We start from the raw sequence: 144,179 nt of genomic DNA on the forward strand, positions 1-144,179 counted from the left end.
ATCTTGCTTTCTTAACCGTTGGTAGTCCGTGACCATTCGCACTAGTGAAACAATTACTTGAGGAGAGACTAAGGGTGTTCATGCATTGCAGAATCGGATTCGATCATTCGAATTCAATCCGAAAATTGTGGACATGGATTCGATCCGCAATATTGTCGGATCGGATCCGTACACTAATCGAATCGAATTGCAAATTTTGTGTTGATATCTGTCTATCCGATTCGCATACCCGCGTATCCGCAAAAATAAAGAAATAAATAAGTAAATTTCAACTAATAATTATCATATATGTTGTATTATTTTAATTTATTATTTAAAAAAATATGTTTAATATTATTTTAAGAGTACACATTTTTTAAAGAATAGAAAAAATAAATTTTATTGATATTTTTTAATAAAAATAAGTTTTTAGAAATATTTTTGTGTTTTGCGGATATATCCGATATCCGATCCGCAAATGTGCGAATCGAATCGAATCCAAACTTAAAATATGCGGATATGGGATTTGATACGATCCGATGATTTAGGTGCGGATCGGATCGAAATTTTGGTCATATCCGATCCGATACAATTCGCAGTCACCTCTATGAGAGATCAGTCAATATTCAAAGGCTTTCATATTCTTGAATTTTTTAAATTTTGTCAACAAAGAACTGCTACATTTGATTTCTTTTCTTCACTTTTGTTCCCATAGTTATTCTAGAAGTCATTTCCACCATCTCCAAAGTTCTGTACTTTGAAGCGAAAATGGTAGGTCCAACAACTTCCAAGCAACTTCTGAATATGGACAAGCGAGAAGACAATGGGTCATCGTTTCATCAGCTCCTTCACACTCAGGGCATGTTGAGCTCATTAACTAGATCCTGGTACAAAACTTATCTCTAATTGGCAGTCCTTGATGCATTACTTTTCATTTTAAGTTTTAATTTTTCAGTTGACATTATAGAAAGAACTCTGATAGAGGATAGAAGAATTTGAAGGCTAGAGTGTATCCTAAAGCGACAAAGTATGAGTCATTCTTTTCTTTTGTCTAAATAGCAATATCTTCTCCTTGGGTGATTGTTGTATCTAGAATTACTTGAGCTACCACTGGCGTGACAGTGTTATTACTATATCTTGATTTTGAGTAGAATTAGAAAATAGGGTAAAGTATTAAATTAGTCTCTTATGTTTGTCGTAATTCTGTTTTAGTCTGTAAGGTTTAAAGTGTCCGAATCCAAAAAAGTTTTATTTAGCATCAATTTAGTCCCACAGTAAGGTCAAACTTAAATAATTAACGGAATGTCCTACGTAACAATAATACAAGAATAAAATCGATAATATGGAGAACAAACAAAATCAACCGTTGATGCATCAATACTTTTACTTATTATTTTTCTTATAATATAAATAAAATATTCTCTATAAAACTAAAGAGAATGATAAATAAATGTATTTTGTGCCTCTGGAGCTTGTACTTGTTCTCACTGTGGAACTAAATTAATACTAAATAAAATATTTTTGGATTCAAATAGAATACTTTAAACCTTAAAAGATCAAAATAGAGTTATACCCAAATATAATGAATCAATTTAATACTTTATAAAATATTATCCCAGATACCTATTTTGGATGTTGTGATATGTTGTGATTGAAACTAATTTTAAGATGGGATTCGTTTGTTTGATCCAATTGTCTTTTTTTTATTCTAAGTTACCTGACAGCAATACTCCATAGAATACCCTTCTCAATGACTTTGGTCCCATCATCCAATCCCAAGATGATTTGTTTCAAAGACTAAACCTTAAAAAATTTGAGTATCTATAATATTTATTTCAGTAAATTCAAGAATTCAATGAGTGTTGTCTCGTTAGTAACTTCCAGCCTTGCTTATCCAACATTGTTAGGTTAAATACTTTAAGATCAAAATTTAGATTTCCTGATATTTCGTTCTACAAGCCACCTTTCAGCTAATCTACTGTAACTTTTTCTTTGAATTTTTTTGCCCTCACCTTTCTGTAGTTTTTACGAAAATTTCTATATATATATATATATATATATATATATTACTTTTGTAAATGTAAAACTGATTTCTTTGAATAAAATTTTTATTTTTAAAAAAAATATAAAAAAATATAAATAATTTTATACCTATTATAAAATACGAAAATAAAATAAGAATTAAAAGGAAGAAGAAAAAAAGCTGAAAAAAATAATTAAAAAAAAGACGAAACAACGGAATAAGAAAAAGGAAAAACAACATCATTATCAACGGACGAAAAAAAGTGGATAATTTTACGTATACATTTGTATAAATTATTTTTACTGTATCAATAAATTAACGTAGTTACTATTTAAAAAAAATTGTGAATTCTATTTTACCATTTTTATAATAAAAGATAAATTGCCTCTTGTGATTATTAATAAATTATTTTTTTATCAAAATTTTAAAATTCACGTTATTTTCTCTTTTCTTTTTAATTGACACTATATTTTTCTTGAAATTTGATAACAGTGTTATTTTCATCGTATTCACTAAATATATCTTTTCTTTTCCAATTTTAAAATTTTAAATTTTCTCAAATTTAATCACCATTTTCAATCAATTAGGTTAGGATTATAAATTTATTCTTAAGCTTTCAATTTCCAATTTCAACGAGTACATCTATCAATTTTCCAACTCTCTCTTTTCTAAGATTTTTTTCCTAATATTTTTCTTAAAATTCAGCCGAATCAATAATGGTACATCTCTTCAGGTAACCAACCCCTATAATTTTGTATAACTATATAACAAAAATAAATTAAAATATTAGTTAATCATAAAAATAATGAGATAATAATTACCATCTTAGAATTTTTATTATCTGAATAATGAATAATGATTGAAAAATAATTTAAGAGCAATTAAAGATAAAAAAATTAAAATATTTTGATGTCCTCTCTCACACACCAATTACTATCATTTTTAATTAATATATCACAAATTTTTATTATCATGTTAGAAATAGCAATCAGATTTGACGATCTCATTCAAATCTTGAAACTCTAGTTAAAAGATAATTTATTAATAATCATTGTATATATCACAAAAATAATTTATCTTTTATTTTAAAAAAAACATAGTATAATTTACCATAAAAAAAAGTGTTTATCTAAGGTTTTACTAAAATGACAATATAGCTCTTTATTAATCATAGTAATTAATTTCCATAAAAAAATGACAATCATAGCTTCACACAGGAAAGAAATGAAAGTGCAACTTTGACTTTGAATTGCAGTGTGATGCACACGAATAAAATATTATGGACCGTGAAGAACCTCTTACAAGTAACAATCTAGCCGGGCACATCATTTCGTCTACGATCGTGGGAACATAAAGTGACCAGCAAGCTAAAACATTAATGCCTAATTGTTTGGTGTAATCATGATTAGAATGGAGGTGCTGAACTATACGTCTACGATAACTTGTTTGTTTGTTTAGGTGTAATAATGTGGCCAAGAGGTGCTGAACTATACGTCTACGATAACTTGGGGAAGAAAAATTCAAAACCATTTAACTTACGCTAGTATTTTTGTTATGAACTACAAGAATACCAATCCTGAAAGAAATAAAAAGCTGAAGTAGTTTAGAAAATAAAATTAATTGTACTAAAGTTATTTTATTTATTTATTCATGGTCAACTATTACATTATTAGAGTTTAGTTAACAAAAATATATGTTAAAGTTACTGATAAAAAATATTCTTATGAAAAAATATACAAAATTTACTTTTTTAATATATTTATTATGTATTTATTAAAATATTAAAAGTTTTTACTAATAATAACCTAATATTTGTCTTTAGATTACATATTTTGCTAAACTCTATATTATACAATAGTCAAACACTCTAAAATATTCTTTTAGTAATAATACATTATCTTTTCTAAAAGACATTAATCCTATAACTCCTAATACTCTGTTATATAATTTTTCTAGCTACAACATTACTATCTCCTTGACTACCTTGCCTTAAGGTTATAAAAAGAAAATAAAAAACACCTAAAAACTATTAACCCTAATTAGCAATTAGCATAATTCCATTCTTTTTTTTTCTTTTTATTTTATTCTATCATGAATTTTCAGAAAAAAATATGCCACCAGATCACAGATCCAAAACTTGTGTGTGCAAAAATCATGTTGGGATTTTCCCATGAGAATTGACAGCCACAACTCATCCTTAATAATTTGGTATTTTCATTAGAATTACATAGAATTCTAATAAAAGTACTAAATTATTATGAAGTACAAAGAATGCTCGTTGTGAAAAAAAAAAAAGAAACTAAAGGTTAAAACTAATTATACTTAATTATTTTTTATATCAATACAAAACTCAAATAATACTCAAATATTTTACTAATAAGGTCTTTTATCTATTCTAAAAATATTAATTTTATAACTCTTAAAGTCCTAATATTCTGTTTTATAATTCTTCAACTTTCTTGATGATTTATTGTGACATTGATGGGTTTTTAGATGTCGCCATTGCTTACAATAGTAGTTATACGCCTACCTAAAGGTGGAAATTCAGGTACAGTCGACTTCAATGTGAAGTTGATAGTTGAGAACTGTTAGATAAAATTTTAGTCAAATCAGTTAAACCATTTAACGGCTTTCAGCTATTAATTTTACGTGAAGTTGACTGCACCTAAGTTTTTACCTTATCTAAAACATCATTGTATGTAGCTTTTTGGTTTGATTTGATTTTAGATGGAGGAGTATACATGAGGTGATTAATTGTGCACAAACTTAAACTCTGTCCCCAAGTGAAACAAAGCCATAAAAGTGGCGCTAAGCCGCTAACTCACAAGTCACAACAGTACAACACAGATAAAGGATTGCGATGTCTCCAGATTTTTTAGATCTTTTTTAGGGGGTCAAAACAAACACACAGTGACCACACTTTTTCCCCTTTTATTGAGGTGCACGTAATCGAATGTATGCGCACAAAATGTGAAGTCCAAAAGGACTGCCTCGTTACACTTGTCCTACAAATTGCTCAAGGGTCGGTGCTCAGCACATCAAATATTCTTTATTATTTTCCGATATTTATTGCAACCTATGTGAATTGGATTGAACTTTAAAATGAACGGCTTGAGTTTTTTTAAACCATAATAATTACATATTTAGGAACAAAGTAACAAAGAAAAACGACTAAATTTTTATAGTGGTCTCCAAATTTGGTTGGTACATCAATTTAGTTTTTAAAATTTTAATTGTATTATTTTGACCTTTAAGATTATACTTCAGGCTACATACTGGCCTTTTATACCAATTCTAACGTGAGTCAACAACGTAACCAATTTACTAATGTGCCACAGCCACTGTTACCTAGGATCAATAAAATGACATTATTTCATGACTGAAACGTTTTGAAATTAAAACGTTGTCATTTTGCTCTCAGTAGAATGAAATAGTTGTTTGGGTAGAAGGTTGATCATTCATTACATCTTCTTTATAGTTTCTCACTGACATCAACGCTTAGTCTCCATCATAGTCATCAAAACCGAACCGGTGATCGAACCGGTTAGGTTACTGGATCACTGAGTCATTGGTTCAACCGGTAAATCACTGGTTGAACCGATTGACTCGATCCTATGTAATAAAAAATAAAATATAGTCAAAAATATAGAATTAAAAATTTAAAATACATATTTTTACTAATATTTTAAAAATATCTAGTTATTCTAAAGAATATGGAACAAAAACAATAAGTATTTTGTTAATTTTACTCTATCATAAATATCTTTATTTTGTTTTTATATTAAAATAAGTATTATTTTTTAATTTCAATAATTTATTAATTAGTTTATATCTATTATACTATTATATACTACAAGTATTTATTAAAAAATAATATTAATAGATATTATATAATTATGAAAGAAAAATAATAAGTGAATTTATAATTACTGTTAAATAAAAATATAATTAATTTAAAAATGAGTGAACTTATAATTAAAATTAAAATAAGTTAAATAAAAGTAAATTATTTGCTGAAACATATCAATTTGTATTTTAATTTGCATATATATTAATGGTAGGCAAGTTAGCCTGGTGGATGAAGCTATTTTTTATCTCCTGAAACCCTAAACCCTAAACCCTAAACCCCAACTTCATTCTGAGGAAAATTTTAAATTAAAACGGTTCAGTTGGACCGATTTTTACCGGTTCATATCGGGTTTGATCGGTTCGCGTCGCTTCCTAATCTTGTGCGGTCCAATCAACGGACCGGACCGGTATAGGATCCGGTTCACCAGTTTTTTGGTCGAACAGGTCGATCCGGTCCGATTTTGATAACAAATGGTCTCCATAGCCAAAGATAATGACGATAGATTAGGGCAGTGTTGCTTGATCGCTGATTTCTTCCAGTCTTTGTGCTAAAGTTGGAGGAAGTTTCGTGGAAAGCTATTGAAGCAAAGGGTAGAAAACCGTTTAAGCTATCTTGAAGGTCAGTTTTTTTTTCAAAATATTTTTTGGCTCATTTTCATTCTTCTATTGAGGGGTTGTTTAAGTTACTCTTTTCGTTTGCATTCAAATTTTGTTGGAAATTATATGTTGTTAAGGTATAGGATCCGGTTTACTGGTTTTTTGGTTGAACCGGTCGGTTCGGTCTGGTTTTGATAACAATGGTCTCCATAGCCAAAGACAATGACGATAGATTAGGGCAGTGCTGCTTGATCGCTGATTTCTTCCAGTCTTTGTGCTAAAGTTGGAGGAAGTTTCGTGAAAAGCTTTTGAAGCAAAGGGTAGAAAACCGTTTAAGCTATCTTGAAGGTCAGTTTTTTTTTTCCAAAATATTTTTTGGCTCATTTTTCATTCTTCTGTTGAGGGGTTGTTTAAGTTACTCTTTTCGTTTGCATTCAAATTTTGTTGGAAATGATATGTTCGAACGAGGATTGGATTCTCTGTTTCTTTTGAATAGAACAGGGGCTATCTCTGATTGTGTAATGTGTGTTTGTTATTTATTCTTTTTGGATTGCATACGTTTTAAATTTTTTCTTCTTTTGTTATGATGCAGATAGACGTCGAAGTGTTAGATATAATGTTTCATCATGGGAGAAATTTTGAGAAGGGTAAGGATGGGAGGTGGACATATTATCCTGACAATAAGCATTGTTTGGGTGAGGTTGATGTGGACAGATTGGATGTATTCTACCTGAAAAACTACTTCAAAGAGTTAGGGTATAAGAAAATGAAGTTAGTTTGGTGGCTAGTACCAGGAAGGAGCCTAAAAGTGGGGTTGAGGCGTTTAAACACTGATAATGAGTTGAGAAAGATGTGCTTTTATGGTGGAAAAAACAATAGTTATTGATGTGTACATTGAACATGAAATTTCAAAAACTGAGATACTACAAGGTCAGGATGTTATTGTGCATCTTGATGACCAAGTGAGGGATCTGGGAGAGCAAGCAAAGTCAAATGCCACCACTATCCGAAACCATTTTTCCAAAACTACTACCGAGAAGCTACCTCCGTTGATTGTGAGCATAGTAACCAATACTTCCCAAGATAAAGAAATAGTACCAAGGCCTATCAATTTTAATTCAAAACTGAAGCCTAAGCCTAAGATTGTCCCCAAATGTACACCCATACAAAACAAAGTGACCAAAATCAGGAGATATTGTTTGAGATCTTCCATCCCCAAGGCTTCAGGAAAAATTTTTTAAAAAACAAAGGTAGATGGAGGTGACACCGTAGTGCTATCCTCTGACTCAAACTCTCATGACAACTACGAGAACGTTGAGGATGAAGCGTATAAGCCTGTATTCCTGGAAGATAGTTCAGGTGAATCAGGCATTAGAGACAAAATTCCTTCGTCCAAGAATGAATTAAGAAAATACAATGTGAGAAAGAAGGTTCAGCAGGAGAGTGGAAAGGAAAAAGGGAAGGATAAGGTTTGTGTTGATGATGATGCATTTGTGGAGGACGTTTCCGATGAAGAAGTTGATATTGGATTTGTTGGGCGTGCCAGTGCTAATATTTATGATGCCTATGATCTGGGTTTAGAATCGGATAGTGCAAATTCACGACACTCTTTAGAGATGAAAACCCACAAAATTCAGAGGATGAGCTGGATGGAGAAGTGTTTAGGTATGGTGCTAGGTTCGGAAAATTTCCCTCGGAAGTAGGCATGAAGTTCAACAATAAGTGAGATTTCAAAGAGGCAGTGAGGGAGTTTACTATACAAGAAGGAAGACAGATGAGGTTCAGGAAGAACGATAACAAAAGAATTAAGGCAATATGTAAAGTGAAGGAAGGCAAGTGGGTAGTCTATGCTTCGAGGGTCCACGAGGATAGTTGTTGGCAAGTTAAGACCTTCTTGAATGATCACATCTGTCCAAGAGAGGATAAAAACAGGGCAGCAAATAGAAACTGGGTGGCTAGTAAGTTGGTGAAAAAAGTGAAGAAATATCCCAATTTCAGGCATTGTAAGGCTACAACATTCTTCAAGATGAAATATGATTTGTCACTTAATAGGAATTCAATAACGCAGGCACTTTCTAATGCTAGAAATGTAGTTTATGTTGATGCAAAGGAGCAATATGTCTTAGTGAGGAATTATGGTGAAACTCTATTGAAGACCAACCCTTGATCCACAGTTCAGATATTCACAAAGTCACTGCCGAGTGGTGAAGTAATTTTTTAGAAGATCTACATATATTTGAGTGGGTGCAAGAATGGTTTTAGATCTGGATGTCGTCCATTAATTGGACTTGATGGTGCCTTCTTGAAGACAATATTCGGGGGCAAATCCTATCAGCTGTTGGACAAGGATGCTAATTACCATATATACGTAATTGCATGGGCAATTGTGGAAGTGGAGAACAAGGACAACTGGAAGTGGTTCCTAGAGTTGCTACATAAAGATCTTAGTGACTATAAGACACATGGATCGAGCTTTATTTCTGATATGCAAAAGGTAATCCTCTAACTTCACCTATCTAATCTTAGATATATATGGTGTGAATTGTTATGTTGTTGGTTGCACTTTAATATGGACATCATTGGTAGAACACGATTGGTATAAACTATAATGTTTACTGTTGGGATTAATTTAGATACACGATGCTTAGTTAAAAGGACTATTATAGTGAACGTGGTGTAAACTTAAGGAATATTATGGTGAATATTTATTAAACTTAGGGACTATTATGGTAAATGATTAGTAAATTTAGGGTCTATTATGGTGAATAATTATTACAGTTGGATATATACATGTCTGTAACATGATCTGTGTTGTCTTGAGGGATTATTACCTGCCATGAAAGAGGTGATGCTTGATATGGGTTACCGTTTCTGTGTGTGGTATTTATGGTAAAATTTTAACAAGCAGTGAAAATACTTGGAGTTGAGAGGTTTACTACGGGAATGCGCACGAGCAACTACCTTTCAAGAATTCAAAGTATGGAGAGTATGGTTCAAAGTGTATCAAAATTCACAGTGTCTCTTAATTAGTTAGTTTTATTAACACTTGTGCTTGGTCCTTATTTTATGGTTAAGCAAAATTCAATTCTGCATAATTTCACTTACTGCAACTGTTAATATCTCTAAATTATTGTTCTTCAAGAGAACTGAATTCATCATTTTTCCTTCACTAGGAATACATGGATAGGATCAAGAGGCTGAATGAGGATGCATGGGCATATCTTGACAAGTGGCCTAGAGAGGTATGGACGAGGTCACAGTTTAGACATAAATCAAAACTAGACTCCATTTGCAACAATTAATGTGAGGTATTCAATTCAAAAATCAAGGGAAGTAAGGGCAACACCAATAATTACTCTTCTAAAAGTGGTGAGGATGTTTGTCATGAGGACTATGGCTAAGAACAAGGTCAAATTGGATAACTATTTGGGGCTATTACCACCAGTAATTAAAAGTAGGCTTGAGAATATAAGGAATGAGTCCAGAAACTGGCATGCTATCTGGGCTGGAGATACTGGCTATGAGAAATTTGAGGTTCATGGGCGTCCTACCAACCATGTGGTTGACTTGGAAAAAAGGCTATGTACCTATCAGTTTTGGATATTAACAGGTTATATTCCCCAACCCAATTCTTCAAGTATTTCATAATTTGTTGCTTATTAATGTTGTCTTATACAATCTTGTATTTTTTATTGTCTTGAAATGATAATTTGTAGGGATTCCATGTGTTCATGTTTGTGCTGCATTTGCCAGAGTGAACAAGCACTCGAAGGACTTTTGCCACAAATTGATCACCATAGAGTCTTACAAAGAAATATACAAGTACCACATTAATCCTCTACCTGGACAACCTTTCTGGGAATAAAGTCAGCATAACAAGCCATTAGCACCACCAATCAAGAGCAAGCCTGGGAAGCTTCAAACAAAAAGGAGGAAGGATACCGATGAAGGCACCAGTTCTAACAAGAAATATAAACCAAGTTCAACCATGAAAAGACAACTAAGACAATTCACCTATAAGTATTGTCTGTAAAAGGGTCATACCAATAGAGGGTGTGAAAAGAAGCGTGCTTTTGATGCTACTCAAGCTGCTACTGATGTTGATGCTGCTGCAGCTGCAAAGGCTGCCGAAGCTGGTAAAGATCCTAAGAATGCTACTGCTCATGCCACTGTAACTGCTACTACTATTACTACCTCAGATGCCACTGCTACAAATAATGTCTCTGCAACAAGTACTGCTGTTTCAACTGGTCATATTTCAGAGATTGATTTTTCACAGTCAAGTTGTTCTAAATCAGAAGACTCTCAAAAGGTTTAATAATAATTTTTCACTAAATTTTTTTATTAAGTCTTCACTAATAACTCTCAAAAAGGTTTAGGGTCTTTCGTAGTGGCTTATGTGTTTGGATTTTTCTTTCTTGTATGTCTTTGGTGTAGTTAACTGAAGCAAGTACTAAACCAGCCACAAGACCTGCAAAATTACCCCCTAGAAAAATATCACCACCTCCAACACCCTCTATAGTAGTGGATCCAATGAAGGGAGCAAGTTCAGCCACTACCTCACGCTTCACAAATTTTTTGAAGTTCGTACCTGCTCTTGGATTCAAACACCCACGAAAGAAGTGAAACTTAAGACTAGGATATTAGTTTTGCGACCTAGTACTGTTCATTTTTTGTTTAAAAAACTGTGACTATGCTCACTATAAGCTACTTTGTTCATGTTGTTAAGTTTAGTCAAGTATGTCATACTACTTGCTTTTGTCAAATACTTATGACTGCATTTTGTAAAAGCTATAAATGCTCTGTGGTATTTTGATTTTGATTAAGTAATACTATGGATGGTTTTAATCAACCTTGCTATTAATTATTAACTTGTATTTTCTGTTCATTTTACATGACATTACATTAATAAAAGTAACATCAATAACAGAACCGTGGAGTCCACAGAGCCACAACCACAACAGATAAAATAGACCCAAAACACTTTCATTCATTATATTACATTATATTACATTGTCATGTTCTCAACTCTTTAACATCATCATTCCTACAAAAACAACTACCAAAAACCCAAAACCAAGAACTTGAATCATGAATTTCAAATTTCTAAAGTTTGCTTCCATTTTGCCAGCCGCCATGCAAAGTTCATTTTCATTTGACCATCATCATCTCTTATAACAGCTTTTTCAGCCAGCTCCTCTTGCACACAATATCACAATCTGTCCAAATGAATAAGTCACACCATTTTTTTTTTCACTTGTCTGCAAATAACCCTTTACAAATTATGTGACAACCACAAAAAATTAAATTAGAAAAAAGTTACCTTTACTCACATTATAGTTGGGACAACTAGAGAAGGACTTATTAGGATGTGTCTCTGTCGTTGACCACCTAAGTACAAGGCGACAACCACAGCCGCACTACTCCGTAACTCACCCATGTCTGCTTTGCGTCGTGCTTCTTGTCCAGTTCTCCGTCGATGATGACCAGTTCGAGCTTCCTGTAACGTGGCTCTCAGTTCCTATCATGGAGGATGACTATTGATATAGACAAGAGATAAAGAACGAGACGTCAATGGAGAAAACCAAAATGAGAGAAAGCAGAAAAAGCTTTAGGGTTTACAAAGGGAACATGGACTAAATTGGAGAATTGCAAAACACTATCCACGTCATCTATCCGTTATGTTTATCCTAGCTGATAGTGGTTGTGCCACATCAGCAAGTCGGTTGCTGACTTACGCCGGAATTGGCGTAAAGGGTCAGTATGTAACCTGGAGTGCAATCTCGAGGATCAGAATAGTGCAATTAGAATCTCAAAGGCTAAATTGGTGCACAAATCGAATCTAAAAGACCACTATAAAAATTTAGTCCAAGAAAAATGCAATCAGAATTTATTTCGGCAACTACGTTGGCAGTTTAAGTATATAGTGCCAAAACACACATATATATCCAAAATTTGCTTAATGCTAATGTGCTTTAGAAAGTAAAAGAGTGCATTATTTTTTAAAAATTAACTTGATATTTAAAATAAAAAATAAAATATTCTAATTCTAAATTTTAAAAATTTGAATCATTAATCTAGTAAATAAAAAAGTCATATTTATTTAATTAAAAAAAACACAACATAAAAAGGGTTTAACTATTTCATTCTGAAAATATATTTCAGTAAGTATGGTTTTTGTTTTTTGTTGGACATGCAGCAAAATTTTAATTGTTCAACCATTTTTACGTATTTTTAATTTGGGATATATTTTTGGTATTCAAATAGTTGTATTTTATGAAGTTCAAGGTATAGGCTTTGATTGTTGAGCCCAAATTTTTAAAAATTGGCACAAGTTCCTCCCGAAAGTTGGGCCCATGTAGAGAGTTCTAAATTATGGGCCTTATAAACGAATATAATGTTTTGGACAAAACAGAAAAGAAAAACTAAATTAAGGCCGAAACTGTATTCACTGCTTACTACTTTACTCTAATGTTCTAGACTTCTATACTCTCAAGTCTCAACCTATTTATTTATTTATTTTCCATAAAAAATGACAAACAAATTGGTCTCTTAGGCTGCCTTTGTTTCTTTAGACTAAAATTGAGCTGAGTATAATATTTTGTGACGAAAGATTGAATTTAAAATCTTAATCTTGGAATACAACATCAGCTTTTTTAATATTTCTAAAAAATAGAGACACAAAATATTAAAATTTTTAGAATAAAAACTAAAAATTAAATTAAATTAAATAATATTTTTTTAAAAAATAATTTTATTTAATTTTTTAACTCTATGATTAGTGTTATATTTATTTTAGCAAAAATATGTTTGATAATAAAAAAATAGTCAAAAATTAATTATAACTTATTTTATTTAATATTAATTAATTATTACAATAATTAATAAATATTAAATAAGACAAGTTTTGAGGGTTTAATCTCATCTTAAAACACACTCTTAAAGAATTGAAGTGTCTAATTAAAGTGAACAAACAGGTGCAGTTGAATTAAAAGCCAAGATCTGAAGAATCAATCATCCTTACCCATCACATTGCCACTATATACGTGTAGTTTTGAGTTTTGTAAAATAAACTTAATAAGAATAATAATCAACAAGAGCATGAAGAGACTTTCTTAATCTCAGTAATCTCTGACTCTAAGTCATTACCAGAGATTACATCAATCTTTGATCCCTTAAGAGTGACAGCATTATTAATGACATTGTTGGCAGATTGCAATGACTTCTTAGAGACCACGAAATGGATGTGTTGAAGCAACTTGAAGAAGGCACTCTCCACATTCTCACCGCTGAGAGCTGAAGTCTCCGAGAAGAAGAGCCCCTGTTCCTCCGCAAACTCCACCGCATACTCCGTCCGCACTGCTCTCTTCTCCACAAGGTCACCCTTGTTCCCAATTAACATTATGACTATGGAAGTGTCTGCATGCGCCCTCAGCTCCTCTATCCACCTCGCCACGTGATCAAATGTCTGCCTCTTTGTTATGTCGTACACCACCATTGCTCCTAATGCTCCTCTGTAGTACGCACTTGTCACTGCCCTGTACCTATATGTGTAAGCAAAATGGCTCAATACACATACAACTTTGAAGTGAATACATATAACAAAGGAAAACTTTCAAATACGAGAAGTGCTAGGGACCAACAACTTCTGTGAATTATAGTCATCAAATAGTCATCAATGACAATAATAATTTTAATAGTGTGAAATTGGTGTGAGATTTCATCAAATGGCTTACTTTTCTTTGTTGGTTATATGCTGGCCAAAATTTATCATCAAAGTTGCTGGTCCTCTAGATTTTTCCTTCAAATATATCGGTAGATTGATGTTTCAGTGATTTTTGACGATCTTAATTATAAGAACAAAAACATGTAGAAATAACAGAGTACTTGTGGAGTATGTATGAGTACTGTTGGTAAAAAATAGCAATGTTCATTGGAAGTTGGAAAGAAGAGAGAGAGAAAGGAATGAAGTGAATAGAATGAACCTTTCTTGGCCAGCAGTGTCCCAGATCTGTGCTTTGATGAGTTTGCCACCAATGGTGACAGTCCTGGTCTGGAACTCAACTCCGATGGTGGACTTTGAGTCAAAGCAGAACTCATTCTTTGCAAACCTAGACAGTATTTGAGTCTTCCCCACTGCCGAGTCTCCAATCACAACCACCTTGAACACATAATCTATTCTCTCCGGCACATTCACATTATTGTTATCATTATTCTCCCTTGCTCTCTCACCCTCAATCCCATTCATTTCCTGGTTCATTTTCTTAGCTTCACAACCTCAATGCAATAATAAAAGCTGAGGTGATGCTGCTATTTTTCTTGCCCAAACTTGTTTACTAGTGTTTAGAAAACCAAAAGATACTAATAATTGGTCTTAGTATTGTGGAGGTAAGTAGGAGAAAGTAGAGGAAAGTTGAAAAAGAGAGACAGACAAGACCAGTGTTGAATCAATAGTGCCATAAGAAATGGGCAATATGGAACAACGTGGCCCACTCCTTGTCTCACTTTAATGCTTTACCAATATTAGTGTACCACCCCCAATTATATACGGAATTTGCCTATGTTTTATATGGCCCTTATTCTTGGCAATTATTGGCCTTTCTGCTGCCAAAAAAATATGTATAATTAATCAAAATCTTATAAAGTTTGCTGAATGCTGCGATGGTTTAATTTGCCTTAGCGCTTAGGTTAAGGGTTTTGTTAAATTCTTTTCTTTACTTTTCATGCAGACAGTACCAAAAACAGCTCAAGCCTTATAAGCTATGCATTGGTGCCTGCCACTCATACGTGATTTTCTTCCAATATAATGATGTAGGTATGGAGATTCTTAGTTGCTTTTATGATACGATTTTACCAAGGTGAATCGGCGCAAGTGGGCCTCAATTATTTATATACGGAAGAATCGACACACACAGAAACTTCAAATTAAACTCCACCTAAAAAATAACAAGGTTTAACACCTCATTAAAAGTATGTTGTTTGATTGTTAAACTATAAGAATCTAGTTAAAAGTATTGGTCAAAAATAATAAATTCTAAGAATGGTTGAACTCTTCTCAAAGATTATTATTGTATTCTTTCTTTACTATGCATATGCATCATGTCTTAATCTTTTTCGGTCATTTAATTAAATTAAGAGTATATATGTTTAGGCGTGTAACACGCAGGAGCATGGCCTACCAATATTTTCCAGCTACACTTGAAAGGAGCATAGCAGAATTTTGTTTGTGTCCCTCATTGGTCCATCGGGGCGCAATGCCGTGACCATACGCTGATAAAAGAAAAACATTCTTTAAATCAATTGGCATTTGGCAATTGCAGTGAATAGTGATTTCCTGCACCGACACATGCAGCTTGGGGTGCTAGACTGCTAGGAAATTTACGACCTTCTGAATCATTAGTTATTGCAACCCATGCTCTACCAATTGATATTGAATATATTTGATAAAATCTCTACCTGTATTTTAGTGATTTCTTATTCTTTTCTTTGAACCTTCAACTTATATAATCTATATTCATAAGAATGATTTACTTTTTATTACTGATTACTTCTTCCACTATATATAATTCAGGAAAAAAATTGGAAAAAGGTACGCCCTACATGATTACATGTACAGCACAGCAAAGCTGTAAATTAAAAAAAAAAAATAACAATTTTATAGTTTGGACCAAAATATAAGATACAAGAAAAATTCGAAATCTAATAGAATGTATTGTTTTTCACTTTTTTGTCAGTGCTTTTAATAATTAGTTCCATTTTTTTCATTTAATAATTCAATATCATACTTTTAGTTTACACTTTTAAATATTACTAACTAATAACTGATAAAAAAAAAGTGTTTGCTACGGTACGATGATAAATTTATACGTACCGATACAATAAAAATAAGGACAAATAACAAAATACCATGTGGATTATATTATCTACATCAGTATTTATTTTTTTAAAAAAATATATATCATATCAATATTTTTACTAAAATATCCTTATAATTTAGCAAAAATAAAAAATATTTTTTATTTAATTTTACAAAAAAATCCAAATACCCTTTTTTTTATGTTAGAACAAAATTTATCTCCTAAAATTAATCAAATCTTAAAATTGAGCTAATTTATATTTATAAATTTTAAACAATTTAAAAAAATAAAACAACATCTGCTATCAATTTCGTGGATAGTATTCCATAAACCCTAATTTCTACACATCTGAAAAATAGAAATTCAAAAGAACTGTTCTTCGTCTTGCCTGAGTTTTCTTAAAGAACGTGTCTCTCTCTCTCAATTCGCATACTGAAACTCTCTCTTCTCTCTCACACTAGCCCACTACATTCTTTCTCAGTCTCACTCGAGCCTCATCTCAGTCACACTCGCCGGCGTCTCCATGTGTCGCGGCCTTCCCTGGGCTCCTCGTTGCCGGCGACAGGAGCAACTCGTTGGATCGTCGTCGCTCGTCGTCTTCTGGTTTCGGACCTCGCCGTCGCCGTGGACCGTAGTCCGTTGGTGAGTCCCTGCATCGTCGCTTCCCCTATTCTGTCTTTTCCATATTTCCCTTCTCCTTGTATTTTGAGATGATGTTGAATTGCTAATCAATTAAATTACTTTGTTTCTGATCTAAATGTTGCTGTAAATCATGAATGATGTAGGATTTTCTGAATTTGGTGCTAATAACATGAGCTAACTTTTGGGTTGATGAAAATCATCACTGAGTTAAATTTGGAGCTAAATTTTTTGTTGATGAAAATTATCAATGAGTTGAATTTGTTGCTTTAATAATAAATTTGATTCTTAGTATTGATTGATTTGTTCTTACATAGGCAGTATTGGTCAAGCTCCAAATTTGTCTGGTGAAGATATAGATGCTGACTTTGAGATCACTCCTTGGACTAGATTTACTTATTTGGTTATGTTTTGCTGTATGTTTCTATTCTGTTTTATCTTTTCATGTGCTTTTGTGCATGCATTAGTTAATCTTTTTGCTGACTAGTATTCTGAGATTAGCTTTTAACAAATTAAGGTAGATAGCGCTAATGAGACCTTATTTAAATGAGTGCTCTTAGAATACTTGTTGGTAAAATCATTGTAATAATTCTCTTAAAATCATTTTATAATAATTGATTCAAAAAAGTTGTGCCAACTTGATCTTGAAGAAATCCTCTGTGGTGAAGATACAAGGACGACTTTGATGATTAAAAGCATTCCTAACAAGTGAGAACAATTAAAGAAGCTTCCTATCCTAGTCAAGTTTTTGCTGTTTTAATAATTTGATACAAATAGTTATTAACAATTGCTCATTGTGGTTGCTTTAAGGTACGCATCAAAGATGCTTTTTGCTGCAATTGATGAGAATCACCATGGCACTTATGACTTAATGTACTTGCCAATTGATTTTAAGGTATATGAATCCAAATTTTTCTTTTTTTCACCAAAGATGATGGAGTCTTTTGGTCAGGTTGGCTGATTGTCTGTTTCTTCTTGCAGAACAAGTGTAATGTGGGATATGCCTTCATCAATATGGTGTCTCCTTCACACATAATTCCATTCTATGAGGTTTAAAATCTATGCCATGGCCTTCTATTTGTCTGTTAAATACTTAACTTTCGTATGCATTGTTTGTGATGCAAGGATTTGTAAATGTGACATGCATTGTGCACACATTGATCCTGATCTTGTACATACATCTTGCAAACTTGATTTTGAAAAGTCCATAAGACTTTAGAACTAGATATGGTTAATTTATAAATTGATCAATTATTTCTTTTTTCTTATCTTTCCAAGGGCTTTTCTGAGTGTTTCTCTCTTACCATCCAGGAGAATTTTCTATCCAGCAATTTGAATGTATTGGTCAATCAGATGGGTCTTACTCAGGTGATTTGTTGGAGAGCCCAAAGGGTGATTGGGACGAGAAACTAGAAAAAGATTAACCATTTGATAGCTATTTATATGTTCCTAGCCACAAAGTTTGGGACTGCTAACAACTGCATAGGGCAATATTAAGGTGTACAAAGCTAATTGATTTAAGAGAACAACAAAATTGGTGTATAAAAGTGAAGAAGCAGCTCAGTTATCTGCTGCTGGGGACTCCAAATTCGTCAATATTTCATAACAATCATCAATGGAGGAAGCGACAAGGAACAACTAGTTGAATGTGGAGAAAACAGTTTGTTGTGAATGTATATATGCGAACCAGTTTCTTTGACTTGTTCTTATGATAGATCAGCCATCTAGAATATTGTTACTGGATACACTCATGTTGGAACATCCTTGAAGTACTCCTTATTTTTCTCTGGAATTTATCCTTAGTCTATCAATATTCTTTGTCCTGCTTTATAATTTATATCATGCATGAATTTTACTATTTTAATTTAATGGTGATTGAATTTTTATTTTTCAATTTACATTTTAATTTATTTTAGAATAATTTAATCCAAAAATGTAAATTACAAAATTAAATTAAAAAAAAAGAGTTATAAACAAAAGCATTCAAAGTAAATTAATGGTGATTGATAAGTATGTCTTTTATTATTGTTTTTCATAAATATATATTACTAACTCTGCATTTGCTCTTTGAATTTGTTTCACTGCTATTTTGCGATTTTTGTTTTTGTGTAATAGAAGCACTGAGAGTTAGTTCTGCGGTAATAAAAACCTATAAACTAATTGAAATCACTTAGCACAAATGAATGAACCTTCATAAAAATAACTAAAAAGTAAATGTGAATAAATTAAGACCTCAACTTGAGATCCCATGTAGATAAAAAAAAACTAATTAGCCTATAGAGCTTTTGTACTCTTTTGAAAAACATACAAAGTTAATGCTATGTGTGCCATGTGCACACCAAGAAGTCGGTAAGTTACTACATAATCTTTTTTCTCCTATTGTTGAAAAATTGCATGTGAGCTAACAATTATTCCCAAATATAAATAAGTCAAACTCACAGCCATCAAACTTTTGAGATTAATATTTTACATGTCGTGTATTATATGCAGATAGCAGATTAAAACAACTATATGATAGATTATGCTGGAATTATATCCCATAATTATCTACATTACTTTAATGGTACAATTAACTCAGCCATCTGTTATGCGCCTTCTGACTATAGGTTGATGTAAATCCAGGAGTTTTTTGTAGTGCCTGAGAATGGTGGTCTTGTCATTCAGTGACACAAAAGTATGACTTTCATTCATTAACAGGCATAAAATTTTTAATAGAGAAACACAATTTAGGAAGCATTTTTGTAGGGGAAAAAAAGACTTGTATAAGAGAAATTCATACTTCTAATGAAAACTTCACAAACTTAGCTCGACCTAGATATAAAAGAAATTCTGACATCGTCCAACTCTGCAACCAAAATAGATCATATGCGCTTGGAAAATTTCAATGATTTCTTATATATGTGCAATGACACAATTTTATTAATTTGTTTGTTATAGCCTTTAGTCTCATTGACCACAACAGAAATAGAAGGCCATCTGCATGTCCACACACCTAGGATCTCAAGCAATAACGTCAAAAAATATTCAAAATCAGTCTCCAAAAATTACTACAGCTGTAAATATGATCCAAAAGCAATAATGTGAAATTAGTGATCCAAGTAAATATTAGAATCATTGATCAACAAAGGGCTTATTCAAATCAACTACAAAGTTCTGTGCCATCATCTTGGTATTGAACATGGACCAAGGATTTGGGTTGAAATTCAGACGAGGGTTGAAATTTGGGGGGATTTGGTTTTGAAACTAAGAGAAACTAAGGCACTTCGGAAAAAAAATTAAGAAAAACATAGAGAATTGAAAAAGAGAGTGAAAGCAGACTTTTTCTTCTTCCTCCAAACCTCAAACCTTCTTCTTTCCACCAGTGGTGCGCCTCTTGTGCAAAGAATTCCTAAAAATACCTGAAACACAACAAACAAAGGCATTAGATACGGTATTACAATTGGATTCTGTGAAAGCATCAGAAAATTTGGCAGGTGCCGTGGAGGCTCCACTGGGAAAGGGCTTCTTCTTCTTCCTCTTTCCCAAAAGATAATTCGTTTCTTCTTCAAGATCAAGTTGGTACAACTTCTTTGATTCAATTATTATAAAATGAACAATTTTAAGAAAATTATTACAATAATTTTACTGGCAAATATTTTAAGAGCACTCAATTAAATAAGGGCTCATTAGCGCTATCTACCTTAATTTGTTAAAAGCTAATCTTAGAATACTAGTCAGCAAAAAGATTAACTATTGCATGCACAATTGCACATGAAAAGATAAAACAGAATAGAAACATACAGCAAAACATAACCGAACAAGTAAATCTAGTCCATGGAGTGATCTCAAAGTCAACATCTATATATTTTCCAGACAAATTTGGAGTTTGACCAATACTGCCTATGTAAGAATCAAATCAATCAATACTAAGAATCAAATTTATTATTAAAGCAACAAATTCAACTCATTGATAATTTTCATTAACAAAAAATTTAGCTCCAAATTTAACTCAGTGATGATTTTCATCAACCCAAAAGTTAGCTCATGTTATTAGCACCAAATTCAGAAAATCCTACATCATTCATGATTTACAGCAACATTTAGATCAGAAACAAAGTAAATTAATTGATTAGCAATTCAACATCATCTCAAAATACAAGGAGAAGGAAAATCTGGAAAAGACAGAATAGGGGAAGCGACGATGCAGGGACTCACCAAGGGACTACGGTCCACGGCGACGGCGAGGTCCAAAACCAGAAGACGACGAGCGACGACGATCAGACGAGTTGCTCCTGTCGCCAGCAACGAGGAGCCCAGGGAAGGCCGCGACACATGGAGACGCCGGCGAGTGTGACTGAGATGAGGCTCGAGTGAGACTGAGAGAGACTGTAGTGGGCTAGTGTGAGAGAGAAGAGAGAGTTTCAGTATGCGAATTGAGAGAGAGAGAGAGAGAGACGTTCTTTGAGAAAGATGTAAGAAAACCAGGCAAGATGAATAACAGTTCTTTTGAATTTTTGTTTTTCAGATGTGTAGAAATTATGGTTTATGGAATAGTATCCACAAAATTGATAGCAGATGTTGTTTTATTTTTTAAATTGTTTAAAATTTATAAATATAAATTAGTTCAATTTTAAGATTTGATTAATTTTAGGAGATAAATTTTGTTCTAACATAAAAAAAGGGGTATTTGGGTCTTTTTGTAAAATTAAATAAAAAAACATTTTTAATTTTTTTTAAATTATAAGGATATTTTAGTAAAAATATGGATATGATATATATTTTTTTAAAAAATAAATACTGATGTAGATAATATAATCCATATGGCGTTTTGTTATTTGTTCTTATTTTTATTGTATCGATACGTATAAATTTATTATCGTACCTTAGCAAACACCTAAAAAAAATATTAAATTCTAATAGTCATCTAACCCTTTTTATAATATATTTTGTAAACCTCTTTTGTTTATAGTGTTATTTTTATGTGGAGTAGTCTTTATAACAATAACTTTTTTTTGTTTGTAATCAATGCAGTTTAATTCTCTCTTTTTTTTTCTCTCTTGGGATGCAGCTTTTTTTTTTGTCAAGTTACACATTTATACACACACTCTTCTTGGTTTTTTTGAGTTTCATAATCAACTTTCTAGTCATAATTAAGATTTAAAGATATACTTTTTGCAACTAAGGCCTAGCACAGATGACATATTTATATGTCTTTTGCAAGCTGTATTTGAATTTAAGTCCTAACTAAGAGTGTTTTAAAGTCTATAGTGTGTATCTATGTAATGTGTAAGTGTGTTGTGTATTGTGTGGTTGTGTAATGCATAAATATAATATTTAGAGTTAATAGTTGTCCAATTCATTTGACTAAAAAAAATGCACTTTTTAACCAGACAAATATAATTGTTATTAAACCAGGCCTTGTGGTGCCCTCACGATGCAAGTAGGGATGGCAAAACTCCCCGAGACGCGGGAATCCCTGCGGAGACTGTCCCGAATGGGAATCCGATTGCGAAAAATTTTTTCCGTAGAGATAGGGACAGGGAACAAAATTTCCCCGAAGCAGACGTGAGGACTCGAGCGGAGATCCCCGCCCTATCCCCGCTAATCCCCGAAGTTTATAAATTTACTGAATTGTCCTTAATAGTTTATTTCTCATATAAGTTTTTTAGTCATTTCACACACACACATATATACAGAAACCAAAAACTCCTAATCCTCATTTGCATAACTCTTCTTCAATTCAGAAATCTCTAACGTTATCCATACTCCATCCAACCTCTCTGCAGCCACCCTCTCGCCGCTCTCCCTTCTCACCGCATCGTCACACCTCACCGTGCAATGATCCTCACTGCATCGTACTCTCTATTTGCGGTGTTCCTTTCCGTAACTTTGTCGTCATGTCCATTCTCCTCTCTGTTGCCGCGTCTCCCACCTTGTCCACTTCTCTATTATCTGGCTTGCCGTTGCATCCCCATTGTGTCATCTCGAAAGAAGTCACCATCTTGTTGTTTAGACTTTTTGTATAAAATCTTGTTATTTTTTTATAGAATGAATACTTACACCTCTATTCATATGAAAATTAAAAATTAGTTAGATCTATCAGATAGATGGGAAATGGGGTCTCCACGAGGAATGGGCCTTGTGAAAAATGTGGATGGGGAGTAAATCTAGGGGTGGGAATAGGAAGTAGGGAGGCATCCCCGGTTCCCGCCCTGTCCCATTGACATCCCTAGATGCAAGCTTAATCCTCATCAGTGAGAAGAGAGTTGGTCCACTCTCGCTCCCTTTTGTGTTGGGCTACTTATTTTTGCTTTATATTTTTAATGTTGAAGCCCTCTTTGAGCTCTCATTTTAAGTACAATGAGCCCGTTTAGGAAACAAGACTTCTTTTATGGTTTTTGGTCATGGGAAACAAGAGTTCTTAAAGCCCTAAAAAAATATTCTAGAAGTGTGACCAACAGTGCTTGACTATTTGCATCCCTTAATTTAAGTTCAATGACCTGACAAAAAAAAAAAGGGTTCAATGATCAAGTCCAAAAAAAGTTGAACGATGGATCCCACAAAAATGACAAGGTTAGTTTCACCTTCACAGTAACCCTCTACAGCCATGGCCTATGTGGCAAAAACTTATCCTCACATCTCATTAGGCCTCTTCTAGTACTAAAATCCATTTCCCCCAAAACTGCCATCTTCTTTATGCTCTGTCTTACATCATTCCATGGATACATTATCAAGCACAGTTTCAACCCTCAAGATTCCATCAGTACCCACACAAACTCATCGTCATCGTGAATTATTCTATCATCACTTGATAAGAACCAACACTCCCAACTGTCAACCCTGTGTTTCTTCTTCCACTGCTTCCATTATTCCCAGAACCAGCAAGAAGGCTGCTGCCTCTACTTTTCTACCAGTCTCTGCTTCCTCATCGTCACCGCCTCTCCAACCATGTTCTTCTTCTCCAATCTTCCATGCAAAGCCAGCCACTGGGTACGCAGCGGCCATAATAGAGGTGGCTCAAAGCACCAAGTCCCTTCACGCCGTTCACATGGATGTTCAGAGGCTCCTGAGGTTTCTCCAATCAAGCAATAATAACGATAAGGAAGAAGCAGCGGCTACCATGATGATGATGAAGGAGGTGGGCAAGCAAGGAAAGTTTCAGAGGCACGTGGTTGCGTTGTTGAGGATGCTGATGAAGAAGGGCAAATTGGGAATTTTGGGAGAAGTTTTAAAAGAGTTCGAGAGGATCTACGAGGAGCTTTGTGGAACTCAAGTGGTGTTGGTGTCATCTGAAGAGTTGTTAGGGATAGCCAAGAAGGTGCGGCAAACACCCTCTTTTGTCTTCTGAACTCAAATTGAATGTGTTCAAGGATGATGATCAATTCAAACCTATATATATATTGTAAATCTCAAATTACAATTCAATTACGAGTTTCTATGCTTCCATCAAAGCTCGCTCTTGGTTTTGCTTTATTCCATTTCATTGTTTGCATGTATGATTCATTGGATTTCGGGAACAAATACAGCATCCGAGACTTTGTTTATTGATTAATTAAGCAACAAGACACTGAGCTAGGAGAGGCAAACGGGTCGGACCGGTTTGTATAACCCGTTAAAAAAGTGGGTTAGGATAGAATTTAAAACCGTTAAACTTAAAAAGTTCACCTGATTTGTCCGGTTTAATCCGTAGATTTTGATGGACTTTATCTAAGTGGGACAAGCTTTTCTGGTGGAGCAAGTGTTTTTTGTTATGGTCGTTTTTTCATAAATTTTTTTATGTTATTAATCTATAAGAGAAAAAAAATGATCATCGAAAATATTCCAAATTATATTTTGAATTATATTTTATGTTTGATTAATTATAAATTTAAAAATGTTTAATTATATGTTTTGGATAATATTAGTTTTAGTATTTTGTTTAAAAAGACTTGATTTATACTTATTTATTATATATTTATAATTATAAACACTTTAATATTTATAAATTTATAAATATTATAATTTTTTTATGTCTTTAAAAAATATAAATTTATTAAAATAGTTGTAAAATTATATATATTGTTTAATATTTAATGGTTTATAAAAAAAGTTTGACAGACAGGATCGGACGACCCAACTCTTCAAATAGCAAACTTTTGGCGAGGCAGGACGAACTTTTCTATTTGTCACCCTCTACACAGAGCCATATAAGGATATAAAAAATATTATTTTTACATTAAAATTAACCAACTATATATTTTTATGTAGATATATATCTAATTTAATTTATTTTTAATAGATGTTTTATATTTTAATATATATTTTATACTAATAATTAATTTTAGTGATTAATTTCAATATACATCTAATATAATTGTTATGAATATGAAAATAATTTTGTTAGATAAACAATAAAAAATTAATCAATAATAAGATAATAAGATTTTTGAACTGCATTTTATGTTATTTAATTATCAATAATTAATAATTATTTAAATTTTATTTTTTAAAAATATAAAACTAATTATTATTAATTATAATTATTTAAAATTGATTAATTAAAAATTATTTATCTATACTTTTCTATATGAAAATGATAAAAATTCTAATGCATTGAATGCATTTGCCTTTGCTTTTGAAAAACTATTATATTATGGTTATAGCTTTTTTATTTAAATAAAATAAATTAATTATTTATTTAATTAAATAATTTTTTAAAATTTTATTATTTTAAATATATTTAATTAAATAAATAATTTATTAATTTTATTTAAATAACAAAATACCTATAGTTACTCCTATTTAAAAATTAAAATTCATTTTTCCTTTCAAGTAACATAGATGTGAGTTTAATTAATTAAATAATTATATGTGTATATTAAAATAAATTATTAAAATTAGTTATTAGTATAAAATATATATTAAAATATAAATATACATTGAGAATAAATTAAACCACCTACAAATTTAACTGGTCGACTGAACAAAAATAATTTAATATTTTTTGATTAATATTATGATTCATATTTAATTTTTTTGATAGAAAGATGAAATTGATATGGAAACGTTAGGTACAAAATTTAATAAATAAAAACTTTTACAAAATTAAAATTAATCTCAAACATTAAAAAAAGACATATTTTTTTGCCCTTTTAATAATAGAATTATTTTTTATGACGGTTGGATATACAAAGATGGTTTTAAAATATGATTATATTAATTTTTTTAGAGAGATATTTATCCTCACATTTAGTTGCTATAGGGTTGATGACAATATTTTTCTAAAATACAATGAAATCTAAGAATTTTTTTAATTAGCAATAGTAAAAAAATTTCAACTCTCTTGAACAAAATATACACTTAGTACTTCTATTTTTAAAATAGTGGACAAGGACTTATTTATATGTACTGCACGTAGTAATTATAGTTATGTACACAAATGATTGTGTCTTTTCTATTATCAACAGACACAATATTTTGAACATACCAATTCTTAAAGAGTTGTGTCCTTTTAGCCAATAAATATATTATTTGTTAGACAAATAGTATTTTTTATTAATATTAATAATAATATCAATAACATTAATAATATTAATTAATCAAATTTGTAAAATACCCTTCAATCCCCCACTATTAATAAAATTTAAATGCCATACAAGTATATGCATAAAAAATGTGTCACTACGATTAAACATTCTTTTAGTGTAAATTTTAAAGTCATAATAGGTGTCTAATCGATTAAACTCATATTCCATATGCTAGTACCAAAAATTACACACATTACTTATACCCTCCAAGTTCAAGAGTTTATATTTTAAGGACGTATATGGTCTTGTGCTCATCCTAGTTTCATGAATATTTACGAGAATAAAGCCTCTAAAATTCTCGATTAGAGCGGCACCACTCCTATATTCGTATAGGTAGAATCTTTCGATAAATAATATTATCATTTCCTTAAAAATTTTAACTCACCCTCCTAATTTATTGTAAATAGCACTAAAACCTATACCTTAGTGTTTCAATTGCTAAATAACTTGTTATTACCCATTAAACCTTGAAACTAGTAGTCTACGAGAATAAGGTTGGGTTCCCATCATTTAGCAATAATAGGTTTTAATTCTATTTTAGCAGTAGTCTCTTTAATTTTATCCCTTAACAAACCTTTAGTCAAATGGTCTGCTAAATTTCTTTGAGATCTTACATAAGTGATGGTAATTACACCATCATCTATTAGTTGCCTCACAAACTCATGTCTCAAACTTATATGTCTAGACTTTACATTATAAACTTTATTATATGCTCGAGACATGGTTGATTCACTATCACAGAAGATGGAAATAGTTATCGTCTGCTGTGGCCATAGCTTTATATCATATAACAAATTTTTTAACAATTTCACTTCTTTATCTGCAGTTGATAAAACTACAAACTCAACCTTCATAATAGAATGTGTAATATAGATTTGTTTTTTTTAGGTCTAATTATTGCTCCACCACCTATGGTAAAAATTCATCCTGAAATGAATTTGTTATCACTAAGATTTGTAATCCAATTTGCGTCGGAATAACCTTCTAAAATTGTGGGATAATCACTATAATGTAATCCAAAGTTTATAATTTTCTTGAGGTAACCAAGAACTCTTATTACAATGTTGATTTCTAAATTTTCATGTGAAATTTGATAATTTGTACACATCAAATGTTATATCAGGTATAGTACAATGCATTGCATACATTAAACTTCTTATAGCACTAGTATATTCTAATGGTGCTATAGGTCTTCACATGTTTTCTTTTAATTTAAGATTAGGATCAGAGTGTATTGAATTCTTTAATTGTGAGATGATAAAGTTTTTTAATACCTTTTGATATAATGAGATTGACTTAAAGTAAAGCCAATTTCATTCTTATGCACTTTTATGCCTAATATTGTATCAACTTCATTCAAATCCTCCATCTTGAATTTAGAAGTTAGATACTCCTTTGTTATACGAATTCCTTCTAAATTTGTCCCGATGATTAACATATCATCAACATATAGACAAATAATTACTCCATATTTTTTAGTAAATTTTGAGTAAATACATTTATCCGCACTATTATTTGAGAAGCTATTTGATAACACCACTGAATGAAACTTCTCATGCCATTGTTTAGGCACTTATTTTAGACTATACAAATACTTAATTAATTTGCAATCTTTCTTTTCATTTTCGGGTAGCACATAGCCTTTCGGTTGCTCCATATAAATTTTTTCATTAAGATCTCTATTTAAAAAAGCCGTTTTAACATTTATTTGATGTATATGAAGCTTATGAATGGATGCTAATGCTATAACAGTCCTAATAGAAGTCATTTTTACCATAGGTGCGTAGGTATCAAAATAGTCTAAACCTTTTTGTTGTATAAATTCCTTAGCCACTAACCTTGTTTTAAAAGTTAATTTGTAATGAACCATCAGTATTATACTTTCTTCTAAATACCTACTTATATCCTATAGGCTTTGATCTTGGAGGTAAATCAACCAAGACCCAAGTATTATTTGATAATATTGAGTCCATTTCATCACTTGTTGCTTCTTTCCAAAAGACAAAATCCCTTAGCCATAGCCTCTTTAAACATTTGAGTATCACCTTCTATATTCATCATAATAGGAATCTTATATGTCACATAACTTTTAGTTTCTTCTATAAAAAAAAGTGATAGCTTGAGAATAAATAAAATCTAAATCTTAGTCCTTTTTTTTCTCACTCTCAAATTCTTCCTTGATTCAATCAATTCTTTGTCATTAGACGTTTATTATTTTAATTATTTATTTCTTGTGAAATATTAGTATCATTTTGGGGATATTTTGAATTAGAAGTTGAATTATTGATAAATTTATTTTTAATAAATTCTACCTCTCTTGATTCAACAACTACATTAGACACTAAATCTAATATTTTATATGCTTTAGAATTTTGAGCATATCTTATGAAAGTGCCTTTTATGATTTTTGGCCCCAATTTAGTTCTCTTTTGATTAGGAACTCGATAAAAGGTTAAATACCCTCACACTTTTAGATAGTTCAAATTAGGTTTTCTTCCTTTTCAAATTTTATAAGGAGAAACTTTTCTATATCTTGATGGTATTCTATTATGAATATGACATGATGTCAATAATGCTTCACCCCACAAATTGTAAGACAATTTTGTATTTAGTAACATTAAATTAACCATATCCAATAAGGTACGTTTTTTTTTCCGCCAAACTATTTTGTTGCAAAGTATATGGAGCGAAAGATTCATGCACAATATCATGTAATTTACAAAAATTATTAAATTCGTTAAAAAAAATTCTCCACCTTGATCACTACAAATAACTTTTATTTTCTTATCATGCATATTTTTTTTACTTCTATTTATATTTCTTAAACATTTTAAAAGCTTCATCTTTATTTCCAAACAAATATACATAAGTAAATCTAGAACAATCATCAATAAAAGTTATAAAATATTTTTTTCATCTTCTAGTAATATTGTCATTTAATTCATAAATATCACTATGAATCAATTCTAATAAATATGTATTCCTTTTAACTTTAGAAAAAAGTTTCTTAGTAATTTTGGATTGTATGCAAATATCATATTTTCTATTAAAATTCTTGCTATTAAGATCAATATAGTTATTTTTATGCACATATTTAATTGATTTATAATTTAAGTGTGCTAATCTAATATGCCATAAATAACAAGAATCAACAATACACAAAGAAACATTTACTTTATTAATACTAATTTTAAACATGCCTTCAATACAATATCCTTTTCTTATAAATATACTATTCTTAAGCAAGATCATTTTATCAGATTACATTACAACTTTAAATTTTTTCTTACACAAGAAACTAGAAGAAACTAAATTTTTTCTCAAATCCGGAATATGAAGTACATTTATTAAATTTAATTTCTTTTCAGATATAAAATTCAATTCCACAATTATTTGACCACAAACTTTGGATGAGTTGTCATTACCCATCAAGACTTCTCTATTGTTCACTTATTCATATGTTTTGAATTGATTGCAATCATTACAAACGTGAACAGTAGCTTCAGAATCTAACTACCACTCAAGTGATTTTCCTTGTGTTGCCATGTTGAGTTATGTAACCACATGCCAATATGCGTATTTTGTACTTTTTCTGCAACCATAGCAATTAGATCATTCTCTTCCACTAAGTTGGTCTTTGGAACTTCCTTTATCAGAAGTCTACATTCTTTGATGTAATGTTCTTTCTTCTGACAATACCACTTTCTTTGTCTTTTCTTGTCTTACTTTGAATCTTTTGAGAACTTTAGTTTCTTTTTATTGGTTTTGTCTTCACCAATATGATTCACTTTAGAACTTTTAGAGAGATACACAACATCACATTTTCGAATTTCTTCCTCTATATGTATATGCCTTAGTAATTTCTCAATTGTGAAGTTCTCAGCAAGATGTAAAAGTTTTTTCCTATAACTATTCCATGATGAAGTCAATTTTAAAATAATTATTCCAATTTGTAATGATTTAGGGATCACTACTTGTAGATCACAAAATCTACTTACAAGGATTTGTAATTCATGAATTTGATCCATAACAAATATAATATCATTCATAGTAAATTCGAAATATTTCATCATAATAAACTTATCTGTTCCTTGTTGTTTAGTATTTTACTTTTCTTTCAAAGATTTTCAAATCTTCAATTGTGATTGAATTGACATATAGAGATAATAGAGTCGGTCGGATAAAGTATTGAGAATATGACCTTGACATGCAAAAGTATCTTCATCGTGTTTCATATTCAATTGAACAATCTTTTCTTTCTCTTTCGGTATGAAATTTTTGGCAGTATCGGCAATTGGTATAGTCTTTAGGTCAATCACATATGCAAGATTGAGAACTGAAAAAAGAAACATCATCTTGTCCTTTCAACGGTTGAAATTCGTTTCGTCAAAGCGATCTAACTTGACAAACTCTTGATTCATGACCTTGAACGTGGTGTTTTATCTTGTACCATCTTCAAGTAATATCTCTCTAAAATTGTTAGGTATATGAAGATGGTTTCAAGACATGATTAGATCGCTTTTTTTAGAGGGATATTTGTACCCACACTTAGTTGCTATAGGGTTGATGACAATACTCTCGCAGGATACAATGAAACCTAAGAATTTCTTAATTAGCAATAGTAAAAAATTCTCAACTCTCTTGAACAAAGAAAATCTCTTAATACTTAAGTAAAATGTACACTTAGTACTTCTATTTTTGAAATAGTGGATAAGGACTTATTTATACATATTGCATGTAGTAATTATAATTTGTTACGTACACAAATGATTGTTTATTTTCTATTACCAATAGATACAATGTTTTAAACATACACAATTCTTAAAGAGTTGTATCCCTTTAGTCAACAGATATAATGTTTTGAACATACATAATTCTAGGAGTGAATGCAGATTGGATATGGCCAAAATTTCAATCCGATCTGCACTAAAATTATCAGATCGGATTTAATATTTGCAGCTTTTAAGCTTGGATTCGATCGGATTTAATATCCGCAGTTTTTAAGTTTGGATCTTATCCAATTGGATAGGATATCGAATATCCGCTAAACACAAAAATATTTTTAAAAACTTGTTTTTATAAAAAAATACCAATAAAATTTATTTTTTTTATTCTTTTAAATATGTTTATTCTTAAAGTAATATTAAACATATTTTTCTCAAATAATAAATTAAAATAATATAATGTATATGATAATTATTAGTTGAAATAAAATATAAAAATAATATTTACTTATTTATTTTTTTTATTTTTGCGTATACGCGGATCGGATATGCGGATACTTACACAAAATCCATAATCCGATCCTATTAGTGTGTGGATTGGATCCGATCTGATAATCTTACGGATCGAATTCATATTCTCAATTTTCAAATCGAATTTGAATAAACACTGTAAATATACATATTAAATTTAAAAATAATTTATATCCATATCTATATTTTATATTTTTAGCTAAATAATACTAAACGGTTAGTAATTATTTATTAATATTAATAATAATATAAATAATATTATTAATATTAATTAATTAAATTTATAAATACTTTTCAATGACTAAGGATAATAATCCTCCTCTTATAGTCTTATATACTTTTTTACTTAATTGTTTGGGAATTGTAAACTAAGATTTCCTTTAAAAAAAGTGAAAAAAAAAGATTTAAGTGTAAAGTATTTATCTTTTAAGAAATTATGAGAATGAACACTTTTAATTTTTTAATTAAATGTTATTAAAATAATTTTTTATTGTACAATATTTTTTTATATGTTTTTTTATCTTATTTAAAAAAATACATAATAAAAAATATATCTTACAATATAAATTGAAAGGGAAAAAAAAAGCTTCAAATTGCATGTATCTATTATTGGTCCACCAACGTGGACTTCGTTTCACATTTGGCAGTCTGGCATCGCGAGGACTCAACCCACCATTTGATTTTTCCATTACTGGGTCTGAGATTCTGCCCTGCTATAAGAAGAAGTATATTTTATTATTTTCTGCTAGATTGACAACTTTTTTAGAAAAATAATTTGTAACATCAACTTTTCTGGGCCAAAGTAAGATCCATGCATGTGCATTTGTTTTGCAGTAAATGGCACATTTCAATTTTTTTTTTCGGTTAAACTAATTTTTGTCTAGTATTATTCATAAGAGGTAAAAAAAAAAACCTAAATAGAAATTAGTAACTTTATTTTATCCTAAAATATTGGTTGTTCTATTACAAAAATATTGTTCATATTAAAGATTCATATCTATTTATACATTTTTTAAATATAAAAGTTAAAAAGGAGGTAAACAGATAAAGAATGAGTAGTGGAGTCTCTAATCTTATCTTGTTTATAATAATAAATTTGTATCCTTATAAACACACATTTTAAATGTTGTGGGTCTATTAGGGAATAAATATCCATAGTTATTCCTGAAATTCGTATAAATACTCAATTTAATTCTCAAGATCTCATACTTTTCATTGTAATCCTTCAGACAAAGCTTTGAGCACTCAAACTAGTCTCTGATCATATTTCAGATGATGAATCATCACCAGAGCGCTGATATGGAGTCGGATTACCACGTGGAAGGCCGGTTTACATTTCTCAACCCATTATTTAAGCCTTTTCCAGGAATATGCTACCAACATTGTTTTATGTCATTGTACTCAAGCTTCGGTGATGACTCATCACTTGAAATATGGTCAGGGACCACTTTGAGTGCTCGGAGCTCTATATGGAGTACTACAATGAAAAAATCAGGATCTTGAGAATTAGATTGAGTATTTACGCAAATTTCATGGGCAACTATGAGTATTTACTCGCCTATTAAGATTTCACTCCTCTAAAGTATACAGAATGATAAAATAAAGATAACAATCATATATATAGAGGATAATTCACTTTAATAAACTGATACCCATCAAATTTTAAATCATCCAAAGTAAAAAATGTAATATAAATCAATTATATAAATCGAATTAGTTTAATTCAATTTATAAGCTATAATAGTAAATCAAATTAAACTATGTTGATTTACTAAAAAAATAGATCTTAGGCATAAATTAAATTGAATCATTTTGATTTAAAGTTGTTTCTACTAATTCGAATGAAAATTGTTTAATTTACTATTTATTTACGTGCATGTAAATCGAATTAATCTCATAAATCACTAGATCAAAAGTAGTTGTGTCAATTTATATAGATATATGAATTGGAATATGCACGGCACTATTTATTTATTTATTTTAATATAATTAATTGAATTATTTTAATAATTTTTTTTATCAAAGATAAGGTGATTCGAATCGGTGACTTCTTAGATAAGTATAGTGAGATTATGTCATTTGAATTATAACTCATTGACATTTTAATAACTAATTATTTATTTAAGAAATATATAAATTAATATGTTTAAATATACAAAATATATAGATTTTGAATTAATAAAAAGCGAAGGATTGAGTATACGTGAAATACTAAAATCTTTTAAATTATAATCTATTAAATTAAATAATTTAATAATTCTCAATTTCTTCACTTAATGTTTTAGAAGTACACGTAAAACTTATGGCTCGGAGGGTAAGTAGTTTGATAATCACGTCGTATTCCCAGGTCAAAGCAAAGATGTTGGTTGGAAAAAATGGTATAGACTTGGTTCAAGGAAAAGGAAGGAGTCTACTCAACTAGTCAGAACTCATAACGAGAAAATAAAACAAAAAAAATTTGGGTTCCTAACCATTCAATTCAATTCAATTCTATTCTGCAAAAGTAATCTTTCTTTTCCGCATCCCTGAAATGCTATTTCTGTCTCAATTTTAGTTTCTCAGGAAAGCAGCTTCTCAATTCCACCCAGGTACTCTTCTTTATCTTCTTTCTTACTTGCTCACATGTCAATGGTGTTTCCCCAATTGATCCATTCATACGCGCTTTCTTAACTCTGTTAAAATTCATGCTTTAAGGAAGGGTTTCTCTAAGTCTCTTAGTCAAGTCAACTCTTAACTGTGCACATTTCTTTTAGCTTTTTACGGAATTTATAGTTTTTCTGGTGCCAGATGACAGCATATTTAGTCATTTAAACTTTAAAGAATTCCTAAATGAAAATTGACGCTGCTGGAAAAATTTTCAATATTTTGTATTGGGTTTATCATCAGTGCCATGTAGAAAAATCATCAGGAAATGGTTTTGAGAAATTATTGTATTGATATCAGGTGCAGGCATTTGAAATTGGATTAAAAGGGGTATGGAAGAATTCCCTAATCACATTTTGAGGAAAATTCCTAAAACCTTTCGGTCAAAACTAGCTGGGGTTATCTTTTAATGGGAAAAGAAGGGACTTCATTCCTTAGCCTAACTTTGTCAAAAGATGATGGTTCTGGATGCATTGAATTCTGGTCCTACTGCAGAAGCCATTTCTCAAATTATAGATACCATCGCTGAGTTTCTATATTATGCTAGTGATGTTCTTGTGAAGAAGGATAGTTTTAAGGAACTTTCAGCTTACTTGGAAAGGATTTCACCCATTTTAAAAGCATTGAAGAAAGGAAAAGTGAGCGATTCTGAAAAATTCAACCATGCCATTGAGATTCTGAGTCGTGAAGTTAGAGATGCAAAGCAACTGGCTGAAGAATGCAGCAAGAAGAACAAGGTATATCTCCTAATGAACTGCAGAACCATTATCAAGCGCCTCCAAAATATCACTAGTGAGATTAGCAGGGTAATTGGTCTTCTTCCTTTGGCCACACAAGGCCTTTCTAATGGAATAATTGAAGAAATTACAAAGCTATGTGAGAATATGCAGGCAGCTGAGTTTAAGGCAGCCATAGCAGAAGAAGAGATTTTAGAGAAAATTGAGTCAGGGATACAGGAAAAGAATGTAGATCGCTCCTATGCAAATGCTTTGTTGGTTCTCATTGCAGATTCTGTTGGGATTACAAATGAGAAATCAACAATGAAGAAGGAACTTGACGAGTTCAAGAGTGAAATCGAAAATGCCAGGCTAAGGAAGGACCTAGCTGAGGCCATACAAATGGATCAGATCATTGCTTTGTTAGAAAGAGCTGATGCAGCTTCATCACCTAGGGAAAAGGAACGCAAGTACTTTGACAAGCGCAGATCTTTGGGAAGCCAACCCTTGGAACCATTACAGTCTTTTTATTGCCCCATTACCCGGGATGTCATGGTTGATCCTGTGGAAACTTCATCAGGTCAAACATTTGAGAGAAGTGCAATTGAGAAGTGGTTTGCAGATGGAAACAAATTGTGTCCTCTAACCATGGTTCCTTTAGACACATCAGTTTTGAGACCCAACAAAACCTTGAAACAATCAATAGAAGAATGGAAAGATAGAAATACAATGATTACAATTGCTTCAATGACTGAAAAAATTCAATCAGGAGATGATGAGGAAGTACTGCATTGTTTACAGAAGCTTCATGACTTGTGCGAACAAAAGGGCCAGCACAGAGAATGGGTTTTACTGGAGAATTACATTCCAGTTCTTATCCGATTACTCAATGCTAAAAACCGTGATGTCAGGAATAATGCCCTTGTCATCCTTTGCTTGCTGGCAAAGGATAGTGAAGATGCTAAGGTATGTGATAATGTTAACCCATCTTTGGTTTTTCTTTTCTCAAAATAATATTTTAGTTTTATGATAATGGGGTGTAGAGAAGCTTGGCCACACTCAAAATTTGGCTTTCTTTAATACTGATCAATAGCTGCCTTTTTAGATGAAATGGTGTTATTCTGATATTTAATATGTAGGATAGAGATTCCTCATGCATATCAATGCTTAATGAATTTAAAGACAGGGCCAATTACAAAGATACCTCACTGAAATATATAGTTTTGGATTATACTTTTCTTATAAAAGCAATTTTATTGTTTTACTTGTAGTATAGATGGACATTTTAATCAATGCTTTAAGCAATAGAATTCGATCAATGAAACTTTTAAATACCCTGGACAAATCTTGCCGTTTTACAATACAGTAGAACCAAGTGCAATTTCTTATATGTTTTTGCCTAATCCTAAATTTTTTTCAGGAAAGAATTGCTAAAGTTGATAATGCAATTGAGTCTATCGTGCATTCTCTTGGTCGTCGTTTGGGGGAAAGGAAATTAGCAGTGGCATTACTTCTAGAACTATCCAAATATGATTTACTGAGAGAACATATTGGAAAAGTTCAAGGTTGCATACTGTTATTGGTGACTATGTCCAGCAGTGATGACAATCAATCTGCTAGAGATGCAACAGAGCTGTTGGAAAAACTTTCATATTCTGACCAGAATGTTATACAGATGGCAAAAGCCAATTATTTCAAGCAGTTACTGCAGCGTCTCTCCACAGGTTCATTTTTTACCCACAATTTTGGTTGAGTGTATTAGTATCATTGATGCACTATCATCTATTGAATTTTAAAGTGCAAATTAATTTTCTTGTTAAATTCATCGTCTTATACCAAAGATTAATGTCTGAAATACTAGATGTTATGCAGTGTTGAAGAGAAACCTGCTTAATCACTTGTAGAGTGTGTGTAATTCTTTAAAGAACTAAATCTCAAAGTTGAAAATTTTAAAGAGAAATGCTCCTCCAATCCAATGATTTGTAAAGCCTCTAGTAAATGTTTAAATAATGTATTTGAGAAGCTGCATTTATGCAAGAATACTATAATTGTTATGTTGGCTACCAGAAAGACCAGAGTGGAGTGATGAACAAGCATTCCCCAGTTACTAAAAACTTCATTCTTGTTTCAGGGTCAGACGAGGTGAAGATGTTGATGGCCACGACTTTAGCGGAAATGGAGTTAACTGACCATAATAAGGAGTCCTTGTTTGAAAGTGGTATACTTGCTCCTCTTCTTCACTTGGTCTCACATAATGATGTTCAGATGAAAATAGTGGCCCTTAAAGCTCTTCAGAATCTATCCAGTTTAAAGAAAAATGGACTGGAAATGATTCGACAAGGTGCAACACGTCCGCTACTTAACATTCTTTTCCAGCACAGCATTCCATCTTCAAGTTTGTGGGAACATGTAGCGCCAATAATTATGCAGCTTGCTGCATCGACGATGTCACAAGATGCACAGACACCAGTTTCATTGCTAGAATGTGATGAGGATGTTTTTAACCTTTTCTCTCTAATTACTTATAACGTGCCTGATGTGCGGCAATACACTATCCAGACTTTTTATGCCCTGTGCCAATCGCCCTCAGCTTCTTATATTAGAACCAAGCTAAGAGAGGTATGTTTCTAACTGAACCTTAATGTAGTTTCCACATCTGGAAATGTTCTTTTTCCCGAAGTGCTAGTGCCCAAAATGAGTTTTTACGTATTCGACAATGTCAAAGTAGGCACGTCTAGATAGGGATCACCATTTAAGTTCTGGATTCAGCTTACTGCATAGCAGACTACAGACAAAGGCAAAATCTTGCATTACCAAAATAGTAAAGGGACTTCATTCATAGATGACATTGCTAGCGCTGCATAGGTTTCTTCTCTTACCTTCTACAGGTTATGTAGTTTATACCTTACACCAATAGATGGTGATTTGAGACCAACATTTTCCATTAGAAATTTTTGGCTGACTATCTTCTTTCTTTTCTATCATGCTATCACTTGTCAAGTTTTCCTTACCATAACATTTAAGATGTTTCTACCATATTTTGTTGAAATCTCAATATATCAGAGCTAAGTCTAATTATGCATGTGCAGTGCACAGCTGTCCAAGTACTGGTTAAGTTGTTTGAGACTGAAAACCAAAAACTACGAGGAAGTGCGGTAAAGCTTTTCTCTTGCCTTGTAGAAGGTTGTGATGAAGCCATCATACTAGAGAATGTGAATGAGAAGTGCATTGAGACTTTGGCCAGAATCCTGAAATCATCTTCTGATGAAGAAGAAATAGTTTCTACTATGGGAATAATTTGCAGTTTGCCGGAAAATCACCAGATCACTCAGTGGCTTTTGGATGCTGGTGCCCTGGTGACTATTTATAACTATATCCAAGAAGGGAAGGACAAAGATCTTCAAAGAAGCAAGCTGGTAGAGACTTCTGTTAGTGCCCTATGTCGATTTACAGTGCCAACAAACTTGGATTGGCAAAAGAGAGCAGCAGAGATTGGGATTATAACTATTCTAGTGCAGTTGCTTGAAAGTGGAACCATGTTAACAAAACAACAAGCAGCATTGTCTCTTGCTCAGTTTTCTAAAAGTTCACAGGGGCTGAGCAGGCCATTGCCGAAGCGCAAGGGACTCTGGTGCTTCTCATCCTCGGCAGCTGAAAGTGGATGCTTAGTACATGGGGGCCTGTGCACTGTCAAAACCTCATTTTGCCTTTTGGAGGCTGATGCAGTAGTACCACTAACGAAGGTTCTTGGGGAATCTGATCCGGGAGCTTGCGAAGCTTCTTTAGATGCTCTATTAACTTTAATTGAAGGTGAAAGACTACACAGTGGTAGTAGAGTGCTTGCAGATGCAAATGCCATACCACTTATAATCAGATTCCTTGGTTCCCCTTCTCCTGGATTGCAGGACAAGTCTCTGCATGCTCTGGAAAGGATTTTTAGGCTAGTGGAGTATAAACAACAGTATGGACCCTCAGCTCAAATGCCTCTAGTTGACTTGACTCAACGCGGTAATGGTAGCATAAGATCCATGGCAGCTAGAATATTAGCACATTTGAATGTCCTGCATGATCAATCTTCATATTTCTAAAAAAATGGTGATTCAGATTCTTGTGTTGAGGAGCAAAGTTAGCTAAACCATGAAGTATAACCTTCCCTTGATAACATCATTGTTTGCAAACTACAAGCTTGGACATGAAGGATGACTCTTTTTGCTGTCAAAATTGCTTTCATCTGTGCAATATTCTCATGGAGAATTACATTGATGTGGACAAGGTTTGCACTTTGCAGCATTCTATTAGGCTATATCCTCATGGGGAATCACATTGATCATGAACCACAGGTGAAGTGTGTCCTCATCCAATTTGGACTGTTAGTCCACCACCACCACCATTGGACAAGAAGGAATATGTTTGAGGCCTATATTAAACGCCTCAAATATAGCTTCTACGTTTGAGGATCGACTGGATGGTTTTGTTACTTGTGTAAAATATGTATTAAAAAAAAGTTTCCCTTTCTCAAGGAGTTGTATTCTTTGTTCATTGGTATTGGAACTCATTTGTGATTCGTCTTATATTGTGACAAAATAAAAAAAGGAGAAAAAAGAAAAAAAATTGACACAGCTCGAAACTTCAATTCCCCCTTCATCCTTAAAGACATTCATGAATTTTCCTTCGTAAAAGGGACAACATTGTTGCATCATCACTCGTGGCGTACACGTCGTGAGAGATTTTACATCCATGGTCTTGAATTTAACCAAAAAATTTCAATAATTACGCTTGAGTGTACTTTTCTCTCTATTAAACATTAAGGCTGCATTCACGGAGACAAGACAAAAATACAGTGACACAAATTTATTTTTGGTAGCTAAGACATGAACAAAGGTATTGTATCCAAAAATTGAATTAGTGTAATTTGTGTAATTCCTGATAAAAAAGACAGAAAGATTAATAAGATATAACTTATTTTTTATTTTTTTATTATTTTATCAAATTTTTATTATTATATTTTTCTTTCTAATTTATCATCAAATAAAATATAAAACATTAATTTTTGTGTCTTGTTTTTAGTGTCTTATCTTATTCTCGTAACTAAACACAGCCTAATAGCAGTGGTTTACCAAAAAAATTTAATAATCATGTTCTCGTAATAATAGTAGTTTACCGAAAAAAAAAAGGTTTAATAGTAGTATTTAGTTATAGTAATTGCTATTGTGCTTTCCATTTATCAATTAAATTATACACTTAAGTTTAGTTTGGTAAACAATTTAATTAAACTCTTTTTAAAAAAATAGATTAAACAATAAATGACTATATTAAAAGTAGTTTATAAATAAGTTATTTTGTATTTAAATTTTTAGTTCTAAAAGTGTTTATTTTATAAAAATATGATAAAAAGTAATAGTATTATGAGAGAAGTCATTTTTTTTAACTTCTTTATAAATTTTTAAATAATTCCTTAAAAAATTATAATTTATACCAGACATTAATATTACTAATTTTCATAAATCAAAAATTCAAAAAAATTATTTTAAAGCTCTCCAAAATATCGATCATTCGAGTAGACAATTAGAATTATATTATGAGTGGAGGACTTGAAAATCACTTTCATTTTGGTCTTGCATATTTCAACTCAGCCTGTCATTCATTTCTGCCCATCCCATACTCCATGCCACCCTCAAAGGACCGTTTAATTTAATCTGTCTACCTAACATTTTAAATAATATCACAACCACTTCACAGTTGGGAATTTGATATTCCCCAAACTCTATCACTGTACTAGTTAAAAAGTTGACTAACAGAAAACATTTTTCTTTTAATTGTTCAATTCAGTAAGTAGTTATATTTTTTATAAAATAAGGGCAACTAAACATTTCTAAAGTAGAGTTCCTATGCCCAAGTTTAAATTTATTTATTGTTTCGAAAGTTACCTGAAATGTTGATTTAGGCATGAATGTAAGGTCTACATCTTTTATATGGCAGTCCTTGACTTATTGATGTTGATATGCTGTCTGTCCAAGTTCCACGTGAAGAGGTAGGGGCGGTACCTGTAAGAAACTCCAATGCTTAAATTAGCAAGGACTTTAGACAGATTTTTTTAGTAGATTAAAATGTGAATATACTTAAAGAATGTAAGTGTATTTATAGTAGAGTAGGTGACCACCTTTTGAGTAGTTCCATCTTTATTGATAGATAACCATCCACTTTATTTTGAGAGTTGTTGAGACCTATCTTTTAGGGAAGATAGAGATAATAGGAGAGATTCGAGGAGGTAGTTTCTTTGCTTGGACAAGTAGAGCTTGAACTCCTTTGCGGTGTCCGACTTCTTTAAAGAGGTCGGGTACGGGTTGTAGACCTCCTTTATGGATTGGGTCTTTTATCTTTATTGGATCTGACTTTAGTTGTTGAGACAGAGTATGAACAATGCTTATGCTTGAGTCTTGAGTTTTTTAAGAAGTCGTACTCAAGCAATTTTGTGACCTTTGCTTTGACGTCAGGTACATCGTCTTTCTAGCGATCGGGTACTCGACGTGTTTTGAAAATTTGAACGTTACCCTCTTTAAATGAGAGTCTAATTTTGCATGACAATTTTCTTGAATTACGCGCACACCTTTGGTTATGGTTGCTTTTTTCACAACTTTATAAAGTAGTATTCGAGTTACTTTTTTGTATCTTAAAGAACCCTTCTACTTTTTAAGCGAGTGAAGCTAGGTCCTTGAGTTGAATATAGTTTGCTTGATTTCGGATCTTAGCAAATTTTTTAAGTATGAATTCATTTATGAGTTTTCTTTCCTACTTCTGACCTCGTATAGTCGGACATTGTTAAGTTATTTTCACACTCCTTTTTTATTCGGCTTGTGGTTGAAGTCGATTTTCATGAGTTATTTTTATAAGTTCTTACATTAATTTGTACTTCCTAGCTTCATCTTGCTGACTATTTTAGGTCGAGTAATGATTTTTTCAATTTGTCGAGTTTAAATTAATGCGTTTTTAATAAGAAACTTTTGGAGAAATAAATAGGAATTTTATTGATAAGCAAGAACTTTCTTTACATAAACCTACGTACTAAGGACTTAAGTATCCCTAGCCCTTGTTTTGGTGACTCATTAAAATACTTTTTAGAAAAAACTATTTTTCAGGGAAAAAATCCTAAGGTCGGAAAAAAGAGTACACCAAGGAATAAGGTTTGCTATCTAGTTGTAGTACTTTCTTAGGTTACATGCATGTCAAGACCTCGGGAGCTCCCGCCCTTGGAGGTCGAACACTTTATAGTAACCTTTGCCTAAGACCTCGACTACCTTCTAAGTTTCCTTCTAGTTTGCATCTAGTTTTTCTTCACCTGACTTTTGCACTTCAATGTCATTTCGGATCAGGATAAGATCGTTTGTGACAAAACTTCTTTTGATCACCTTATGATTGTACCTTAGAGCCATCCTTTGTTTTTGGGCTTCCTCTCTAATCCAAGTTCTTTCTCAGACTTCTGGGAGAAGATTGAGCTCTTCTTTTGTGCCTGGACGTTAGCTCCTTCATTGTAGAATATAACTCTAGGTGATTATTCAGCAATTTGTATGAGAATCATGGCTTCCATTCCGTAAGCAACTCGAAAAGGTGAATTTCCTGTTGTGGAATGTAGGGTGGTCTGATACACCCATAGGACTTGAGGGAGCTCGTCAGCCCAAGCCCCTTTCGCGTCTTGTAGTCATCGCTTTAGCCCGGTCAGTATGACTTTATTCGCAGCTTCTTCCTGTCCATTGGCCTGGGAATGCTCTACCAATGTGAACTGATGTTTTATCTTGAGGTCAGCCACCAGGTTCCTGAATGTTGAGTCGGTGAATTGAGTCCCATTGTCTGTGGTGATGGAGTAAGAAACTCCAAACCTTGTGATAATGTTCTTGTATAAGAATTTCCTATTTCTCTGGGCGGTGGCGGTTGCTAAGGGCTCTGTCTCGATCCATTTAGTGTAACAGTCAATCCCTACTATGAGGTATTTGACTTGTCCTGAGGCTTGAGAAAATGGTCCGAGCAGATCGAGACCCCATTTTACAAATGGCCATGGTGAGATGATACTAATGAGTTCTTCAGGCGGTGCAACGTGAAAGTTGGCATGCTTCTGACAATATGGGAACTTCTTAACAAACTCGCCCGCTTTCTTTTGCAAGGTCGGCCAAAAGAATCCAGCTCAGATCACCTTTTTGGCTAGTGATCGGGCTCCTAGATGATTCCCACATATGTCATTGTGCACATCCTCTAAGACTTCCTTTGTGTTGGAGATTAGAACGCACTACAAGAGGGGTGTTGATATCCTTCTGTTGAGTTAAGAAATTAACTAAATTAATTAACGATGACAAACATTATTTTTGGGCAAAATAAATAATTAGTGTTGATTATTAATAACTGTATGTTGCTAATTATTTATTAAATGTTGCAGGCCAAAATTCAATTCAGCAGCCCAAATGGAATGAAAATAAAATAACAAGGCTGGTGGGCTAAAATATAAAGAGAAGCCCAAAGAAAATCAAAACAAGAGATCAGGCGGGCCAAGTAAACTAAGACCCAATCCAATCCCGACTTGACTTCAGCAAATCTCTCCATCTTGCTTCCAAAGCAACGTTCTTTTTTTCTCTGTCTCAGTCAAATCACATAAGTAAGAGAAAGTGCTTAGTTCCTATGTTATTCACAGAAGAAGGAAGAAAGAGAAGGATAGGCAAGAAAGGGTAAGGTCTAATCAACCATTTCAAACCACATCAAGAAAAGATCAGAAGCTAAAAGGTAACCCATTTCCTTATGCATGCATCATATGTTCTTCTCCTCTTTCCAACTCTCTGCTCAGTCCGAAATGGGATACAAAGAAAAGTTGATTTCTGTTCTTCACTGCTGTGTATCTACGGTCACAAGTGATTCTTGGGGACCAAGTAGTTTCTCAATGGCTCAGATCCGGTTTACCATTGGAAGACTTTTGTGGTTACTGTTTTATGGCTTTCGGTCAACAAGAGAAGGTCAGAAGCAAAGTTTATACTCTGAGGATTAATGAGAAAAAGTGAGTTTGTGGGTTGGTGAAGCATACTGCTCAAAGTTTGACCTAGGACGAAGAACCCAACAACATGCAAGGAGATAAAAGAAGTTTTGTGCTCATTCAAAAGCCAAGGAGAGAAAACCAGAGTTTGGTGAGTTGTGTTCTGTGAAGAGTTTCCTAAAAAAGTTCCTCTACTTGGACAATGCTTTCTTTCAAAGAAGCATTCTGCCAATATTAATGAACTAACTCAGAGATGTGCAAGTCTGATTTATCACATAACAAAGAGGCTGTTGATGAAGTCAATCTCCTTCAGAATGGTGGATCTCTGAATGAATTCGCCTTCAGTGGAAGTTTCCCGATGTCCCTTCTCCGTGAGGACCATGCGTTTGCCATGGTGGATGTAGTATAATAGCATAGTCCTCTGGTTGGGGCTCGGGTTCGGATTTAGACGTCGTGTGGCCGTCTTAATACTGGTGGTCCTGCCATTGTTAAAGAATGAATCCCAAGTCTCCGACAACGGCGCTAATGTTCCAAAGGTTACCTAAAACATTGATTTGAGCCTGAACATGAGGTCAAAATTCCTTTGTATGGCAGCGTCCGACTTGTTGATGTCGAGGTGCCGCCTGTCTGAGTTCCTCATGAGGAGGTGGGGGATGGTACCTACAAGAGACTCCGATTAAGTTAGTAAGGGTTTTAGGCAGGTTTTTTTAGTAGATTAGAATGTAAATATATCTAAGAGATGTCAGTATATTTATAGTCAAGGGCGGAGCTAGATCTTAGGATGGGGCTAACATAAAAATATAATTTTAGAAGAAGAAAAAATTTAAATTAAGGAGGATTAATATAAAAATTAATGACATTTATACATTAAAATTTTTAATTTGGGGAGCCATTGCCCCTTTCTCCACTTGTCTCCGCCCTTGTTTATAGTAGAGTAGGTGATCATCTTTTGATTAGTTCCATCTTTATTGATGGATAACCGTTTCCTTTATCTTGGGAGTTGTTGAGACTTATCTTTTAGGGAAAATAGAAATAATAGGAGAGAAATCCAATCTAATCCAACTCAGTATTGACTATAGTCATCAATATTTTTTTATTTTTTCCTTAAGTTCAAAATTAGGGTTTGGTTTGTGGTGCGAAATCCTATCCGAATCAGAATATATATTTCAACCCGGTGAAGAAACATCACTCTCTTGCCTGTTCCCAGTGTGCTTTAGCTTTGTTCTTTTGATCCTTCCCTACCCGTAACTTTCCCCAACAGACTCCAAGCTTTTCAGGTACTAATTGATTCATTGGTATTCGATTCTCCAAACTTATCGTAATTTTAGAGCGATGACCCCTATTTGTCAGGGGTTATGGTTTTTATGGGTTTTTTTTAATTTTTTTATTATTATTTTTTTTCTATTTCGTCCTTCGTTGATTCTTATAAGTTATAACTCTTTCTCTCTTTGTTCTAGGAAAAAAAACCCTTGGTTCTGAAGGCAAAGGCGAAGATGAGGCCGGTTTTCGTTGGGAACTTTGAGTACGATACTCGTCAGTCAGAGCTTGAACGCTTGTTCGCCAAGTATGGCAGGATTGAGCGCGTTGACATGAAATCTGGTAATTCTTGTATCACTCATTTATTCGGTTTTGATCGGTTTCTGTTGCACGCTGAATGATCACTTCACCAATTTCACCTGTCTTGTATTAGTGTATGTTTAGGGTTTGTAAAATTGCAACGTGTTTTTGGCTTTTTGCAATTACACTAGTAGATGCTGTAAAATCTTTGATTGATAGGTTATAGATAGTTCATCTAACACTAATAGCTACTTAGAATTGGGTTTGACACTGATAGATGCTGGAGATTAGGGTATATTATTTGTTAGTAATGCTGCTTTTGGAGTTGGAAGATTGTTGCTAATGTAATGTAATCATGGTGGAAAATAAAATGGACGCAGAAAGAATTGAAAATTTCTGTGGGGGCAAAGCAATCCTCCATTTTATAAGTGTTTATTTTGACGCAGGAACTTGTTCTAAGGAAAAATATGCTTTGATGAGCTTCCATACTTTTTACAGAAGGAAATCTTTCATGCTTGTCTGCTCTCTCCTTCCTTCTACCGATAGCATCATCTCCATTTTCTCACTCACCTCATCGCACCAACCACTTCCACTGGAATGATCTTCAATCGATTTAATATGCCATGCTTAGCTTCACTGAAAATAGGGGGTCATTGAATTTCTGTCATGCCATGCCATCTATTATTTGAATCACTACTGCTGTCTGAAATCTGAATGGAGAAGCATGCTTGGCAATGACATGCACAATATCAGAATCTCAATTTTGGATTTTAATCTTTAATTGCAATCATCATTTTCTTCATCATTCAACGCCTCTACACTACAGCATCATCTGCATCAGCTCTCACATATATGCAGGTGTTGTATTCCTTTGTTCCCGACAAGGGAAATAATTCCCTGATTCAGATGATATACTGCTTGCCAGGGATAACATGTTGAAATTTTATAATATTGATCTTTGCTTTTGCTTTTAGATGTTTTTAATACTAGTTCTGCTTATGCAGGGTTTGCTTTTGTCTATTTTGAGGATGAGCGAGATGCTGAAGATGCAGTTCGTGCTCTTGACAACTTTCCATTTGGTTATGAGAAGCGAAGGCTGTCTGTAGAGTGGGCTAGGGTATGATAGGATCCCAATTAGCATTTTTTTAGTTGCGTTTACCTAATATTATTCAAATTGTAATTCACGCCAGCAATCCACCACTTGATCTTAATCAGAGGGATTCCTATTTGTTTTGTTTTAACAGGGTGAACGCGGTCGCCATCGTGATGGCTCAAAGTCAAACCAGAGGCCCACAAAAACACTATTTGTGATTAATTTTGATCCAATTCGCACCCGAGTTCGTGACATAGAAAGACATTTTGAACCTTATGGGAAGGTTCTTCATGTTCGCATTCGTCGTAACTTTGCATTTGTGCAGTTTGAAACACAAGAAGATGCTACTAAAGCTCTTGAGTGTACACATATGAGGTCAGTGATGAGATTCTAAATATTATTGGTTGGAATTCTGAAATTTCTTATTTGACTCCACATGTAAATTGGTGAATGAATTGCTGGTTGCATTGCAATTGTGCAGCAAGATATTGGATAGAGTAGTGTCTGTTGAGTATGCTCTGAGGGATGATGATGAAAAGGGTGACAGATATTATGACAGTCCTAGAAGAGGAGGTTATGGGAGATCACCCAGTCCAGGTTATAGGAGGAGACCGAGCCCTGACTATGGCCGTCCACGCAGTCCTGTATATGATAGGTACAATGGTCCAGCCTATGATAGGCGTAGGAGCCCTGAATATGGTAGGCCTCGGAGCCCTGACTATGGTAGGAACAGGAGTCCTGAATATGGGAGACATCGCAGGTATTATATTTGTTGGGCAAATTAATCAATAGCCTTTTGCATTTACTTATTGTATTTCAGTCAATTTAATTAATCCATTGGATTTGCCTTCTGTTTTAAAATTGTTTTCTCCACCTTAGATATATCTTATTGATTTTCTACAGTCGAACACCAATTCGAAGATCCAGAACTTAGAAGCAGTTCTTGGTCCCTGGGGTTTGATGCATCTGGAGTTGCTTGATCTTTTTCTCGTGGATGTTGGAATAGCTGGTCATACATCAAGGAGTGCGTTATGCTGTTTTCAAATTTCAATCTCTGGTTTCTTAGCTGTGTAGCAGTTAATATGAAATTTGCTTTTGTAGGATCCTAAATATATAGTCAGTTTTCAGAGGCAGAATCTTTAATACTTGATGCGACATCGTTGCTTGCTGTGATTAAAATTAATTGGCTTATTAATATGATGACATGCATGATTCTCTGGAACATTTTGGTATCATGTTATTACGGAAAGTGATGTCCCATGGTGTTGTAAAAACATAAAGGGTTGCTTCTAAAATCTTTAAACACCAAAGATTCCAAAATTTCCCATAGCTGACGATAAATTATGCAATAAAGGGTGCTTCATTGTTTGAAATCTGTTCTGCCAATTTTCAAGTAAAAGTGTTACAAATATTCAGATCATCTTCTGAACAAAGGAGTTGATGCAAACTCAAATTTTAAGTTTCAAGTACTCAAACACATCCATATTACCAAGTTTTACCCGTACTATAATCCATTTGAATTCAGAGATTTCTGACAAATATCATATTAAACCCTTTTAGGTTTTAATGATATCAAAATTATTTTATTAAAACATAATATTTGTATCATAATGTTTTAAGGCAATGTACAGTATGGTAATTTAAATATTATATATTAAGGCTGTTTTTATGAAAAATAAAATTACTCAAGCTATGACTTAAACTATCCAAAAATGCTTTAATATTTAGCACGCAAAATAACTTAACGCTAATCATTTTGCTGGTTTGAACTCACTGAATATATTCTTTTCAATATTATTCAAATTCACATAAGCATTCATGGTGGACATGAGCACCTCAAGTCCTCAACCAGAGACACCATTCAAAAATACACGCAACTTTTTACAAGCCAGATGAGATGATATAACATAGATATACATACATACATACATACATATATGTTACCGTAATAACTTAACAATTATTGACAGAAAGAAGCAGCGGTTACAAGGTTGATGATTTGGTGAGCTCTTGTTGAATTGCTTTGTGAAGCCATGCCTCAGCATCTTGCATCATTTCGGGGCTAAGCCTCACCATCAGGATGCAAAACTCAGTTTCATTCAGCTTCCCATCCCCATCAAGATCACCATGTCTAACCATAGCCTCTGCATCCTCTTTGCTCATCCCATCCATGCCCAGAAGCTCCGAGTTCCTCCTCAGACTCTCCGCCGTGATCAAACCCTTTTCGGGGTCAGCCAGAAGCTTGAAACCCCCACACAGCTCAGACACAAAAGTCTCCACGTCAAGCTTCTCTGCCATCACCGGCAGCAAGTCCTCAAACACAGCTGCTTCTGCAGAAGCGCTTTCTTTTTCCCCTTGGCTGCTTTCCATTGTTCTATTTTGTAAATTGTAGAAACTAGAGATAGGTAAATGAAAGAAGCAAGAGACTTTGGAAGCCGACTTGTAGTTGTGTGTGAACAATGGGGCAATGACTTGGAATTCGTTAGGAGAAATGGCCTTTATAAGAGATGCATTAGTCTATTCCACAATGCCAAGTTGTTAGGAGGAGCTAAATTCTTCATGGGTCCTACGCATTAGGAATTATTGTGTGTACAAAATACGGAGTCTAATAATACTCCAATGCTGACCCTGCATATTGAATTTAACACGATGGACTGACTAACAAATCTTAGTAACCCGTGTAACAAAAATGATGGCTTAACTTTAGTGCAGGGTGATCATGTTACTGCATTGTTTTTACTTTTTCATGGAGAGTGGCGGTTATTGGTGGGGAACAAGGGATATTATTTATAATAATGATTAAAACGTGATAGTCTTGGGAAGGAATTGGCTTCCATGAAACTTCCTCTACTCTTGTCCTGGTCTATAATTGATTAATTGTGATGTTAAAGCATGGGCCCTCCTCCTAATCATGGGCGTGATTGTAATTTTTGAATTTTAGGGGCTTGTGTCGAGATAAGAGCTGAATTCGAAAATGATTAATTCCTTAGATATGGGAGGTAGTTACTTCAATCCTCAAAAGCCTTGTCAAAAGACCGGTCATAAAGCGCTAAACCGGATGGAATCACTCGGTCTGACCGAACCAGGACCCGGTCGGTTTTGAAAAAAGAGGTATAGCCGTTTTAACAATCAGGAAAAGGGAGGGGAAAAACCCAAAAAAAACCCTAACTTCCCCCAGCTCTCTCGCCTCTCTCTCAACTCCAGAAGACCAGAACCCCTTCAAACGCAACAGCCTCTGTTCTTCGGAGGAACTTCTTCCATCTCGTCGTCGTTCTTCAACCAGTCCAGCCACCGCCGCCGTCCGCACTTCTCCAAGAGTCGTCGCAACGCCTCTGTTCGTCGCACTTCCACGTCTGTTTGCCGAGCTTCCCCTCTGTTTCGCCGTGCTTTTGCCGCCGTTTCACCGTGCTTCCGCCGCGCTCCAGCCATCGTCATCCAGCCTCGGTTCAAGTGAAAGTGTCCTGCTTCCCCCACCAACCCCGACGCCATCTTTTTTTTTTGAAGAAAAACCATACAATTGGGCTGGCCCACTCAAAATTTGCTTTCGCTCTCCGTAATACAGTGGGCCTTTCCCGATTATTCCCCCAGCCCAAGCCCAAAGAGAAAAAGGATATCTGGCCTCACCTCGCCGCGACGGCACTAGCGCTCCTAGTCGAAGTTGAATCGGAAAGTAATGCAGTGATGGAGTTTTGCCCAACTTGTGGAAACATGTTGCAGTATGAACAGCCTAATCTGGGTCGCCCCTCTAGATTTTATTGTCCAACTTGCCCCTACGTTTGCCACATTGAGAACATGGTAGGAGCACTCCTCTTTCCTTCTATTACGTCTTTATCTGCTTTTTCTATGGTTTTTACTTTTTCTATTTTCACTCTTTAGGTCAAGATTAAGAGAAAGCAGTTGTTGGTGAGGAAAGAGATAGAGCCAGTTATCTCACAAGATGACATGAAGAATGCTCCCACTGCTGAGGGTATTCTTTTTCTTTTCTTTTTCCATTCACAGACGTGCATATTCTCTGTTCATGATCCAAGCACTTCAATGCTTAATCAAGTTCAATAGTCTTTTACTGTTATTAAGCACCGTTGGTTAGTTCATCATCTTATATGTAAATTTGTTCATGATTTGAACGGTGCTTTGTTCTTTAGCTTTGTGTGATTGTTTACTAGGACAGTTGGTAGAAATTGGAACAGTTATCATTGTTTGAACTTGTAATATCGCTTTGTTGATAAATTAACAGCTCCAACATAATTGAACACTTGAACGTGTCTAAATGCAACAAATTATCCTGATAGTTTTATTTATGAAAAAAGAAAATATTTTTAGAAGTAGGGAAATGGAAATTGTGTTCTGGTCAATTTCAAATCCAAACATGGACTGAATCAATCCCAAGTAATCAACCATATTGCTGAAATGCTGAATCATAAGTTCATAACACGCTAATTATGTTCAGTTAATGTCAATTTGCATACTTCAGTTTGCTTATCAATGCTTGAGTAGAAACTTTTTGAGTTGATTCTATCGGCCTTAATTTTGTCATGCTGTTGTCATAGATTTCCATTATGATTATGTTTATTATTATTTTTTGGGAGGATGAGTTATACGTTGATCTATGTTGAGAACTAATTCATAATATAGATTTTTTGCTGGTGCTAAGGTTTTCTTTTATCTCAATCTCATAGGAATGTATAGTTGTGTTTGTTTAATTGGAAAAAGTTTTTTCTAATTCAGTACTTTTAACTAATAATTAGGGCTAAGTGCACAATCCATGCTTCTTTTGTCAACACCTTGTATCCTCTCCTGTTTTTCTTCTTATTTAACTTGGTTCCCTCTTCTTTTGCAGTGCCATGCCCAAGATGCAGTCATGATAAAGCTGCTTACACAGAGTTTCAGACTCGTTCAGCTGATGAGCCAGCAACTATATTTTACTTGTGCCTGAATGAGAAGTGTAAGCACCAATGGCGTGAAGATTAACTGCATATGCTCATGCAATCTTTTTATTATTTTTGGTTGGCCCAACATAGAGAAGCTTTTCATGTTGTTTGAATAGAAATTATATGGCAGCTGAGAGGGGTGTGGTTCTTGGTTTCCTCTTTTTTGCTAATAATTACAAAATTCTTATATTTTCCATTTTTTTTGTCTATTTTAGAATATTAATAAAATATAATTTTATATCATTACTTCATATTAATCATTGTCATTTGTTTCAATCCATGTGTATATTTAACTATTTGCTACATTGCCACTTATCGTTTGAATAGTGTAAATCATATTAATGTATTATGCAATGTAGACCAACTCCACTCAGATATCAATTACTTTACTTGTTTGTCCAAAAGTGTAAATGCATAGGAGAGACAATATTAATGGTTATATCTCTAACATTCTCCCTCAAGCAAGAATTTTTTTGGATTTGCTTGATTTTTTAATGGGTTTTCTTTTTTTTTTCGTTTATTTATCTTATGCTATTTTTTCACTTTTTGAAATTTATCAAGAATTGAACTTTAAATCTTTCGGACAAAGAGTGGATGAATGATTTTTTTTTTCTTCTTTTATGTATCTTATATTAGTCTCATTTGCATAGCATTGATTACTTTGAAATCACAAAAATAATGTTTTCGTGATTGCTTGTAGGCGAATGCTAATCCAAAAGCAACTACTTTATTAAATGAACCTTAAAATTAAACAAAGTAGTATTAACAACAAATGGTTGGAGAAGGCCCTTCTCATATATGATGGCAATACTAATTTAATAAAATCTCTGAAACCTGTGAAAATAGGCTGAGAGTACGGACGGTGGCTTTAACTAAAAAGAGCCGCATCCAATGTACAAATAATAATAGTAAATATCACAAGCTTTACAAAACTTGGACCAGGGGCAAAAGGGGAAGGGCAGCAATCTTAGGATCAATGAACAATCAGTTTCTTCCTTTCTGTCCATTTCTTTCTGGTGGCTTCCAATGCTTCCAACTTCTGTCTTGAAAGTTCTTGGAACCAAAGCTCATAGTGTAATTCGATCGCATCGAGTTCATGCTTTAGCTCGTGCTCGATGTCTTTGTCGGTTGGAGACCAAGAAGAATTGCTGCTTGTCAAGCTCAAAGCATTAGGTGTTCCCCAAAAGGCTGGGATTGTAGAGTGAGAAGAGTTCTTTGAGATTCCTTTCAGCACAATGCTTTCTGCAGCACAGTTTGTAGCCTGCAATTTACAACATTCCCAGAATGTATCAGCCAGCTTCATTTCTAAGGTTGACCAACTTAATCCCTTCTCACTCCTATCAGCGTCAGAATCAAGACAGTATTCATTTTTCATGCAAGCATCTTCAATGGCTATATCAGCCTCTGCCGGTTCTTGCCAATCTTGATCTTCCAAGCTACTCAAACTTGGAGAAGAATTATACTCACCAACAAAAGCAGCATTATCACCATTGTTAAACACAAAGCTTCTGTTGGCTGTCTCAAAATCTTCTGCTTGGTTAGAATCAACTGGAGTCGAGTTCTCTTGATTGAAAACCAATTCAGAGGGAGCATTGGTTTGGACAGGACTGAAAACCAATTCAGAGGGAACATTGGTTTGGACAGGACGCTGTGCGTTGTCTTGATCAAAAATCACTTCAGTGCGAGGACTGCTTGGCACAGGACACTGACTATGACTATTTCCTTCATTCAGCGGCTTACACCGAGGTAATAGCTTCATTATCAAGTAATCAATAAGCTCAGCTATGAAGGCTACATCATGATCGGACAGCTCCAAATTTTCAACCATCTCTGATGCCACAGAAACTGCAGTATCTGTCTCAAGGTAGAAGAGGAAATGTATATTCCTTACTTGACCTGCGAATAATAGAAACTAAGTCATTGCATTATGGAAGATGAACTATATGGTATCAATTCAATACTACCAACATGGAAGCTTGTCAAAATTAGGTCAGATATTATTTTCTATTTACCAAACTACATCTTTGGTATCTTTCCCATGTGAAAAAGAAAAAGAAAAATAGAAAGAGCATATAATCACCACAAGAATCAGCAATACGCAAGATTAATGACACTGTGATATCATCATTTTTGGTCCCTTTCAATTTAAACTCATTGTTTTTATATGTACGCCGAACTTCCAGAAGTGGACAATGTGAACTTCCATGGCTGTTTTCAGCACAGGTAATCACAGACACATGTTTGGAGTCAGCCTCGAAGTCTATAGACAAAGGACCAGATTTCGGCTTATCTATAGCCTTTGGAGATTTAGTAGGTGAGTTTAAGGGATTAAGGATTGGATCCTTGGAACACTCGACTTGCAGAAATGGGTCTCTAAGAAGCTCCTCTGCAGACAACCTCTCAGATGCAGGAACAAGACATTTGTTGATAAACTCCTTAATTTGGGGATCACTCACCCTGTTAAGGGAATTCGGTTTGATGCCCTGCAATGAAATGAGTCAGAGTAGAGGGGAAAAGAAATGCAGTTGCAGTTATTCAGATAACGAGCATGGAATTATAAGATATATCAATTGTCACTATACTTACAGAGGTAACTTTCTTGTAAATTTGAGCTGGATTCTTGCATTCGCTATACGGGTACTCAAAAGTAACCATTTCCAACATGCACATCCCAAAAGAATAGACATCCACGAGTTCATTGTATTCCTCTTCATATAGTTCTGGAGCCATAAACTCGGGGGTCCCTTTTACAAGGAAAATTTACAAATTCAGCACTCTGCATGGTGTTAACACGATGAAAAATCCAGAACATCAATATTCAAGAAAAGAAATGGCACCAATAACACTTCGAGCAGTTGGTTGCTGCATGACAGTTGCCAAACCGAGATCTCCGATCTTGACTTCTCCATGGTTCCCATTTACAAAGATGTTGTCACATTTCAAGTCTCTGTGAATAATAGGCGGCTTGTGACCGTGAAGATATACCAGACCTTGAAGAATTTGTCGAGCCCAACCTTTTATGGCTTTCATGTCAACATATCTATGCTTCTTCCGGTATCTGTTAGCAACAAGCATGCAAGAGATTCATGTGTGCATAATAGTTCAACAATACAACATAAAGAAAAGGAACGGTGATAGGTGCAAGAGAGCATACTGTCTTAGGTTTCCAGATGTGAAGAGCTCAGTAATAATGTTAACAGTTTTCTTCTTATCATCAATCCAAGAATTATAGAACTTAATGATGTTTTCGTGGTTCACAGACTTCAATAGGTTTACTTCGGAGTACAACTTCGCAACGTCATCTGCAGATCCCAGGAGTTCATCAATCCTGACTTGGTTCCAAGCAACTTCTAATCCGTCAACTTCATCAAAGCCCCTATAACTGCAAGCAAGAGAAAGAGGGAAAAAGCAGTAGAGTAATTAGCCCGCTTTCACTACTTCAAGAATCATGAAATATAATTGGAGGCTAAACTTGTTAAAGAGACATCTACTGTAATATATTAAGTTACTCCTGTGCAGAAATAAGAAGACAATGAAGTGTGAACAAAATATAATTAAATATATAACTGAAGGGGAAATTAGAAAAGAAAATCAAGTATCAGAATCATACACAGTCTTGAAAGCACCCTTGCCCAACATTTCATTGTACTGTGGGGAAAAAGAACAGCAAGACAAGAAATAAAACAGTTAATAATTAAAAAAAAAAAACAAGAAAAAGTACAAAAAAAAAAGATGATTCATGGAAGAAGAATCAACTCTTCATTCACATAATGATATACTGCATAGTACTGATGAAAATGCAGAAGCAGAAAACGTTCAAATTGTGTGTATTGTATATTGCAGTTTCAGTCTTTCAGATTCAAACACACAATGACATGCAAAACACATTGAATCGTGAAAAACACATAAACGAGGTCGTACTCTAAGATAGCGGCCGGTAGGATCTTTCTCTACAAAGTCTTCCTCAAAATCATGACTGTCCCTTGTTTTGAATCCATTGCTCTCAGGCAATGCCAACACAGAATCAGAATCCATCCTGAAAAATGCTAAGATTCCAGAAATAAAAGAAAACCGGGGATATACTTTGTTGTTTGTTTTCTTTTTCTCTTTTTTTTTTCTTTTGTTACTAAAAAGTGGTGGGTCAAAGGTGTCGCTGCTCTGCTCCAAGAGGTATGAATGAACAAGAACAACCACCTTCAGAGAAAGCTTTGGAATGAATATTGGAGAACAATTCGAATGCCGATCGCAACATGTATCGGCATTCGATAACGATGGTTTGAGGCAGTGAACCTAAATCCAGTACCCCACCTTCCATATCATAACAAAAATTCATCTTCATACGAAACCCAGAACAACCTTCCTCAAAAAATCCATTCTTTTCACCAGCCCAGCTGCTATTACCTAATAAAGGATCAAAATTGAACAGATGGGATATCTCATTAGATCACCTGCTATGAGGAAAACAGAAAACTATGGGGTAGAGTAATACGAGAAAAACAAAACAAAACAAAATCAAGGAGGAAAATTTACTTAGAGAGGGTGTGGTTTGGTTTAGTTTGGTTTGTTTTGTTTTGGTGAGTGGTGATAATGAAGAAAGAGAAAGCGGGTGTGATTTGTGAATGCGAAAGCTGAAGATGAGGAGGGAACGGACACTTGTACGGTGGCAAGTCGTAGTATCAGTTAGTCCCATGAATACCGCATCATATATCGTACCAAGTACTCTACCAACTCCTAACTCATTTGCACTCCACATTCCTAACACACCCAATACACAATAATATAAATCGCTTTTATTTATTCATAATTAATTTACAATATTCATTGATACTTAAACTACCTATAAATTTCATGTTCACAATATATCATATTTTTAATTTTAATTCTCTTGTATATCTCTAAACTAGAAGAGGATTCCTACCATTTATGTACTATTAAGCTAAAACATTGAATAAGTTTATATTTTTTAGTTATAGATAGTAAACATGATATATATATAACGTGTAGACGATCTATAAGTAAAAAATATAAATTTATTCAATATATATAATCAACTATTAAATTAATTTACATAAATAAAATGAGTGAAAGAAACTTTTATGCAAATACAATATTAGAAACTATAGATAAAAATACAATAATTCCAATTATATGTAATTCACCATATCTTAACACAAATTTCAAATACACGTAATCCGCTATACTATGTCGCGGATTACGCTGAAAATTTGACATCACATAAATCGCTACATCCTGTAGCGATTTATGACCAAATGTGTAGAAAGCATAATCTGTTACACCCTGTAGCGGATTATGAGGAGAGTGGCTCACTATAAAAAAAATCAGGAATACCTCTATGATAGTAACAACCTATTATGCAAAATGCACGAATTGATACAAAACGTAATCGTCATAAGTAATAAGTCGTACAAAAATAATAGTCACCAGGCATTAACACTAACACAAAATAAGTTTAACTACATAAGTCATACAAATATAACTGTCACAAGTCGTTAAAACTAATAGAAAATAAATAAGTCATAATTCATACAATGATAACGGTCGGAACTAACAAAATGGACGCTACTGCTGGTCACCATCATCATCATGTTCGGCCCCGAATGGACCAAGTAAGTGCAAGCCTGTGCCACACCGAGTCGGACGCCTCATTCTGGTCGCTCGCCAATCTCCGAGTGGAGCATCCTGTAGCCCAACTCCAAATGCAGATGGCGGCGTCCCCCTATGCCGAACCAAATATTGTACGGGTTGCCTGCGGGCTCATTCAGGTCGACTATGAGCTGGAACTCAGGAACCTGGAATAGTACATTTGCTGGCTGTGGCCTGTACTCCGGAGGCTCGGACGGACCGCCTGGAATCGAATTTTGGTACTGATGAACGTTGTCACCTCGTATGATCTCAGCGAAATTCGCATAAAACTGTGGTCCAACCAGCTGATCATCCAAATCCATAATAAAAATAGTGGTAGCAAGATCAGTAAAAAATGACATTCATACCCCTTATACATCATCAATTTTTACTAATATCCCTATGGTAACAAAATTCGAGTAGTTTAATCTCATTAACACATTTTTTTTTCAGTAACAATCATATTTAACCACTCCATTTACGCATTCCACCTATCAACCTAACATTCACTTATTTATTTATTTATATTTTTAAAATCATATGACCTTTTAACAAATTTCAAATCAAATAATAATTCATAACAGTTCAGGCTTGATAATTCGTAAATAATTTATAGGTAAATCACCAAAAATGCATCTAAATAATTTTATAACTAACAAAATTGCACTCAAATAATTTAAAAACGCAACAAAAATACTCAACAGTAAATATGTATTTTTAAAAATGCCTTAGAGATTGAATTTTGATACAGTTTTTTGTAAACATGCTTAAGAAAATGATATATTTTCATACTTAAAATTTGGTGATTTTTCTATATATATATATATATTAAAAAATCACAAAAAATATACTTAGTAAAAAATTATCAAATTTTAAGAATAATAATAATATCTCATTTTTCTAATCATACTTGTAAAAAATCGCATCAAAATTCAATCTTTAACGTATTTTTTTGAGAAATATATATTTAATATTAGATAATTTTTGTCGCGTTTTAAATTATTTGAGAACATTTTTATCGATAGCAAAATTTGGGTTCATTTTTATCAACAATAAAATTATTCAAGTACATTTTTTATAGTTTACCCAAACTATAATATGTTGTAAGTCAGGTTTAGGCCAATAAATTTTATTGCAGGATTGACCTAACCTGCTTCCACCCTAAATACCTTCCTTGCATTGATCCTTAATCACTTCAAAACTATAGAAGTTAACTATTGGATTTCACACCCTCAAAATGTAAGAAATATTGAGTTAAGTCTCAAAGTGGTCCCTGAAGTTACACTCGAGTCTCGAAATAGTCTCCAAACTTAATAGTTACCCAATTTCATCCCAGAAGTTGTACGCCAGAATCCACAGACGTCCTTCTAGAAATTCCCATCCACTTGGCTCCATCAAAAAGCTGATCTGGACTCCTCTGTGACACGCTGGCGAAGAAACGGCTAGCTGACGTGGATGAGTACACTTTATTTTATTCAATTTGGTCCCTAAATTGAAGTTAAAAATCCTACCCCCCCCCCATTTTGAAGATCACTCCCTATATTGCACACTCTCTTCTCATCTCTTCGCTCTTCTCCATCTTCAAAGCTACACTGTTATGGCTAGCGCGATCAACGCTGCTGGGAGCTCAAAAACCCCATGATCTTTTGGAAGCATTATGAGAAAAATGAATAGAAATAGAAATTTGCATTTGCCAGAATGGTATGAATGTGGGTCGAGACTAGTGTTGCGATGGTCAGGGATGGATTCTAACCCAGAGAGATCATTCATCGGTTGTCCAAACTACAATGTAAGTGGTTGTTGTTGTTTGCTTTGTTTTTGAATATGAACTTGGCTGATTCAATTTTTTGGGTACAGACTATAGGTAAGAGGTGGTGTGGATTATTTCTGTAGGTAAATAAAATTCTAGAAGAAGATGTGATATCATGTGATGGTAGAACAAGCCCTTCAATTGACAATGAAGAATACAAGATGAAGATTGCTTGAAAACTTGGGAGGTTAGAGTCTGAAGTTAGGGTTCTAAAAATGGGTGGGATTTTAGTATTTGTATTTATGCTGCTGATTATGGGAATTGTTATTCTATTAAAGTTAGATAGACAATTTGGCCAATTGTATCTGGTAAAAAATAAATGACATGTTATATGCACATATTTTTCCTGTACTTGTACCTATCTTTTTGTTTGAAAGAAATGCAAATTAAAGTAAATGACATCACTGTGCTTGCGTATTTTAGAAATTGAAAAAATAATATGAGATAATCCATTCATCCATATTATAATATTTATGGCTTTAAGACCTTACAAAGCCATAAAGCCATAGGATCCTAATTAAAAAAGCATTGAAAGTATACAATCCAAACAAAATAGATGGACAAAAACACTAATTGTTCCGTATACGTAATAATCTAAGTTTTTATTTTTTTATTTTGGGTGGTCTGAATTTAGGTTGGGCACAAATTTCATGAAGTTTGCAAGGCTTGAAGCAATCCGATGTGTTGCACTTTGCATAGGATTAGGTGGATGATTCGTTGCTGGTTGAGTGCTAGCTAGTAGGGTGGCAGCAGATGGGGTACTTGCTGATGGATTGCTGCTTCCTGAAGTGAATTTTGTGACTTTGGACAACTTCCTTTGGAAGGAAATTTTGGTGGCCTAATAGAAGTGGGTAAAACCTATCAGCAAAAATATGTAAAATAATTAGTAAAATTGATAAGAATATATATTTAATAAAATCAATGTCATTTAATACTGTAAACCTGTTGAGAGTTATCAGTTTCTACAAGGGTGGTTGATTGAGTTTAAGTTGGATTTCAGTCTGAGGTTGTGGGACAAGGATGGCTTCACCATTGTTTACCAGTCCAACTAAAGCAGAAATTTTGGTGACCTTCACTACCATTAGCAGTAGTAGCCTCTTCTTTATCAGCAGCTCTCTTTGCACAATTTCTTTTGGTGTGTCCTGCTTCACTACAATAACGACAACGACCTTTTTAATAAATTCTTTTTAACTTAATCCTCTGCTTTTTACTTCCACTCGACTCCTCATCTGCATCCTTTCTTCTTTTTTTCTTAAGTGACCCTAGCTTCTTTCTAAACTTTGGTGCTTGTGTCTGTTATATGGTGACTTTTTCTATAGTGCTTGACCTGAAATTAGATTGATATGGAAGACATATGTGTCATTATATGCTTCCATAGTTAATCACTTATGACAAAATTCATCCAGTCTTTTATCAGTTCTTGCTAATGCAGCAAAAGCATGCACACATGACATCCCTAAATAGAATTAACACAACAACAAAGATAATAATAATAAGCCAACTATAATCTCAATTGCCACTCATGGACAACAATAATAAGATAACAATAAACATATAAAGAAATATTACCACTTAATTGCCTAATGTAACACCCTACCACACTAAGCTTTACGCTTAAGTCGTAAAACAAAGGTGGAGTGGTATTACGACCTCTAAAATAAAATGAGTTTATATAATAACATAAGAATTATAATATGCTAGGAGCCTTGAAGAATAGAGGAAATAAAAAATCGTGAAATAAAAGCGCAACGCTCAAGGAACGAGTTAACTTGCGTGCAAAGAAAACCTTAACTTATTAAACATAAGATAACAGAAGTAGGAATAGAGTGCCAAAGATATAAAATAATAAGCTCCTAACTCAGCTCGCGAAGTCAAGACTGGCCGGAGAATATTTATGCATATATACATACATATCCAAAACCCAAAAGTTCATATACACAGTCCTGCCTCTCCATAAACCTCTAAGAGAATAAAAAGAACAAGTTATGTAGAGAGAAAACTAAGTACACATATATACATCACTGTACAGCAAAACCATCCAGTAACCACTCCACTTCAAGAGTCCAGACGCCTAACGAGATGCCTTTCGACCTGCATCTAAAAAATAACAACATAGTATGGAATGAGAACCGGAGGTTCTCAGTATGGTAAAGGTGCCACACACAATATATAAGATCTTGGGAATGCTAGAGGCAATCCTAGAACGCCGACACTCAGCTTGTAAAGTTTAAAGTATTAAATAGAAGTCATAAGAGGTGGTTTTCTAAGAATATTTAAACCTAACTTAACTTAACCTTAAAATCTAAGTCCCATACTGCCATTCTTCCGTACCTCCAACTCCATCATGCATTTTCACAGACAAACAAGCAAATAAAGGCAAGTAGAAGAAGGTTACAATTACTGCAGGTAACAAATACACATTTAACATGGCAAGTACATATAGGCACACCCAATTAAAGCACAAGCAAGTAATTCAAGTATTATGCATATGATGCATGCCTGTCCTATGGCTGATGAGGCTCATCTGTTGGTTATCCAGCCAACACGACAAGTCTGAATTGTACTTAGACTGTCCCCCGACGTGCATCCCCAAGAGTCTATGCATAGCTTTATCTCAAATAATCAATATTGCTCAATGGGGGTAACATTCCCAGGAATTTATATAGTGCCCAGTCACACTTACGTTGTAGGGTCAACAGAGTATCGAGTTTTCAACCTGGTACACATGGTGGCAAGCCACGACACTTAATTCAGGGAATCTCGTATCTCAGATCATTCAAATTCATAAGCCATATAAATGATTCAATTATAATTCATCATCATCCACATCATTCTCAATCGCATCTCATTAATCATCATACATCAATCATATTCAATCCTTATCCTTCATTATCACACCTCCTACTCCGTCCATCAATAGTTCCAATTCAAAACATAATTCATTCTTTTTTAAATTAATCAAACTTAAAACATGCTCATTTTCTTAATAACTCAAAATCAAACCATATAACCTTTGAATCTAAATCTTTTTAAATAATCATATAAACAAAACCTCTAATTTTTATAAAATTTCGACAGCATCTCCTCTAAAACTCGAATTTTGTCACCCTTTTCGGGTCCAAACCTGCATTCTTTCCAATTCAACATACCCTTCCTCATCATCATAACAATCACCACAATAAATCTACCTCAGATCAACAATTATACTCATACAATATTCAAATCCAACAACCAAAATTCAACTAAAAATCATAGTTCACAAATCCTAGGCTTTTAATACAAAATACCTCATTTTTCATTCAAAATTTCCATTCCAATCATTTTCAAACCTATTACCACCAATCCAAATTGCCAATAATAATCCTCAACAAGCTCCATATCTTTTCATCAATCATCATTCAACCAAACCAAAATATAGCCATATAATCAACAATTCAATCATATATCCTTTCAAAGATCTAACTAGCAACCAATATCATCTTACAAACAAATCACCAAACCAAACCAAGCATATTCATCAACCCATTACTAAACATTAAATATACACCTGCATTCCAACTTATCCTATGGTCATCTAGCCTAAGTTTTCACAGAATATTATATATTAAATGCAAGAAATCTAAATCATACCTTAGCCGATTCCCACGCAACGATAAAGGCACTTTAATTATAATAAACACAGCCCTTCTAAAACAAACACAGCCCTTCCAGAATTCAATAAACACTAGGTTCAGCTTCCTCCAAGTTCCAATATCCACAATTCCAAGCTCCAATTATTTATTCATAACCTAATACACATTCATAACATATGTATATCCAATTTAATATTCAAAGCTCAAATTCAATAAAAATAAAATAGAATTATCGTATCCTCGCCTTACCCAAGCTTCACATAAGTAAGAGTAAACATTTTCCTCAAGCTAATTGGATCCTAAAACATCAGAAATCAAAGAAATTCAACATTCCTTCTCAAATTTCAAAAATTGGGGGAAAAGAGTGGCTGAGAATATTTAAGGGCTTACCTATAAAATTGTTCCGGTAGAAACATAGAATTCGACGCGGTAGACGCGTGGCTGCAAATGGTGTGGCGATCGGACCTCGGACGGAGGAGCTACGGCGAATTGAAATTTGCTGCAAGGGTTTCGGCGTTCCTTTCTCTCCCTGGAACTTTCACGTTGCTGCAGCCAAAATGGAGAAGAAAAGGAACGCGGGCTCATTTAAAGTGTGGGTCCGGTTGGACCGGCAGCCCAGTTCGGGTCCGGTTCTATCGGTTCGATCCGTCCGGTCCAATCTTGGACTATTTTTTTCGAAATTAGTGTCAAAATTCTCATTTCGATGAGCTCTGTTCTAATTTGATATAATATTTGCATTTCTAATCCTCCTTATTAAAAACTAATTTATTGACTAATTATCTACTAATTTGACCGGGGTTTACACTAGAAACCACATGTGTAGAACCTCTTTTCCAAATCCACAATCATATTAGTTGGCCAGCCATAAACTTTAAATTTCTCGTAATTTATGTTACCAAACCACATAGGGACCCATTTTTTTATTCCTTCCTTATCTCTTCTAATCTGCTGCGCTGTATTGGAGGTAGAATTCCAATGTCCAAATTAAGCTTGACTTTGTTCCTAGTTATAGACTTTATTGCGTACATCCTGACTTCTTCTAAGAATGTGATAATAGGCTTGGCTCTAGCTTCTTTAATCTTAGAGTTTAAGATTTCACAAGTATTATTGCAGATGTTGTCTATTTTAGGTGCATTACTGAAGAAAGCTCGACTCCAAGAGTCTCTAGGCCACTTATTCAAATAATCCCAAGCATCCTTATTAATCCTCTCAATTTTTTTGATAATTTCAAAGAATCCATCCTAGCTAGTACACCTTGTACAATTCTACAATAGCCTTTTAAGCTGGAGATCCTTCCATTGCTTACTGGAGTTATTCCATAAATATCAAACACAAAATCTGTGACGGATATCTGGAAATACTTCCTTAATTGCATGGATGAGGCTCTGATTCAATATAAACAGTAGTTGTAAGATTTGTTATCGAGCATTAAAATAGTCCTTGAAGTTGCATAAATAACATCTAAGAGATCCTTAAACTTTTATAAGTGACATCTAAGTGGTCCCTAAACTTTCATAAGTGACATCTAATTGGTCCATTTTCAACCATTTAAACTTATTGAATTAGTCCTCATCCATATCATCAGCACATTGTAAAACATGTATAAACAGCAGTCCAATATATATATACAGAAGTTTAACAACTATGGAAATGAATAGTTAACATTTATCAACAGACTAACTACAGTAAAAAACAGCAGCCAAATAATAGACTACTTACAGCAGCCAAATAATAGGCTAATTACACTTATACAGATATTTTAATAAGTACAAAATAACTCAAAATTACACAGCAAAAATATTCAGAGTCAGTTGCTGCTTTCTCCCAACTTCCATACAATAGATACTAATTACACACTAGTTATATAACAATTAATAAAGACAATCAATGATTTAGGTAATAGCTATACACAATAAACTTAACTTAATTACATGCCTCTATCAAACACAGCTTATTTTGTTTGTAATCCCCCAAGTCTTGATGAAGTAATTCCAAGAATAACCTCCAGTTGTCAGTATTTTCAACAGGGAAAATTGCATAGTTAATCACATATATGTGGTTATTTTCATCTTGGCCAATAGCAAATAGGATTTGACCACCATGCTAGGTCTTCAGAAAAGTTTCATCATAGCCTATAAGAGGTCTGCAACCAGTCAAAAATCCTCTTTTACACGCATTCAAACAAATGTACATCTTCTCAAAGATTGGATGATCATCAAGATTGAGCTGATGTATAACACCAACAGTCACAGTAGAGCCTGGATTACTCTTCAGCAGTGTCAGCCTATGATTCTTCACTATCCCATATTGGGCAGCAGCATCACCAAACACAATAGCTCTAATATCTTCTAAAGTCCTAGTTAGTGAAGACTTGTTCAAATCCAAATTACACTTTATCTTAAAATATTGTGTAGCCTTAGAGTGTTTTAGATTAGGATACTTCCTTAGCTTCTTCACCAATTTACAGGCTAGCCACTTCCTATTAGCCAGTTTATTTTTTATCTTTCTTGCGTAGGTGTGGTCATCCATGAAGGTCTTGATCTGTCAGTAATTACTCTTACTGTTATTAGAAGCATACACCAGCCTACCACAGCTCTCATCCTTACACATAGCTCTCATCTTTACACTATAATTCTTCTTAAACTAGATCCTCCTACCCTCCTAAATACAATATTCATGAACATCCTCTTTAAACTCTATCAATGTAGTGAATGTCATAACAACCTCAAGTATAAGCTCTCCAAGCCTTCCTCCTTCTCTGAACACAGGAAAGACCTCATCTGAATCAACATCCTCTAACTCATCATCAGAGTTCGGAGGAGTCTTCATTTCTTTTGAATGCCATGAGTCTCCACTATCAGATTCATTATAAGCTTCATCTTGGACATCATAATATGGTGCCATATCACTAAACTCAGGAATTGATCCAAAAACTAGTTCATCATCCTCATACCCTGAGTCTGAACACACCGGACCATCATCCTCAACCATAACAGCTCTCTTTTGTTTAGTAAGTTTTTTATCTGTCTTACTTCTCAATTTAACATTAGTCTTCTTTCCTGCTGATCTCTTCACAATACTTCTTCTTTCTCACTAGACACCTCATCACCACCAGGCCGATATGCTTCATCCTCTACACTATCATCATTGTCATGGATATCTGAGGATTCTTCTGAGCTAGACAAAGCCACAAAGACTGTTTGAAGCTGTTTTTTCTTAGCAATTGTTCTTTCAATAGTTTCAGTAGCAGCTGCTCTTGTTAAAGTCCTCCTTCTATGTGATGCTGCACTTTTTAGATTCTTAGAGCCTCTCTTTAGTACATCAGACTTTTTGGTTTCTTTTAATTTTGACTATAGTTTAAGAATTGCAGTAAGTTGGGTCATTTTTTTTGTGGTGGGTTGGGTTTAGTTCTATTGGGGTGGACCATTATTTTTGGTAGTGGGTTGGACTTAGATATAAAAATTGCAATGGGTTGGACCAATATTTTTTGTGGTGACTTTGGTTTACCAACATAAATTGCAGTAGGTAGGATCTTTTGTTTTGGTCCTAGAGACAATTTATCAGTAGGCTTTGTTATAAAGATTTTTTTGGGTAGGGATAATGGTGTGACTTGGTTTAAAAGTTGGAGTTGATGGTATTGTGATGGTTTTTGGTTTGGTTGTGATAATTGGTGGTGAAGTTTGGGGTGGGAATAAAATTTTGTATCACCATCAACTCTTTGTCTTTAGATGATACTGGTTCTGCTTCCTCGTTATACAAAGGTTCAGAGACTCCATGTTCGTAGTACACATGGATAATTCCCTTGTTCTTCTGAGCAAGGTAACACATCTCCATGAGCTCCTTATCATTTGTGATAGCTCTTAGACCAGTTTGCAATGACCTATTAGGCATCAGCCACCAAGATTGAGTCACCTTGTCATACCCAATATTCTTGTGGTAGCCTTGAATGAAAAAGACATCCAGTGTGTCTATATCAACTTCCGACAACTTAAAAATCTCTCCACCATTATAAGACATACTTCCATCATGCTCTGTAATGAATGACCCTCCATGGTGAAATATGATAATCAAAAGATCATCCATCTACAATTTTAAAAAAATTTGAATGATCGGACTCATTATCTTCAACACATTATCAAATTAAAAATTTCACAACTAAAATATAAAATTCTGTTCTCAATTATAAATACAGTAAACCCTAACACATTATTGTTATTTTTATTGATCTCGAAATTAGATATTTTTTTAAAAAAATTGATAATATGATACAAAATTTTATTTAATGCATTAAGCAAAAATTATGCATAAATATTTCTTTATCATTAATAATTATATTATGTAATATAATACCATTTTTCGTTATGTTTGTATGTTTTTTCTTTTTTTTTTAAATGCATTGAACCATGTCTAATTACAAAGTGTGTCTCCAATTTTTTTTAGCATTGAAACGGGGCTAACCCTCCCCTTCCCCCTCCCCATCCCCCAAAATGATTACAATGCAGTAATTAAATGGGATAATAAGATTTTTCTATAGTCCACAGCAATAATCATTCTAAGAAATTTTAGAAAATAACAAATGCTAAGAAAAAAATTTATCTTTATTATGATAAACCACCTTGAACATTCCCTTTGATGATGAGACTAATGGTAAATTTATATGTGTATGCAAACAAATGATGATATTATTAGGAGAGAAAATGACACAAATAATATCTCAGTTTCATGTATCCTCTTATAAACTCTAATGGTAAATTTATTGTTTTTATTAATTGAATTTTTTTTTAACAAAATTCAAAAAATAAAAAAATACTGAAATTAAAATGTAAATCAAATGTAGCCAGACAAGTTTTACACAACCTAAACATATTTTCAAATAATTAAATAAAAATTTATGAACAAGATGGTGTCGTGGTGTAGTTGGTTATCACGTCAGTCTAACACACTGAAGGTCTCCGGTTCGAGTCCGGGCGACGCCATGTTATTTTATTGTTATCTAGTTCTTTGCATTTTAATGGTCGTCTGCGGCAGTTATGATTTATGAAGTTGTCAATTTTTTGTCGCCAAACATCAAAGAAAGACGAAGGTGGTTATTTGCGGTGATTTGGTCTTTCGTCGTCTTGTCTTCACTGCTTCTTCACTCAGTCTGGCAGCTGAGAGAACCACCGACAAATTGGTTACGACGATGGAGAGCAGCAGAAAGGCGGGTCGGTCTTCTCGGGCCAAACAGAAGCACGATTTGGCCTCCCTCCTCCGCAAATCATGGTACCATCTCAGGCTCTCCGTCCGCCACCCATCCAGAGTCCCCACCTGGGACGCCATCCTCCTAACCGCCGCCAGCCCCGAGCAGGCCCAGCTCTACACCTGGCAGCTCCAACGGGCCAAGCGTATGGGTCGGATCGCCCCCTCCACCGTCACCCTTGCCGTACCCGACCCCGAAGGCCACCGCATCGGATCCGGTGCTGCCACTCTCAATGCCATTCACGCCCTCGCCCTCCATTACCGCAACCACTTCGCCCCCGATCTCCACTCACAGGTTCCGATCTTATTGCTGCTAACGTATAATTCCGTTATTTCAAAGTAAATGATTGGATTGATTCCTACTCCATTGTTGTACAGGTTGCAAGCACAAATGGCAGTGGTAGTGGTGCCGGTGACGGTGATGGTCATGACGTGGCAATGGCTGAGTTGATGGCCAAAAAGCACATTCTGCTGCTCCATGCGGGTGGGGATTCTAAGAGGGTGCCATGGGCTAACCCTATGGGGAAGGTGTTCCTTCCGCTTCCCTATTTGGCCGGTGATGATCCAGATGGTCCTGTTCCTCTCCTCTTTGACCATATTCTTGCTATTGCTTCTTGTGCCAGGCAAGCTTTTGGAAATGAAGGTTCACTCTCTCTTTACCTATATCATACTTGTGTACTCTTCTTGTGCTATGTAGACAAGGGTTATGTATGTTTCAGAAGCGATTTGTTTATTTTCCTTGTTGCTATTCCTTGTCTACATTGTAATTTGCTTTCATCATGAGTGGTGATGTTTGCTTAAACCTTGCAAGATTCTTTCAATGGTTGCAGGTGGGATGTTAACCATGACCGGGGATGTTCTTCCATGTTTTGATGCATCGACCATGACTCTGCCTCAGGACACTTCATGCATCATCACTGTTCCAATCACCCTTGATGTTGCTTCAAATCATGGAGTGATTGTTGCAGCTAAAACTAAAAATAACACTCAAAACTATGCAGTGAGTTTGGTAGATAATCTCCTGCAGAAACCTAGCGTAGAAGAGCTTGTTAAAAGCAAGGCAGTTCTAGCTGATGGTAGAACGCTTCTTGATACTGGAATAATAGCAGTTAGGGGTAAGGCGTGGTCAGAGCTTGTTACCCTTTCATGGTCCTCTCAGCAAATGATTTCAGAACTCATCAAGATAAAAAAGGAGGTATAGTGGATTCTTTTGTATTAAATATATAGCATCACTTTTTAAGATGGTAGAAAGCAACCGAGAAACAAAGAAATTTATGGAAAGGGCTCTTGTTATGTTTCACTGTATATGTTTGGAGTATGTCCGATGTTTTATTTTATCCAAGAATACTTGGTCTGCATTGTGCAGATGAGTTTATATGAAGATTTGGTTGCTGCCTGGGTACCTGCAAAGCATGAGTGGTTGAGAAAGCGTCCATTGGGTGAAGAACTGGTCAATAAATTAGGCAAGCAGAAGATGTTCAGCTATTGTGACTGTATGTCAAGCCTAATTGCATTCTTATCTCTATATGTAACATTCCTCGTACCCATCTGTACAAAAATTTACTCTTTCATGTATTGTTATGTTGCAGATGACTTGTTGTTTTTGCACTTTGGAACCTCAAATGAAGTTCTAGAACACCTCAGCGGAGTTGGTTCAGAATTAGTAGGGAGAAGACACCTGTGTTCTATTCCAGCAACAACAGCTGCTGATATTACAGCATCTGCTGTTATTCTTTCTAGTAAAATTGCACCAGGAGTCTCTATTGGAGAAGATTCTCTAATATATGATTCATCTATTTCGGGTGGAATACAAATTGGCTCCTTATGTATAGTTGTTGGAGTCAACATTGCTCTTGATGATCATCTTAGCATTGAGGATTCAATCAAATTCATGCTTCCAGATCGCCATTGTCTTTGGGAGGTTCCCTTGGTTGGGAGTGGAGAACGAGTTCTAGTATTTTGTGGCCTTCATGATAACCCGAAAAGTTCACTTTCTAGAGATGGCACATTTTGTGGGAAACCTTGGAAGAAAGTTTTACATGATTTGGGTATTCAAGAAAGTGATTTATGGGAGTCCTCAAGCACCGATGAGAAGTGTTTATGGAATTCGAAAATATTTCCTATACTTCCTTATTCTCAGATGCTTAACGTTGCACTATGGTTGATGGGCTTAGCTAAACCAAAAACTGAACATATGCTTTCTTCGTTATGGAGATCTTCCAGCCGCATCAGCCTGGAGGAATTGCATAGATCAATTGATTTCTCAACAATGTGCATAGGTTCTAGCAATCACCAAGCTGATCTTGCAGCAGGAATTGCAAAAGCGTGCATTAGCTATGGAATGCTGGGTCGCAATTTGTCTCAATTATGTGAAGAAATTCTTCAAAAGGAAGGTTCTGGAGTTGAAATATGCATGGATTTTCTGGGTATGTGTCCAAAAGTTCAAGAGCAGAACTCCAATATACTTCCCAAAAGCCGGGCATACCAGGTGCAAGTTGATCTTCTTCGAGCTTGCAATGATGAAGTGACAGCATGCAAGCTGGAGCCCAAAGTTTGGGCCGCTGTGGCTGATGAAACTGCTTCAGCAGTAAGATATGGATTTAAGGGTACATACTTTAATCCTTCCCCAAGATTCATACACACAAACTTGCAGCTCTCTCTCTTCTTCCCCAAGATATGTGTGTGTTGTGGGAGAAGTAGGGTTTTTCTTGGTACAGTTTTGATGACTTGTCTTTTGCTTTAGTTAGTTGAGGAAGCATAAACATGAATCATTTAAATATTTGTGCTGTAACTTAGGGTAACCTAGCTGGAGAAACAACAAGAGAAGTGATATTAAATTATATTCATAGTAAGGATCATTTGCTTTTGACAAGGCATAATGAATTGGACATTATTTTCTTACATGATATTGTGCGCATCTGTTGGTGCCAAATAATGAAATGAAACGACAAACGTACTGGTTATTGCGAATCAATGTAGCATTTAAACTATTGAAAATCCAATTTTTCTTTGAAGATAAAATAGTGGCATTTATGTCTAAAGTTGGTTATATTAGTTTCTCCAGATATTGTCTCTATATTTGAGGTTCATAATACTATTATATTAGAATTGTGAAAGGATGCAGGAGTGTTTCGAGTTTTGACGGAAAATGACAGGTTACAACTTATAACATACTATGTTAGTTTTTTAATTTAGACATTATATTCTCTGTTTCCATATCTGAACTAGTTAATTGCTTCTTTAGTTTATGCAAAAGAATTAGAAACAATGAAATTTCTGAAGCTGAATTCAGTCTCCTTTCTGCAGAGCATTTATCAGAGTCACCTGGTAGCCTCTCCTGTCTTGAGTACCAGAATAACCACCATGATGGGCACACTCATGAGCCTTTCCATCGTAGAATGGTAAAAGTAGAACTACCTGTACGCGTAGATTTTGTTGGGGGTTGGAGTGATACCCCTCCATGGAGCATCGAGCGTGCTGGATGTGTTCTAAATATGGCAATAAGCTTGGAAGGTTCTGCTCCAATTGGCACTGTCATAGAGACAACTGAAACAACCGGAGTATTAATTACTGATGATGTGAACAACAAGTTACATATTGAAGATTATAAATCCATTTCTGCTCCATTTGATGGAGATGATCCATTTCGGTTGGTCAAATCTGCCTTACTTGTGACTGGCATTATTCATGACAACGTTCTTGTAGACATGGGCATGAAAATCAAGACTTGGGCCAATGTCCCCCGTGGAAGTGGATTAGGTACTTCTAGTATCTTAGCTGCTGCAGTGGTAAAAGCGCTTCTCCAGATAATTGATGGCGACGACAGCACTGAGAATGTTGCTAGACTTGTTTTGGTGTTGGAACAACTCATGGGCACTGGAGGTGGGTGGCAAGACCAAATTGGGGGATTATACCCTGGGATCAAATGTACTTCTAGCTTTCCAGGAATTCCATTGCGGCTTCAAGTCATTCCATTGTTAGCTTCACCTCAGTTGGTTTCTAAGTTGCAGCAAAGGTTACTTGTTGTATTTACTGGTCAAGTAAGTATTATATTATACTAGGAACTTGCTTTTCTGTTTCTGTTCCTGCACAGAGAGTTCTATGCATTCAAATACAGCATCACCACCTTTCTATCTTGTCATTTTGAAGTTAACACTTCTCTTGATACATCATCTTTTTAGTTAGTTGTGATTTTGATTGCATATTGAACTGTTTTATAGGTTCGACTTGCACATAAGGTTTTGCAAAAAGTGGTGATCAGATATCTTCGGCGGGATAACCTTCTTGTATCCAGTATCAAGCGCCTTGTTGAACTGGCGAAGATTGGGAGAGAAGCTTTGATGAATTGCGACATTGATGAACTTGGCGAGATAATGTTGGAAGCTTGGAGATTGCATCAAGAGCTTGATCCTTACTGCAGCAACGAGTCTGTTGACAGGCTCTTTTCTTTTGCTAGTCCATACTGCTCCGGGTACAAGCTGGTTGGAGCTGGCGGCGGTGGGTTTGCTCTCTTGCTTGCCAAGGATGCAGATCAAGCCATGGAACTGAGACAAAGACTACAAGATAACAAAGATTTGAATGCGAAAATCTACAATTGGCAGATATTTCTATAGAATTTATGATAGTGAATAATACGAATAGTTGTTGGAAACTTGAGTTGTTATTCTACAACCCATTCATTTGTACATTGAGATTTGAGGGTTCACGGAATTGTGTAATGTAAAACGCACAGATGTAGATAGTGTTAGCCGTATAGCTATAGGAAGACTTGATGCAAGATTCAGCCAAATTTGTCAAATTATTTAATGTTTTGTAATCATGCTTGTTAATGATCTCTTCTTGATAAATAGTTGAATAATCACACCTTATTTATTCCCTTCATAGAGATATATTTATTTACAAAAAAGTGATGATGTGCAAAGCAGGATAGAATAATAAAAGATGAAAAGAGGGGGACCTAAATTATTAGAAGAGCATCACTTGTTAATGAAGCGAAGAATCCAAAGCAGCATCTGTTGCTTCGATGCAGAAACTTCGTTCCTTTTTCCAAATCGCCTATGGGCTATAGATGGGCATATACTATAGTATGTTCAATGGACCTGCATAGTCCAAAGGTGAAATGTCATGTAAATAATAATTAGAATATACAATCAAATTGGGTTGGTCTAATGGTTAGCTCACTAGTCCGCTTAAGTAAGTGTCGTTTCAAATTCCGCCTTGTGCATGTAGCAACTCATTGGCCAGCAGCGAATTAGTCTTTGACCTGCCGAATCGGGAAATACAGTGAAAAAAAAAAATAATTAGAATATACGACATTAATCAATATGAGATTTTGCAGATATCACCTTTCATTACTCCAGTCAGATAATTCGACGACTGCCTCAACTTACAAATCTGGGATCCATCTCACAATCTGTATCAGAAATTTATAGTACATTCTTATATATTTTGGATAGAAATTTTAAATATCTCATATTTTAAAAAATTAAAAATGTTTTTATATTTTTCAATTAATTAGAAATTGATGTATTTTTGAATTAAAAAGTTAAGGATGGATTTACTTCTTTTTAATAATTCAAATACATTTTTAAATTATGACGCAAAAACAATAGAGTCATTAGTCAGTACATGCCATGGATTTGGTGGAAGTCGTTGAGCGGAAACCATTCATTACATTCCATGTAATTAAAGAAAAAAAGAAAAGAAAAGAAAATGTGGTTGATGATGTGTGGGGCCTCTCCATGTCCATCGAATATGGCACAAAAAGTCATACTCCTTCTCTGTTTATGCATATGCTAAGTGCTGAAGGAACGCGAAGCGGTGTGGAGTGAGTGAGACTGTGAGAGTGAGAGTGAGAGTGAGTGCGAGTGAGAGATGGGTCTGCTTACAAACAAAGTATTGAGACATGAAATCAAGCCTGGCGATCACATCTACACTTACAGAGCTGTTTTCGCTTACTCTCATCATGGTCTCTCTCTCTCTCTCTCTCTCTCTCTCTCTCTCTCTCTCTGCAATGTCCCTTCATTTCCACAATTTCTATCTAATTTTTCCTTAATGTGGCTTCTTTCTGTTAGTTCAACCTTTTCTTTTCTTTTTTCCCCCTACCCATGCATTTGATTTAGGTAAATGTTTACTGAATTATGGAAAGAAAAAAAAGCTGTGTCGGTGTTGGTGGTGTTGAAGGATCCACTCACCCTGCCACGGGCCGGAAAAAGCATTTGCATTTGTTTGTTTTGTCATTCAATTTGGGTTTTCGTATTGACCCCCTCGTAAACTAGGTTATATAAATCGAGATTGATTGTTTTTGTTTGAAAGTCAACATACATGATAGGGAGATCTGATTAAGTTGCTTTGGAGATTGGACAATGCAAGTTTTGTTTCAGGGTCCGGGAATCATTTTATGCTCTTTGTGGTCACTTTTTGTTCAGATTCTTAATGTTGGTGGGTTAGCCTTGTCCGTCATTTGGTTTGCTCTTAAGTTGACAGCTTCTAATTGATGTCAGTTGCTATGATTAGTAGCATGTATAAGTTGACAACTTCTTGCTTGATGAATGTTTGGATTTGTAGTGAAAATACTGACTATTTCTGTTTAAATTTAGATATGTTTGTACATGTAGGACATTTGATTTATGTTATGCCTAGACTCTTTGATAGATTTATGTAGTTTTGTTAACCTTTCCTCTTAGAAAAGCTCTAAAACCCCAAACCAAATTCAGAATGGTATTTAGCAACTGGTGTGTTGATTGTGGAATCTAAGTCTTTTGTGTTACCATGCAGGGATTTTTGTTGGGGGAAGCAAGGTTGTGCATTTCAGACCTGCGCGAAACTTGAAGTCAATCACCGAGGCATCTTCAGACCTGGATGATCAAACATCAGACCCATGTCCAATCTTTCCCGATTGCGGATTCAGGCAGCCAAACAGTGGTGTGGTTCTTTCTTGCCTAGACTGCTTCCTTCGAAATGGGTCCATTTACTGTTTTGAGTATGGTGTTTCACCATCCGTTTTTCTTACCAAAATACGGGGAGGCACGTGCACTACTGCATTATCTGATCCACCGGAGACCGTGATCCATCGGGCAATGTATCTGCTTCAAAATGGGTTTGGCAACTATAATGTGTTTCAGAACAATTGTGAGGATTTTGCTTTGTACTGCAGAACTGGCCTATTGATAGTGGATAAGCAAGGGGTTGGAAGAAGTGGCCAAGCTTCTTCCATTATCGGTGCCCCGCTGGCTGCAATGCTTTCTTCTCCACTCAAGTTGTTGATGCCAAGTCCTGTTGGTGTGGCAACGGTAACAGCAGGAATGTACTGCATGAGCAGGTATGCAACTGACATTGGTGTAAGAAGTGATGTGATCAAGGTTGGAGTAGAAGACTTGGCCGTGAACTTGGGATGGCATTGCCCTGATCAGATGCAAGAGGAGGAGGAGGAGGAGGAGGAGGAGGTGGTGGATCCTGGAGTGGAAACTTCAGACACACAGATTACCACTGTCAGATGATTTGGCCATTTATTCATCCGTATCTGCCTAGGTTATGGGACCTTCATGTTAACCTTAGTGCTATTGGTTTCTAGTTATTCAACTTGTGCATGGAGTGATGTAACAATAATATAATATTCAGTATTAATGAAGTATAAAATCCGATGTTTTCCTTTTGATTGCTCCAAATCCAGCATTCTACTTGGGCAGCAACTGAACCATTTTGCCGTGCAGCATGAAAAACACACACATTTACTTTTAGTATTTTCAATCTTGTTTAGGCACATTATTTGAAGTGTGGAAACAGTTTTGAAATGCAAATTCTTACTGATAATTTACTTTTTGTTTTCTTCGATCTCATTACTGAGAACCAGATCCTCTATACGCATATTGAAAATAGAATGAGGCTTTTCTCATTTGGGAAGTATATAATGTCATCATCAATCACATAAGAAGAAACTTATAGAGGCGAAGAAAGTCAGACTCGGACATAGTTACAACCTTAAGGGATCCAACCAAATCTGTTGATGGATGCAAAGTTTTGTTGTTAGCCAATCCAATCCAATCTAGTAACAAATAAAGATGGCGACGTGTTAGTTAGCACCTAAAACCTGTTTCTCAACAGCACTGCAACTCTTTAATAAGCTTTTATTTATTTAAAGTAAATATAAAACTAGTCTTAAGAAGCCAAAACTTAAAATTGTCCAAATGATTGTTATTGCTGTTACCTGTTATCTTCATTTTTCCACATATAACATTTATTTATTTGTTAATAAATTGTCGTTTTGAGTTGACATGCAAGGGAGATATTACATATTATCTTTTTATAAATTATTTAATAACTATAAAATAGAAATAAATGGAACAAAATTTATTTAGTAGGTTGGAAATTGAATCCGCAACCAACAAGAGAAGAAGAATATCATTGATTGATCTGAATCAGAGAGAGAGAGAGAGAGATGGCTAATCTGTATGTGAAGGCGGTGCCACCGGCGGATCTGAACAGGAACACGGAGTGGTTCATGTATCCAGGGGTGTGGACCAGCTACATCCTCATCATCTTCTTCGCATGGCTTCTCGTCCTCTCCATCTTCCACTGCACCCCCGGCATCGCCTGGACCATCATCAACCTCGCCCATTTCGCCGTCCGTAATTCAATTCCTTTCGTTCTTTCTTTCTTTGTTTCTTGATTTATTCATGATTGATTGATTGATTGATTGATAGATTACGTATCACTACTTCCACTGGAAGAAAGGAACCCCGTTCGCGGAGGACCAAGGGATCTACAACCAGCTGACGTGGTGGGAGCAGATTGACAGCGGCAAACAGCTCACTCGTAACCGCAAGTTCCTCACTGTTGTCCCCGTCGTTCTGTATGTACTCTGCATTCAGTTGAGAGATTTGATTATTGAATTTTGAATCAATAATAACGTAACTGATTTTATTGCTTGCTTGCTCATCAGGTACCTCATTGCGTCCCACACAACTGACTACCGACACCCCATGCTGTTGTTCAACACCCTGGCTGTCATTGTCCTCCTCATTGCCAAGTCCCCCAATATGCACAAGGTCAGGATTTTCGGAATCAATTCTGACAACTGACTCTCTTCTTCTTGTAATGTTTTGCTGCCTTTTAGGTATAAAATCCAATAAATCTTTTCACTTTTTTATTTTTTTTTCTCAACTACTCACTCTGCCTGCCGCCTGGCCCATTCAACTAGATCAAACTAATTGTATTTCCATCACAAAACTATGTATGTGTATCTTGTCATTTGAATTTAATTCAACTTGTGTTACTTCTCAATAACATATTGAATTTCACCTTGTAAAGAAAAGGAAACACGTCCATCAAACTTCCCTTTAAAATTCTAACACGATTATTTTTACGTGTGAAACAAACTTTGTAAGCAACATTCTATGTGGTTTTACATTTAGGCGTTGCTAGAATTTTTAGTACTTAAGTCTGGAACATAGTGCATAACAAAACTGATATATTGATGTAATTTTGTACATAATATTGATATTGTCTTCTTTCTGTGTGTGGTAATCCTTGTCCTTCACCTTGATAATATTATATTGGAAAAGTATATAGGTAGACAATGAAAATATTAAACAATGTGAACAATAGATATATCGGATATTCATTTTACTAGATGTATGAATGGTTATTTTAATATTAAGATTTAGATAATTAATTTGAAAGTGTAGTGTGTTTTTATTTGATTGGTGATTGTTCATATTATTTAAAATAATCATTGTTTACTTAATATTCTCCTATTATATTAGCTTCTTTTCTAGTAAAATTAAATAATCAATAAAATATAAGACAAAGGGGGAAAATACAAATGATGGTTTTCCACTTTTCCTCCGGTCGCGCAATTCTATATATATATTTTTTCGCTACTGGTACTTGCTTTTGTACTAAACAGATTAAAATTACTTTTAGTGAATATGCAGATAAACACCAAATCCAACAAGACTTCTGCATTTTTTGCTACTTTTTCTCTGTTTCTCCCTTTGCGTATGATAAACTTTTGCATTGCATAGTGACAACAACGAAACAAAAAATATATGCACTTTCGATTTCCTTGCCTGAGCCCAACTTTCCAGTTCGCAGCCCTTTGTAGGCTGTTGGAATCTATCAATAAACTGAACTTTGTAACTTGAAATTCTAAATAAAAAGGAAAAGTATAGGATACAATATACTATCTGTAAATTTATTGTTAACAATAATTAATATCAAAGATATTTCTATTAGAAGATATATGTATAAAGAGACATTTAAAAAATACATTCACAAAGATATTTTTATTAGACACAACCATAAGAAGATATTTTCATTAGATATATTCATAAAGATACTTCCATTAAACACAGCTATAAACAAGAGTTGGCAAGAGTTGATAAAATTCTTGTTGGTTATGTAACAAAATTTGAAAAAAAAGAAACATTTTAAACTTTCAGCTATAAACAAGAGTTAGCAAGAGTTGATAAAATTCTTGTTGGTTACATAACAAAATTTGAAAAAAAAAACATTTTAAACTTTTAACAACGCTTGTTTATAGTTGAAAAATTGATTGAAAAAAAATATATTCATGATATTCATATTAACCATCATACATAATAAAATATAATAACATTATCTAATGTATTTAGCCGATTCTATTTAGTACTTCGGACTACTTTAGATAAATAATTTAATTAAAATCTTATGAAAAAGAAGCTTAAAACATAAATATTTATATTAAAATTAATTCATAAAAAATTATCTTTTTATTTATAATTTAGTTTGTGTTTATTTTAAAATGGAGTAATAGACATTTTTTAAAAGAAGAAAAGTCATTTTTTTATTTTTTCATAAATATTTAAAATATTTTTTAAAAAAATTACAAGTTAATTTTAAAATGTCAAATATTAACAGTGACTTTTTATAACTTAAAAATTAATTAAAAGTATGCTGGATCTTTCTAGACAGGAGCTTAGTGTGATAAAAAAATGTAGTTATAGTTATAACTTATAATGTAATATTTTTATTATTAAGTCTTTGCTCAACTAATATATACCGTATTTCTATTATCAATATAATATATGCCTAATAAAATTTTGCTAATATATGTTTTAAGAATATTAAAAACATATTTTATAAAAAATTATTGAAAAAATAACAAGTTTAACAAATTCAAGTGAAACGAAACCAGATGAACCTAAATTAAACTAAAAAATTAACCGAAATTTCTTAAGAAATAAAAAATTTTGTCAATACTTAACAGCAGCATCAAGTGAACCTTAATTAATTCACAAATGAACCGAAATTAGTTCAGATTTGAATAAAAACTAACGAACTAAACAACCACACATGAACAAGTTCAGCAAATTCAAGCGAAACGAAACTAAATGAACCTAAATTAAACTAAGAAATGAACTGAAATTTTGTAAGGAATAAAAAATTTGGTCAATACTTAACAACAACATCAAGTGAACCTCAGTTAATTCACAAATGAACTAAAATTAGTTCATATTTGAACAAAAACTAACTAAACAACCACACATGAACACGTTCAGCAAATTCAAGTGAAACGAAACCAAATGAACCTAAATTAAACTAAAAAATGAACCAAAATTTCTTAAGGAATAAAAAATTTAGTCAATACTTAACAGTAGCATCAAGTGAACATCAGTTAATTCACAAATGAACCGAAATTAGTTTATATTTGAACAAAAACTAACTAAACAACTACACATGAACAAGTTCAACAAATTCAAGCGAAACGAAACCAAATGAATCTAAATTAAACTAAGAAATGAAACGAAATTTCTTAAAGAATACAAAATTTGGTTAATACTTAATACTATCATCAAGTGAATCTCAGTTAATTCGCAAATGAATCGAAATTAGTTTAGATTTGAACAAACAGTAAAAAAACTCAATCATCAACACAAACACATCAACTTCATTTCTTGATCTAAATGAATCTCAAATAAACTAAGAAATGAAATAAAATTATTTAATAATGACATCAGAGAAAATCAGAACGAATAAAGATGTTAAAAAATGTTGGTATTATTGTTGGTGATGATGATAACAAAAGAGAAAGATAATGAAAAAGAAAAAGAAGAAGAAGATGCAGCATTAGGAAAGAAGCGACGGCAGCGAAACGTGCGCGCGTGAATTTAAAATACTTGTTTGGACTTGATTCGGGTTATGACTTGAATGTAGAGTTTTATTCATATAATATAGTTGTATTCAGTTTTAATTTTAATATTTTAATTTTAATTTTAATTACAATTAAAAATGTCATGTTACATATTTTGGTTGTTCAATTTATAATTATTAATTAGTCATTGATAATATATAAGAGAGTTAGATAAGGGTGAAGGAATGAGATAGAGAAAAGGAGAAAGAAAAAAATTTAATTTTAATTGTAATGAAAAAGTGACATATAACAAATTTTAATTATAAAATTAGTAATTTAATAGATGTATCACATAGGATTTAAATTAATGATTTACTATTTATGATCTAATTAAAATATAATAAATTAATTTTTAAAAAATTAGTTGATATTAGATATAAAAAAGTTTTAAAATATTATTTATTATTTATTTATATACTAAAATCAATTACTAATATATATGTATATAAATTTATATTATTTGATTTATTTTTAAAATATATTTATATTTTAATAAATATTTATATTTATAGCTCATTTTAATATACACTTAGTGTGATTGGAAAGAAAAATTAACTCTCTAACATTACTCGTTTTAAAAATATTAAGGGTTATCAAAATTATTCAAGATATAGATTAAGACTAAGTGGCTAGTTTGTCATTGTTCTCACTTATTTATTTATTTATTATTATTGAATTTCTATAGAATTAATTGAAAAAAAAAAAGCATACAAATTAATAACATATCAACAATCAAATTTAGCAGCGGGGCATTATTCATAAGCAAATACTGTGGATTCCATCTGAGCCTCCAAATGGGCGCGCGCCACTCCAGCTCTTTAATTTGTTCATCCCTCATTCAAATTAAATTGGTCTTATCTTTGTAATTATTTTGGTCAACAATGGGATCTTGCTAGATATGAAGTTGCATTGTGACTTGTGAGGAGGGTACATAGGGTTGTTTCTCTTTTATTTCTAGTTTTTTTTTTTTTTATCGAATACAGAGACACTCGAACTCACGACTTCTTAAGTGAGTATGAAAAGACTATGTCATTTAAACTATAGCTAGTTGGCTCTAGCCTTCTTTCTTTCTTTAACTTGTTGGGCCATATATATATATATATATATATATATATATATATATATAATCGTAAATAGTAAATACCAAAGTGAAGGAATTCCAGACAAGTGATGAGCTATTTAACCATTTCAGTACTCGGCAAAAAATATCTATCTTTTCATGAGAAACAGATAGTCAAAGAAAAATGAAGAAACAATATTTTCAGCAAAAGAAATGACAAAAGGACGAAACTTAAGCAGGCACAAATGCCCCACTCATCAGGAAAACTATTATATTCACGAACTTGCAAATTAAAGCAACAACAAATTATATGAGTTTCAACATAGAGCTGTTGGTAGTAATTAAAGAAATTAATAATTAAAGTGGAAAGAACACTTTGATTTTCAAAGATATTCGTACAGACCAGGCCCGAATGAAGGGAAGAAAGGCATTATTACATATATACATACACACATTAAGATTAGCATATATGAGTAAAGGTGTTAGTTTTTGTCTCGCGATTGAAATAATAATAGTTAATTGATGATGGACATGTGAAGGCATTGACCTAAATGATGGAAATGATTTCCACTTGGGCCAAGAGAATGTTTAGAGGGTCCCACTTAAATACCGAAAGAAGGGTGTGCTCTTGAGAGAGTCTTTGCACATGCCATAATTAAAAGCGGAACATCATCGATCACTCGTGGAATTGAGGATCTGTGTCGTGACTCATGCCTCTCTCTTCCTATTAAAATAATACAAATCCTTCAAAGTGGTCGTCCATTGTATTAGGTTTGTGTTTGGTTGGGGCAGGTACGTAATTTAATCCGCTTTTATTTTGGGGTAATGCTAGAGCGATAAATTAATTGTCACAACCATAAATAAATGTTAAATAAAATAAATTATGACTATTTTTGACTGATTTTCTATAGTTACCAAATATTTTGGTTTATTTTGATATGTATTGTGATTAATCAATTATGTGATTTATGTAACAGAACTTTGTTGTCAATTTGAGTTTTATAATTAATGCTTGCAATAATGTGATCCACAATTTAAGCCCGCCATTAATTGTTGCGGACATGAGCAAATTAATTAAAACATGCGTTGTTTTTCTTCTTTTCCTAATTTTCAACCGAATAATTCCACCAAAGTGCTTTCATGGTTGGAAAGAATCTTGATCCGATGGGATAATTTAGATAACAAAGCTGACAAACCCACTAATTTTTGCACAGATAGATAGAAATAGTAACCATAGAGAGGGAGCTAGCTAGCGCACAAACCACTCAACCAAAATAATAATAATAATTAAACTTGAATAATTAATATATATCGGAGTCTTTTCCTTAATCATGATCAAAACTCAAAAGTCATTTGGACCAAATCTTTGAAAGCATACATGAATAAAGTTGATTGATCTACTTCTGACAGAAGAATTCATGAATACAAGTTGCATGTCCTGGGGCAAATTAAAGCATGACCTATATTCAGCTATTCTTCTATCTATCTATCTATCTATCTCTCTATGTAAAAACATTTCAAGAAAGGAAAAACAAACCAAGAGTAAAACGCTCACATTGTTGAAATAGCAAATGTATACAAATTAAGAGCAAGTAATTAATAATAACCATATATATTATCCTACTACTGTGTTAGCTTCTCTCTGAACAATTTCAAGCAGATTATATATAATTAAGAAGATGAGATGAATGCATTGCATGATTGTCATCATTAATTTTCTTCTTAATTAATAACTAATTACCATGATGAGCCTTCACCAATAATACCAGTCCAATACCCAGTTGAATTGTTCCCAGCTTGTTGTTTGTTGTTTTGGTCAACTCCAAAAGGGAACAGAAGCCTCCCATTATTATGATTATCATTATTCTCTACTTGCCCACCATCAACCAAAGAAAACCCAAGACTGGGCTTAATCTCTTGCATGGGAAACCCAGAAGGGTAAAGAGCATTTGAATTTGGCATCAATGAAGAATGGACATAAGGAGCAGCCATCCCAGAAGACCTTAGCAACTCAATCGCTGATAGAGAACTTGGAGCAGCAACAGCAGCAGCAGCAGTAGAAGAAGATCCATCACCTCCTCCTCCTCCTCCTCCGGTTTCGAGTTTCGGAATCTCAACATATGCAGACAAAGCATGATGATGAAAGTTGTCCATAGCTGGAAAAGCTAAATTGAGATCATACCCTCCTCCTTGCATCATTTTATTATTAGGGTTTTGTGGTGGGTTCAAATCTGGAACCTTTGGTACAGAAGATGACGATAGAGAAGATGAAGAAGAAGAAGCTGATGATGAGATGATCTTCTTATTCTTCCTTGAACCGCCACCAACAGGGACGTTGCGAAGAGAGCCTCCCTCAGTCCAGTACCTTCTGCAAGTCTTGCAGAAGTACCTGGGCTGAGTGAGGCTATAATTGTTATAGTAACAAAACTTTGTGTTGGTTGAATTGCACCTTGGACAGTTCAATTGCTCTTGTGGCCTTGCTTTCTTCTCCAACACTGGCCTTGCTGTGCATGAAGAATTCCCAGATATTCCTTCCATGCTTCTTCAACCTCCTAACATATTAACAACAAATAAAAATAATCTTCTTTTTCACAATTATAGATCACATGAGCAAAGGAAAAAGAAAAGTAGTGTAAACTTCCTTTTGTAGAAAGAGAGAGAAGATGGTGGAAAATTATATAAATCCAAAGTTGAACAAATTAAAGATACTAATAATAACTCCTCTCAAGTCCAATTAATTAACTTGATACATACCATTAATCTAAGATTTTCATTATTAAACCTAATCTCAGAACATAGAAGAAAAAGAAAGAGGAAAGCAATAAGAGAGAGAGAGAAGTGACCTTGAAGCTGGTGGCTGGTCCTTAGTGTAAGAAAGAATGTTTTAGTTGGTTTGTGGGTTGGCTTTATCTGTTGGCTTTACTTTATGAATGATACAAAGAGAAAAAGTATCACAAAAGAAGAAGAGAAATGTGTCTGTCTCTTTTGACTATTAACCTTGCAGTAATTAATTAATTTGATTTGATTTCTCTTTTGCTTTTGTTTTAATTTACGTGGTGGAATAATGAGTGGGTTTCTCTTTCTTTGCTATATCTACTTTCTTTTGTCAAACCATCTTTTTCTTCTCTAATCAACGACCATTCATCACAAACCTATATATATTCTTTTATGTAACTAACATACACAGATCCATGTTTTCCATTATTCCTTTCATTCTCCATGATGCTTTAACATATTAGGGTTTTAATTTCTTGCAAAGTTATCAAATTGGATTCTCTCCTATCATGATCGGTCGTCTTCATTTTTTACCTTTATCTATTTATGCAATAACTTGTAAACATTCTATGTTTTGGAAATTTGGAAAAGCTTTATTTCATGGTTGATCACTCATAATAAGATAAAGGGTAAAAAATCAGGTGCAGTCGACTTCACGTGAAATTAATAGCTGAGAGCTGTTACATAAAAATTTAGTTAAATTAGTCAAATCATCTAATAGCTCCTAGTTATCAATTTTACGTGAAATCAACTGCACTTGAGTTTTCATCTAAGATGAAACGTACTGAAACCACAACTCAATTGCAACCAACTGCATTAGACGAGCGCACCAAGTAATGTAACTTTAACGGTTAATTACTTGATAATTGGATGATCTCATTTTATGAATTTATTTTATTTTATTTTATTTTATTTCTGTATATGGTTAGTGAAATTTTTATATCAAAAATATTTGTTAACAAAAAAAAACCAAAAACAACTAAAATTTATTTTATTTATTATTTATTAATTATTAATAAAAAATTAATAAATATTAAATAAGATAATTTTTTTTTATCATTTTAGCATTACTGTTTTTATATATAATAAGTATTTAGTCATGCAGAGTTACATAGATAATTAAGTTGTTTTATAAAATCACTTATTACTATTTTAAAATTCTCATAAACACAAGTTGATTAGTGATTATAAATGACATGATCCTTTAATCGTAGATAATTATAACAAATATGGTCTAAAATAAGAAGGTGCTTAATTTGAAGAGTGAAACGCTACGGATTCAATGCATCATTATGCATACTGTATGTACAACTCGTCATGAATGAGAAAATCATGATCAATATTGAATAGTAAGTCAATTAATCTGGACTTAAAACGTGAGGAAATGGGTGTGTTTTTTGGAATGTTTTGGAATTAAGCAATGTGCTTAAGCTTGAACTAATCAGAAAGCAATACATGAATTCGCTCACATCATCATTCCATAATTATATTTTCGCATGTTTTGCAAAACAATACTTGTCTATTAAGAAAATTGTAGTATTAAATTTAAACGGAAATATAAACTTTATTTATTTTTGCTAGAAAAAAATTTTAATTTGATTGATTGTACCTCTCGTGAGCTGATATATTACCAAAACATATTAATTTAGTCAAGAGAAGAAATAATTTTGCATCCTAAAATGAGATACAGCGTTGCTTTATGCAGCATCGATGGATCATGATATTCATAGCAAAGAACAAATTAATTAAATTAAAGGGTAAGAGAGGTTTTTCAAATACATAAAAAAGTGGGTGTCAATATAGCCGACAAGAGGCGACAAAAAGAGGCCACCATGGGTCCCAAATAGTGCGCGGATGGGATGGAAAAAAGAAAAAGAAAAAGATCCTTCAATCTTTAAATACTATTATTCAATTGAAATTAATCATAATTAATTAGTGAAATCTTGTTCAATTGGGTACCCTTTTGGTTGTGATGGGGACGCCTATTGCCTTCAATTACTTTTACTTTATTTTATTTTTTACAAACCATACAAACCCAATATTACGAATCCTCAGTTAGCAATGGAAGTTCTGCCATCACAGATAATATTCCTGATGCTTTAATTTCCAATAAAACAAAACATATATAATACAGTATAACTGCAACTTATGGTAGTATTATGTATTACCCTGACACAGAAAGCGTTGATTGATTCTCCAAACAAAAGCGAATGGTAAGGAGTAGTGAATTAGAGAAGATTTGCATATACGTGCATGCTATTGGCCATCATCATTGACTAATATTGAATTTTTGATACGCATCAAATTAAAATCCATAGACTAATCAGTAATCACTAATGTATGTATGTAGGTGTATGCGTTAACTTTGGTTGCGTTTGTTTACAAGACACTGACTGCGTTTGTTTATAGAGATAAGACATTAAAACAGAAACACTGAAACTAAAATTGTATTTTGTGTCCATCTTGACACACGGAAACACTAACAAAGAACACAACTTATATTTTTTATTTTTTTTTTCATTATTTTTGTTAATTTTTCATAATTATATTTTTTATTATTATATTTTTCATCTCAAATTTTTTAAATGAAAAAAATAGAAATAAATTAAATTTTTATAATTTGTTTTAGTTTATCACTAAATAGAATACAAGAACATAAAATTTTATGTCTTTATCTATCAATATCTTGTCCTATTATATTTTATTATTAGTATCTTTTCTTATCTTATTCTTAGAAACAAATGCCTTTTGGGAATAAAACCTCTTCCACCAAGAGTGTACTATTCAATTATTTAATTAATTTGTTGTTGCTAAAGTCATGGCATTAGAGGAATATATAATGTGCACGATTCTTACTAGCTAGCTACAACAAGCCCTGTCAAATTAAAAGATATTATGTCAATATCTTTGAGAGAGACAGTCACTTACCTGGTGGCTGGTATGTGATGAACGCAAGCCATGCCAATTCTTTATTATTATTATTATTTCAATGTTCATATACTCCATTCAGTTGATTGGTACATTTATTTCAATAGGGAAGACTTTGAGATCCTGATGATGGAATACTTGTGTGCATGTAGCCCTACCCTGGCGACCCACACTTTGAAATATGTATACTTGGTGTTTCTCAAGATTTGTGTGTTTGCGAGACCAGCTAAAATCAGTAGCGAGACTATTGGTGTTTTACTATGTAACCAAAGTGGTTCTTTCGAACATGACAATGAAAAAGAGTTTGTATAAGAGAGATTACGAGTAAATACCCATAATGGTCTCTGTGATTCGGGTCGTTACTTAATGTGGTTCCTGAGATTCCAATTGCACCATTGTCACTACAAGAAAAACACCCATTCAGGTACACTTGAAAAGTGTAGCCAAAAGTGAAAAAAAATGATGCCTTAGGCTACGGCTACACTTTTTGGGCTACGGCTCGCTTTTTGGGGTGATTCCTATTCGGCCGTTGCTTATTCTCAAAGGCTACGCTTTTCTGCACCAAGGGCTACGCTTTTGACGTTTGGGAATAGGCTACGCTTTTCAAGTGATGCTGTCCAGAACCAAAGGCTACGATTTTCAGCTTTCATTTTTTCAGAATAGACTACGCTTTTCAACGCTACTGCATCATTTGTAAAGCGTAGCCACATTGTATACCATAGCTACTTTTTATAAGTGTAGCCTTAGGTCCCTCTTTTTTTTTTGTATACTATAGCTACTGTATATAAGTGTAGCCTTAGGTCTCGTTTATTTTTTTTTGTATACTATAGCTACTGTATATAAGTGTAGCCTTAGGTCTTTTTTTTCTGTGTATATATATAATTATCTAATAATTATTAATACAACATAATAGTTAATATGATTACATGTATAATAATTCTGCATTTTTATTTAAATGAGTTGAATATTACAAAATAAAATAAGTACATAATTGTACTAAATAATTTCTTTATATAATAAAAATTATCTCTAACTAAAATATATCTATAATATTGATCCAAAAGTACTAGAATAAAGTTAACTGTAAAAATTCATACATCTCAAATATACTCTTCACTATTATTTAAGAAACAGAAAATTCATACATCTCAAATATACTCTTCACTACTTTAGGATAGCGGCGCTAGAGTTAAGCAACAGAAAATTTAAGAACATTAAAGAATTAATGAACAACCTACAACCAGAGCCACAACATGGCATGTCCAACCTGGTAGAGTGTATAGACACCAACAAAGTTAAGAGACAATGAAACTTACATCATCAGAGAGCTTCATGTTTTTAGTGTGTATACGAAGAACTTCAAGTCGACCAACTTCATCAGGAACACCAATATCAATTTTCCTATAAAATCTACCGAACCTTCTCAATGCTGGGTCAATGCTGTTTGGGTGATTGGTAGCTCCAATAACGATAACATGAGCACGAGATTTCAATCCATCTATAAGAGTCAAAAGCTGTGAAACAATCCTCCTTTCAACTTCACCATGTGTCTTCTCCCTCTTGGGTGCAATAGAATCAATTTCATCAATGAAGATGATGGATGGTGCATTCTTTTCAGCCTCTTCAAATGCTTTCCTCAGATTGCTTTCACTCTCTCCTACCAGTTTGGACATAATATGCCTTATAATAAAAAATAATATGCATAATAAACTAAATTCACAAATGAAACCAGCAAGAGTGATCAGAAGCACTAATGAAGCAGAAATAATAGAGTTGTTGTACAACAACAAAAAATATTCACTAACCCTTCGGCAAGCTTTAACTATATCTGACTCTGGGAATTGAGCACCACTTCGAATGTCCTATCACCATAAATAAAAACAAATAACTCAACCTAACTAAATGGAAGTAGAAAGAGGGAATTTGGATGCACAAAGTATACCTTGCTATAGTACCACTTCAGCAACATTTCCTTTGCCACCCCGCACATGCCACAAAAATAGAGTAAATTTGACATGACCTGCATATGTTACCAAAATCACAAGAAAGAAGTAACATTTACTTTTACAAGACAAGATAGTGTTTTAGGGATAGAAAAAGAACCTTGTTGCACAACCACTCAGTCCAAGATGGTTCTTTGCATAGAGGTGAAACAAGTATCAAACCAAGTACACGTTGTCTATACTTCATCTATTGTAAACAGTAAACACATAAAAATATTAGAAAAATTGAACGATCCATTATTGAAACTCTAATGTAATTTAAAAAGGGGAGAGGCTGTATAGCACCAACATAATAACTTACAGCAAATAAGGTAAGAATGTAAGCCCCGACAGCTACTCCTATGCACATTACTGCACTAAGACTGCAGAAAAAAAGAATGTCGTCGGGGTCAGATTGCCTTCTCAAAACGAACAACTGCCAATATTCAAAGTCTAATGGAAATTGGTGTAAACTAATTTTCTTTATGTCATTAAATGGAAATCAATTACAGATTAAGCTTGAACTTACTCACCCAAAAAAGTTGAGAACCTCGGCTATTTGATCTGCAACAACTCTTGAACAAAGTACAAGATGATAAGAAAGCAAAAACTTAAAATATTATCAATGAAGAAATTTATAACAGTGAGGAGATATATACATCAAGTAACAATAATCAAAACCCCTAATCAAAAGTTCCAATCATCAAAATCCCTAATCAGAACAATAATTATTTACCTGACCTTAAGCAGAGGTCAAAAATAGTGCAATTGTTATTATACCTTGCAAAGATAGTGCATCAGTGTCATCTTATTGTTAGAAGCACAAGTGTCAGTAAGCTTTAAAAGACTATCCAACTTGAATCCAATTGCAGATCTGCATAAATTAAAAAATAAATAGTAATCCATAAACTGTTAGGACCAGTCTTCACTGTTTCAAATAAAGTCAACACAAGTACACACACATTAATATAAAACTATAAGCTTCGCATAGTAAGACAGCCACTATAAGTCCAAAGTATCTGGCACGAGTTATAGAATTTATACACACACACATTAATGTAAAACTAAGCTTCGCATAGTAAGACAACCACTATAAGTCCAAAGTATCTGGCACATGAGTTATAGTATTTACCTATTCTATAGTATGGAAACCCTTAACCTAAAACAAAGAAACCAAATTGCACATGTCAATCTCAGAATAGCACTAAAATTCGAAGCAATTGTGCTTCATTACAATATCATATGAATTAATATACAACAGATACCAAAACATCACCTTCCACTTTTACTTGACAACTAAATATTTTCTATTCTGGTAATATTTTTATAAATTTGATTATACAAAGTGAACACCAACCTGTCAATATCAGTATAACACTAAAGCTTCTTCTGCCTCACTTCAGCATCCTGCATATACATATACGTATGAAATCACAAATAAAATTTAAAATAAGCAATAAATAGGAAAAAAAGGGTATTCAAGTTGAAGAATTTAGAGGGGAGCAGGTGCTTACGAAAACCGGGTTACAAACAAAACTAAAAATTAGCATCCAAAACACCTTAAGTACTTTCAGGCCCCCACCTTTCTTAAAAAGCTTTCGAAGAAACAACATGACAAGAAATATGTTGAAAAGCAGGCTGTGATATACAATACTAATTGATTTTTCCTGTTAACACAAGTGATCTAATAAAAAAACAGACTTAGTTCCAAAAGTTTTAAAAACATCAAGTCATTGTAAAAAGTCAAAAAGGATGTTGAAAGGCTTACCCCAAGAAGTATTCACATATATAATGTCATAGCCGAAACAATCCCACCCTGCAAGTAGCAAAGTGCAATAGAACTCATTCGAATTTCAGGTGAAATTACATGAGAAAGCTACCAGGATATTTTCACCTGCCAAATAAGTTGCTAATCCACTAACAAGTAACAACCTTCTCTTTTGCATATTGCCCCAAACAAATTTGAAATTCTTTTCTATCACAAAAATAATTTCAGTAAATACCCTATTCAGTTGACCACTTTCTGTGATCTAATGACAGCCAACCAGTCCAAACCTATGTGATCTAAAATAATAATGACATTGATATGCTAAACCTAGAAATCAAGGAGGCAGTGAGCGCCATGAAATTGCATTGCCTTTTAAAACAATTAATTCGAAAAGCTAAAAGAAGCTAGTAAAGTGATGCAAATATCAGTCGACAGATAAGATAGTAATATAACCAGAACAGGGTCTCAACTTCTATACTCTGCTAATTAAATAATAAAAATCGTTGGGCATAGCAACAAAACAAGCCATGCCAAGGTATCTGGCACACTAATGCAGAAGCGAAGCTTACTCCCCATATCTATGTAGTTCATCTCCGAATTTACCTGTCAGCATTTGGCATCCTATGCCTCCATCATCTTCTAGACCTCCCTAACAATAGCTTGTGGATTTCTCGTCCAGAGACAGTAGTAGAAGCTTGCGACTCTCCTTAAACATGCTGGGTTGCAGAAAAAAATTTGTTTCTTCCTTAACACAGCACCTAGTGATTAAAGCAATAAATTTATCCATATACTCAACCATTCAAAAAAAATGCTCATCATCAGATTGCACAAGCAGCAGCAGATTCAAAGGAGAAAGGAACCAGAATGCGCAGAGGTAAGAAGAACAAGTAGACGCGGATGGAAATAAATAAATAGTATGCATATTCATCAACAATACATGGCTTGTTCATCAATTCACATTTCACAATTGCATATAAACCAGATTATTATACCAAAACCCCAAATTAAAAACCCTAAAATTGGAACTCTAAACCACCCAAATTTCAGAACCAAACGGAAATCTATAGAATACCTTCTCGACGATGTGAGCGCAGAGAGGACGAGATGAGCACAGAGATGACGATGGTGAGGGCACAGCTGACGATCAATGCAGGAGGGCGCAGGTGACGGTGAGTGGCGAAGTCATGAGTGGTGCGGAGATCAGTGCAGGAGGGTTCACGACAGTGGTATGGGCGGCGCGCGACGATCAGTGCAGGAGGGTTCACGATGGTGTGAGCTTCACGATCTTCACATCGGTGTGGCGCTGAGTGGTGAGTGGGGACTGGGGTGCGATGATCTTCGCGAAGGTGAGGCTTCAAGCTCTTCGCGCGGTGCAGGAGGCAGGGTTTCCTTCTCGCGGTGCAGGAGTGCAGGAGGGTTTTCTTCTCTACTGAGAAGGTGACTTCAATTCTGAGCTTTAAAGGGAATGAAAATTTTCACCAAGTGTTAGCTTACAGTGTGTGCTTTACACCGAGAAAAAGTTAAGAGGAGAGGGAAAAAATTTACCAAGTGTCTAATTTTTTACTCTAGACACATTAGGCATCACTTTTAAAATGCACCCAAAACTTAATAAATAGGCTATTCTTTAAAAGCGTCTCCTTTGATACGAAAAGTGAATCTATAGATATCAACCTATGGCTACGCTTTATAAGTGATTTCTAAAATACCTAAGGCTACACTTTTTAAATGATGCCACAATTGTGTATCCTTTTCTCATATAAAAAGGCAACACGGAAAAAAGCGTAGCCTATTCATAGAATAGGCTACGCTTTTCAAATGTAGCTTAAAAAAAGTGTGGCTGAATGGGTATTTTTCTTGTAGTGTGTAATCCTCTAAATACGGCTCTGGACGCCATAATAGTCCTTGGACAGTTTTCCGGTAATGAGTCATCAGCAAGACGCTGACGTGGCCTCATTTTGCCACACTGGATGATGTCAACGGTTAGTTGAGCTGGCAAAGTTTCAATTTATACCCAATGTGGTCCCTCCCTCTATATTTAACCCTAAATTCCCAAATGTTCAGTAAGTTAATTTCTTCTTCTTCTTCATCGTTATTTTTCCATTCTTGTTGTTGCTGTTGTTCCTAAAGTTGGAAGTGAATATCCATGATGGGTGGTGGAAGCACTAGAGCCGGAAGCTCTATTAGTTCACCGTGCAATGGCCATCGAACGAGAACGCAAAGCAGGAGCAGAAGATCTGGGGTATCGGAATGGTGCGATTGCGGCTGCCGGCCAGTTCTCAGGTGGTCTGGGACAGATTCAAACCCAAATAAATCATTTTTTGGTTGTCCCAATTATAATGTGAGTTATCAGTATTACTTGTGTTGTTATGATTGCTCCTACCTACCTGACTATTCTTCTCTTGTTCTTCTTTCCTGAAGTTTGAGCATGTTAAATGTTTGCTTGATTACAGACAAGTGAAAAGAGATGGTGTGGGCTTTTTGTGTGGGCAGATACTGGACAGGATGAACCAGTTGAGAAACCAAAATCTTATGGAGATAATCATGAAGTGAAGATGAACTTTGATTGGAGGCTTGGGAGATTAGAAGAAGATGTCCGGAATCAAAAATTGGTTAACCAATTGTTGGTGTTAGTTGTGTATGTATTGATTGTGTTAATTGTTATCCTATATTGTAAAGGCTGAGTTAAAAGAGTTGGTGGTGTGTATCTTGTATTCATTGAATGAACAATATGTAAAAAATGATAACATGATTATGGTATTAGAAACTGTTGAATGGTGTTTGTTGATGGAATGTAAACTTGGATAACTCAATTAATTAAAACAGTAATATGCTAAAGAAGGTAGCATAAGTGATTGAAAATCAGCCAGCACTGAATTAAGATAATGGTTCAAACTTAAAAGATAATTGTATTAAGATAATGGCTCAACTTAACACAGTTAGTCTCATAACACAAATGGCAGCCAACTAATATGAGCATGTTAAACGAAGTTGTCTCAAAAGGGAGGACTTTACAGCAAAACATATACATGCTCCATGGGGGTAATGGTTGTGTTAATCTTGGAGAATTCTTTTTCTGTTGTGTATTTCCCTCCAAAACCTTTGGTAGTGATGCTCTATGCTCGAAATAGAGTTTTATCAACAGATAAGAGTTTTATCAAATAGAACACTCATGACCATGAAACAGAACATTATTTTCAAACAGAGTATGATCATAATCAAACAGAGCTTCTCATGAAACCCCAACCTAATCAAACCATAGAACCATAGTAATAGAAAAAAAACCAAAATTCCAACCACACTCACAACACAAGCATATACAAAAATCATCATGCATTGCAAAAAAAGAATAAAAAAATTACCTTTACAAATGGCAGAACCTCTTGTTTCTGACACAGGAGAAAACAAATGATGAAGTGAAACTTGATTTTGATGTCTTCTGAGTGCAAGAATTTCAACCTCACCAGTGGAACCCTAAGAAAGTAACAGAGCATTATTTTCAAACAGAGCATCTCATGCAACCTAATCAAACCCTAGAACCATAGTAACAGAATAAAAAAAATCATAATTCCAACCATACTCACAATACAAGCATATACAAAAATCATCATGCATTGCAAAAAAAGAATAAAAAAATTACCTTTACAAATGCATTACCTCTTGTTTCTGACGCAGGAGGAAACGAACGATAAAGTAAAACTTGATTTTGATATCTTCTGAGTGTAAGAATTTCAACCTCACTAATGGAAAGAGAGAAGGAAAAAGAAGAAGAAAAGAAGAAGACAGAGGGTGAAAGTGGAGAAGACAAGTGAAGAGATGGCGTGTTTTTTATGAAGCGCGTTTCATATTTTTATTTTATGCCAAACGACGACGTTTTTGCCAAGTTGGGGCGCCAACCCAAAACGCCAACGTTTTGGCTCTCCAACGTGGCATCTTTGTGATACATCAGATCGACGATCATGACTCATCACCGAAAAACTGTTCAGGGACTATTATGGTACCCGGAGCCGTATCTGGAGGATTACAATGGTGCAATTGGAATCTCAGGGATCACATTGGGTAACGACCCAAATCTCAGGAATTATTATGGAGATTTACTAGAGAGATTACTGTTGGTGGAATAGTTCCGTATCTTTAGTCCAATAATCTAGCATAATTTTTTTTAATCAATACTTTTAAATATTATTAATCAACTAATAATTAAAAATAATAAGTTCAACCAAATAAAATTTAAATAAATTATGAGAGCAAGAGGGATTTTTTTAAAATAAATATTATTTACGAAAATAAATAATTTGCAGTATTTTTATAAAATTGCATTGTATTACTTATTTTGTTTACAGTGTAAACAAAATAATTATGAATGTATTTTGTTTACACTTTAAATGAAGCAAGACTGACATGCTAAGGCGTGTTTATTTTGTTTACACTGTAAACGAAATACGTGGAATATTATGATGTTTACAGTATAAACGAAATATGTTACGACAAATTTTTCGCAGTTATAAAAAGATGAATTGATGGGTGCGTGGCCAGCAGAAGATACTAATGTGATGGCTCCACCAGAGTCTTTAGCACGAACTCCTCCTCGTTATCATCTTTTAATGAATCGCTGTCGTTGCTATTCGCAACATAGTCCTCGTCGGATTTCTCACCGTCAATGTCCATGTCATCCAACGGACTAGCAACGTGGATCGGTGGTAGTGCGAGAGGTGGATCATCCTGCACAAAGTCCGAATGCCCAGATCCACCGCCACCAACATCACCAACCTCCGCAGAAATCTCCATCACTTGTTCGGCCATGATTCTCCCATGGATGTCAAACATCAACCGCACATGCTCGTTGCCCTGTAGTCAAAACAGACAAAACCGAAAAACTCAATTTTCCATCGTTGCTAGCAGCCTATACCCTACCCGTCCGACCTCTTTTCTCCCACTACCGGCAATGTTATTCAATATCAGACTCTTCGACTCCAACAATGAGGCAACTCGTTGTGTATGCAACAACACAAGATTCTCATACTCAACAACGATCCATTATCACCATTTCTCATAAGGCAATTGGGATACACGCATACAACCAAATATCTACTACTATTAGACATTATGGCTAATTTACGAAAGAAAAAGGTTTAGAAGAAGTAGTCACTATCATACATTGAACAGGTCAAAGTTTTACCTACCAAATCCATGTCAATGTTATCCTAACATCCTATCGGGTCGTTCAAACCACTTAGAACAATATATTACTAGACCTAATATCTACTGCACACTACTTCTATTAAGGTACCCACACTATGGCAATATGTTTCATGTTTATTATAAACACTAAACGAATAGCAAGACCAACTTAAAAGTCCTCTGCTCCAACAAAGTGCCACGTGTCGTTCAGCCTATTAATGTCTACATCGCGCTGATCGGTGCACGCCATAATCTTTAAGTGACTCGTAGAGTTTATCAAAGAAGGGTAAAGTAGGAGAAAAGTGAAAGAAATGAACAGTTTCTAGCATTTGGTTGTGCTGTAAAAACTCTTATATACAGGCGTTTCTGACCTTATATCATTTACAGTGTAAACGAAATAATTATAAACGTATTTTATTTGCATTGTAAACGAAATAAAGTCGTTGCACAACATATGTGCAAACTTCATACGGCCGCCACGTTTTCAATCTTATTTTGTTTACAGTGTAAACAAAATACGTTCATAATTATTTTGTTTACACTGTAAATGAAATAAGTAATATGATGCAATTTCGTAAAAATATTGCAAATCGTTTGTTTTTGTAAATAATATATTTATTTTATTTATTTAAAAAAAATCCGAGCTATAGACACCCAAAAAAAATTATGAGAGCAAGATAATGACTAATGTTACAATAATTATTGAATCTCAATTAATTGATCTTTATTTTAATTAAGTGGTTAATATTTTTCTAGAAAGAAGGTTAAAAAGTCATAAGAATTTATTATTTTGACTATTAATTAATTATCAATATTTAAAAGTGTGAGCTAAAATATATTGTTAGATTATTAAGCTATAAGAATTAAATTAATGACTAAAAATGATGGCCAAAAATAATAAATTCAAGAGAAAAAAAATCTTAAACGATCCCTAGCAATTATCTCGAAAGACAGCAAGGCCCTTAATAAAAAAAAAAAACCTTTGCAGCTCCTAATTTTTATTTTTACGAGACTGATTACCCCCTCTATCAATATTTTCTTTCTGTTTGAACGGAATAAGCCTATATGGCATGTTAAGCTGTTGATTTATCCATTAAATACCAGCTAAAATTAACAAATTCTTTTTTGTTGGGAATCTCGTTGTCTTTTAAGGATAATTGTCAAGGCCGTTTAGTTTTTATTTTTATTTTTTATTATCTTTTTTAAATATATTAGCTAAATTTATTGAGTAAAACTAAGAAATATTAGTGATTTTAAATTGGTCTTGCTTATAAAAATTAAATAGAGGATATATTAGTGATTAATGTGTTACATAAGTATGTTCTGAAAAGAAATCATTGACAGCAGAACTAACGAGTCTCAACAAATTAAATATCGAAAGCTGAAAAGAATATTTTTTTATCAGAGACTTCGTTGTCCTTCGAAAAAAAAATCAAGAATCGAGGTCGAATAATCACTCTAAATTCTAATGACTCTCTAATATTTTTTAGGGGTAAGTACGATTTTGGTTCCTAAAGTTTAGTGTCAGAATCGAAATCGTCCCTCTTGTATTTTTGCATTTAAAATCGTCCTTAACGTTTTTTTTTCATAATAAAATCGTCCTTTTTATTATTTTTGGACAAAAATACCCTTCCCCCCTTTCCCTTCCCCTCCCCCTTCCTCCCCCTCCCCCTTCCGGTCTCCCCTTCCCCTCACCCCCACCCCCGGTCTCCCTTTCCTCCCTCCCCCTCCCTCACTCCCACCCCCCACCTTCGGTCTCCCCTTCATCCCTTCCCTTTCCCTCACCCCCTCCTCCTCCCCGCCTCCCCTTCCCGCCACCCCCACCCCAACCCCAACCCTCACCCTGACGTCCCCTCCCCTCCCCGTCTCCCCTTTCCCCCACCCCCACCCCGCGTGTCTTCCCTTCCCTCTACCCCCACCCCGCGTCCCCTCCCCCTCCCGTCTCCCATTCCCCCAACCCCACCCCCACCTCCACCTCCACACAGAGAAGCAGAAAGAGAAAATCAATAAATTCAAGCACAAATTTAACAAGTAGAAACAGAAAGTAACAAATCAACAAAGAAGCAGATGGTGGTTCCTCAGAAATTCAAAGCACAAAGAAGAAGAAGAAGAAGAAGGTGGTGGTGCGGTGTGGTGCCGAAGGACGGCAAGGCGGCGGCGGGACGGCGCGCGGCTTCCCTTCCCCCTTGCCCCTCCCCCTCTTCCCCTCCCCTCCCCTCCCCTCCCCTCCCCCTTCGTATACCCTTTTCTTCTCCCACCCCCCAACGCGTTTTTACGCGTTTTCTTTTTTTTTTTAATTTTATAATTTTTATCATTAAAATAGGAATAGAGGTAGTTTAGGAATAAAACAAAAAATTAATTAAAAAAGACGATTTTATTACGAAAAAAAAATGTTAAAGATGATTTTAAATGCAAAAATATAAAAAGGACGATTTCGATTCTGGCACTAAACTTTAGGGACCAAAATCGTACTTACCCCTATTTTTTTACTTTTGGGTTGATAACGGGCTAATGCAATCTTTAGGATGTAACTTCTTCTCGAATGAATCGGATTCGAATTCAGGTCTAAAAATTGGATTATTTCTTTGGGTTGGTTTTATTTTATTTTTGGACGATAAAGATTGGACTATGATTTAATTTGGTAAAGTTTTTATTTTTTAAAAGTAATTTATAAAAACTAACTTTTAAAAGATAAATTTTAAAAGTTGTAACATATGTATTTGATTAATTAAATTAAAAGTAGTTTTTAACAAGTACACGCAACAATAAGTGTATTTGGTTTTATTTTATTAATTAATATATAATATTATATTAGACTTTTTAATTTTTATAAGTACAAACGAATTTTGAAAAGTTCTCCCTTATGTACTTTCAAAAGTACCCTAACTTTTAAAAGCTACGAGTATAAATCGAGCTTTTTTATTTACCAAACGCAAAACGAGGTGTTTGTTCTTCGAAAAATTTTACCAAACCAATCCTATATATACTAGCGACTCAATAAGCACTATCGTATCTGTTCAGTTACTTTTTTTTATTATTTTTAAGAAATTAATTTTATTTCTTTTGTTAATATATTATTCACCTTTCAAATTTGTTAGTTAAGTATTTTTTTATCATTTCAATATTGACGTGGTCTTATTTATATCATATTTTGATAAAATTAAAATTACTATAAAAGATCTTTAAAATACTAAATTATAAAAACACACAACAAAAATATATCTATCTTATCACAAAATAAAACATAGTTCAAAAATTGATGGTAATAATATTATCCTTATTCAAAAAGAGTATATATAAACCAAAATACATGTTAGTTATTTATAAAAGAAAAATTACGCTTAAATGTCCTGAATATTCATATTTCTTTTTAGCTTTTTTAAGTGATAGATAAAAATATAGATCTAAATTTAAAGAGACATTTATTTTCCTACAAATAGTAAAAAAAATGAATATGCTTATTTTTTTTATGTTTTTAAATATCAAAGTATAAGAATAATTAAAAAACAAAATAGAAGAATATAAAAATTATGTACCGAGAAAAAATTCTTTGTAATTTATCATACATCTTTTTGTCAATAACTTTTTGAGTCTTGAAAAATTATCAGATTATTAAAGAAAGTAGATTATTAAAATCGATTAATAACTATTTTAGAGTTAATCCAATTAACACTAGATTAAAAAAAACAATGGATAACATGTTATTTTTTATTAATCAAATTATTATAATTCAAATTAATTTTAAAAAAATTTAAAATTATAATTTCAATCTTATCAGTGCATAGCGTACTAATAATTACACTTATATATATATATATATTTCAACCATATCTTTCCGTGCATTTACTTCCCCCTCTTGGGTCTTGAAGAGGTAGCATTTTTTTTTTTTTGGTAATTTGAAGAGGGTAGCATTTGATAGCGGGCGGGTTTTTGTGCTTTTGGGCTTCTAAAAGATGGGTTTGTCTCCATGCTTCAATAAAAACAAAGTTTTCCCTTTTCATTTTGTGGTGGATCTGTTTCTAGGTCTCATTCACTTTACATGTCTGGTTTGTATGAGAGGATTTTTTTTTTTTGTGTGGTGGCCAGTTTGTATTAGATTTATTTGATCATTTTGATGCAGTTGTATGAGAGTTCTTAACTTCTTATGCAATTTACTAGGGAAGCAATTCACTTGGTCTAACAGAAAAAACAGAAATGTAACTTAATTTTTTATAGTGAACAAAAATATAAAATTAAAAAGAGGGCATTCTTCTTAAAGTAAATATCAAATTCTTCTTCATAAAATAGCCTATCTTTATAATTTTTATTAGAAATTATTTACTGAATTATTACGATAATACGAACTATGAATTATATATATTAATTTGATAAATAAAATTACTTATTTCAATAAATGAATAAAATTATTCCCTCTGAAATAATTTATCTTTTCTTTTGTTTTATTTGGTTGGGATGATTGTGAGCTGAATTATTTGCATGAAGCATGCATGCACCAGTCACTCTATCTGTCATTCCTCTATCTAACTGCCTTATAACATCATCATTTTCTTAAATGAATAAGGGGGAAAGTGTGTTGTATGTATGGAAAATCCAATACTGCCCAACACATTGATATCTAAATTACCTAAAAGATGAGAGAGACCAAACAATAATATAGCATCAAGGACGGTCACGAATTTTTTAGATACCTCAATCATTGTGCTCACAACATCATAGGACACTGAAACATAAAATTGTATTTGGTAGAGAAGACATAAATAGAAACAATGTGTCCAAAAATATTAAATTAGTGTATTTTACTATTTTATGTTCATCCTAACAAAAGAATACGAAAACGCTAACAAGGGATAATTTATTTTTTATTTTTTCTTTCATTGTTTTTGTTAATTTTTTATAATTATATTTTTTATTGTTATATTTTTCATCACAAATTTTTTGAATAAAAAAAATGAGAATCAATTGAATTTTTATAATTTGTTCTAGTTTATCACCAAACAGAATACAAGAACACAAAATTTTGTATCTCTGTCCATCAGTGTCTTGTCATGTCTTATTTTCAGTGTCTTGTCCTGTCCTGTTCTTAGAAACAAACACAATCTTGTAATTTTTTTAGTTAAGTACGATTTTAATTTCTAAAGTATATGTTAAAAAATTTTTTATTCTAAACTTTTTTTTTTACATACAAAATCATCCCTAAAATTTAACTTAATTTTAAAATCGATCTTACCTTAGGAACCAAAACTATAAGGAGGTGGCGACAGAAGCATAAATAAGGTGCATCGTAGACATCTCTTCTTCTTCTTCTCTTTTCTTTTTGTAGGAGTAGAAACATTTTCTTTCTTTTTTTTTAATTATGAGTAATTTGATCCAAAATTGTAATATGCAAGTAAAAAAGATTATTTTAAAACTTAGTTTTAAACCTTAGAGACGATTTTGTATTCCAAAAAAGGTTGAGGATAAAAAAATTTTTCGACTTTTATTTTAAAGATTAAAATCGTACTTAACCTTTTTTTTCATTCAATAAATTTATTGCCTAAAAATTTACAGAAATGAATATTTTTAGTGATCAATATTATTAGTGTTGATTCAAATAAAAAATAAAAGTAAAAAAAATTTAGCGTTGATTCAAATACAAAATAAAAGTAAAAAATTATTTATTGCCTAATAACATTCATTTTTTATTATAATACTATTTCGATAAAAGTTGGACAATTTTGGGCGAAAACACTATTGTATGGTTGTGGTTTGGTTTAGTTTTTTATATACTTACTGTGTACATAAAAAATTACTTATTAATCAGCTATCGCTTATAATAATACTCATCAAAGTTTTTATTATATAATAAACAAATTTACTTATTTTATTATGACAGTATATTTGATTATTTTAATAATTAATTATTTAATTTTAAAACTATATATAGTTGTTAATTCGCTACATAATTTCTTTTAGTGTATATAGAGATTTATATATTATTGAAAAAGGCTTTTGTGTTTGTTTCATTGGTGAGATAAGCAATGAGAGAGAGGCTTATGAAACAAATGATTTAATTGATTTATTCACTTGTAATTTCCACACATAAGTTTTTCCGTACATTAAAAGTGCATGTAAAAAAAAAAATCTTATTATATAAGTAGTATTTTAAAGGGCAAAATGACTGCTAGTTTGTATAAAACTATATTCCAAGACTAAGAATGCGCGTGTAAATAATTAAATATTATAACCAAAGCCCATAATGATAATATAAAAACAAACGTCGATCATTACCAATTTTTTAACTCATAATTATAGGTACTTTTTATTTTATAACTATAGTTCATTATCATCAAATTATTCTTTAATATTAATTACAATACAGTATAATAAATTATTTCACATGTATTATTCAATCATTTATCTTTTATTTTGTAATGAAAGCAATTGTTCATACATGTCATGGCATATAACTAAACACTGAATGAATCTTAAAAGTGTGTTTGAACCAAGTACCTTTTGATTTATTTTATTTGAGTTGAGTTGAGTTAAATTAAATTAGAAATTAGTTATTGTGATTGAAATCAATGTGTCCTAAAATAGAAATTGAACAGATTTATAAATCAATATTTATATTTGGATTGCATTTTAATGAGAAGTAAATTATTGAATTGAATTAACAATTTAAATTTTTTATCCTTTGTTTACATCACAATTCTCTACCATAGACAATATATATTATATATAGAGGTAGTATTTGTATTTAGAGATATTAACTGAGATCGTATAAATGAAATTCAATATCATATTCAGTAGTCAGAGGCTAAAACTAATTTTTTTTTAGTATTTTCAAAAAATAAAGACATAAGAAATTAAAATTTGGTAGATACTCAGGTACATTTAATTTTATATAAAGTTGATAATTGAGAGTTATTAGATAAAAATTTACTTAAAATAATTAAATCATTTAACGGTTCTTAAATATCAATTTCACGTAAAATTGACTCTTAAATTTTTATCTTAAAATTTTTTGAGATAGAGACTAAAATTTTGATAAAATATTATTAAAATTAAAATAATATTATTTTATTATTGAGCGACACTTTTTTATTATTAACAATATTTTAAAGACGTATTGCTAAAAAAAGTGTGATTTTAATTTTAACTGCATTTACATAGTCACCATAAATACTATAAATATAAACATACTAAAATTCACCCTCTTTATATTTTCTATAAGGTGATTAATTAAATTAAACAATATAATAAATTTTAAATAAATACAACAAAAATTAAAAAAAAAATACTCATCTTATTATGATTACTATATTGAGACAAGTAATTTTATCAGACTTTTAGTAAAAAATTCTAGAACTCAATATTTATTGATCCCAGAATAATTAATATTTCGTAAGGTAAAAAAAGTTTTTATATGAGAAATTGTATAAAATATAATTATCTATGTATTTTTTTCATTAATTTATCTTTTTTAGATAAATAAATTACCACAATAATTTTAGTCCCTCGTGAAAGTTGTGATCATTAAAAGCTTACAAATTAAATAACGAAGTAAACACTACGATAAAAATAATTTTTAGCGATAAATTTTTTAATAGTAATAACATAATAATATGTCTTAATTTAATTTATATTTTATAATAATTATATATTTGTCGCTATTATTATATATTATAATAGTAATTATATATTTTTTTGTGGTTATTAAAAAAATTTATTGAAAATTATATAATTACCGTTAAATTATTTAATGATAAAAATAATTATTTTAGCCGTAAAACCTAAGTAGTCGATTGATTTGTGAAAATATTTTTATTTTTGTTTTCTGTTTTTATTTTTAGAAAATAATTTTTATTTTTAATTTTTCATATTTTAAAAAATGCGATTGGTTTAATTTTTAGAAGAAGATTTATTTCTAAATATAGAAAATAATAAAAATATGTTTAGTTAGTTTATTTTTAAAATGTATTTTTAATATTTTAAAATCACAAAATTATATTTTCATTAAATGTACAATTTTAGTTCTTTTCTATTAAATTAATAATTAATTTTATATGGTATCAATATGAAATAAATTATTATCTTATTATAATATTTTAAAATAATTTGGTATCTCTTTTATATATATATAGTTGGTTTTATATTTTCTATGGCACTATAAAACAATAAAAAACATCAATTACAACTAAAATTAGTTCTATACCAAACAAATCAATTAATTAATATCAAAATTTATTGATGTAAATAAATATTAAGGTTAAAAAAATTTTAAAACAAAAAGCAAACCTTTTTTGTCAATATTTTTAAATTTTTATGTATTTTTTTAATTTTTATTATCGATATTCATAATTGATTGTCAATTTAAAAAATTATTTTCATAACAAAATAGTTTCTTTAAACGACAAAATGAAGGTAAAAAAATAAAAGAATTTAACAAATATACGTTAATTCGAAAAGTACGTACTTATTATTAAATAAAATAAAAAATTCAACAAATATATATTTTAATTCAAATTAGAACTTTAATTTTCTTTAGTTATCTTGTTTATATAACTTAAAGTTACAAAAATCAAACCTAAAATAAAAAATTAAAAGGACCCAATGAAATAAAAAAATCGAAAAAATTAACCTTTTCAATAAATAATATATGTATAAATTATAGATAATAGATAGTTTGACAACATAAATAAAAAAGAGAAGAACAGACAGCAAAAGACTAACGTAAAATTTACTGGATGAATATGAAGTGAGAAAAAAAAACATATAAAAACGAATAAAAAAGGTTTGAACTTTTATCCTAAAACCAATAATATTATATTTAGTTTAAAAATATTTTTAAAAGTTAAAACTGAAAAAATTAAAAATATAAAATAACGTTTTTAATTTTATTCTATCTTTTTAAAATATTTTTATTAAAAATATTTTTAAAATATTTAATTAATAATATTTTTAAACCTTATTTTTATTTTCATCGAAAATAAAAATAAAAATATGCAAATCAATCAGCCCTAATAATATTACTCGTATATATAACATTGAAAACAAGTATATAGTCAACTCATATGAGATAAAGGTGAACAAACCTTTCGGAGCATGACACAACTACACAAGTCACTTAATGCGGCTGATGCATGCATGTGTGGCTTCATTACCATCAGATAATAGTATTATACATTTATACTTAGGCCAATTCTATGATGCTATTAATTGTTGTCTAATTTTTATCTAATTTACCTTTGATGGTATGTTTTAAATTTTTAAAAATAGTTTATTTTTATGTCTTTCAAATTAAATATTAATCTTTAACCCTTTATAGTAAATAAACACCATTTTTTAGACACCATAACATTTACCACTTACTTATCAATTATCATGCTAACATAGTACTTAGTACAGGTCTCTGTGATAGATAGTGTGATGTATGCAACACGTAATGTAACAAACCCAGAAATTCGCTCAAAGCATGACTACTCCGATCCGTTAATTATAGTTATTTTTAGTTATTGAAAAATACGAAAAGCAATCGATCTTTATTTTCAAATCATTTAACTAATTAAATCTAACTAAGTAGTTTTGGCCTAATTCATTTTTACGCACTATTATTTTTAACAAATTTTTAACTCAATATATATATATATATATATATAACTATTTTTTTCATATAAATTTCATTTTTTTTTTCAAAATTTTTAACTTTTTTGCATTTTTACGTTCGGTTTCATCTCTAATATTCTGCATTTTTCTTCCTTTTTTATGTTCTCTTCATTCTCTGAAGTCTCTTCATTCAAATTTAATACTCTTTTATTTGATTTGAAAATTTGGATCAAAGTTTAAGAAATCAAACTGTAAAATCAGGTTTGAACAGGTATTTCGTTGTCGAAAATAATGAATGATACAAGTTCAGACTGTCAATTGAACCAGAATGAAGTCGATTATTGTTATGAATCGAATCAAATGGCTGAGGTCTTATTTGATTCTAGTTCATGTAGTTCGTTAGTAGTTTATGATTCTGTAAGTGAATAATATTTTTGTCTTTGAAAATTATTGTTCATGGTTGATGGTTTGAATAGAATGTAAAGTAGGAGTTTTGAATCTAAATTATTATTCTAATAAATTTGTCTCGTTCTCGTTTCAGTGTATTTCTATTTATAAATTGGCGTATTTTGGTAATCTTTTGGTGTATTTTTAGGTTTAGACTTTCAATTGAACCAGACCGAATTATATTATTATTTTGAATTGAATCAAGTGGTAAGGTGTGGTTTGAATCTAGTTAATGATTTGAATTTGAATGTAATGTACGAGTTCTGAATCTGATTTTATTATTTTGAATTTGTTTCATTCAAAGTTTCAGTGTATTTTTAGATTCTAATATGGTGTGTTTTGGAACGATTTCGGTGTATTTTCAGTTTCTATGTGATATTGATGAGTAGCTTATTCCAAAAATTAAGATGACTTTTAACACGCTTGAAGAAGATGAAAAATTCTACAAAGATTATTTTAAAGTTCGTTGTAGATTTTTCTACAAAAATTCGAAACACAAATAAAAAAATATAAAATTAAGAACCAACTGATTACATGTACCAGAGAAGTAAAATGGAAATCAAACATATCTCTAATTTAGAAGACATATTCCTCATTTGGATTATATTGTCCCCAGATTTAACATACATATATTGTAGAACGTTGTTATTGTGATCATTTTGAAGGTTGTGTTGCATCATTTATATCTGTGCTGTCCAAATCAAGCAGAGATGCTTAAACAATACAGGCAATTAAGCATGTCTATACGACCTACAATAGAGAATAACGAGGAAGCCAGAATTAGACCAAGCAAAACATATCAATCATTTGTCGCAGCAGCAAGAGGTCATCGTGAATTAAGTTTTATTGAAAAATATGTGAGAAATTATATCACGAGAGAAGTGCATAATGTTTCAGAATTAGCGGATGAACAAAAATTTGGGAAATACTTGTTAAGAATAAAAGAGAAGAATCAGATTTTCTTTTTTGAACTTGAACTTGAGGTTGATTAGTCAATTAAGATTGTTTTTTGGGCCGACGCAAGAAGCAGGGCTGCTTGTGAGTATTTTGGAGATGTTATTTCATTCGATACCACTTAAAATACAAAAAGGTAATATGTTATTCTAGTTTATATATATTTTGAAACACTTTTCGGTATATATATAGTTAGTTTTTTGGTGAATATATGTTTTGTTTATGTGTCGTTGTATTCAAGTATAATCTGGTTTTTGGTTCTTTTGTTGGGGTGAATGATCAAGGTCAGTCAGCACTTTTGGGATGTGCTTTGATGAAAAATGAGGATATTCAATCGTTCAAATGATTATTTGAATGTTGGCTTTGTTGCATGAGAGAAAATGCTCCAAAAGACATTCTTATCGATTAATGTGCAGCGGTGCAAAAGGCTATTAAGGCTTGTATGCCCACAATAATTTACCGGTGGTGTATTTGGCATATCGTGAAGAAGATCCCAAGTAAATTAAATAGCTACAAGTGACACGAATAAATTAAACATGAGATGAGTCATGTTGTTTGAAATTCTTTTATAAAAGAATCTCATGTTGTGGTATTTATCAAAAATAGATCTTGTTGAACATCTTAAATTATGATTTTTCTATAAATAGATGAGAATCATGTAAATAAACTATATTTATACAAAAAAAATTGAGTTGTTAAAAAAAAAAAAAAATATATATATATATATATATATATATATATATATATATATATATATATATATATATGCTTACATTATATTTTTTCGTTTGCTTTTTTGTCATTTTTTTTATAAGAAATAAAAAAAAGGTTAATATGTAACAAGAGCACCAGGTGCACCTCAATTCACATGAAATATATCGAAAGACAAATTAAATATACCAAAACACAAACCAAATACTCTAAAACAAAAATCAAATACACCGATATTATTTTTTTATTAAATCATAATGACATAAAACTCAATCAAATATGCATAAAACGATCAAAAGCACTATAACAAAATTCTACGAATAGTTACAATAAATTCATGAACAAAATTCCTGAAAAATATACAAAAATAGATGAAAATCACTCAAATATGTACAAGATAATATCAGAAGTACAAGAACAATATTCTATTGTCTAATTATAGCATAAAGAGGACAATAGTACAAGGTACACCACAATTCACATGAAATATATCAAAAGGTAAACTAAATACAATGTGATGTCAAAAAGACATACAACTCAATCAAACATGCATAAAATAATACCAAAAGTACTACAACAAAATTCTATAGATTGTTACAACAAATCGATGAAGAAAATATAGCTAAACTATACGTAACATTGTTACAACAATATCATAAGCAAATCTCTCAAACACATGCAAATATAGCTTAAACTATAGGTAACATTTTTACACCGACCTAACACATTTATTACCAAATGAAGCGTATAATGAGAACAGTAATGTAATTCAACGCAAGAACACAAAATGAATCTACTAAAAAAACAGAAATATCACTATGTAGTGTTTCGCAATCGAAATGAGAAAGAGAAAAGTGAGAAAATTGGACGATTAGGGAACAGTATCTTCAAGAATTTTTTGCGTTCTCTTTTTGTTTCTTGGTGAAGATTTTGAATTTAGCTTTGAAATTTTCTTGATTTTCGCAACGATTTTGAATCTGGTTTGAATTATGAGTATTGCGGTTCTGATAAAGGGAGAAGAACCATTTTTCATAATGACATTTGCGCTATTCAACATTGGAGGAGCGCGTGTTTACACGGACTCTAATTTATGGTTGATTTTTGTTGGATTTAGACCAACTTACTAGTTGGATTTAGTTGCCAAAATAACTTGTATATATAGCAAAACTGCACTAAAAAATTATTAGAATTTATTATTTTTAGTTATTAATTAATCACTAATATTTAAAAATATAAAATAAAATATATTATTAAATTAATAAACTAAAAAAATTAAATTAATAATTAAATAATAAATAAAAATAATAAATTCTAATTGGTTCTACAATCTCTCGTTGGGAATGAATTGAATAACTTGCCTATGTACTTAAATATCGTTGAATTGAAAAATATGCTTTTAGAATTTTATATACTACTACTATAATTCTAGGGAAGCTTCAATAATAATGTTTAGGCATCAACATCAAGTATTTCGGACTATAACTATATGGGTTCCTAAACGCACTACCGGCCAGACCGCGACTATATATTTTCAAGCATTATTAAATGTCTTGTTGACCTTTCTAAAAGTCCATATATATATATATATATATATATATATATATATATATATATATATATATATATGAATCTTACAGGTATAATCTATATCGTAATCACAACGTAAGCGTTTAAAATTAAAAAATATTATTTATACATCAAACTTAATAATTTTATATTTATATATTAATATATATAATTTAATTTATTTTTAATATATATTTTATATTTTTATATATATTTTATATTGATAATTAATTTTAATATATATTTAATATAATTATTTAATATTAATTCATCACAGGAAAATATCAAAAATATATAATAAATTTATTATTATTTAAAAATTAAGTTATTTTATTTTATTTAGTTAGGACGAATAAATATAGGTTTTATCACTTTATTATTCAATCAGTTACAATTAAAATTACGTTCAGATAGAATAATATTATATATATATATATATAATTGATACTTGAATTCCGCCAAATTTTTATTTAAAATATTTGTGGTATTAGAATTTTCTACGACAAACACTAAAATTAACACCATATCTAGTGTCTTTTTAAGAGAAACTATCGCCTCTTTTAATGGTCCCTTCCCATGCACCAAGATATGCTTAGCAAGAACTAACTTTGATCCTAGTATATAGTATGAATGACTTTTAATAGTTTTAGTGGAGAAAACTCGAGCGATAATCCCTGTCATATAAGTTTGGCTAGAGTTGATCCTTTTCACGATTATAGCATCCATAATTATATTGCGACTAGGACACATATATATGTTTGTGTATATAAATAACAGATTTTGAATCTTACTCCTTATCAAATTCAGTTTTTTTTTTTTAAAGTAAATCTTCAATAACGTGTTTTTTTTATTTTATTAAGAAAAAACAAAAATTATTAAATAAATAAATACAATAAAATTGATAAAATACACCGAAAAATAATATTTACTTTTTTATCATTTTTTTAGATAATTTTTTTTGTATCTCTTCTAAGTCAGTCATGTTCAAAATTAGCCTCACACTTAGCAACACTTTTACTTTTTTAAAAAATAATTTTTTTTGTCGCTTCTTTTGTTCCTTCTTTTCTTTCTTTCTTTCTCTTTTTTTTTTGTTTTTTGATTATTTTTTTCAGCTGTGCTCTTTTTACAATGTCCTAAAATAGAAAAATAATTATTTACATAATATATTTAAAACAAATATATTGAAATTAAAAAAATAATTATGTTGAGTTACCATATCATCTTTAATCTCAGCGTGTATTCTTTCAACCAACAACTCTCTAGTCCAATATTGTATCCACGGTGGTCCAAAAATTACATGCATCGGCTTATTTTTGTGTGTAAATTCATGAAAATATACAATCATCAGAGTAAAGAAGCAGCCATTAATAGCATATTTTTTTTCAATGTGTAGTTTTTGATGCCCTTGATAAGGAAGTTGCGCACATAACCATCTCAATTCTGTTCACGTATTGTGTCCACGTGAAGAATGGACGGTATGTGAACCAGAGAAACTTTGTTTATTGTTGTAAACAACAAAAAGCATATCTGAATGTAGAGGATGAATGTCTTCTTGAATTTTAGCCGATTTTTCTCTTCATCAACACTCATCTCCATCATAAAGCTTGTCAATTCCGACAAAGTCTTGCCTTAAAAGTTTCTAACAATTTTCTTATTTTCCTCACTAAGTTCTTGAAAATTAATTTTGCCTGGATAGTGTGGCCCTACAAAAGCAACAAAAATATTTCAATAACACAGAAATAATTTGATAATACACCAAAATTTGATTTACAGAATATATTATAAAATAGATTTTTATCAGATACAGTCAAGTCAAGGGCAGTTGCTATATTTTCGTAGGTGATCTTGATTATACCATACCGTGTGTCCAATATGTTATTGTACAGGTCAAATGAATATGTCAATTCTTTCAAGAATTTATGTGGTATATTCATGAGATATATATCATATCACCAAATCTCAATTCTTGCACTACAAAAAAATATTGATTAAAATAATAATAGTATTTTGCAGGTCCATAAAACTGCCATTTTTTTTGCTAATTTCAACAGTTTTAATCTCTATCGTAATGTTCAATTTTTTTTGGCATTTATTTTCTATTTTCTTTTTCTTTTTTATGTGTTTTAAACTGAGGAGGTGATGAATCTAAAAGTGATTAGTGTTACATTTGAGAAGGGAAGAATGATGTGAATGACGAACCTAATCTCTTGTCGCAATTCATCTTTCACCTCTCTCGTACATCTCTTTGCTGCCACCTGTTACAGCTCATCTCTACGCCGGCGTCGCCGCTGCAAACAATGTCATTGTTACTGCCTTCAACGAGTTCTGTAGTGCGGTTGTGCCTTTTCTGATCTGTCACTTCTAATAAGTAATCTATTTCATCTTCTTCTTTTGATTCTCCTCTCACTTCATACTTTTAGGTCTAGTTTATGATTTAGTAGGAAAAATAGAGAATGCTTGCTCACTGAGTCGCGCCAGCAAATTAGATCTACCAAAATATTTGACAACATCCTCGGTTAGAGATTCGTCATGAAATGATTCCGTACTTTGATTTTTTGATTTTTGTTATTCCTTCTTTATGCCTTTAACATATTGCGGTTATGTTCATTGTGATTTTCAATTTTTTTATTTTATCTCCTTTTATTTTTTCTGTGAATCGTTGATTAAACAGACAAAGCTTAGAATCCAATCGATGTGATAAGGAGACAGAGGACCGCAATGAAGAAATTTATTAATTTAAAATCTACTTAGGACTTGTTTGGGTGAGTTTCTAAGAAAAGATCTTTTTTTTTTTGAATTATTTTTTTTAAGATCTTATGGAAAAGTAAAAGTAATTTTATGTTTGGATATCTCATACAAAAAGATCTTTTTATCTATCAATTATATTTAGGTATAACAATATAAAAATAATTTTTTGTTTATTTATTATATGAAAAATATTTTTTAAAAAAAAAGATCTTTTAAAAAAATATATAAATTACAGCTTCTCAAAAAATATAATTTCTTATTTTTCTAATACTTTTACTTTTACTACTAAAAATTTGCCAAACACGCTAAAAAATAAAAAAGATCTTTTTTATTGAAAAAATATTTTTTTAACAAAATAATAACGCCCAAACAAATACTTATAACAATCTTCTTTTTCTGTTTTTGTTTTTGAAAATTTGTTGACTCGGTTACGATAGATAAATAGATTTTTTATTGGAGTCGATTTATGAATTCATCAATGCACAATTTTAGAAAAATGTGCTAGTTTTAGTCTTTTGTGATTCAACTATAGTTTAAAGATTTTGCGACATTATTTTGTTTTTAGAATGAAAATTGATTGAGCTGAGAAAATTTTTCTATTTCTAAAATTTGATGCATATGATTGATGAATGACTCTGATATTAGTATTCTTGTTTAGTTGGAAGTGAATTTTGAAGAACTTCTATAAAGGTATGCAAAAAATTATCCCTATTGTTTTTAACCTTACTAAAACGTGCTACCAAGGTATCTCATTTGTATGCCAATGTATGTGTATTAGTATTCTGTTGTGACACTTGTAATTTATTAACTTTATTGTTTGTTCAAGGCAATTAGAATTGCTATGGATTTAGAGACAGATAAGCCACATTTAAGTGACATGTTCGGTGATAACATCGGAAGGTATAGGATTATGGCATTTAAAATATTTCTGGTAACATATTCAGTTACTGATCATAAAATATTTGATATTGTCAATGACCTTTTGTTTTGTTTTTTTTGTTTTTGTTTTGTTGAGTAATCAATCTTATTTCAGATTTATTCCCATCACTAACTTATTTCTTCTCAAGAAACGGATCTCGCATGTTGGATTACCAGCTTGCTCTGCAGCGATGTGTTAAAAAAGATGCTAATAAGTAGTTACACTCCAAGCAATTAATAATAAGTTGCAGAACTCTAAATCACAATGCTTTTTATCCTCATGTAAATGACTGGTAGATGGTTTGGGAATTTATTTAGTTTATAAATAAATTTTTTAGGGTATATAATTTAAAATAAAATGTAAAATCCTAATTGAAAAATTGGAAACATTATATGGAATATGAAAAAAATTTGTTTATTGTAAAAATAAATGATTAAAGGAAACTCACCTGCAGTCGACTGCAGGTGAAGTTGCTTCTGGATCTTTGACACGTGTTACTGTATGGTTTAAAAAAATCGATTTATTTTATACAAATGGTTTATTTAAAAAAACCGGTTTGAATAGATCAAATAACTACTTTTAAAATAATTTAAACTCTTTCTGCGTGTTATTCCTAAATTTCTAACAGATGAATTTGATATGTTCTTTTTCTTCATTCATATTGACCAATTTTTCTTTAAATTTATTTGAAACTTTTTTTTATTTAATTTTTGTCAAAATATATGTATACAAATTGTTTGAAAAAGTAAAATTTAGTATTCTGAAAAAGAAACAAAAATCACGGTTTTTTTTATAGGAATGGCATAAATGATATCATCTGTCTTTTTTTTGTGTCTCTGTTTCTATTTTCTTAATGAGTTTTGTTTTGTTTCCCATAACTTATATTTTCAGTTGCTTTGAAATTAAGCTGTAAACAGATTTTAAATTAAGCTGTAAAAATATGTTCAATTGCAAATTTATCGTTAAATTAAATTTTATGGTAATCAATCAATTAACTTTTATTTTACTAATAAACTATTTTCATGCAAATTATTGTTGATTTTTTAATATTATTCTATAAATAAATTATTTTTTTAAGATAATAAGACTATAATTTATTTGTCTAGATATTATGATTTCACTGTCATGCACGTTTTTGTGTTTTTACTTATCAACTAGAATTTATTTTTGAATAAAATTAGAATTTATTTTCAATAAAACAAAAGTATCTAATCAAAATATTAATTTGGTCTCCTTAAATAGTTGAACATAATATTATTAATTTTGTCTACAAAAAAAAAATTTAATAAATTTTTTCAAAATAAAATTGATTCAAAAATAGAGAAAAAAAAAAGAACAACTAATGAAAATATTTATTTTGATATTGCCATCAAGAATAGGATAGCTGTAGAAAAATTTCAACCAAATAAAAAGGACCTAACTCATACAATTAAACTACCATCATATCATCACAATAAACTATAACATCACCAACTAAAGAGACATATAACAAATATGAAAGAGATCATGCCAAAATTTCAACAATGCTCATGCTATCAACTAGTCTACATTATACCATAATTACATTTTTGTCTTCCATCACATGAAATTGCCATGAATTATTTTGGTATTTATGATCCTGAACATCAAAATGGTGTGATGACATAAATATGTACGTATTTATTAAATAATTTTCATCATTCACAGAGGAATGAATAAAAACATAAATTAAGAAATACATTTGAAATAATAAATTTGATTAAGAAATATAAATAAAAGGAATATACCTAATTGAAAGTTTCATATTAGTTATGAAAAAGGGATTGAAAGAGAACGAATTTTAAGTGCGAAACAAGAAGAAGGGAATAAAAGTAACTGCTTTGTTCAATTTAAACCGATTTTTTTAAATAAACCATTTATATAAAATAAACCGATTTTTTTAAACCATATAATAACACGTGTCAGTCATCCAAAAGCAACTTCACCTGCAATCGACTACAGGTGAGTTTCTGATTATAATCTCGAAGACCTTCTTGAGATGCGAAAATATATAATCTTAAAGTACTTCACAACTTATAGTTACTCTCTTACTTCAACTTATTTTGTTATTGCCGTCACAATATATATATAAAATTAACCCTAAACCACCCTTTTAGCATGTTATGACTAATGTAACCTTTTATTTTGATTGGGCAAACAATTAAGTGTTAAATCTACCAATTGTCCTATAAAAAGTTCCAATAGTGTGTATATTTTTGTCAAATCTTTAGAAACATTAATACTGAATTGGTAAAGTGCATTGTGGTGTTTGAATCCAGTTGTTGTCTTTAGAGATGTGGTGTTCTTTCTTTATGGATTTTGTAATAAGAAGTCAGTGCTCCTCTTTTTGAGTAAATTCTCCTCATCTTAAACATTGAGCATTTAACGTTATGATTGACTAATTATTAAAATTTGTTTCTAATTATATTGCTACTTTTTTTTTTTTACTGTTTTGATGTCGTATCTCATTTCTTAACATTGAGTATTTGAGGTTTTAATTGTTCTGTAACTAAATTTTAAGTCTCTCTAATTCTTTATAGGAAAAATAGTTGATAACGATAAAGGAGAGGATTTATAAATGTAAAAAAAAAAGTACTGAAATATATAATTTTTTTATATTTCTTTATAAGAGTCTAATTGAAATTATATTAGTTTAATTATTTAAAATTTAATTAGCTGTTGTGTTCTATATTTTAACATTAATAAACTTTGTGTTTTTTATATTAGAGTAATATATTTTGTAATAAATTTTTGTATTTTCTGTTGAATACTCAAAGCAAAAGAAGTAAAAAGTTTCTGAAACAAAGATTGAAATTGATGAGGCAAAAGTTGGAATAATAATGCTAATGAAGTTATATGATGAATGTGTTTAATCTTCTGAAAATAAATTATTAATTTATGTAATTAGTGGTTGAAATTTGTTTATGCGGTGTTTGAGTAATTTTTATTAGAATTTATTTATATTTTTATAAATTTAATTAAAATGTGTTTTAAAGGTTATCAATTAAAAAAATTTATTAAAAATATACATATTAATGTAAACTAACATATTAAAAAATATTAACTATGCTAATATATATATATATATATATATTAATTTTTTAATTAGATTAACATTAATATAACAAAAGAAATTAATTACTTAATTTATCTATATACTAAGTAAATTATACCTTTTAATAAAAATGTATTAATTTTTTTATAAATAAATTATACATAAATATGATAAAATAAAGTAAGTACATTCACTCACGAGTTTTGTCACATTAGCTATAGGGCAAGGAAACAAGTCGTATTTAGTGATCATATAAAAAGAAAAATTGCACACCACAAAAATAAAAGGGTCTTAATTTAGAATTGTATATATGCAAATGTAGAACAATGTAACTAATATGTGTATATCAGCTAGAAATTTGGTTAAGTTGTTCTTTGCCGTTGCATATTAAATAAAAAAAAAAGATATATAGGTCTCTGACTTTTTAAATTTTTAACAAATACATCTCTAACAAAATTTAAATAAAAAAAGTCTCTGACTTTAACAAACGAAGGATAAGTCTGATTCTTCCGTCTATTTGCCTCTCATACACCAAATGAAATTGACTGACGTGGCTGAAACGGTGTCCAAGTATCTATTACAGTGTCACGCTAGAAAGGGAATAAAGTTCGAAGGACAAATAAGTCATTGACGTCATTTTGCAAATAAAGTTCGAAAGACAAATAGGTCATTGAGAATTTTTTTTTCAAAATTAATAAACTTCTTTCCTAAATTTTCTCATCTACCTCTCTCCATTTTTATATTTCTCTCTACTATTTTTATTCTATATATAATTATATTTTATATTAGTAATTTGACAAATCAAAATATGTCATTCGATATTTTTTTATAATTAAAATATTTTAAATGTAAAAGTATACACATTAAATTATTTTCAATTTTAGATAACGAATGTTAAAATTAATTATTAATAAAAAATTAGACTTTTTCATATAAAAATAATAACTAAAAATCTTATTATTTAATTTTTTATCTGCGGATATCTTGGTCTTTTTAGTCATAAATTTTTGTCAACTTACGACTTTTTTGTAAAAGTAGTTTGATTTTATAAATCTTTTGTGTCATGCATAATTTATACTGTTATTAGAACAAAGTGAACTATAATTTTTTTAAAAAAATTATTCTCGTAATGTTATTATGGATAAAAATAATAGTTCTAATATAATACACAAATGCACTAATACTAACTTAATACACGAATGATGCACAAATGAACTAATGCTAACTTGATGCATAAATGAACTGATGCTAATAACTAATGTCATTGGTATGATGAAAATTGAACTAATGCAATTTAACAAATTCTAATATAATACACAAATGCACTAAAACTGAACTAATGCAATTTAAGAAAAAAAGTAGAAACAGAACAAGCCCAATTTCTGCAATTTTAATACAAATAATTTAAATTTCAAAATACAACAAGTTAACTAGATTTCAAAATACAAGCATAATTTTATAAACTAAATTCTCATAATAGAAATATAATAGAAGCATAATGGAAAAAAAAATCTCAAGAACCTATTTGTCCTTCGAACTTTATTTGCAAAATGACGTCAAGGACTTATTTGTTCTTCGAACTTTATTCCCCTTCCAGCATGGCACCGTAACAGATACCTAGACACCGTTTCAGCCATGTCAGCCAGTTCCATTTGGTGTATGAGAGGCAAATAGACAGAAGGACTAAATTGCCATCCATTTGTTAAAATCATGGACTTTTTTGTATTTAAATTTTGTCAGAGATGTATTTATAAAAAATTTAAAAAGTCAAGAACCTATCTATCTTTTTTCTCTTAATATAATTTTTATATTTTATTTGATTATTTAGGGTGTGTTTGCAAATGCATTAGAAGGCAAAATCACGTTCCAGCTTTTTGAAAGTTTCAATTATTGGTTTGGCTAATTTTTTTCTTTGTAAACGCAGAAGTGATTTTGTATTTAAAATCACGTTTATAAGAAGTAACAATTCTTAGCTATTGCGTTTTACTCACGAGCTTTTAGCCATGAACATTTAACATTTATTTTCTTTTTACCAACTTAATCTTTTATACATGTTATTGATTTATTTATAGAATTTTTATTATTTTTTTTATACGAGCTTTTTTTTATTATTTATTATTTTTATTTTTTATTAACTTTTTTCTATTATTTATTATTTTTATTTTTTATTAAATTTTTATTTGACATTATACACTTTATAATTGTAATTTTTGTATATTATATTATTATTATCTTTTTATATATGATTTATTGATCTCATTAGATAAAATAAATTAAACAAACAAATTAACTATAAATATAAAAAAAATTAAACATTACATAAAAAAATAACATTATAATTTAATATTATGTGTTTTTTAATAATTATCTATCTAAAAGTGATTCTAATTAATATTATCCAAATAATATTTATTTTATCAAAACTAATTTTAGTATAGAATTGTCAAACATAAATCATATTGACACAAATTTATTTTTATCCAAAATTAATTTTATAAAATTACTTTTATTCAAATTCTAATTTAACAAATTAAATAATAATTTAAACACACACTTAATAATACACTTATTATAAATCGAATTAGTTAGATTTGAATTTAAATATACAGTTTGAATGTCACATAGTTAATAATCGTTATCTGTGTAATTACAATAAAAATTATTTGTATAAACTATTTAATGACTTTTTTATGTATAACAATAACATAGTGTTAAAAATTTCATAATAATTTTTTTTACATATAAGTGAAATTTATTACAAAAATGTTATTTGTATACCAAAATTAGTCACTAAAATCAATCACTAATATATTTATATATAAATACATATGTGACTTAATTTATTTTTAATGTGTATTTATATTTTAGTATATATTTTATACTAATTACTAATTTTAGTGGCTAATTTTAGTGTACATATAACATAACTCAAATTATTAATATAAACCTAAAAAATGTATTTAAACTCTCAAAAATAAAAATAGAATAATATTTTATTTTGTACAATAAATTTTATGCAAGAAAAAGTTCTCAAAATAAAAGTAGGAAAAGTCTAGAAAACCAGCAATTTTTGTATTTTTTGGCCAGCACTTAATCATCAAAAAAAAAGTGAGTTATTTCTTACCATTAGATGTAATCTCACACCATTAAAAATATTATTAATGACTAATTGATAGTTACAAAATACCAAAATTGCTAGTCCCCTAACATTCTTCGTAAAAGTAATAACTATTAATATCAATGAATATGTATCATTGATTTTTATATTAGAACACCCCCGGTTTTACACTAGTTTTACTTTAAAAGGAGGTCGTCACGGGAATTGGGTTATGATCATGAGGCATGAGCACACCTTGAGACTCTGACATCCTTCTCCACTCATCGCTTCGCTTCTCTTGTTTTCTCTTCGCTCCACACACACACTCACTAACACTCACACTCTACACTACACCTTGTCCATCTCCAAGAGATGGTAAGAGCTCCTTGTTGTTCAAAAGTTGGATTGCACAGAGGTCCATGGACTCCCCGAGAAGATGCATTACTCACCCAATATATTCAATCCCATGGCGAAGGCCAATGGAGATCACTCCCTAAAAGAGCTGGTACCATTAATTGAATTTCCTATCAATCCACATCCACCTTTCTCGTCTATATATCTGTTGATTATTGCTGTATGTGTATGCAGGCCTTCTTAGATGCGGGAAGAGTTGCAGGTTGAGATGGATGAACTATCTGAGACCAGATATCAAGAGAGGCAACATAACACCCGAGGAAGACGATCTCATCATTAGAATGCATTCACTCTTAGGGAACAGGTGGTCCCTCATCGCTGGAAGGTTACCGGGAAGAACCGACAATGAAATAAAAAATTACTGGAATACCCACCTCAGCAAGAAGGTCCTCAGGAGTCAACCCAAGAAGAAGAAGCAGAAGAAGAAAGACGCACAAGCAGAGGGAGAGGCAGAAACAGAGAAGAACAACAAGACCGTTGTTTATTTACCCAAACCAATTCGAGTTACCGCTATTCCAAGAACCAAAAGTACCCTAACCTTGGAATCCAATTCAGGAAGCGCATCAACGAGCCACGAGAAACAAGAAGTTGCGCAAGAGGTAAATAATATTGATGACGTCATGATTTGCGGTAACGTCGAAGAAGATGAGGAGCTTGGACTGTTTCTCGGTGGTGATGGTGAAGATCAATACCATATTGACCAAGTAGTCAACGGATCTGATGACGTGGAATGCGGGTCCCCTTACTTTATCGGGGATTGTGAATCCCTTGAGAAGTTATATGAAGAATACCTTCAGTTGTTGAACACGGATGACGCCAATCCTGACCAATTCGATTCTGTTAAAAATTTTCTACTGTAAAACTGTAAAAATACCCCATGTATGTAAAAATACTTTATGGAAAATATTAAAATAATAATAATAATTGGCCAAAGCCAAAATGTTATTTTATTTAAGACAATTTTTGGTGTCTTCCAATTGGGTGATAAATTTATTGAACTTCTCTTTTAAGGTAAATATTAAACATTTAAAAATTATTTATTTTTATATATTTCAACATTTTTTATTTTTTATAATAAATTAGACAATTATACGTAGATACTATAGTAATTATCTTGATTTAATTTAGGGTTTGGTTAAATATATTTTTAAAGCATTTAATATATAAAAAGAGTAACAAAAGTATTAGAGGATCAGTATAATTTATTATTTTTAGTTTTTATTTAATTATTAATATTTAAAAATATATATTAATAGTATTGTTACTTAAATTTTTTTTTATCAATAATAGATTTATCATTATAATTTTTGCAGTGAAAATACATAAACAATACATAGTATATATGGTGTAGTAACTCAATAAATATTTTTTAAGAAAATTTTTCATTCTCTTCTAAAAAAAACTTATTTTTCTTCAAAAAAAATCTAAGTAACAAGTATATTATTAAATCACTAAACTAAAATGTTAAATTTATAAATAAAAATAATGACAAAAAATAATAAATTTTATTAGTCTTTTAATATTTTTCAAATAGTAATATTAGGGACATGAACGAAGTTAGACCTTTTATTTAAAGGAGACCAATATAAAAATTATAGCTAAAGAGAAGGGGAAAAAATATAAAATCAGGCACGGATGGAGACTAGCTAAACTGTAAAATAAAGAATTTTGTATATAAAAATTAACAAGTTAGGGTGTATAACCCCTTTAGGGGAGGAAATAGCCGAGTTGAGCGAATTTCAACTTTGACGAGGCCGATGTATATTTTAAATTGAGGGTCTAAGTTTAGATCTAGCATCTCTCATAGGCTATTTTTTTTGTTTGGTTTGAGCTTACTCTTTTTAAATTTCGACAAATTTACGAATTTATTTAAAAAGCATATTTTATAGGTAAATTATTTTGTATTTGAAAAATTATTATAAAAATACTTATTTTAATATTAATATACTCTTTTCTATTAGAAACAAGTAAGATAAATAATGATATTTTAAAATTTAAATTAGAGAAAATGTCACTCCTCTCTCCTGCGAGATGCTAAAATGTCACTCCCCTCCCCTCTATTTTATAAATGTGCATTTTCCTTCCTTCTAACTTTTAAAAAACCTCCTCTTTAATCCATTTTAAATTTTTTGTGTTAATAATGTTAATTTTATCCATTTTTTATGGAAAAAAATAAATTATTTTTTGAAAAAATATCCATTAACAAAAATTTTATTTTTTATCATTAAATTTTGCTTACCAAAATATCTTTTAATAAATTATTCTTTTATTAATTAAATTGTATTTTTAACGAAATATTTTCAAAAAAATTAATAATTAAATTATTTTTTTCTAAGATACCTATTTTTCAATAATTTTTTAATTATTAAATTGTGATTTTACTAAAATTTTTGTTAACAATTATTTTTATATTTACTATTAATTTTTTTATATTAATATATATTATTTTAATATTAAATAAAAAAATCTTACCACTGATAATATGTATAACAATTAATATTTATTGATATTGAAAAATAATCTTACTAAAAATTTTTATTTAATGTTAAAATAATATATAGATATCAAAAAATTAATAATAAAATATAAACAAATTGTTAACAAAAATTTTGGTAAAATTATAATTTAATAATTAAAAAATTATTAAAGAGTATTTAAAAAAATAACATAATTATTAAATTTTTTTAAAAATACAATTTAATCAATAAAAAAATAATTTATTAAAGAATATTTTATTAAGCAAAATTTAATAATAAAAAATAAAATTTTTGCTAATGAATATTTTTTTTAAAAAAAAATTTCTTAAAAAATAGATAAAGTTAACATTAGTTAACACAAAAAGTTTAAAATGGATTAAAATTGAGGTTTTTTAAAAGTTAGAAGGGAGGGAAATGTACATTTATAAAATAGAGGAGAGGGGAGTGTCATTTTAGCATCTCACAGGAGAGGGGAGTGGAATTTTCTCTTTAAATTAAAATATTTTCTTTTAATACAAACATAATTTTTAAAATATGACATCTTTTTTATTATATTAAATATAAAAAATTAAATGGTTTCAACTTTAAATTTTTTGTAAAATAATCTCTAATAATTTTATTGATTATTATTATTATTATCATTTAGTGACTATATATATATATATATATATATATATATATATATATATATATATATATATATATCTAATGAATAAATTTATTATTTTTTTTGCCTAAAAAATGCAAAAAATTATGATACAATATTATTATGTAATTAATAATAATTATTATTTTATTTTATTTTTTTAGACGGAAGACTGTGTTATGTCTAACGGAGAAAAATATTGGGTATTGATTTGTGTATTAATTTTTTTTAGGAACTAAAATATTCGTTTTTAAAATTTTTGGGGATTGATCTGGTTAATTATTCTGTCGAAAAATAAACTAGGGACTAATTTATCTATCGGAGTAAAACTTTGGGATTAATTTATATATTAATTTTTCTTAGGGACTAAAATATCTATTTTTAAAATCTTTAGAGACTAATTTAAATAATTCCTAAAAAAAATACCCTTTGATTATTTGTTCTTTAGATAAGAGACATGCCATTAGTTCCTTCAAAAACAATTTCATTAATTGAGATCATCATCATCAACAATAATAATAATAAATTAGTTAATTAAATAAACATAAGATTATTAATTAAAGAATTTTTATGCAAAATATATAAAAAATTAATTTTTAATTTATTTGTTATGTATTTACTAAAAATCTTAATTAATAATAATCTTTAATATATATTCTTAGTATACATATTAACTAAATCTATTAAATAAAATTATTTAACTAATATGTGTCTTACAAGAGCATATATTAAGCTAATATAAGATTATTAATTAATCTTTTATAAAAAATAAAAAATTTAAGTTCCAAATACATTTGTTATATATTTCTTAAAGTATATGATTTAAAAATTCTACTAATAATATTTTTAATATTTTTTTAAAGTACATACATATATACAAGACAAGATTTAATTCCTTAAGACTTGTTTAAATATACAAATGAACTAATTATTTTTCCAACCCAAATTGGTGATTCTTATCAGACCTCTAAATAGATGATATTGTTATTTTTTTAGAGGATATAAAATAACGTTTGAACCTTAGCTTCTCACGTGCTTACCTGATAGTCACTCATCTTTTCAAGCCATTAAGTCGTCTGAATAAGAAACAAGTTAACAAGTTAGACTTTGAAGTTTGAAGGCTTCAATCTGTATAGTAGTTTTAGTTATATTACATTAAAAAATAACAAATTGACCAATAGATAATAGGAACCAATTTTTCCTCAACTGCCAACTAACTGACAAAAAATTCAAGTATAATTTTTCAAACCCACCAGGAAGTTAACTAGAAAAAGTAACTTCAGATAATAATGATTGATTGAGCTGCTATAGCTAAATAAACTCACTCATTCGTTTTTTAAAATTTTTTTTTTTTTATCTTCTTTTATTTTTTTGTCTTTCTTTTTAACATTATGCAATTTCACCCGCTACTATTAGCCATTATTTACCAGCGTCGGTCAGCCACTCGACTATTGTCGTCTCCAACCAGTTTAAATTTTTAACAATAAATCATAAATTTTTAATTTTTAAATTCATTTAGTTGTTTTACTCTCAAATATTTTCTTTTCTTAAGTTTTAAATATTTTTACCAATTTTAATTTTAGAAGTTTCTTTTTAATGTTCTTTTCTTTCATTTTTAATTGTTGGTTGGTTTTAAAATGAGTTGATTTAATTAATGTTATTTTTTGGACTTTCTCATAATTTTTATTGGTTAAGAGAGAAAAAAAAAAGAAGAAGAGAAAAAGGAACAAAATTTATTAAATATTATTATTGGTGAAGACCAAATAATAATAATAATAATAATAATAATAATAATAATAATAATAATAATAATAATAATAATAATAATAATAGTACACATATCATGCAGAACATAACTAAATAAATGATGATGACGAAAAAATATTTTAACAATTACAAGAAGAAAAACACGTATAGAACACTCAAATTTAAAGTTATTAGTGTTTTTTTTAGTAATATTATGGAAATACAAATTTTTTGAAACTACATTAATTTTGTCTTGATATAGATTATGAGAGAAAAAATTATTAGAATTAAACTACTTTTACAAAAATATCGTAGAAGATAAAAATTTCTGTTGATTAAAAAGACTAAGATTTCTGTAGATAAAAAAATTAAATAATAAATTTTTTAGTTATTATTTTAATATGAAAGAGTTTAATTTTTTACTAATAATTAATTTTAACATTCATTAACTAAATCATGAAAGAATTTAATGTATATACTTTTACATTTGATTAGATATTAAGTCTATTGTACAAATAAAAATAATTAATTTTTATGTTTGTTATTTAAAAGTAATCATTTTTTCTATATATATAAGAAAAAGAAGTAAAAATACAGACTACAAAAGATAAGTGGTAAAAATTGAAACTAAATAAAAAAACTAAAAAAATATGCATATAATAATAATAATAATAATAATAATAATAATAATAATAATAATAATAATAATAATAATAATAATAATAAATTTTTTTATGTAAATAATATTATAAAATTATTTTTTAGTTATATTTAATTATAAATTTAATATATTTTTATAATTTTATAAATTTATTTAAATTATATTATTTTATTAATTTTATTTTTTGTAGAATATAAATATAGAGAAAGATAGAGAATAAAAGAAAAAAGAGAGAAATATAAAAAAGAAAGAGAGAAGGAGTTTGTGAATTTTAGAAGAAAAAAATTTATTTTAGTTATAACAAAAGAATATCTTGTGACATATTTTGATTTATTAAATTAGTAATATAAAATATAAATTATAAGTTATATATAGAGTGGGAAGGGTAGAGAGAAAAAGAGAAGGAAAGAGATATATAAATAAGAGGATGGAGGAAGAAAATTTATAAATTTTGGTGGAAAATATTTTATCTCAATTTTAGTAAAAAAGTGATATGTGATATATTTTGGTTATTAAATTAGTAATATGATATACCTATATTTTAATTTTAATATTTTAATTTTAATTTTAATTAAAGAATATTATATTACATATTTTTAATATTAAATTTATAATTAATTATTAATAATAATATATAAGAGAGATAGAATGAATAAAAAATAAAAAATAAAAAAAAGATAATTTTTTTTTAATTTTAGAGAAAATAATTGGATTTCAATTATAATAAAAAATAACATATAATATATATTAATTATAAAATTAATAATAATAAAAAATATATGGTGCCAGTGTTTCATATGTCACTATCACCTTCAATTTGTATCTTAAAATTGAAATATAGTGTTTTGTTTTAGTAACGTCTCTTTTAGCAAAATACCTTATTAAGTCATGATATTTTTACTAAAAAGAATATTATGTAATTTTTTTAAATATTAACTACTTAATTACGGAACCTTTATATTGATATCGCGTTCTAATTTTGAGAAAATATCAAAATTTTGTTTTCTATTTTTATTCTTTAAAGTCATATATCAAAAATTTTTAAATAATGATAATCACATAAATACTATTAATAATAAATCCAATACAAGTAAATTTAAAATAAAATTCAGATTCAACATACCACACATATCCTTCCCTATAAAATAAAATTTTAAGCAACAATAACGAGGAGATTCTATGAAACCAATTAATTCTTTTGTTATTTTTTCTTCTTATTTTTCATCATCATCATTATTATCGTCATCCTTTTTTTTATTCATTTTTTTTATTTTACATTCTCAAGTTTCTTCTTATTTTACTCTCTTAACAAGAATAAAAAAATCAAACAAAGAAGAAGAAACACGCTGTAAAATTACTTGAAAGAGAATGAACCTATATTCACTCAACTAAAAAAAAGAAATAAAGAAGAAAAAAAAATGCATTAAAAAAATATTTTATACATTTGTAGCAAAACTTTAGTGTAGGAGTTTTGAATCCGAATTATTATTGTGATGAATCTGTTTCATTCTCGTTTTGGTGTATTTTGAAAATCTTTCGGTTTATTTTAAAAAAATTTCGATGTATTTGTATTCTCATAAGTTCTGCATAATTCAAAACTCTTTTTCTTCCTCCTCCTCATCTTCTACTGCTACTTCTTCTTCTTCTTCTTCTTCTTCTTCTTCTTCTTCTTCTTCTTCTTCTTCTTCTTCTTCTTCTTCTTCTTCTTCTTCTTCTTCTTCATTATCATCTTTTTTTTTTCTTATTCATTTTTTTCTTCTATTTTACCTTTTTAAGTTTCTTCTTATTTAAAAATTTAAAATTTTTCAATTTTTTTATTTTTTGGATATTTTTTGAATTTTCACTTTTTGCTATTAGAATTTTTTTTTATATTTTTAGTTTAAAAATTAAAAAAATAATAAATTTACAGATCTATTGTTTGTTAGATATTGCTAGACTTTAATTTATTTTTCTAATTTAACTAAAACATTAAATCATGTAATTTAAATATTCAAAAATAAAAATTTATTTTTTAAAATTTTTTATTTTTTTGAAAATATTTTTTATTTTTTATTCACCGGATAATGCCACACCCGGACAGTTGACTTTTTTTTGCTACACTTCTTCTCAAATTAAGAATAAATTAATTTAAAATTTAAAATTTAAAATTTTCTTATATTTTGGATATTTTTGGAATTTTTATTTTTTGCTATTAGAATTTTTTTTTTTATATTTTTAGTTTAAAAATAATAAATTTACAGATCTATTGTTTATTAGATATTACTGGACTTTATTTTATTTTTTTAATTTAAATAAAAAATTAAATAATGTAATTTAAATATTCAAAAATAAAAAATTTATTTTTTAAAATTTTTTTATTTTTTTGAAAATATTTTTAATGTTTTTATTCACCAGATAATGGCACACCCGGACAGTTGACTTTTTTTTGTTGCATTTGTTCACAAATTAAGAATAAATTAATTTAAAAATTTCAAATTTTTTAATTTTTTTATTTTTTCGATTTATTGTTTATTAGATATTGCCATACGTTATTTTATTTTTCTAATTTAAATAAAAAAATTAAATCATGTAATTTAAATATTCAAAATAAAAAATTTATTTTTTAAAATTTTTCATTTTTTTGAAAATATTTTTATTTTTTTATTCACCGGATAATGCCACACCCGGACAGTTGAATTTTTTTTTGCTGCACTTGTTCACGGATTAAGAATAAATTAATTTATAAATTTCAAATTTTTCAATTTTTTATTTTTTGGAATTTTTATTTTTTACTATTAGAAATTTTTTTATATTTTTAGTTTAAAAAATTAAAAAAATAATAAATTTAAAGATCTATTGTTTGTTAGATATTGCTGGACTTCATTTTATTTTTCTAATTTAAATAAAAAATTAAATCATGTAATTTAAATATACAAAAATAAAAAATTTATTTTTTAAAATTTTTTATATTTTTTAAAATATTTTTTATTTTTTTATTCACCGGATAATGCCACACCCGGACAGTTGACTGTTTTTGTTGCACTTGTTCACAAATTAAAAAAAATTAATTTAAAAATTTCAAATTTTTCAATTTCTTTTATTTTTTTGATCTATTGTTTATTAGATATTGCCAGACATTATTTTATTTTTCTAATTTAAATAAAAAAATTAAATAATGTAATTTAAATATTCAAAAATAAAAAATTTATTTTTTTAAAATTTTTCATTTTTTTGAAAATATTTTTATTTTTTTATTCACCGGATAATGCCACACGCGGACAGTTGACTTTTTTTTGCTACACCTATTCACGGATTAAGAATAAATTAATTTATAAATTTCAAATTTTTCAATTTTTTATTTTCTGGAATTTTTATTTTTTATATTTTTAGTTTAAAAATTAAAAAAATAATAAATTTACAAATCTATTATTTATTAGATATTGTTGGACTTTCTTTTATTTTTTTAATTTAAATAAAAAAATTAAATCATGTAATTTAAATATTCAAAAATAAAAAATTTATTTTTTAAAATTTTTTACTTTTTTGAAAATATTTTTATTTTTTTATTCACCGGATAATGCCACACCCGGAAATTTGACTATTTTTTGCTGCACTTGTTCACAAATTAAGAATAAATTAATTTAAAGATTTAAAATTTTTCAATTTTTTATTTTTTGATTTTTTTGGAATTTTTATTTTTTTACTATTAGAAATTGTTTTTATATTTTTTGTTTAAAAATTAAGAAAAATAATAAATTTACAAATCTATTGTTTGTTAGATATTGCTGGACTTCATTTTATTTTTCTAATTTAAATGAAAAATTAAATAATGTAATTTAAATATTCAAAAATAAAAAATTTATTTTTTAAAATACTTTTTTTTTTGAAAATATTTTTTATTTTTTTATTCACCAGATAATGCCACACCCGGACAGTTGACTTTTTTTTTGTTGCACTTGTTCACAAATTAAGAAAAAATTAATTTAAAAATTTAAAAATTTTCAATTTCTTTTATTTTTTTGATCTATTGTTTATTAGATATTGCCAGACATTATTTTATTTTTCTAATTTAAATAAAAAAATTAAATAATGTAATTTAAATATTCAAAAATAAAAAATTAATTTTTTTAAAATTTTTCATTTTTTTGAAAATATTTTTATTTTTTTATTCACCGGATAATGCCACACGCGGACAGTTGACTTTTTTTTGCTACACTTATTCACGGATTAAGAATAAATTAATTTATAAATTTAAAATTTTTAATTTTTAATTTTTTGGAATTTTTATTTTTTATATTTTTAGTTTAAAAATTAAAAAAATAATAAATTTACAAATCTATTATTTATTAGATATTGTTGGACTTTCTTTTATTTTTTTAATTTAAATAAAAAAATTAAATCATGTAATTTAAATATTTAAAAATAAAAAATTTATTTTTTAAAATTTTTTATTTTTTGAAAATATTTTTATTTTTTTATTCACCGGATAATGCCACACCCGGAAAGTTGACTTTTTTTTGCTGCATTTGTTCAGAAATTAAGAATAAATTAATTTAAAATTTTTCAAATTTTTATTTTTTGGATTTTTTTGGATTTTTTATTTTTTTACTATTAGAAATTTTTTTTATATTTTGTGTTTAAAAATTAAGAAAAATAATAAATTTACAGATCTATTGTTTGTTAGATATTGCTGGACTTCATTTTATTTTTCTAATTTAAATAATAAATTAAATCATGTAATTTAAAAATACAAAAATAAAAAATTTATTTTTTAAAATTTTTTATTTTTTTGAAAATATTTTTATTTTTTTATTCACCGAATAATGCCACACCCGGACAGTTGACTTTTTTTTGCTGCACTTGTTCACAAATTAAGAATAAATTAATTTAAAATTTTAAAATTTTTCAATTTTTTATTTTTTGGATTTTTTTGGAATTTTTATTTTTTTACTATTAGAAATTTTTTTAATATTTTTTGTTTAAAAATTAAGAAAAATAATAAATTTATAGATCTATTATTTGTTAGATATTGCTGGACTTCATTTTATTATTCTAATTTTAATAAAAAAATTAAATCATGTAATTTAAATATTCAAAAATAAAAAAATTTATTTTTTAAATTTTTTATATTTTTTTGAAAATATTTTTAATTTTTTTATTCACCAGATAATGTCACACCCGGACAGTTAACTTTTTTTTTGTTGTACTTGTTCACAAATTAAGAATAAATTAATTTAAAAATTTCAAATTTTTCAATTTTTTTATTTTTTGATCTATTGTTTATTAGATATTGCCAGACATTATTTTATTTTTTTAATTTAAATAAAAAAATTAAATCATGTAATTTAAAAATTCAAAAATAAAAAAATTATTTTTTTAAAATTTTTCATTTTTTTGAAAATATTTTTATTTTTTTATTCACCGGATAATGCCACACCCGGACAGTTGACTTTTTTTTGCTGCACTTTGATGGGTAAATTTTGGTTGAGACAAGAATCTCTTCCAAAATAACAGCAATCTAACCGGCAAGTGCACCGGGTCGCATCAAGTAATAAAACGCACGGGTGTGAGGTCGATCCCACAGGGATTGAAGGATTGAGCAATTTTAGTTTAGTGGTTGATTTAGTCAAGCGAATCAAGATTTGGTTGATTGATGGGTAACTTGCAGAATTTAAATTGCATTGAAAGTAAAGAGAACAAGAAATAAATTGCTGAATCTTAAAGAGCAAGAAAATAAATGGCAGAAACTTAAAGAACAAGTAGTATAAATTGCAAGAATCTTAAATGACAAGAAATGTAAATAACTGGAAATGTAAAGGGGATTGGGACTTGGATTTGCAGAAATTAAACAAAGAAAAAGTAAATTGCATCAAACAGAAGAGTAAATGGGAATTGGGATTGAATTGAATTCAACAGACAAGTAAATGAACAAGTAAAGCAAGAAACATGGGATTGAAAAGATAAACCAAGATCTCAGGACCCAAGAGACTAGAAAACCAAGTCTAGATCTCAATGCCTTCCTAGATCCAACAAGAACAATAGCAATGGAATTGTAAATTGCAAAGAGATTAGATGAAGAAGCAATGAACCGAATTGGAAATTAAATTGCAGTGAAAATCAACAGAGAGATCTAAGGTGAGATTGAAACAGAATTCCTTCAATTCTCTAACCCACGATCCAAGACAATTGTAATTGAAAATGAAAGCACTTAAACTCAGAAAATCAAGATCATTCAAGCTCCCAATACTAAAAGAAAACTCTCTCCAAATTCAAAAAGGAAGCTCCCCAATAAGTTGAATTCTAGCCTATTTATACACGTTCTTCAATTGATCTTCAAGCCTTGAGTTGGGCCTTTGCTCTTGGTGGATTTGGGTTGAAAGAGGCCTTGGTTGATTGCTCTTGAAGTTTGGAGAGAAACCCAAGTGAACCAATTGAACCGGTTTTGAGTTTTGCAAAGTTGGATTTAAAGTTTGAGTTGAAGTTTGGGGGCTAACTTTTAGGCAAACTTTTTATATCAGCAAGCCCATTTTTCTGGTGCCAAAGTTTGTGCCAAAGTTTGGGGGCAAACTTCAGCGCAAACTTTGGCCTTTCCTTAAACACAATTGGTGCCAAAGTTAGTCTCTAAGTTTGGGGGCAAACTTTAGCGCAAACTTTGGCTCTTCTGGGTGAGAAATTGTCATGCCAAAGTTAGCCTCCAAGTTTGGGGTCAAACTTGAGCGCAAACTTTGGCTACCCCTGGGAGAAATTGATATGCCAACGTTAGCCTCCAAGTTTGGGGGCTAACGTTGGCGCAAACTTTGAGTGCCCAGGGAAGAAATTTCAACTTCTCAAGTTAGCCTTCAAGTTTGGGGGCAAACTTTGAGGTTAACTTTGCACCAAAAGTTTGTGCCAAAGTTTGAGGGCTAACTTCAACTCCAACTTTCTGTTTCTTGGTTCAATTTCACTTGTTTCATTGCTCCCTCTTTGCTTCTAGCCGTTCCTTCTTTCTTCCACTTTTCTCCAAGCTTTCTTCACCTATCATTAATCAACCAAACACATCAAAGCTATGCCCAAAATCATGAGATATTCAATTTATCATAATATGCACAAATTATAGCATAAAACCTCATGAATTTGCATTAATTCATATATAGTTGATTCAATCAAAGGAAGCATGAAAATCTACCCAATTGGCTTGCTTATGGCTCAAGAAAGTGCATAATTCAAGTGAAAACAAAAGAAAAAGACTAGTGAAACTAGGCTAAGATGACTTGTCATCACACTTGTTCACAAATTAAGAATAAATTAATTTAAAAATTTAAAATTTTTCAATTTTTTTATTTTTTGGATATTTTTTGAATTTTCACTTTTTTCTATTGGAAATTTTTTTATATTTTTAGTTTAAAAATTAAAAAAATAATAAATTTACAGATCTATTGCTTATTAGATATTGCTAGACTTTAATTTATTTTTCTAATTTAACTAAAAAATTAAATCATGTAATTTAAATATTCAAAAATAAAAAATTATTTTTTAAAATTTTTTATTATTTTGAAACTATTTTTTTATTTTTTTATTCACCGGATAATGCCACATCCGGACAGTTGCCTTTTTTATGCTACACTTCTTCTCAAATTAAGAATAAATTAATTTAAAATTTAAAATTTAAAATTTTCTTATATTTTGGATATTTTTGGAATTTTTATTTTTTGCTATTAGAAATTTTTTTTTATATTTTTAGTTTAAAAATAATAAATTTACAGATCTATTATTTATTAGATATTGCTGGACTTTATTTTATTTTTTTAATTTAAATAAAAAATTAAATAATGTAATTTAAATATTCAAAAATAAAAAATTTATTTTTTAAAATTTTTTTATTTTTTTGAAAATGTTTTTAATTTTTTTATTCACCAGATAATGGCACACCCGGACAGTTGACTTTTTTTGTTGCATTTGTTCACAAATTAAGAATAAATTAATTTAAAAATTTCAAATTTTTCAATTTTTTTTATTTTTTGATCTATTGTTTATTAGATATTGCCATACGTTATTTTATTTTTCTAATTTAAATAAAAAAATTAAATCATATAATTTAAATATTCAAAAATAAAAAATTTATTTTTTAAAATTTTTCATTTTTTTGAAAATATTTTTATTTTTTTATTCACCGGATAATGCCACACCCGGACAGTTGACTTTTTTTTGTTGCACTTGTTCACAAATTAAGAATAAATTAATTTATAAATTTCAAATTTTCAATTTTTTATTTTCTGGAATTTTTATTTTTTATATTTTTAGTTTTAAAATTAAAAAAATAATAAATTTACAAATCTATTATTTATTAGATATTATTGGACTTTCTTTTATTTTTTTAATTTAAATAAAAAAATTAAATCATGTAATTTAAATATTCAAAAATAAAAAATTTATTTTTTAAAATTTTTTACTTTTTTGAAAATATTTTTATTTTTTTATTCACCGGATAATGCCACACCCAGAAATTTGACTATTTTTTGCTGCACTTGTTCACAAATTAAGAATAAATTAATTTAAAGATTTAAAATTTTTCAATTTTTTATTTTTTGGATTTTTTTGAAATTTTTATTTTTTTACTATTAGAAATTTTTTTATATTTTTTGTTTAAAAATTAAGAAAAATAATAAATTTACAAATCTATTGTTTGTTAGATATTGCTGGACTTCATTTTATTTTTCTAATTTAAATAAAAAATTAAATAATGCAATTTAAATATTCAAAAATAAAAAATTTATTTTTTAAAATTTTTTTATTTTTTTGAAAATATTTTTTATTTTTTTATTCACCTGATAATGCCACACCCGGACGGTTGACTTTTTTTGTTGCACTTGTTCACAAATTAAGAAAAAATTAATTTAAAAATTTCAAAATTTTCAATTTCTTTTATTTTTTTGATCTATTGTTTATTAGATATTGCCAGACATTATTTTATTTTTCTAATTTAAATAAAAAAAATTAAATAATGTAATTTAAATATTCAAAAATAAAAAATTTATTCTTTTAAAATTTTTCATTTTTTGAAAATATTTTTATTTTTTTATTCACCGGATAATGCCACACGCAAACAGTTGACTTTTTTTGCTACACTTATTCACGGATTAAGAATAAATTAATTTATAAATTTCAAATTTTTCAATTTTTTATTTTTTGGAATTTTTATTTTTTATATTTTTAGTTTAAAAATTAAAAAAATAATAAATTTACAAATCTATTATTTATTAGATATTGTTGGACTTTCTTTTATTTTTTTAATTTAAATTAAAAAATTAAATCATGTAATTTAAATATTTAAAAATAAAAAATTTATTTTTTAAAATTTTTTATTTTTTGAAAATATTTTTATTTTTTTATTCACCGGATAATGCCACATCCGGAAAGTTGACTTTTTTTTGCTGCATTTGTTCAGAAATTAAGAATAAATTAATTTAAAAATTTAAAATTTTTCAATTTTTTATTTTTTGGAATTTTTATTTTTTTACTATTAGAAATTTTTTTTTATTTTTTGTTTAAAAATTAAGAAAAATAATAAATTTACAGATCTATTGTTTGTTAGATATTGCTGGACTTCATTTTATTTTTCTAATTTAAATAAAAAATTAAATCATGTAATTTAAATATACAAAAATAAAAAATTTATTTTTTAAAATTTTTTTATTTTTTTGAAAATATTTTTTATTTTTTTATTCACCGGATAATGCCACACCCGGACAGTTGACTTTTTTTTGCTACACTTGTTCTCAAATTAAGAATAAATTAATTTAAAAATTTAAAATTTTTCAATTTTTTATTTTTTGGATATTTTTGGAATTTTTATTTTTTGCTATTAGAAATTTTTTTATATTTTTAGTTTAAAAATTATAAAAATAATAAATTTACAGATCTATTGTTTATTTGATATTGCTGAACTTTATTTTATTTTTCTAATTTAAATAAAAAATTAAATAATGCAATTTAAATATTCAAAAATAAAAAATTTATTTTTTAAAATTTTTTATTTTTTTGAAAATATTTTTAATTTTTTTATTCACCAGATAATGGTACACCCAGACAGTTGACTTTTTTTTGTTGCACTTGTTCTCAAATTAAGAATAAATTAATTTAAAAATTTAAAAATTTTCAATTTTTTTATTTTTTTAATCTATTGTTTATTAGATATTGCCAAATATTATTTTATTTTTCTAATTTAAATAAAAAATCAAATCATGTAATTTAAATATTCAAAAATAAAAAATTTATTTTTTTAAAATTTTTCATTTTTTTGAAAATATTTTTATTTTTTTATTCACCAGATAATGCCACACCCGGACAATTGCCTTTTTTTTGCTGCACTTGTTCACAAATTAAGAATAAACTAATTTAAAATTTTTCAATTTTTTATTTTTTGGATATTTTTTGAATTTTCACTTTTTGCTATTAGAAATTTTTTTTATATTTTTAGTTTAAAAATTAAAAAAATAATAAATTTACAGATCTATTGTTTATTAGATATTGCCAGACATTATTTTATTTTTCTAATTTAAATAAAAAAATTAAATAATGTAATTTAAATATTCAAAAATAAAAAATTTATTTTTTTAAAATTTTTCATTTTTTGAAAATATTTTTATTTTTTTATTCACCGGATAATGCCACACGCGGACAGTTGACTTTTTTTTGCTACACTTATTCACGGATTAAGAATAAATTAATTTATAAATTTCAAATTTTTCAATTTTTTATTTTTTGGAATTTTTATTTTTTATATTTTTAGTTTAAAAATTAAAAAAATAATAAATTTACAAATCTATTATTTATTAGATATTGTTGGACTTTCTTTTATTTTTTTAATTTAAATTAAAAAATTAAATCATGTAATTTAAATATTTAAAAATAAAAAATTTATTTTTTAAAATTTTTTATTTTTTGAAAATCTTTTTATTTTTTTATTCACCGGATAATGCCACATCCGGAAAGTTGACTTTTTTTTGCTGCATTTGTTCAGAAATTAAGAATAAATTAATTTAAAAATTTAAAATTTTTCAATTTTTTATTTTTTGGAATTTTTATTTTTTTACTATTAGAAATTTTTTTTATATTTTTTGTTTAAAAATTAAGAAAAATAATAAATTTACAGATCTATTGTTTGTTAGATATTGCTGGACTTCATTTTATTTTTCTAATTTAAATAAAAAATTAAATCATGTAATTTAAATATACAAAAATAAAAAATTTATTTTTTAAAATTTTTTTATTTTTTTGAAAATATTTTTTATTTTTTTATTCACCGGATAATGCCACACCCGGACAGTTGACTTTTTTTTGCTACACTTGTTCTCAAATTAAGAATAAATTAATTTAAAAATTTAAAATTTTTCAATTCTTTATTTTTTGGATATTTTTGGAATTTTTATTTTTTGCTATTAGAAATTTTTTTATATTTTTAGTTTAAAAATTATAAAAATAATAAATTTACAGATCTATTGTTTATTTGATATTGCTGAACTTTATTTTATTTTTCTAATTTAAATAAAAAATTAAATAATGCAATTTAAATATTCAAAAATAAAAAATTTATTTTTTAAAATTTTTTATTTTTTTGAAAATATTTTTAATTTTTTTATTCACCAGATAATGCTACACCCAGACAGTTGACTTTTTTTTGTTGCACTTGTTCTCAAATTAAGAATAAATTAATTTAAAAATTTAAAAATTTTCAATTTTTTTTATTTTTTTAATCTATTGTTTATTAGATATTGCCAAATATTATTTTATTTTTCTAATTTAAATAAAAAATCAAATCATGTAATTTAAATATTCAAAAATAAAAAATTTATTTTTTTAAAATTTTTCATTTTTTTGAAAATATTTTTATTTTTTTATTCACCAGATAATGCCACACCCGGACAATTGCCTTTTTTTTGCTGCACTTGTTCACAAATTAAGAATAAACTAATTTAAAATTTTTCAATTTTTTTATTTTTTGGATATTTTTTGAATTTTCACTTTTTGCTATTAGAAATTTTTTTTATATTTTTAGTTTAAAAATTAAAAAAATAATAAATTTACAGATCTATTGTTTATTAGATATTGCCAGACATTATTTTATTTTTCTAATTTAAATAAAAAAATTAAATAATGTAATTTAAATATTCAAAAATAAAAAATTTATTTTTTTAAAATTTTTCATTTTTTTGAAAATATTTTTATTTTTTTATTCACCGGATAATGCCACACGCGGACAGTTGACTTTTTTTTGCTACACTTATTCACGGATTAAGAATAAATTAATTTATAAATTTCAAATTTTTCAATTTTTTATATTTTGGAATTTTTATTTTTTATATTTTTAGTTTAAAAATTAAAAAAATAATAAATTTACAAATCTATTATTTATTAGATATTGTTGGACTTTCTTTTATTTTTTTAATTTAAATTAAAAAATTAAATCATGTAATTTAAATATTTAAAAATAAAAATTTATTTTTTAAAATTTTTTATTTTTTAAAAATATTTTTATTTTTTTATTCACAGGATAATGCCACATCCGGAAAGTTGACTTTTTTTTGCTGCATTTGTTCAGAAATTAAGAATAAATTAATTTAAAAATTTAAAATTTTTCAATTTTTTATTTTTTGGAATTTTTATTTTTTTACTATTAGAAATTTTTTTTATATTTTTTGTTTAAAAATTAAGAAAAATAATAAATTTACAGATCTATTGTTTGTTAGATATTGCTGGACTTCATTTTATTTTTCTAATTTAAATAAAAAATTAAATCATGTAATTTAAATATACAAAAATAAAAAATTTATTTTTTAAAATTTTTTTATTTTTTTGAAAATATTTTTTATTTTTTTATTACCGGATAATGCCACACCCGGACAGTTGACTTTTTTTTGCTACACTTGTTCTCAAATTAAGAATAAATTAATTTAAAAATTTAAAATTTTTCAATTCTTTTATTTTTTGGATATTTTTGGAATTTTTATTTTTTGCTATTAGAAATTTTTTTTATATTTTTAGTTTAAAAATTATAAAAATAATAAATTTATTGATCTATTGTTTATTTGATATTGCTGAACTTTATTTTATTTTTCTAATTTAAATAAAAAATTAAATAATGTAATTTAAATATTCAAAAATAAAAAATTTATTTTTTAAAATTTTTTATTTTTTTGAAAATATTTTTAATTTTTTTATTCACCAGATAATGCTACACCCAGACAGTTGACTTTTTTTTGTTGCACTTGTTCTCAAATTAAGAATAAATTAATTTAAAAATTTAAAAATTTTCAATTTTTTTTATTTTTTTGATCTATTGTTTATTAGATATTACCAAATATTATTTTATTTTTCTAATTTAAATAAAAAATCAAATCATGTAATTTAAATATTCAAAAATAAAAAATTTATTTTTTTAAAATTTTTCATTTTTTTGAAAATATTTTTATTTTTTTATTCACCGGATAATGCCACACCCGGACAATTGCCTTTCTTTTGCTGCACTTGTTCACAAATTAAGAATAAACTAATTTAAAATTTTTCAATTTTTTTATTTTTTGGATATTTTTTGAATTTTCACTTTTTGCTATTAGAAATTTTTTTTATATTTTTAGTTTAAAAATTAAAAAAATAATAAATTTACAGATCTATTGTTTATTAGATATTTCCAGACATTATTTTATTTTTCTAATTTAAATAAAAAAATTAAATAATGTAATTTAAATATTCAAAAATAAAAAATTTATTTTTTTAAAATTTTTCATTTTTTTGAAAATATTTTTATTTTTTTATTCACCGGATAATGCCACACGCGGACAGTTGACTTTTTTTTGCTACACTTATTCACGGATTAAGAATAAATTAATTTATAAATTTCAAATTTTTCAATTTTTTATTTTTTGGAATTTTTATTTTTTATATTTTTAGTTTAAAAATTAAAAAAATAATAAATTTACAAATCTATTATTTATTAGATATTGTTGGACTTTCTTTTATTATGATTTAAAGTTTTTATGAGTGCTTTGAATTTTTGTTTCATTTGAGAAAGAAAATGTTTTGTTGTTTAAGTCTTCATTTACATCAATAAAAGTAGTTTGTTTTCATAAGAATCAATGACGTGTTATTGTGCAAAACAAGTGCAAGAGACTAAGACCAAGTGAGAAAATTCAGGATTAAGAGATGAGGAACCAAGTATAGAATCATGAATGAATATTTGGAAGTGAATGAGACTATAATGAACAACTAGACATAGGGGATATAACAATTAGATGCAAAGAATGACCCTTGAATATCCATAGAACCAAGAAGTAGTAAGTAAAAGACCCAAGGCTCTGAGCATCAACTACTAGGATAAAAGAAAAAAACAAATAGCTCAAAAAGCCAAGATCCTAGTAGATGCTTGTGGTGAAGATGTGTCAAGAAGAGAGACCTGGGCAAGTAAATTCTTAGGGTGTTTCAACACATAGTACCCTAAAACCAACTGGTTTGGGAGTGCTAACTGAAAGCTCAATCTAAAGGGTTGTCTTGAGACAAAACACTTAGAGTCGTGGTCAATCAAATAAAAACAAAAGAGAAGTGAAAAGAAAAGAACAATCAAAAGAAGAGAACATGTCTTACTACTTCAAGGTGACAATCAATAGAAAGGGCTCCTAAGGCGAGCACTTAAAAAGAATCCTCAAGGGTCTAGGAGTTCATTGTGGTATGAAAATAATAAGGATCATGCATGAGTTTATACTTAGCCTTTATCTTTAATTGTGAACACACTCTTGTAAGGGTCAAGTCTCAATCCATTAAGAATAACTCACATTGATTTGCTTAGGGACAAGCAAAGCTTAAGTATGGTATTGTGATGACTTGCATCATCTACCTCTTTCTCCTATCTAAAAGGACTATAAAAAGAGGGTAATCTCATTCAATCAATGCACTTTCATGAGTTAAATGGTGAATATTATGATTCATTGCTTTGAAATGAGTTTTTGTTGAATTTCAGGTGAAAAGAGCAACAAAAGAAGAAGGACTCAAGAGGGAGAAGCTGGGCGGGTGAGTTGGGCATGCCACTTGGTACAAACGCTACCAAATTGTATGGGCGTGGCACGCCAAGGTCAGGCGTGGCACACTAGTTATAAACTCCAGAGAAGGGACAATGAGCTTTACTATGGGTGTGGCATGCCAGGGCCAGGCGTGGCATGCTAACTATACTTTGAAGACCACAAAGGAGGCGTGGCACGCGAGGCTGGGCGTGGCACGCCAACTCCATTATAAACAACGGGCGTGCCACCTGGGTTCGAAGGCATGGCACGCCAGTTCATTAACCCAGAGAAGGAAGTTGAAGGTTTAACACTAGGCGTGCCACTTGGCCTCAAAGCCGTGGCATGCCAACCTCATTCGTGTCTTGGGTGTGCCACTTGGGTTCTAGGCGTGGCATGCCAAGCTTGAAGAAGCTCAACACCAAATTGGGCGTGCCACTTGAGCTGGAAGGCGTGGCACCCCAACCTTGTACATACCTTGGGCGTGCCACTTGAGCTCGAAGATGTGGCACGCCAGTTCATTAATCCAGAAAGGGAGGATGCAACTCTAACACTGGGCATGCCACTTGAGATCGAGGGGTGGCACGCCAGCACAAGCTTACAAGGAAGAAGAAGACCGGGCGTACCACTTAGGACTTTAGGTGTGGCACGCCAAGACAAGATAACCATGGGCGTGCCACTTCAATGCTAGGTGTGACACGCCAGTTACTAACGAGAGGGACTTATTCATGTATCATCAAGGGCATGGCACACCAGACCTGGGCATGCCACGCTAGTTCAAAAATCTAGAGAGGAAGGAGGAAGAAAAGACCTTGGGCGTGCCACTTGGGCTCGAAGGCGTGGCACGCCGGGCTAGCTGAGCAAAGGGGGCGTTCCACTTGGGAAGCCAGCATGACATGCCAAGCCAAGCTGAGGAGCCAGGCGTGGCATGCCGATCACACACCAAGCACACGCCAGACACCTGATCCATTTTATTAGTTTTTCTCTTTTATTTCAAGTGTAATTTTCCTTTTCTAGTAATAGGAGTAGTATAAATAATCCCTAAGAGTACTAAAAAAGTGGCTGGTGAGTGGGTTAGACACTCCCTCTCATTGGGAGAGGGAGCTCTGTTATACTTGATGGATTAATGATAGTGAATTTCTTCTTCTTTTCATTTTCTCTTTGCTTTGCTAGAAGGAATTTCGTTCTTCATGCTAGTGTTCAATCATCTTGGGAAAGAGGTTGAATCCAAAATGGGTTTCATGGGAACCTTGGAAAAAAAAAACATGAAACCATGCTTAAAATTCTTTCTCACACTTGAGTAGATCTGGATTTTGGGATTGGATATGGTGACATAAAATCTACCCACTATTTGGATCTATGAGGATGTGTGGTATAATCAGGGACCGAGCATATCTCTCTTCATAAGCAATTAGACCAAGGAATTGGCTGATTATCAAGATTTGAGAGATTAAATCACCAAGGGATTAGGGTTTAATCAATCATGATTGCAAAGAGGTCAATGAGTTGCATGATTGAAGATGAGATGATCTAGATCTAATCCAAAGAGAGCAACATCTCCCAATCCCAATGAATTTTCCCTATTTTTATCTTTCCTATTCTTTATAGTTTTCATTTAATTTCTGCTATTACCCATTCCCCATTTATAATTCAATCATTTATGTTCCAACACTTTACATTCTTGTCATTTACTTTTTTGCACTCTATTGCTTTCCTTTACTTTTCAGTCATTTACATTTCTGCTATTTAAAATTCTGCACTCAACACTCTTCATTGATTAGCTTAACTAAAATTACCCGTTAACTAAAGTTGTTCATCGATCAATCTCTGTAGGATTCGACCCCACTCTATTGTGGGTTATTACTTGACGATAATTTGGTGCGCTTACCAAAGAACATATTCATTTTATATGGGGAGTGAATTTCGGTCATCAAGTGCTAACCAAGGTGCTGCTATGGAACCTTGTTATTCATTGATCCTTGGTGTTTGATTTATGCTTTTCTTTTTTTTCTTAGAAACTTATTCTTTATTTACAGCTTAGTGTTCTGTGTTAAGGCTCGCATCAAGTAATAATAACTCACGTGAGTGAGGTCGATCCCACATAGATTGAAGGATTGAGCAATTTTAGTTCGGTGATTGATTTAGTCAAGCGAACAAGAGTTGATTTGAGTGATTTGTATCCAACAGAAGCTAAATTGCATGAAATTTAAAGGGGGTGGGGTAATTGACAAGAAATTAAAGTGAAAAAGAATTAAAAGAGCTGAAGTTTAAAGTGCAAGTAATGTAAATTGCAGAAACTTAAATTGCAAGAAATGTAAATAACTGAAACTTAAAATGCAAGAAATATAAATGGCTTGAATAATAAAAGGATTTGGGGATTGAGAGTGCAGAAATTAAACAATCACAAGTAAATTACAACAAGCAGGAGAGTAGAAGATGAATTGAATTGAAGTAGATCTCAAACAGAAAGGTAAATTTGCTTGTAAAAACATTCAGCAGATAAACTATATAGAAATGCAAGATCTCAGGGGTCAAGAGACTAGAAAACTAAGTCTATATCTCACTACCTTCCTTGATTCAATCTAGAAGACAATTTAAAGAGAATTGAAGATGAAAATCAGTAAAGAAGAACACAAATTCTTGAATTATGCAGTAAATTGAACAAAGAGATCTTAAGAGGAGAGTGAGACAGAATTTCTTCAATTCTTCACACTTAAGACTCAAACAAAGCTTTGCGGAAAAAGAAAACAAGAAAATCCAGAGGAAGAGAACTCAATTCTCCTTCCCAATTCTCCAAGATCCAAAATCAAAGTAAAAACTCTCAGAATTACAAATAAAAATTCTCAAAGAAGAAAAAAAGTCCTCTCTAAATCAAACTAGCTTCTATTTATACACTTCCTAATTTGGATCTAAGAATTTGGGTGGGCTTCTAAATTTGGTGAAGAAATGGATTTAATTTGAATTTTTGGTGAATTTTGGCCCATGGGGATTGCTCCCAGGGCAAAGCTCGGCTCTTGGCAAGAGCCCTTGGCAAGAGCTTTGGTGTTGTTGGCCTTACCAATGTGTTGCGCGCTTTCTCATTGTGACAAGGAAACAAAGCTCTTTGCAAGAGCTTTGCTTGTCCCTTGAGGTCCATGGTTCGATCCTTGTGTAGAACACTTGCTGGCCATTTTTCTTGGCACAAGAGTAGCGCCCAATGTCTCCCTTTCTTGAGGTGCCCGGTTCGATCCTTGGGGAGTGCAGGAGCTGCCCATTTTTCATGGCACAAGAGTAGCGCCTAAAGCTTTGCTTCCTTGAGGTACTTAGTTCGAACCCCATGGAGTGAAAACAAGCCAATTTTGGCTTGTTTTCCTTGTGAAGTAGCGCTGCCCCCCTCCTCCTTGGTCTTGGGTTCAAGCCTTGGTGAGTGCATTGTTGAGCTCTTTTTCCCTTGATTTTTCCTTGAAGAAGCCCGAAAAAGCTCTTGGAGAAAGCTCTTGGCAAGAGCTTTGCTTTGAGTTTGCCTTGCTTCCTTCTTCCTTGTAGCACTTGATTAAGCTCTTGTTCCTTGAATTGAGCCACACTTTTCTTTCCTTGGCCCACGCTTTCTTCCTTTGAGCACGCTTTTCTTATTTTTTTTCTTTTCTTCACCTACAAAACAACCAATCAAAGTATCATCAAATTCACAAGGTTTAAAATTCATTTAAAAATCAATTAATTCAAGCTTAAACCTTATGATTTTGTGCCAATTAAAGGGTGGTTGATTGATTCAAAGAATCCATGCAATTCCACTCTAAAAAAGTGTATAAAAACTAATGAAAGAAGTGAAAAATGCTTGCAAAGCTAGCATATGATGACTTGTCATCACAACACCAAACTTAAATCTTACTTGTCCCCAAGCAAGCATCAAACATAAGAGGGAATGAAATGAAACAGAGAAGTGTGCATATCCTTATTGAGCATATAGTTGAACTTGGTTCATGAAATTTTTATGCAGACAATGGTGGCCCATTTATTGCTTGCTGTTACATAAGAGATGCTTCCTCAAAGGATCACTAAGTTTGCTGCTATAAGGCTTTACTTTTGCTTGTTCCCTTGCTAACTTTTCCTTCTCTGTTTTGCTCAGAGAGCTTATTGTTCTTTGAAAGCTTGGTGGCAAATGTTGCAGCAGCCTTTGGCTTAATTTTGCTCAACATTCCTTCACCACAGACACATGACTCACCCTTTTCTTCCTAGGATCATTGATGCCCAGCATCTCTTTGGATAACTAAGTG

General features: G+C 30.7%; 13 protein-coding genes, 3 long non-coding RNA genes and 1 other non-coding gene across 22 annotated transcripts; 10 read left to right on the plus strand and 7 right to left on the minus strand.

Moving 5' to 3' along the window:
* Positions 1-13,451: 13,451 nt before the first annotated feature.
* LOC112695281 (ras-related protein RABA3) lies at positions 13,452-15,259 on the minus strand. Its single transcript, XM_025747557.3, has 2 exons — positions 14,434-15,259; positions 13,452-13,992 (listed from the first exon to the last, which is right to left on the minus strand). Exons 1-2 carry the CDS (start codon positions 14,706-14,708, stop codon positions 13,539-13,541), a joined length of 729 nt encoding a protein of 242 aa, XP_025603342.1. The 5' UTR covers positions 14,709-15,259; the 3' UTR covers positions 13,452-13,538.
* Positions 15,260-16,663: 1,404 nt separating this feature from the next.
* Positions 16,664-18,736, plus strand: LOC114924166 (uncharacterized). The gene is made up of 4 exons (XM_029287749.2): positions 16,664-16,947; positions 17,755-17,839; positions 17,926-17,994; positions 18,256-18,736. Exons 1-4 carry the CDS (start codon positions 16,829-16,831, stop codon positions 18,355-18,357), a joined length of 375 nt encoding a protein of 124 aa, XP_029143582.1. The 5' UTR covers positions 16,664-16,828; the 3' UTR covers positions 18,358-18,736.
* Positions 18,737-23,542: 4,806 nt separating this feature from the next.
* On the plus strand, positions 23,543-24,374 carry LOC112695283 (ATP synthase delta chain, chloroplastic-like). Its single transcript, XM_025747558.3, has one exon. The coding sequence runs from the start codon at positions 23,642-23,644 to the stop codon at positions 24,269-24,271; it is 630 nt and encodes a 209-aa protein (XP_025603343.1). The 5' UTR covers positions 23,543-23,641; the 3' UTR covers positions 24,272-24,374.
* A 9,626-nt stretch (positions 24,375-34,000) lies between these two features.
* LOC112695284 (U-box domain-containing protein 43) lies at positions 34,001-39,730 on the plus strand. Its single transcript, XM_025747559.3, has 5 exons — positions 34,001-34,332; positions 34,688-36,069; positions 36,524-36,827; positions 37,235-37,722; positions 38,193-39,730. The coding sequence occupies exons 2-5, from the start codon at positions 34,843-34,845 to the stop codon at positions 39,189-39,191; spliced, it is 3,018 nt and encodes a 1,005-aa protein (XP_025603344.1). The 5' UTR covers positions 34,001-34,332; positions 34,688-34,842; the 3' UTR covers positions 39,192-39,730.
* A 5,293-nt stretch (positions 39,731-45,023) lies between these two features.
* Positions 45,024-47,985, plus strand: LOC112695286 (serine/arginine-rich splicing factor RS31). 3 transcript variants are annotated; one of them, XM_072197886.1, is made up of 7 exons: positions 45,163-45,390; positions 45,571-45,712; positions 46,117-46,528; positions 46,675-46,787; positions 46,915-47,138; positions 47,245-47,523; positions 47,667-47,985. In XM_072197886.1, the coding sequence occupies exons 3-7, from the start codon at positions 46,405-46,407 to the stop codon at positions 47,695-47,697; spliced, it is 771 nt and encodes a 256-aa protein (XP_072053987.1). In that variant the 5' UTR covers positions 45,163-45,390; positions 45,571-45,712; positions 46,117-46,404; the 3' UTR covers positions 47,698-47,985. The 3 variants fall into 3 exon arrangements, with proteins under 3 accessions (XP_025603350.1, XP_072053987.1, XP_072053988.1); XM_072197887.1 differs by having other exon boundaries at positions 45,179-45,390; positions 46,169-46,528; XM_025747565.3 differs by lacking the exon at positions 46,117-46,528 and having other exon boundaries at positions 45,024-45,390.
* Positions 47,986-48,517: 532 nt separating this feature from the next.
* On the minus strand, positions 48,518-49,654 carry LOC112695287 (calcium-binding protein KIC). The gene has a single exon (XM_025747566.3). It carries the CDS (start codon positions 49,131-49,133, stop codon positions 48,747-48,749), a length of 387 nt encoding a protein of 128 aa, XP_025603351.1. The 5' UTR covers positions 49,134-49,654; the 3' UTR covers positions 48,518-48,746.
* A 719-nt stretch (positions 49,655-50,373) lies between these two features.
* LOC112695288 (uncharacterized) lies at positions 50,374-51,942 on the plus strand. Its single transcript, XM_025747567.3, has 3 exons — positions 50,374-50,558; positions 50,640-50,730; positions 51,601-51,942. Exons 1-3 carry the CDS (start codon positions 50,445-50,447, stop codon positions 51,729-51,731), a joined length of 336 nt encoding a protein of 111 aa, XP_025603352.1. The 5' UTR covers positions 50,374-50,444; the 3' UTR covers positions 51,732-51,942.
* A 525-nt stretch (positions 51,943-52,467) lies between these two features.
* Positions 52,468-56,440, minus strand: LOC112695285 (probable serine/threonine-protein kinase WNK10). 2 transcript variants are annotated; one of them, XM_025747560.3, is made up of 8 exons: positions 56,222-56,440; positions 55,613-56,092; positions 55,302-55,339; positions 54,846-55,073; positions 54,529-54,749; positions 54,278-54,435; positions 53,772-54,174; positions 52,468-53,587 (listed from the first exon to the last, which is right to left on the minus strand). In XM_025747560.3, exons 2-8 carry the CDS (start codon positions 55,724-55,726, stop codon positions 52,665-52,667), a joined length of 2,085 nt encoding a protein of 694 aa, XP_025603345.1. In that variant the 5' UTR covers positions 55,727-56,092; positions 56,222-56,440; the 3' UTR covers positions 52,468-52,664. The 2 variants fall into 2 exon arrangements, with proteins under 2 accessions (XP_025603345.1, XP_072053986.1); XM_072197885.1 differs by lacking the exon at positions 55,302-55,339.
* Positions 56,441-62,780: 6,340 nt separating this feature from the next.
* LOC140173321 (uncharacterized) lies at positions 62,781-63,319 on the minus strand. The gene is made up of 3 exons (XR_011861936.1): positions 63,167-63,319; positions 63,026-63,075; positions 62,781-62,932 (listed from the first exon to the last, which is right to left on the minus strand). It is a non-coding gene; the product is annotated as an uncharacterized lncRNA (long non-coding RNA).
* Positions 63,320-67,678: 4,359 nt separating this feature from the next.
* On the plus strand, positions 67,679-67,752 carry TRNAV-AAC (transfer RNA valine (anticodon AAC)). The gene has a single exon. It is a non-coding gene; the product is annotated as a tRNA-Val (tRNA).
* LOC112695289 (bifunctional fucokinase/GDP-fucose pyrophosphorylase) lies at positions 67,721-72,861 on the plus strand. Of its 2 annotated transcripts, none has more exons than XM_025747568.3 (7): positions 67,721-68,309; positions 68,393-68,657; positions 68,845-69,209; positions 69,381-69,507; positions 69,604-70,725; positions 71,321-72,054; positions 72,235-72,861. In XM_025747568.3, the coding sequence occupies exons 1-7, from the start codon at positions 67,959-67,961 to the stop codon at positions 72,625-72,627; spliced, it is 3,357 nt and encodes a 1,118-aa protein (XP_025603353.1). In that variant the 5' UTR covers positions 67,721-67,958; the 3' UTR covers positions 72,628-72,861. The 2 variants fall into 2 exon arrangements, with proteins under 2 accessions (XP_025603353.1, XP_025603354.1); XM_025747569.3 differs by having other exon boundaries at positions 69,604-70,620.
* A 793-nt stretch (positions 72,862-73,654) lies between these two features.
* LOC112695291 (protein LEAD-SENSITIVE 1) lies at positions 73,655-75,681 on the plus strand. Its single transcript, XM_025747571.3, has 2 exons — positions 73,655-73,982; positions 74,792-75,681. Exons 1-2 carry the CDS (start codon positions 73,889-73,891, stop codon positions 75,511-75,513), a joined length of 816 nt encoding a protein of 271 aa, XP_025603356.1. The 5' UTR covers positions 73,655-73,888; the 3' UTR covers positions 75,514-75,681.
* Positions 75,682-75,883: 202 nt separating this feature from the next.
* LOC140173556 (uncharacterized) lies at positions 75,884-77,098 on the minus strand. Its single transcript, XR_011862788.1, has 2 exons — positions 76,960-77,098; positions 75,884-76,874 (listed from the first exon to the last, which is right to left on the minus strand). It is a non-coding gene; the product is annotated as an uncharacterized lncRNA (long non-coding RNA).
* Positions 76,448-77,327, plus strand: LOC112695292 (uncharacterized). Its single transcript, XM_025747572.3, has 3 exons — positions 76,448-76,637; positions 76,717-76,865; positions 76,956-77,327. Exons 1-3 carry the CDS (start codon positions 76,452-76,454, stop codon positions 77,092-77,094), a joined length of 474 nt encoding a protein of 157 aa, XP_025603357.1. The 5' UTR covers positions 76,448-76,451; the 3' UTR covers positions 77,095-77,327.
* Positions 77,328-82,611: 5,284 nt separating this feature from the next.
* On the minus strand, positions 82,612-84,225 carry LOC112695293 (dof zinc finger protein DOF2.5). 2 transcript variants are annotated; one of them, XM_025747574.3, is made up of 2 exons: positions 84,090-84,225; positions 82,612-83,798 (listed from the first exon to the last, which is right to left on the minus strand). In XM_025747574.3, the coding sequence occupies exon 2, from the start codon at positions 83,782-83,784 to the stop codon at positions 82,984-82,986; it is 801 nt and encodes a 266-aa protein (XP_025603359.1). In that variant the 5' UTR covers positions 83,785-83,798; positions 84,090-84,225; the 3' UTR covers positions 82,612-82,983. The 2 variants fall into 2 exon arrangements, with proteins under 2 accessions (XP_025603359.1, XP_025603360.1); XM_025747575.3 differs by having other exon boundaries at positions 84,001-84,117.
* A 4,681-nt stretch (positions 84,226-88,906) lies between these two features.
* On the minus strand, positions 88,907-89,281 carry LOC112698040 (uncharacterized). Its single transcript, XR_003151362.3, has 3 exons — positions 89,254-89,281; positions 89,053-89,139; positions 88,907-88,969 (listed from the first exon to the last, which is right to left on the minus strand). It is a non-coding gene; the product is annotated as an uncharacterized lncRNA (long non-coding RNA).
* A 29,931-nt stretch (positions 89,282-119,212) lies between these two features.
* On the plus strand, positions 119,213-120,351 carry LOC112695294 (uncharacterized). The gene is made up of 2 exons (XM_025747576.3): positions 119,213-119,482; positions 119,566-120,351. The coding sequence occupies exons 1-2, from the start codon at positions 119,350-119,352 to the stop codon at positions 120,249-120,251; spliced, it is 819 nt and encodes a 272-aa protein (XP_025603361.1). The 5' UTR covers positions 119,213-119,349; the 3' UTR covers positions 120,252-120,351.
* The last annotated feature ends 23,828 nt before the right edge of the window (positions 120,352-144,179 follow it).

Source organism: Arachis hypogaea, chromosome 6 (genome assembly GCF_003086295.3).
Source record: "Arachis hypogaea cultivar Tifrunner chromosome 6, arahy.Tifrunner.gnm2.J5K5, whole genome shotgun sequence".
Classification (NCBI taxonomy): Eukaryota; Viridiplantae; Streptophyta; class Magnoliopsida; order Fabales; family Fabaceae; genus Arachis; species Arachis hypogaea.

Excerpts from the sequence above, each read along its gene's own strand:
- LOC112695281 (XM_025747557.3), bottom strand. The coding sequence starts at position 14,708 with ATGAACCAGGAAATGAATGGGATTGAGGGTGAGAGAGCAAGGGAGAAT. Across the intron at positions 13,993-14,433 it reads GACACTGCTGGCCAAGAAAG|GTACAGGGCAGTGACAAGTG; the intron begins GTTCATTCTATT and ends TTACACATATAG.
- LOC114924166 (XM_029287749.2), top strand. The coding sequence starts at position 16,829 with ATGTGTCGCGGCCTTCCCTGGGCTCCTCGTTGCCGGCGACAGGAGCAA. Across the intron at positions 16,948-17,754 it reads CCGTGGACCGTAGTCCGTTG|GTACGCATCAAAGATGCTTT; the intron begins GTGAGTCCCTGC and ends GGTTGCTTTAAG. Across the intron at positions 17,995-18,255 it reads ACATAATTCCATTCTATGAG|GAGAATTTTCTATCCAGCAA; the intron begins GTTTAAAATCTA and ends CTTACCATCCAG.
- LOC112695283 (XM_025747558.3), top strand. The coding sequence starts at position 23,642 with ATGGATACATTATCAAGCACAGTTTCAACCCTCAAGATTCCATCAGTA.
- LOC112695284 (XM_025747559.3), top strand. The coding sequence starts at position 34,843 with ATGATGGTTCTGGATGCATTGAATTCTGGTCCTACTGCAGAAGCCATT. Across the intron at positions 36,828-37,234 it reads ACTGCAGCGTCTCTCCACAG|GGTCAGACGAGGTGAAGATG; the intron begins GTTCATTTTTTA and ends TTCTTGTTTCAG. Across the intron at positions 37,723-38,192 it reads TTAGAACCAAGCTAAGAGAG|TGCACAGCTGTCCAAGTACT; the intron begins GTATGTTTCTAA and ends ATGCATGTGCAG.
- LOC112695286 (XM_072197886.1), top strand. The coding sequence starts at position 46,405 with ATGACATGCACAATATCAGAATCTCAATTTTGGATTTTAATCTTTAAT. Across the intron at positions 46,788-46,914 it reads TGTCTGTAGAGTGGGCTAGG|GGTGAACGCGGTCGCCATCG; the intron begins GTATGATAGGAT and ends TTGTTTTAACAG. Across the intron at positions 47,139-47,244 it reads CTTGAGTGTACACATATGAG|CAAGATATTGGATAGAGTAG; the intron begins GTCAGTGATGAG and ends GCAATTGTGCAG.
- LOC112695287 (XM_025747566.3), bottom strand. The coding sequence starts at position 49,133 with ATGGAAAGCAGCCAAGGGGAAAAAGAAAGCGCTTCTGCAGAAGCAGCT.
- LOC112695288 (XM_025747567.3), top strand. The coding sequence starts at position 50,445 with ATGGAGTTTTGCCCAACTTGTGGAAACATGTTGCAGTATGAACAGCCT. Across the intron at positions 50,559-50,639 it reads TTTGCCACATTGAGAACATG|GTCAAGATTAAGAGAAAGCA; the intron begins GTAGGAGCACTC and ends TTCACTCTTTAG. Across the intron at positions 50,731-51,600 it reads GAATGCTCCCACTGCTGAGG|TGCCATGCCCAAGATGCAGT; the intron begins GTATTCTTTTTC and ends CTTCTTTTGCAG.
- LOC112695285 (XM_025747560.3), bottom strand. The coding sequence starts at position 55,726 with ATGGATTCTGATTCTGTGTTGGCATTGCCTGAGAGCAATGGATTCAAA. Across the intron at positions 55,340-55,612 it reads CTACCGGCCGCTATCTTAGA|TACAATGAAATGTTGGGCAA; the intron begins GTACGACCTCGT and ends TTTTCCCCACAG. Across the intron at positions 53,588-53,771 it reads GCGTATTGCTGATTCTTGTG|GTCAAGTAAGGAATATACAT; the intron begins GTGATTATATGC and ends TATTATTCGCAG.
- LOC112695289 (XM_025747568.3), top strand. The coding sequence starts at position 67,959 with ATGGAGAGCAGCAGAAAGGCGGGTCGGTCTTCTCGGGCCAAACAGAAG. Across the intron at positions 69,508-69,603 it reads GATGTTCAGCTATTGTGACT|ATGACTTGTTGTTTTTGCAC; the intron begins GTATGTCAAGCC and ends GTTATGTTGCAG. Across the intron at positions 70,726-71,320 it reads GAGAAGTAGGGTTTTTCTTG|AGCATTTATCAGAGTCACCT; the intron begins GTACAGTTTTGA and ends TCCTTTCTGCAG.
- LOC112695291 (XM_025747571.3), top strand. The coding sequence starts at position 73,889 with ATGGGTCTGCTTACAAACAAAGTATTGAGACATGAAATCAAGCCTGGC. Across the intron at positions 73,983-74,791 it reads TTTCGCTTACTCTCATCATG|GGATTTTTGTTGGGGGAAGC; the intron begins GTCTCTCTCTCT and ends GTTACCATGCAG.
- LOC112695292 (XM_025747572.3), top strand. The coding sequence starts at position 76,452 with ATGGCTAATCTGTATGTGAAGGCGGTGCCACCGGCGGATCTGAACAGG. Across the intron at positions 76,638-76,716 it reads TCAACCTCGCCCATTTCGCC|ATTACGTATCACTACTTCCA; the intron begins GTCCGTAATTCA and ends ATTGATTGATAG. Across the intron at positions 76,866-76,955 it reads ACTGTTGTCCCCGTCGTTCT|GTACCTCATTGCGTCCCACA; the intron begins GTATGTACTCTG and ends CTTGCTCATCAG.
- LOC112695293 (XM_025747574.3), bottom strand. The coding sequence starts at position 83,784 with ATGGAAGGAATATCTGGGAATTCTTCATGCACAGCAAGGCCAGTGTTG.
- LOC112695294 (XM_025747576.3), top strand. The coding sequence starts at position 119,350 with ATGGTAAGAGCTCCTTGTTGTTCAAAAGTTGGATTGCACAGAGGTCCA. Across the intron at positions 119,483-119,565 it reads ATCACTCCCTAAAAGAGCTG|GCCTTCTTAGATGCGGGAAG; the intron begins GTACCATTAATT and ends ATGTGTATGCAG.